We start from the raw sequence: 144179 nt of genomic DNA on the forward strand, positions 1-144179 counted from the left end.
CTCACGGCTTGTTTAGCCTGGCTGCGGGTGACCATTCCCACCCTCTTGGTCTGCTTCACATGATTGGCCAAGTCTTTCCCCAACAGCATGGGGATGGGATAATCATCATAGACTGCAAAAGTCCACGTTCCTGACCAGCCCTGGAACTAGACAGGCAACTTGGCTGTAGGCAAATCGAAAGAGTTGGACTTGAAGGGTTGAATCATCACTTGGATCTCTGGGTTGATGAAATTGGGGTCCACTAAGGAAGCATGGATAGCTGACACTTGTGCTCCGGTGTCCCTCCACGTGGTGACCTTCTTCCCACCCACACTCACAGTTTCCCTCCGCTCCAAGGGTATCTGGGAGGTATCTGGGCCTGCGGATCTTTGGTGTGATTCCAGTGCAATGAACTGTAATCTGTTGGGGTTCCTGGGGCAATTGGCCTTTACATGCCCCAGCTCGTTACATTTAAAACATCGTCCAGCTGACGGGTCACTGGGGCGAGGCGGGTTGCTGGAGAACGGGGTGGTGGGAGGATAAGGTGTCTGGAGGGTTCTTTGGAGGTAGGTGGGGCCTTGGGCGGCCCCCGGTAATAGGGTGTGGTCTGGGGTTGTCCTTCTGGTCTCCGCTCCAACTGTGACCAGTTTTCTTCTTCTCTGCCACCTCCACCCATCTGGCTCCAATCTCTCCTGCCTCGATTACAGTTTTGGGCTTCCCATCTAGGAGGTATCTTTCTATTTCCTCAGGAACACCCTCTAAGAATTGTTCCATTTGCATTAGGAAGGGCAAATTTACTGGAGATTCAACACTTGCTCCTGATTTCCAGGCATCCCAATGTTTCACAATGTGGAAGGCATGTCGGGTAAATGACACATCTGGTTTCCACCTTAGGGCTCTGAACCTCCGACGAGAATGCTCGGGTGTTATCCCCATTCTGACTCTCGCCTTGGATTTAAACAGTTCATACTTGTTCATGTGTTCTTTAGGCATTTCAGCCGCCACCTCAGCTAAGGGTCCACTGAGCTGCGGCCTCAGCTCTACCATGTATTGGTTGGTAGAGATGCTGTACCCAAGGCAGGCCCTTTGGAAGTTGTCCAGGAAGGCCTCCGTATCATCGCCTGCCTTGTAGGTGGGGAACTTTCTGGGATGGGAAGTGGTACCTGGAGAAGGATTGCTAGGGTTTGTTGGTATATTCTGCTGAGCCTTTACCTTCTCCATCTCCAGTTCATGCTTCCTCTCTTTTTCCTTCTCATCCTCCACATGCTTCCTTGCCTCCATTTCCCTCCTGTCGGCAGCCTCCTGTACCTCCTTCTCCAGCCGCATGAGTTCTATCTGTCTTTCATGTTCCTTTTGTTTTTCCTCAGCCTGAGATCTGGCTAATTCCAGCTTTTGTTGAGCCGTGGATTCTGTCATCCTAACCTCTCTCTATTTTTAACTAACTTTACACCCGAGGTTTAGAAATAAACAAACAAAACTTAGCTGTAAAATTTTGCTGTGCTGCAATACGATACCTATTCTCTGATAGTGAGTGTCAGCCTACAGAAAAAGACAATTCCCTTTGTCTCTGCTCTGGACCCAAATCAAAGCAAAAAACCTCCAACTACTTGGAAACCTGCTCACCAGCAGTCCAAAGGAAAAAAAATTCCTTTTCAAACCTGTGCTCCTTGTAAAAAAAAAAACAAAATCCTAAAAAAAACCCCCTGCCACTTTTGTCTCCAGGCAAATGGGTAGAACACCCCCCTATTTACTCTTAGGGGAAAAAAAACCTCTGGTTTGCGAAGACTGTGAATTTCCCTGCAGGAGATTAACTACTCTGCCTCCAGGCAAAGAAAACCTGTGATTCCCAAAGATAATCCCCTTTTGTCTCTGCTCTGACCCCAAAGCAGAGAAAAACTAGCTGCTTCAGTTGGACCTCCTTTCCAGCAACCTCAAAGGAAAAAAAATATTTCCTTTTTAAAATCTGTTTTTCTGGTTCAAAAAATCTCAAACTGATCTCAAAAGGATTTCAGGTTAATCCCGCCACTCTGCCACCTTGTCAAGGTTCCTTCCCCACTGTGAACTCTAGGGTACAGATGTGGGGACCTGCATGAAAACCTCCTAAGCTTACTTTTACCAGCTTAGGTTAAAACTTCCCCAAGGTACAAATTAATTTTATCCTTTGCCCTTGCATTTCCACTGCCACCACCAAACTTTAACTCGGTTTACTGGGAAACGTAGTTTGGACACGTCTTTCCCCCCAAAATCCTCTCAACACTTGCACCCCACTTCCTGGGGAAGGTTTGGTAAAAATCCTCACCAATTTGCATAGGTGACCACAGACCCAAACCCTTGGATCTTAGAACAATGAAAAAGCATTCAGTTTTCTTACAAGAAAACTTTTAATAGAAGTAAAGGAATCACCTCTGTAAAATCAGGATGGTAGATACCTTACAGGGTAATTAGATTCAAAACATAGAGAATCCCTCTAGGCAAAACCTTAAGTTACAAAAAAGACACACAGAAAGGAATATTCATTCTATTCAGCACAGCTCTTTTTTCAGCCATTTAAAGAAATCATAATCTAACACATACCTAGCTAGATTACTTACTAAAAATTCTAAGACTCCATTCCTGTTCTGTCCCTGGCAAAAGCAGCATACAGACAGACACAGACCCTTTGTTTTTCTCCCTCCTCCCAGCTTTTGAAAGTATCTTGTCTCCTCATTGGTCATTTTGGTCAGGTGCCAGCGAGGTTACCTTTAGCTTCTTAACCCTTTACAGGTGAGAGGATTTTTTCTCTGTCCAGGAGGGATTTTAAAGGGGTTTACCCTTCCCTTTATATTTATGACAGCTGGCCTGATGCATCCCAAGATCGCATTCGCTTTTTTCACTGCCATATCACTTTGGCAGCTCATAGTCATCCTGTGATCAACCAATACTCTGCGGTCCATCGCTTCTTCTGTTACTTCCAATTGATGCATCCCCAGTTGATAACAAAAATTCTTGTTATTAATCCCTAAATGCATGATCTTGCACTTTTCACTATTAAATTTCATCCTATTACTATTACTCCAGTTTACAAGGTCATCCAGATCTTCCTGTATGATATCCCGGTCCTTCTCTATATTGACAATATCTCCCAGCTTTGTGTCATCCACAAACTTTATTAGCACATTCCCACTTTTTGTGCCAAGGTCAGTAACAAAAAGATTAAATAAGATTGGTCCCAAAACCGATCCCTGAGTAATTCCACTAGTAACCTCCTTCCAGCCTGACAGTTCACCTTTCAGTATGACCCGTTGTAGTCTCCCCTTTAACCAGTTCCTTATCCACATTTCAATTTTCATATTGATCCCCATCTTTTCCAATTCAGCTAATAACTCCCCATATGGAACAGTGTCAAATGCCTTACTGAAATCTAGGTAAATTAGATCCACTGCATTTCCTTTGTCTAAAAAATCTGTTACCTTCCCAAAGAAGGAGATCAGGTTGGTTTGACACTATCTACCTTTTGTAAAACCATGTTGTATTTTGTCCCAATTACCATTGACCTCAATGTCCTTAACAACTTCCTCCTTCAATTTTTTTTCCAAGACCTTGCATATTACTGATGTAAAACTAACAAGCCTGTAGTTACCCGAATCACTTTTTTTTGTTTCTTAAAAATAGGAACTATTTTAGCAATTCTCCAGTCATATGGTACAGCCCCTGAGTTTACAGATTCACTAAAAATTCTTGCTAATGGGCTTGCAATTTCATGTGCCAGTTCCTTTAATATTCTTGGATGAAGATTATCTGGGCTCCCCAGTTTAGTCCCATTAAGCTGTTCAAGTTTGGCTTCTACCTTCGATGTGGTAATATCTACCTCCCTTTCCTCATTCCCATTTGTCATCCTACCATTATCCCTAAGCTCCACATTAGCCTCTATCAAGTTTCGCTCCCCACTCTGAACTCTAGGGTACAGATGTGGGGACCCCCATGAAAGACCCCCTACGCTTATTTCTACCAGGTTAGGTTAAAACTTCCCCAAGGCACAAAGTCTTTGCCCTTGGATTAGGTAAAATGCTCCCACCACCAAGAGTTTTAGACAAAGAACAGGGAAAGGACCACTTGGAGTTCCTATTTCCCCAAAATATCCCCCCAAGCCCTTACAACCCCTTTCCTGGGGAGGCTTGAGAATAAACAAGATGAGCACAAAGCTCTTGGATTTTTAAGACCCCAAAAAACCAATCAGATTCTTAAAAATCAGAACTTTATTAGAAGAACAAAAAAAGATAAGAGAACAACTCTGTAAGATCAGAATGGAAGATAATCTTACAGGCAGTCAGATTCAAAACATAGAGAATCCCTCTAGGCAAAACCTTAAATTATAAAAAGACACAAAAACAGGAATACACATTTCCTCCAGCACAGCGAATTTACAAGCCAAAAAACAAAGAAAACCTAACGTATTTTCTAGCTAGATTACTTACTAACTTTACAGGAGTTGGAGAGCTTGCATGCTTGATCTGTTCCCGGCAAAGGTATCACACAGACAGACAAAAACCTTTTTTCCCCCCCTCCAGATTTGAAAGTATCTTGTCCCCTCATTGGTCATTTTGGGTCAAGTGCCAGCGAGGTTACCTTAGCTTCTTAATCCTTCACAGGTGAATGGACTTTGCCTCTGGCCAGGAGGGATTTTATAGCACTGTATACAGAAAGGTGGTTACCCTTCCCTTTATATTTATGACAGACTCATTAAAGACTGAGGCAAAGTATTTGTTTAGATATTGGGCCATGCCTAGATTATCCTTAACCTCCACTCCATCCTCAGTGTTTAGCGGTCCCACTTCTTCTTTCTTTTTTTTCCTTCCTATTTATATGGCTATAGAACCTTTTACTATTGGTTTTAATTCCTTTTGCAAGGTCCAACTCTACATGGCTTTTGACCTTTCTCACTTTATCCCTACATGTTCTGACCTCAATAAGGTAGCTTTCCTTGCTAATCCCTCCCATCTTCCACTACTTGTAGGCTTTCTTCTTTTTCTTAATCACCTCTCTGAGATGCTTGCTCATCCAGCTTGGTCTACAACTCCTGCCTGTGAATTATTTCCCCTTTCTTGGGATGAAGGCTTTTGATAGTTTCTGAAACTATGACGTGAAGTAATTCCAGGCCTCCTCTGCCTTTAGATCCACAAGTTCTTCAGTCCAATCCACTTCCCTAACTAATTTCCTTAATTTTTTAAAGTTAGCTCTTTTGAAATAAAAAACCCTAGTCACAGATCTATTTTTGTTTATTCTTCCATTTAGGATGAACTGAATTAGCTCATGATCGCTCGAACCAAGGTTGTCCCCTACAACCATTTCTTCTATGAGGTCCTCACTACTCACCAAAACCAAATCTAAAATGGCATCCCCTCTTGTTAGTTTAGCAACTACTTGGTGAAAAGAAAAAGAGTATTTGTGGCACCTTAGAGAAAGAACACGGCAGGGGTATGCAGCAGGTACCCCAGAAATATTCTGGCTCCCCACTCCTGGACAGACCATCTGCTGTTACTACTTGTCCATTTGAACTTCATACGTTCAGTCAGTCAATGAGCAATTCTGTTGACCATACCCAAATACAGCTTCATGACAACAATATAGGTCAATTCCCCTGTTGATGCCTCCAGTGGTTACTTCATACTCATTTGGGCTTTTCCCACCCTTTGCCAGTTACCATGGATTTCTCAGCACTCTTTACCATGCATAACCTTCTTTGGTGTCTGTCATAAATATAAAGGGAAGGCTAACCACCTTTAAATCCCTCCTAGCCAGAGGGAAAAAAACCCTTTCACCTGTAAAGGGTTAAGAAGCTAAAGATAACCTCACTGGCACCTGACCAAAATGACCAATGAGGAGACAAAATACTTTCAAAGCTGGAGAGGGGAAACAAAGGGTTCACCCTGTCTGTGTGTGTTTTTCTGCCAGGATCAGAGAAGTAATGCAGGTCAGAACTCCTGTTAAGGGTTAATAAGCAATCTAGTTAGATATGTGTTAGATTCTCTTTTGTTTAAATGGCTGATAAAATAAGTTGTGCTGAATAGAATGTATATTCCTGTTTTTGTGTCTTTTTGTAACTTAAGGTTTTGCCTAGAGGGATTCTCTATGTTTTGAATCTGATTACCCTGTAAGGTATTTACCATCCTGATTTTACAGAGGTGATTCTTTTACTTTTTCTTCAGTTAAAATTCTTCTTTTAAGAACCTGATTGTTTTTTCATTGTTCTTAAGATCCAAGGGTTTGGGTCTGTGTTCACCTATGCAAATTGGTGAGGATTTTTATCAAGCCTTCCCCAGGAAAGAGAGTGTAGGGCTTGGGGGGGATTTTGGAGGGAAAGACGTTTCCAAGTGGGCTCTTTCCCGGTTATATTTTGTTAGACGCTTGGTGGTGGCAGCAATAAAGTCCAGGGACAAAAGGTAAAATAGTTTGTACCTTGGGGTAGTTTTAACCTAAGCTGGTAAAAATAAGCTTGGGGTTTTTTTCATGCAGGTCCCCTCATCTGTACCCTAGAGTTCAGAGTGGGGAAGGAACCTTGACAGTGTCCATATTAACTCAGGCTACAGGCATCATACCCATAACTGTTTGCCAGCTAGCTCCAAACGAGCCACACCATTTTCTTCTTCCTTTGGGGTCCCATGGACATGCCTTGACCCTCTTCTCCTCCTTTATTTCCCCATAGTGTTCCAAAAAGGGTACCCACTCTAGCTACAGGCTGCTCAGTTCTCACCTCTCTCAGGCAGAGACCAACATCTCCACTCCCTCCTGATCGGGGGTTTTCCGAGCTGCACAGCCTTCTGCTTACAATGTGTTATTCCCAGCAAGCCAGACTGTCTAAACAAATTTGCATCCACACTTTGTTTTCTCTACAGAGACTATAACGAGTGTAAATGTCCACAGGTACAGACCACAGAGCCCTTTTGAAGCAAGCACATTTATTCTTAAGGTAAAAGCATTACAGAGAAACTGTATTAAAAATAAAATAATCTACACACATGATAATAAATTTACCAGACATAATCCTGCAACTCAATCCAAGGGCTCTGGTAGGAGTAAGTCCTTCAAAAGCCACCAAGGCATTTTGCTGTGGTCACATCCAATCTTCCCCCTCGAGAAGTTACACACAATCCCGGCCCACAATAATGCATACATTTTGCATTTAATACAATGGACTGCAGAGAGATTTAAAGTGGATAAACACCAGGGAAGAAGATGCTACAAGACCATGTTGGCACAACACAAAATGGAGATAAACTGGCCATGAGTAAATTCAGGCTGGAAATCAGAAGAAGGTTTGTAACCATTAGAGGAGTGAGGTTCTGGAGCAGCCTCCCCTATAAGAGCAGTAGCGGGGAACAACCTAACTAGCTTTGAGATGGAGCTTGATAAATTTATGATAGGAATATAATGGGGTTGCCAGTGAAAGCTGTGGATTGGACCTGAAGACCCAAGAGATGTCTTCTGGTCTCATGTCTTCTGTTCTTGTGACAAACATCAGGCTCACAACTAGGATATGAAGCTAAAATATTAAAATGTCAACACAGGCACGCTCCCTCTTCACAGGGAAATATGACCTAGACACTCCCAGCATCATCTGTGGCAGCTTGTATGTAGCAAATTCTATCCCTGGAAAATGTTCAGTAAGAACCCAATTTTCCTATTTAACAATATCATAGCAGGCTGTCTATACAAAGAAATCTGACTCTGAGTTTAGAGGTGTTGGTGCATAGAAAACACATTCTGTGGGCTATCAGCTGTGCTGGTTAATTCAATTTTTACTTTCCTGCATCTATTCCTTTGAAATAGAAATAAACACAGCAGCAGTAGGATAAGTAGGTTTGCAATTACAGTATTACTTCAAAATATTAGTGTTTCCCACCCCTGTTGAAAGCATGGTTTCCAATTAAGACAGTCAGAAATTGTCCATCTGAATGTTTTATCATGTGAAAATTGGGTTCTCAACCAAACAGCAATTCTCAGGGAAAGTAGCTGATATCCTTGGGGGGGGGGGGGAGTCTATATTTTGTTGAAAAACTGAACCCACTCCTCTATTTTTTTTTCAACTTAAATTTTCAGTTTTCAGTAGTTTTTAGTGACACAGGTTTAGCTTTTGGTTGCCATATCCTGAAAAACATTTCAATTTGGGGGTGTCTGCTGCAAAATCAAACTTTTCTACTCGTTTTTTTTTTCTGGCTGGCTCTAGATCTTTGAATAAATTGATAATAAAAACTTTAAAGAGTTCCACTTGTAATTTTTAAATGTGTCAGTACGTTAAGTCCCTAATATATTTAATTGAAACAATAACTTACTATGCTGTTCATTGCAGATTTTACTCCAGCTTGCTTTGTGTTTGATCCTCCAGCTCCAAGAGTCTGCTACTTATCAATCTATCTATGTCAGTGTCCCTACCATTGTATTATCTACATGTCAGAGGGACAGACTTCGAAGAATCCTTTCACCTGCACATTTCGAGACTGACCTGACAGAACTAGACTCAAAACTGTTGCTCTCTGCAGATGAGCCGTGTGTAGCTGAGTCTCATCGTCACAGACATTAGGAGACTCATGCTGTAGAAGACAATTTATCCACTTCTGTTTCCTAAGGGCTTGCTGGATTCACTCCCTGCAGCCCTGCACTGCTCAAAAGCAGTGGCCCAGAGGCAAAAGTGCATTGATTCATCGATGATTAAGGCAAAAGGGACTGCTATGCCGCTCTATTCTGACCCCTACCTAGCACAGGCCCTAGGATCTGCCCCGGGGTTCCCTGATTCCAGAGCAGCTTCTGTTTTATCCATGAGGTAGATTTACAAAGATATTTAGGCAACTAAAGATGGAAACAGAAGACTAGTGGGATTTACAAAACTCCTAAATCCCATGGACATTCAATGGGAGTCAGGCCCCTAACCTGCTCAGGTTCTTTTGTGAATTCCACATAGATACCATCTCCACGTTTAAGTGCATAAACTCCTGTATAAAGCTGGCCCTGTGTCTAACTTGTTAACTTCCCAGGCTTTTCTTTCTTTTCAGAAATACTAAGCCTGGGATTTGCAACGGTGACTAAGGTATGCAAACCTGGGATGACGAACTGCCTTGGCCTGCCTGGAACACTCCAGCCTACAGTGATATAAGTATAGCCTGGCAGCAGGGGCTAGAGAAAGGAGGTCAAAACACCTGGAACCCTTGTGATCTAAGCCTGGCTATGCAACTAAGTTACTTTCTATGCCCCAGTTTCCCCGCTTGTAACCTGAGGGATAAGCACTGAGAATGGATGCATACTTCATAAGGAATCATTTATTTAGGGCCCACTATTCAGTGTGGTTCAAGCCCTTAATTAATTTTCATAGATCTAGGTGAAATATTTGTTGCCTTATTTTTCAAAACAGAATTTGCCTGTTTCCCACAAGAATGTAGGAATTACCAGAGTCTAGTGCCCGGGGTCTCCCTGCGCCCAATGCCAAATGCTGCACCGTCCAGAACAGCTGGAGTTGGTGTTGAGGAGCTGCTCTAAGTGCAGCCAGTGCAGGATCATTTGCCTGAGTCTGCAGAGAGCCTGAGACAATGGCTCCAACAGAGTGGAACTGCCCCAGGCTTGTCCATGGGTGTTCATCTCCCAGCCCCACTGCTCTCGAGAACCCCACCAACCCTACCCCAGCACAGGGTTTTGTGTGCAGGAGTCATGGAAGAGCACAATTGTCCGCAACCCCTCACCCACGCAGATACTGTCTGGCTGGGCAAGTGAGGACTGGGGGGGACCACTGCTGCTCCCAGCCTATCTGACGGCACCTGGCTGATCCCAAGGGTTGGGAAGTATTGCCTGATCTACGGATTGTATATTCATTATATTGATTACTTAAGAATTCTCAATTAAGATTTTGAGGTTTGCTAGGTTCTTGTCCCAAGATCAGGCGCAGTATTATTAAAATCACTGTTCAGTTGGGAAACCCGATGTGCACAGCTGAAAAACTCACACTTAGGAAAACACTTCTCTATTGGTAAGGATTTTATTAATACAGTTCTCATAGTCACCAAACACGCCAACTCAGAAAGGTAGATAGAGACAATACAGAATGCACATCTGGACATCCATATACTCACACCATGCCTTACAGAGCAATCTGAAATGTTAGTTGTTATCTTCCTCACCACCATCACTTTCCTCATCACCATTGCCGTTGGCCATCATCCTGGCATCTCCCAAGGGATACATCTCTGCCTCTCCCCAGCACAGAGGCTGGGATACAATTGTTATAATATTTTATGCCAACACCACTATGCCTAATGCATATTCAGTAGGGGGTCCCCCCTCTTCCTTATTTGTGTTTCCTCAGCCCAATAATACTTTAGTATGTCAGTGATCTCAACTTATTATCGTATACATCACTTTGTTGCTATGGGACTCTTGTGGTCAGATATCTGCAGATGTTCCTATCTTAGAATATCTGAAAGTTGGCATCAATTCATATTCCCCATGGTTACCTGATAGACCCTAAACATATTTTTTCCCAGTTCCCCAGTAATTCAGGGTCTCTGCTAGGCCATTTATCTATGTCAAAATGCATAGGCCTCTGTAGCTTTATGCTAACTGATTAAGCTTATTCTTTGCAGGATACAGGCCTGTCGGTTGCTGGTGTTACTGCTAAATAAAATAAAATGCTTGAGCTAGCTCTATGAGTCACCTGATACCTCTTCTAGGAAGGCGAAGGGGTCCAATTTCACTGGCCCAGCCTCTCTTTGAGGGCCCCTCACCACTGTCATTTCATGTGGGCCAGGGTCAAAGGGGCAGAGCCCCAAGCATGGCCCTGGAGTGTCTGAACCCAGCCTTGAGAGTTGGCAGAGATTTATGAGACTAAATGTGCCTCTTTCCCCAGGCTCCTGGGAACAGCCCTGCTCAGAGCAGTGACTCCTGGTGGGACCAGCCCCAGCTGCTGTAGAGGGAGAGGCAGGGAGCACCCCCTCTCCCATGGACAATTCTGCAATGACCTTCATGTCAGGGAGTTTCCCAGTGATCTAGAGGCTGGGTGGAGACCTGCACCATGGCAGGTGTAATTCATTCTCTTATCTAACATAACCATGGAGGCTCTCATCATCCATGCCAATGTCTCACCGCTGAGCTCTTTGTCTAAGCGATACCTTGTGGCAGTGAGTTCCCCAGTTCAACTGTGTGCTCAGCTGTACTGGGCAGAGGCAACCCTAGGCACTGCTCAGAATGGGGACTGGGCTAGGCAGAGGGAGGAGGAGAGTGAGAGAGGAAGGAAGTGAGGCCAGGGCTTGCCAATGGGCAGAAGAAGTCTTGTTTGGAGATGGGGGTGGGGGGGAAGGAAGCAGGGGTGGGTGGCCTGTTCCATGGGCCTGGGACCAGGTCAAAGGAGTGGGACTGAGCAGAGGAGGGGACTAGTAGTCAGAGGGATTAAGCAGGGATCTCTGAGGAAGCTGGGTCAGGAACTCTGGGTGGAGGAATTGGCTCAATGATCCTCTCTTCCAAGTAAAACCCAACAGTGATGTCATGGACAATGTCCAGATTCCCAATTGAAAGATTTATTCATCAATGTTCTGATTTCTGACATTTCAAAACATCGGTACTTTTGGCATTTTTGACCTGTTTAACATAAGATTACACTGAAATAAGAAAAAGAGGCTCATGTAAGGCACCTTAGCACATAACTGGTAGTACAAAAAATAAAGTTGAATTGAGCCAGTCTAGAAAGGACATTCACATTGTGATCTCTCTGCCTAATTTTGTGTAGAGGACAGAAATTATTGTCTTTGCTATCTCTCTCCCCCATGCGGCCCCCAAAGAAAGGACAGATGATCCATCCTCTTATGCTGAGTGTTATCAACAAAGAAAACAGCTGAACAGAAATATTCTTTCCAGATAAAATTATGAGACGCTTCATGGGACCTACATCCCAAAGGACTGTAAAGAGGCATTAATATAGGACCTTGCATAGGAGCAAAGACAATTTATCACTCTTCTCACTTCTACATCACTCACTGACATGACTCCTTTGTTAGAAGCAAATGAAGATGCATGTGAATCTGTTCAGGGACTTCATATTTTTTACATATTTTATAATAATTCATGGGTTGCAAAGCAGGACAGACACCCCGGGAACTTCGCAGCAACAGCAAATCATTTATTTTTCCTGGTATGGTTTCATATGGTTTCATATTAGGGGCTCTGGGGCATTTTCAAAGGGGTATTGGAGCCCAAGTCTCATTGCATATTAACATGGATTGAAGTGGTTCTTGTTGATATTCCTGGATGCAAGGTTACTTAATTAAAGGGATAACTAATCACAGAGATCTGGATAGATAGATGGATAGATGGATGATGTGTCGCTTAGAGAGAGAAAAAGTGAATAAAATCTAGTTTTAAAATGCCATCATTATAATGAATTATATTTGCTAAGATTTTTTTCTTCCTGTACCAGATTCCAGGGTTTTCTTGCTCAAGTAAATAGCTCATTGTGACCTGGATTTTGCCTCAGTACTTTGCTTCAGTAATCAGTAGAACTTGTAAATATAATGGAAACTTGCGCTGATGATGAAGTTTACAAAAGTAGAAAGGAGATAAGGAGTCCATTCATCTCAGGGGTTATTGGCAAATTTTGACTTTTAAATGCAAAAAAAAAAGTTCAAAATGGTTTGTCCAAAAAAATTAATTGGTCAATAAATACCCACTGCCTGCTGGAAAGCAGTCACATGGCACAATAAATACATAATAAATAAACAAATAAAAATAAAATAAATATTTATTCTAAAATCCAGTTTTCCTTTGGAATAAAAGTTGTGGTGGCAGTCAGCACCTCCTCCTGAGAATGGTAAATTCCTTTGACGATCTGGTTTCATTCTTTGTGTGTCTAAACAGGAGCTGTCAGGTGCTGATCTTTTTTGAAAATCAGCCCGGGAGTATTTTTTGTGATCAGGTAGTTCAGCAGTTAGAACACTAAGCTTCTAAACCTGAACTGTGAGCTTGAATCTCAGTTGATTAGTTATCATGAGTTATTCTTCTTTTGAGATCTCCCAGAAATGTACAAGAATTACACTTGATCAGAAATTCTGTCAATTTTCTTCTTTTAGCAGAAAATTTTCTACATAGTAAAACTTTTTGTGGAAACTGTTAGCTGTCCCCAAAAATGTTCAGTTTTTTAAGGGAAAACTGAATACTTTCAGCCAAGAACTGAAAATATTTCAATTGGGAGGGGAGGGTGTCAGCAAAAGCATTTCACTTACAAAAATCAAAAGGTTTGGGGGCTTTGTTGGATGAAATGTCACAAGTTTCCACTGAATTTTTTTTTAAAAAAAACCTACATTTTTGCCATTAAAATTTTTCATGGCAGAAAGAGGAAACACTTTCTGACCAGGTCTAGGAAGAACCTGTATAGAACCTGAAAGTTACAATAAAAGGCGGCAGAACACAGATTAATATGGTTGGATAATGCGGATGTCTCCTGGGTACTCAGAGGATGAGTAACAAATGGCCAGTGTGGTGTATTGACATGACAAGCTATCATTCTCAGTTTGTGATGGGTTTCCTGCTCCTGATAGCAGGCGAGGGGAATCTGTAGGGAAGGGTGTGCTCTGGGTCTTCAGCATTCAGCCTACATAGAGCCAGACTAGGGCAAAATGGGGTGAGTTGTGCTTCTCTGCCTTAGTAAGAAGCCTGCTTTGTCTCTCTCAGGTTTTAGGTTCTTGTGTGTTATTCTCAGAAATGAAGTAGTGTTATATTGCCACCTTCCAGCAAGAGTATTTTATGTGTTTTATTTAACTTCCCTATGTGTAACAGACAGCAGTGTCACAACCTTCCTCTGCATACAAAAGGTTGTAGGGCATATGCATTGGGAAAAGATGTTTGTTTCAGATCTCTTCATTCTAACTGCATTTTCCTGATGGCTCTTCCTTGTCTTTCCCATTCTCTCCAGGTAGGACATGACCAACCAAACCTCTGTGACTGAATTCCTTCTCCTGGGATTTTCTGACATCCGCGAGCTGCAGATCTTGCACTTTCTTGTGTTCCTGTTTGTTTACGTGGCCGCCCTCATGGGGAATTTCCTCATCATTGTCCTCATGACCCTCGACCATCACCTCCACAGCCCCATGTACTTCTTCCTCAAGAACATGTCGTTCTTAGACCTCTGCTATATCTCTTCCACCGTCCCCAAATCCATGGTGAATGCCATCATACAGCATCACTCCATTTGATTCCACGGCTGCTTCCTGCAGTTGTTTTTCTTCATCACATTTGGGACAGCAGAGTTGGCCTTGCTGATGGTCATGGCATATGACCGCTACCTGGCCATCTGCAGCCCTCTGAGTTACAAGACAGTCATGAACAGCAGAGCATGTGTCCAGATGGCTGCAGGGTCCTGGCTTAGTGGAGTGCTGTATTCAGTGTTGCACGTGGGCAACTCATTCAGTTTACCCTTCTGTGGGCCCAACTTTGTCCACCAGTTCTTCTGCGACATCCCACCCCTCCTGCAGCTCTCTTGCTCTGACACGCAGCCCAACAAGGTCCACAACATCATCTTAGCCCTCTGCTATGGCTTTATCTGCTTCACCTTTATCTTTGTGTCCTACATTCACATTTTCAATACTGTAGTGAGAATCCCCTCCGCAGAGGGCAGGTATAAAGCCTTCTCGACATGCCTGCCCCACCTGATTGTAGTATCCTTGTTCATCGGCACTGGCTTTTTCATGTACATGAAGCCAAACTTGAGGTCCCCGTCCACTCAAGACAGGTTGGTTCCTGTGCTCTATGCTGTTGTGCCACCGGTATTGAACCCTGTTATCTACAGCCTCAGGAATAAGGAGATAAAAGCAGCGCTGAGAAAAGTGAAAAGGCAGGGGTGGAATATGGCCACACATTTCCAATGATCTGCTAAATAAAATTCAGAAAAGCATCACAGAAAGTACCCAGATACCATAGCAATGGGTGAAAAAATAAATAGCTGAGGTTGGTATTTTAGATAGATAGATTAGATTCAGGATGTATCAACATTTATATTTCTCTCCATGTGTCAGCAAAGATAAGTTTCTTCTATTTTATCTTACTCCTAGTGCTGCTCAGAAAGTGACCTGGAAATGTTTTTTCTGATGTAAACTTTAGACTCTTCTTAGACAATCTCAAAAGCATTCCATCCCCATCTCCCAGGAACTGGATTGAGGCTCTGCCAATCTTGATTCATGTACTGTCCATCCCCCCGAGTGTGTCACCTTCAGTAAGTCATTTTAATCTCCCTATGCCCCAGTTCCCCTTATGTAACACGCAAGTGACATCCCTCCATCAGAAGGGCATTTGAAGGGTATGGGCCAGATTTTTAAAGGTATTTAAGCACCTAGGTCTGGTTTACACAACAGACATATTGGTATAAAAATGTTGTTCAGGGGTGTGAAAAATCCACTGTGCCCGTGCAGTGTTCGAACTGTAGACTTCTCCCTCTTGCGATTTTCTGAAGCACCTAGGTGTTAGGTGTGTAGATGCCTTTGAAAATCCCACTAGTTGGCAAAATACCCTCAGAAATCTGGCCCTCAATGTATATGAGCTGCTCAGGCTTGGTCTACACTACCAACTTATGTTGGTATAACTACACTTCTCAGGGGGGCGGAAAATCCACTCCCCCGGAGCGACATCGTTATACCGAACGAACAACTCTTGAAAACCCCAGTCTTGGTGACTGGGAGGTGACAGGGGAACTGGGACACACCAAGGTTGCATAGCTGGTTTAAACTCACTCTCTCAGCCTGTGGCAGCCCTGGGAACAGAACCTAGATCTCCTGATTTAGGATGAGACGAACAAAGGAATTAAAGGGAGCTAGGTGCTGACATACCATTGAATTTCCATGACAGTTGGGTTTTTTACTGCTTTAAGCTCCACTGAAAATCCCACTCAACTTCACCCTTTGAAGACTGCCCAGGGATGAATTTTATCTAATACAAAGTCAGCCTCATTATCTCCTCTAACTGAGGGAACTATCGTCACTAAACCCCAGAGCTGGTCACAAAAACGAGTCCCATTAGTCATTGTTCAACCTATTTAAAGTGTTTATATGGGACACCACGACTGCAGTATCTGAGCCAGGAGGGCTAAAAACGTTCCCTCAAAACCTTTCCCAACAGAAAATTGCAGGGCTGACAAAATTTAAAAAAATCACAGAAAGTGTCAGTCTTTTTACATTTTCCAATTTTAATTGCAAATAAATAATGACTATCCTGCAAATTCAATAGCTAGTGGGAATGAATCGTTCTGTAACCATTAAAAGTTATAGTCTTGTAATGAATCAAATGGGATAAAGAGCTAAGGAATTGCAGACCAATTTAATTTTACTGTGGTGTAGACGTTCAGGCTCTGGCTGCAGCCCGAGTTCTAGGATCCTGTGTGGTGGGAGGGTCTCACAGCTCAGGCTGCAGCCCAAGGCTGAATGTCTACACCACAATTAAACAGCTCCTTAGCCTGAGCTCTGTGAGCTGGAGTCAGCTGGCATGGGCCAGTTGCAGGTTTCTTATTATAGTGTAGACATACCAACTTCAAGCAGACAGGGCAATCTGAGCTGTGGGTTCCTCTGGTGGCTGCAACCCAACAGCTACTGATGCAACGCAGGAGAAAAAAACAAAATTTCTGCTCATCCAGAGGTAATTATGTAGAACTAATGAAGGAACAGGCTATTCCATACCAGCTGGGGCTCTGGTGCCACTGGGTTCTGAGCTATTGTAGATCAAGTCTCTGCTACAAATATACATTTTCTTCTGCAAACACCTGGGGACATCCTGGGGCTTCAGCCCAGCCTTATTTATAGCCCAGGGTCCTTCCAGGGACGCTGCCACCGTGTGAGATCCAGGGCAGGTGCTGTTCCCCCTCTATGGGGTTAAAATCAGCTGGGGCAGGTTGTCAGCGTGGTTTGCTATAGAGGTGAGATCAGAGCTGGGCTTACAGCCCAGGAGACCAGATTCATCTATTTAGCCACAGAGCAGGGACATCTTGTACTGTGACCCTGTCTGAAGCCTGCACAAGCCAGTGTCAGCTCTAGATCTGGGAGGAGCTTTAAGTCCCTGATCCCGTTTAGGGCTTCGTTGTAGGAACAATGAGTTCACAGCTAGCTGGTGAGTGAAAGGACACTGCTCTAGCCTGCTGCAGACTAATTGTCCCTGTGCACCCTGCTGATATGCAGTAACAGCTGGTTACAGCACTTTGATACAGTGCTCTTTGAAACAGGACAAGATCAGCAGGGTCACATGGACAGTTAGCCCACTAGATAGTGCAGTATAGATTCACATCTCAACTTGCCAATCGTGGAGGTTGCTCGCCTGCACGACAGAGGGAAGACCCCGCTCTGCAAAGACTCAGCCCAGACAGTGACTAGGTCTGGGCCGAGAATGTATATTTAGAGTGTGCCAGATTGCAGCACCTTTTCCGGCTCCTCACAAATATTCTATTGTGCTTTTGGCTTCATTTTTCCCCTCACCTCTTTATCTATACACTCCCCATCCGTGGCCCCACAAAATCGTGGGATCTCCTGGTTAACCTCCTCCTAGCCTTGGCTAAAACAGCCATTTTTAAAACCAGAGAGAGGAGGTTGGCCCATGAAACGTCCTGCGATTGTAGGGCCTTTTTCCGATCCTCAGTACATTCACGTATCCGGGCGGAGTTCCACTGGGCGGCGTCCACCGACTCTCTTGACGCCTTCGAGGAGCAGTGGGCGCTGTCCGGGGTTCTCTGCTCGGTGACCCCGTCCAGTTCCCTCCGTCTGACCCTTTGAGTGAGGGGAAGAGCGAGAGACGCCAGCCCCAGCCGTTGCCGCTGTAGATACCATCATTACTGTCATCTAGGAGGGGTCCTATAATACATGGGTGTCTACCCCCCCCACCCCCAAACCGCCCACCCCGCAGCCTTGCCCATCTTGCTGGGCACTCTCAGGAGAGGGATAACCGGTGACACTGGGCGCGGCACTAGGTAACTCGAGGGGGTGGAAGACCACGAGTGTCGAGGAAGCCCCCCCGCTCTAGGCCACCAGGTAACTCAGGAGGGTGGAAGACCACAAGTGTCGAGGAAGCCCCCCCGCTCTGGGCCCAGGCTAGCCTGAACACTTCTCCCTCCTGAAAGCTGCTGTGTTATACCTTCTGTTTGCGTTGTTTTGTTGCAAAGTTTGTTTGTTTTCTTTGGTAACTCCTTGCAAGTGTTACACAATAAAATTCTTTTCTGTTTTAAAAAAAAAAAAAAAACCTTCCCTGTTGGGAAACGGGACCGTCCCACGCTTGCTCCTTATCTATCTGCTTTCTATCCTTTCCTAAAGCCCCCTGGCCTGGATTTTTCTTACTTTTGGACCCTGCCTTAGTCTCCCCCCACCCCCCCGACAGGGCCAGATGCTTTTTTGTTTTGGTTTGAATTTTTGTTGTTTTTTTTCTTGCCGTTTACGTGCTGGTCGGCCTCCAGCTTGCCGCCAGCACCCGCCCCCCCCATGCCTGCTTTCGGGCGCAGTTATTTGCCTCAGCTGAACCCCCCGGAGGAGGGGGGGGAAGATTGCTGATTTTGCTATCCAGAGGGGGGAGTGGAAATGCCCAGACCCAGAGGTTTTGCTGTCTGTTCGGAATTCCTTTCTTATCTCGGCCTGCCGGAAGCCTTGGTACACAGCCAACAAGCTGGAGAAGAAATCACCCAGGGAAACTACAAATCGTCGTGAAGGGGGCCGTAAGACTGAGTAATTTTTTGAATTATACTCTCATGGGGGGGAGTTTGACTGTGGTTTAATTGCGTTTGTGGCGGCACAAGGGGTGTGGCACGGAGCTGCCCCCCGATCCATCGGTGCCCCCCAGCCCCCCACCATTACTACAACTGTCACGGCCCCCCACCGTCTGTCCCTGCTAGCAACCTGCCATCTGCCTTCGGATCCAGCTGTTTGCTTTGAACTTTGCCTTTCGGACCGGACATAACAGCCGACCAAACGAGACTCTTTGGACAAACGTGCGTGGGTCTACACCCCCCCCCCCCGGACTGCTTACTCCACAGCTTGCCCCTATCACCGGACCCCGATTTCTGTTATTCCCCCCCTCCCAGTCCAACCCATTTGGCATTCCCCCCCCCCTGCCTGCAGCCCAGCAGGGAGGAGCGGTTAATCTGCTTCCCCCTCCCCCCTCCTCCTTCCGGTGTCTCCCCGTCTCTCCCTGCTCACAATGGCGGGGAATGAGAGGGGCAAGGCCCCTCTAACAATATCGGCTGTCCCTCCCCCACCTCCCACCTTGCCCAACCCCCAAGGCCCCCCCATCACCACTTTTGTCAAAATATTTGCCACCGCCCCCGCTGGGGCACCGGCAGCAGGAGGCACCGGGGCGATTACTGCCACTGCTGCGCCCACCGCCCCCCCAGATTCTAGGAACCCCCCCCAGCTGGCCGGAAAGGCCAGGGCTGGAAGAAAGGAAAGGGCCTCGCTAAAACATCTAGGCCCTCCATGGCAGGGGCTGCCCCCACTGCTGTGGCCTCGTCATCGACCATGGCACCCCTCCCTGCGTTTCCCTCCACCAGCTCTGCGAATATCCCTCCCCCAGCCCTCAGGACGTATGCCCGGGCGGTGGCAGGCTCCCCCCTGCCTGCCACCTCGTCATCTCGCCCACCCACTGCCTCCGCTACCATCACCAGCGGCCGGGGCCCCTTCCCCACCTTGACCAGGAGGCGCGGTGTCTGTTGCCTCCTGGTGCCCGCCTCGCCCCACGTGGAGACATACGTGCAGGCATTGGCGAAGGTGGTAGGACCCACGGCTATTGTGGTGGCCTCCAAGATGTATGGGAAGGTCTTTTTTTTCTTAGCTTCAGAGGCTGCCGCCCAGGAGGCAGTGGAGAGGGGCCTGGCGGTGGGGGGGGGTGTTCATTCCCCTAGAGCCGCTAGAAGACCTGGGCGTTCACCTTGTCCTCACCTCCGTTCCTCCCTTTTTACCCAATGCTGCCCTGTTACCCGCTCTCTCCGCCCTGGGGAAACTTGCCTCTGTCATCAGCCCTCTCCCATTGGGCTGCAAGGACCCCACCCTCCGTCACGTCCTTTCGTTCCACCGGCAAGTGCAGCTTCTACCGCCAGCGGGGGCGCGTGACGGAGAGGCGCTCAAGGGGTCCTTCCTAGTCCCCTACCAGGGAGCCCGCTATCAGGTTTTTTACTCCACTGGAGAGGCCCGGTGCTACCTCTGCCGCTCAGCAGGGCATGTCCGCAGAGACTGCCCTTTGGCCCGGGGGGGGAGGGGCACCCGAGACCCCCAAGACCCGGCAGGACATCAGCCCCGTTGTTGCTGACACCCCTGGCCGCCCGGCACCTGAAACCAACCCTCCTCCTACTCAACCCATCGCTGCTCCCATCCGGGCCCAAGAGACACCTTCCCTACAACGCCCGGGGGAGCAAGGGAGTCCCACCCTTGCTATTACCAATTCGGCAGAGCCTATGGAGGAGGGTGTGGCAAAGATATTACCGGGTACAGGAGAGGACCCACCCCAGGGAGAACCCCCCGCCCCTCATGCTGCCTCACCACTACCCCCCCGAACAACTGGACCATCACCTCCGCCCCCCGACATGACCCCTGCTAACCAGCCCCCAGACGATGCTATGGAGGGCTGGACCCTAGTCCAGGGGAAGTGAGGCAAGCGGAAGGCTCGAGCTCCGCTGCATCCATCTGACGCGGAAGCCCCCCGGAAGACCAGGAAGGGAGGCGCTGATTTTGAGCCTTCCGCTTCGCCCACGAGTGAGATCCATCCGCTGGTGTCGGGAGGGCAAGACAGACTGGCATTGGAGGGCAGAATCCCCCCTCCACAGGAGACCCTCCCCTCCGAGACCCCTGAGGACGCCCCTTCTACCCGGATACCACCCGAACCCCCCGCGAACCTCGAGGCGACCGTTGAGGCGGGCCCTAGAGGAGAGGCCCCCGGGGTAGCAGGAGTTGGCCTCTCCTCCGTGTATGTGGAGATTGAGGCCCTAGATTTGACCCCGGTCACCCAGGGAGAGGATGATCTACTGCCAGCTGGCCTCGAGCTGGGCAACCTCACCCCAGCCCCCCTTTCCCCATGCTCCCTCCTCCTAATTGCCTTCCCGGGCGAGCACCCTGCAGAAGGTGGTCCACCACCTGATGCCATGGCCGCCAAGACCACCACGGAGCCAGCGCCTAGCATCACTGGGAGCCCCCTCCCTTACCCCTTAACCCTTGACTCTGCTCAGGAGGCACCTTCTTTTAGCTGCTCGCCTCCTGAAGCCCAGAGCCTTACCTCTGCCCCTGCCCCCACCCCTGTCCCTGCCCAATTCACCTCCTCCTGCAATGCTATTGCCGCCCCTGGGGTTATTTTTTTCCCGCCTTTCGCAGATTCCCCCCAGGGAGCAGTCTTTGCACTTTCCAGTCGCGACCCATTAGGAGTTGCAATCTTTCCCCTGCCATCCCCTTCCACCCCAAGGCATGAAATGGATTTAATAACCCCAGCCTGTCAGATGCCCCGTCGGTGGTCCGCACCCTGCCTACCCGCCTTAGCGGACCACGAGGCTGTATTAAGAGCCCCACCAGGGAATACCCCGGAAATCGTAACCCCACCCCCCCCCCCCCATGAGCTGCGGCATGCAGTACGGAAGTTCCTAGAACACACCCGTGGCGCCCGCGATAGGGTACAGCTGGCTCTTCAGCTCTGGGGGGACTTTGATCAAATCCTTCAGGCCACAAGGGCCCTTATACAGGAGGACAGGGGGCAAGGAAAGCGCGGTGCTGCGGCCTACGAGTGGGCCCGTGGCTTCCGAAAAGATCTACTCATCCACGGGATGGGTCACGAACACCCCCACCAACTGGGCGGGGTTCCTAGAATCTGGGGGGGCGGTGGACGTAGCAGCGACAGTAATCGCCCCAGAGCCTCCTGCTGCCAGTGCCCCAGCAGGGGCGGTGGCAGGTGTTTTGACAGTGGTGGGGGGGGCAGGCTTGGGGGTTGGGCGGGGGGTAGGTGGGGGAGGGACAACTGATATTTTTAGAGGGGTCTCACCCCTCTCATTCCCCGCCATTGTGAGCAGGGAGAGACGGGGAGACACCAGAAGGAGGAGGAGGGAGGGGGAAGCGGATTAACCGCTCCTCCCTGCTGGGCTGCAGGCGGGGGCGGGGTGCCAAATGGGTTGGACTGGAAGGGGGGAAAAACAGAAATCGGGGTCCGGTGATAGGGGCAAGCTGTGGGGTAAACAGTCCGGGGGGGGGGGGGGGGTGTAGACCCACGCACGTTTGTCCAAAGAGTCTCGTTTGGTCGGCTGTTATGTCCGGTCCGAAAGGCAAAGTTCAAAGCAAACAGCTGGATCCGAAGGCAGATGGCAGGTTGCCAGCAGGGACGGACGGTGGGGGGGCCGTGACAGTTGTAATAATGTTGGGGGGGGCACCGATTGATCGGGGGGCAGCTCCGTGCCACACCCCCTGTGCCGCCGCAAATGCAATTAAACCACAGTCAAACTCCCCCCCACGAGAGTATAATTCAAAAAATTACTCAGTCTTACGGCCCCCTCCACGATGATTTGTAGCTTCCCCGGGTGATTTCTCTGTCTTCTAAAATCTTCTTCTCCAGCCTTGTTGGCTGTGTACCAAGGCTTCTGACAGGCCGAGAATGTTGCAGAGATAAGAAGAAATTCCAAGCTGACAGCAAAACGGCTGGGTCTGGGGGCTTCCACTCCCCCCTCCGGGTAGCAGGTCGGCAGTCTTCTCCCCCTCCTCTGGGGGCTTCAGCTAAGGCAAATAGCTGCGCCCGAGAGCAGGCGTGGAGGTGGGGGTGCTGGCGGCAAGCTGGCAGCAGACCAGCACTCAAACGGCAGCAAAGAAAAACAGCAAGAAACAAACCAAAACAAAAAAGCGTCTGGCCTGGTCAGGGCAGGGGGAACTAAGGCAGGGTCAAAAGTAAGAAAAAATCCAGGCCAGGCGGCTTTAGGAAAGAATAGAAAGCAGATAGCTGAGGAGCAAGCGAGGGAGGTCCCGTTTCCCAACAGGGAAGGTTTGTGTTTTTTTTGAAACAGAAAAGAATTTTATTGTGTAACACTTGCAAAGAGTTACCAAAGAACACAAAACAAACTATGCAACAAAACAATGCAAACAGAAGGTATAACACAGCAGCTTTCAGGAGGGAGAAGTGTTCAGGCTAGCCTGGGCCCAGAGCAGGGGGGCTTCCTCGACACTCGTGGTCTTCCACCCCCTCGAGTTACCTAGTGCTGCGCCCAGTGTCACCGATTATCCCTCTCCTGAGAGTGCCCGGCAAGATGGGCAAGGCTGCGGGGTGGGCGGTTTGGGGGTGGGGGGGGTAGACACCCATGTATTATAGGACCCCTCCTAGATGACGGTAATGATGGTATCCACAGCGGCAAACGGCTGGGGCTGGCGTCTCTCGCTCTTCCCCTCAATCAAAGGGTCAGATGGAGGGAACTGGACGGGGTCACCCAGCAGAGAACCCCGGACAGCGCCCACCGCTCCTCGAAGGCGTCAAGGGAGTCAGTGGATGCCGCCCAGAGGAACTCCGCCCGGATACGTGAATGTACTGAGGATCGGAAAAAGGCCCTACAATCGCAGGACGCTTCATGGGCCAACCTCCCCTGTCTGGTCTTATAAATGGCTGTTTTAGCCAAGGCTAGGAGGAGGTTAACCAGGAGATCCCGTGATTTTGTGGGGCCACGGATGGGGAGTGTATAGATAAAAAGGTGAGGGGGAAAATGAAGCCAAAAGCGCAATAGAATATTTGTGAGGAGCCGGAAAAGGGGCTGCAATCTGGCACACTCTAAATATACGTGCACCAGGGTTTCCCTCACATTGCAAAAAGGGCAAGTATCCGGGATGGGGGTAAACCGTGTCAAAAACACGCCCGTGCTCACAGCTCCGTGAAGGAGCCGCCAACTGATGTCCCCGACGGGCCTCGGGACCAAGGTGGAATACAGGCTGGCCCACCGAGGTTGCTCACCCTCCAAAGGTGGCAGGAGGTCCCGCCACTTTGTATCAGGGCGGGACACCAGGGTGTGGGCGTGAAGGGTGTGAAGCGTGAGTGTGTATAAATATTTCCGTGGTGCGATTTGAAAACTGACTGGCTGCAGTTCATGCAGCTGGCCTGCAGTGAAAGGGTGAGGGGTTTGTTGGGATCGGCAGGGTAGGGGCCCAATGGAAAGGTCCGGCGGGCCTGGCGTAAAGGATGGACGGGGTGCGCCCTCGCGCAAGGCTCAGTTGACATAAGCCCGAGCAGCGGGGGTCAAAGCGGCCTTCACCTCCTGAAGTACGCGCCGGGGGGTACGAGGGCTGGAGAGCCCCATGCACCGAGCGAGGGTCAGGGGATCCAGCCAGTCTCTCCGGTCGTAGTTCAGGAGGTCTCCGACCCTCGTGACTTCCGCCAGGACCAACCTCTGGTGCACCGAGCGGGACTCTGCCACCTGCACATGGAGTTGGGGATTGTGTAGCAGGGGCTCCGTGAGGAGATCTGCTCCCACGGTGGCCGCCATGGACCTGGTCGTTAGAAACAGTTTCCAGGTCCGGAGGAGGTCCTGGTAGAAGACCGGCAGGCAGGAGAGGTCTCGCGGAAAATCTCTCGGACAAAGATAAAAGAGCTGCCGGTCGTATCGGAGCCCTTGGAAACGGCGCAGGAAGGTGTGCGCCAATATGCTCCACGTCGAACTACCTGCACTATAAAGGAGCCTCTGCAGGGCCTGGAGGCGGAAAACGCGGACCTGAGTGTACAGACACTTCAGGCCCTGCCCTCCTTCCTTCAGGGGTAAATGAAGAACTCCAACAGGGGCCCAGTGCATTCCTGACCAAAAGAACTCTAGAATCAATCTCCGGAGGTGGGTCAGGAAACCCGGGGCCGGGGCCAGGGTGTTGAGCCGGTACCAGAGCATGGACAGGACTAGTTGGTTAAGCACCAGTGCTCTCCCTCGGAGGGAGAGACATTGGAGTAGCCTCGTCCATTTCCGGATCCGCTCTATCACCCCACCCTCTAAATTTTGCCAGTTCTCCGGCGGGGAAGGGTGCGTGGCGGAAAGGTAAACGCCGAGATAGAGCAGTGGACCCGCGCTCCACCGGATGGTCTGAAGCGCGGGTGGGAGGGAGCTTACCTGCCGCCAGTCCCCCACCGCCAAGCCAGAGCTCTTGACCCAGTTGACTCGGGCGGAGGAGGCTGCCGAATAGATGGCCTGGCATGCCTCCACTCGCGCCGAGTCGCCCGGGTCCTGGACCACTAGGAGTACATCATCGGCATACGCCGACAGGACCAGCCGCAGCTCCGGCTCCCGCAGCACCAACCCTGTCAACCTCCTGCAGAGGAGACAGAGGAAAGGCTCGATCGCCAGAGCGTACAGCTGGCCCGAGAGGGGGCACCCCTGCCGCACCCCTCGCCCGAAGCTGACCGGTTCGGTCAGGGTCCAGTTGAGCCTAACCAAAAACTCTGCGGAGGCATACAGCACCCGGAGAAAACTCACAAACTGAGGTCCGAATCCAAACGCCTGCAGAGAGCTCAGGAGGTACCCATGGTCTACTCTATCGAACGCCTTCTCCTGATCAAGAGACAGGAGGGCGAACGACAGACCATCTCTCCGCCCGAGTTCCAAAAGGTCTCGGACTAGAAATAGGTTGTCAAAAATGCTGCGACCCGGGACAGTATAGGTCTGGTCTGGGTGGATCACATCCGCCATCATGGACCCTAGCCGCAGCGAGATTGCTTTCGCTACGATTTTGTAATCCGTGCTAAGGAGTGAGACTGGACGCCAGTTTCGTAAATCGCGGAGGTCCTCCTTCTTCGGCAACAAGGCGACCACCGCTCGCCTGCACGACAGAGGGAGGACCCCGCTCTGCAAAGACTCAGCCCAGACAGTGACTAGGTCTGGGCCGAGGATGTCCCAGAACGCGCGGTAAAACTCCACAGTCAGCCCGTCCATGCCCGGAGATTTATTGGTGGGCATGCGACGGAGGGCTTCCGAGAACTCGGCCAGGGTGAGAGGCAGCTCTAGTTGGTCTCGGTCGCCCACGCTGACCGTGGGGAGTTCCTCCCAGAGCACCCCGCAAGTGCCAGGATCGGTCGGATCCGGAGAGAAAAGGCTTGTGTAGAAGTCACGGGCCCTCCCACACATCTCCTCCGGATCCGTGAGGGGGGTGCCGTCTTCCGCTAGAAGGCAGATGACGTGTTTCTTGGCCCCCCTCGTTTTCTCCAGGGTATAGAAGAAGCGGGAGCCGCGGTCCATCTCCTGAAGGAGGCGGATGCGGGACCGGACGAAGGCACCTCGGGCCCGGTGGTCCTCAAGGGTCCGAAGCTCCTCCCACTTCTCCCAGCACGCTCCGCAGAGGAGCGGGTCTTCGGGGCTGGCGGCCAGGCGCCTCTCCATCTCTAAGACCTCCCGTTCCAACTGCTCTATCGCCGCATTTCTCCGTCGGCTGGTGCCCCGAGTGTAGTCATGGCAGAAGAGCTTGGCGCATACCTTCCCTAGATCCCAGGGGAAGAGAGGCAAGAGGAAGGCTCGAGCTCCGCCTCATCTACCCGAGGCGGAGGCCCCCCGGAAGACCAGGAAGGGGGGTACCGATGCCGAACCTTCCGCTTTGCCCACGAGTGCGTCCCATCCCCCGGTGTCAGCCGGGAAAGACGTGGTAGCACCGGAAGGTAGTGTCTCCCCTCCACAGGAGACCCTCCCCTCCGAGACCCTCGAGGAAGCCCTTTCTGTCCTGACACTGCCCGAAGCCCCCGTGAACCCCGAGGCAACCTTCGTGGCGGGTGCCAGCGGGGAGAACCCCGGGGAGACGAAAAGTGTCCTCTCCTCCATGTTCAAGGAGCTCGAGGCCCTAAATCTGACCCCGGTCGCCCAGGGGGAGGACGACCTTTTGCCAGCAAACCTCGATTTGGGCGACCTCACTCCACCCCTCTTTTCCCCATGCTCCCTCCCCCTAACTGCTGCTTCTGCTCCCACCTCCGAGGAGCCCCTGGACTCCTCCATCGACCCAGCTGCTGATGGCACCCCGCTGACAACCACTGAGCCTGCTCAGGTGACAGCTGGCGCCAAGCGACCGGGACACGAGCCACCAGGGGCACCCCCCATTGGTGCGGAGCAACTGATTTCCTTCCCGGGCGGGGGCCCAACAGAAGATAATCCACCTCCTGATGCTGTAGCTGCTAAATCCACCAGGGAGCCCACACCTGGTATTACTGAGAGTTCCCTTCCTACCCCCTTAACCCTCGAGCCTGATCGGGAGGCGCCACCATCCAGCTGCTCGCCTCCCGAAACCCAGAACCTCGCCTCTGCCCCTGCCCCTGCCCCTACCCCTATCCAGTTTACCTCCTGCGATGTTATCGCCGCCCCCGGGGCTGTCTCCTTCCCTTTTCCAATTGATGACCCCCAGGGAGCGGCCTTTGCGTTCTCCTGCCCCGACCCACTAGGGGCTGCTATTTTCCCTCCACCACCCCCTATCGCCCCAGGGCTTGAGGCGGGCCTAGAAGCTCCAGCCCATCAGGCACCCCCTCGGGGGTCCGCACCCTGCTTGCCCGTTTTAGTGGGCCACGGGGCTGCACCAAGGGCCCCGCCGGGGAGCAACCGGGACACCGTAACCCCCCCCCCCCCCCCCCCCATGAGCTGCGAAGAGAGCTGTGGAAGTTTTTAGAGGATGTCCGTGGCTCCCGCAACAAGGTACAGCTTGCTCTCCAGTGATGGGGGGATTTTTTTCAAATCCTCCGGGCCACAAGGGCCCTCATGGGGGAAGGTAAAGGGACAGGGAAGCAGGATGCCGCGGCCTACTGGCGGGTCCGCGTCTTCCGTGACCAGTTACTCACCTACGGGATGGGTCAAGGACTGTTGCGTGGCCCGCTTGGGGATGCGAGTGTCCCTGCCAGTAAGGATCCCCCCCGGCCCTCCCCATGACACCTCTCACCCTCGCAACGTTGAACACCCGGGGTTGTAGGATGGCTCTCCGCAGGTCCCAGGTGCTCTCCTTCCTTCGGGAGGGAGGGTACTCCATGATTTTCCTGCAGGAGACCCATACTGATCCGACCGCTGAAGATAGTTGGCGGCTGGAGTGGAGGGACAGGGTCTACTTTAGCCATTCCACGATTCGGCAGGCTGGAGTGATGACCCTATTCTCCCCCGACCTATGGCCCGAGGTGCTAGGGGTCACCGAGGCCGTGCAGGGTTGCCTGCTGCATCTCCGGGTCCGTATAGAGGGGCTCGTGGTTAACCTCGTTAACGTCTATGCCCCGACATCGGGCCCGGAGCGGCTGCAATTCTATCAGCAGGCGTCCGCCTTCCTCGGCACCTTAGATTCTCATGAGTGCCTGGTCCTGGGAAGGGATTTTAATACCACCCTCGAGGAGCGAGACTGCTCGGGGACCGAGCAGAGCCCAGCCGCTGCGGACACCCTCCAGGAGATAGTTAAACATCACTCCCTAGTGGACATCTGGCGTGACCACCACCCAGATGACACTTCCACGTTCACCTTTGTCCGAGTGGAAGCCCATCGTCGAGCCACTCCCGGTTGGACCGCATTTATTTATCACGCTTCCATCTCTCACGAGCCTACTCCTCCAGCATTCGGCTGGCCCCATTTTCTGACCATCACCTAGCCACCGTGACAGCCTCCCTCTGTGCGGAGAGGCCGGGGCCGGCCTATTGGCATTTTAACAACAGCCTGTTGGAGGATGAAGGTTTTGTGACATCCTTCCGGGAATTCTGGCTGGCCTGGCGAGGGCAGTGGCATGCCTTTCCCTCGGTGCGGCGATGGTGGGACCTGGGGAAGGTGCGCGCCTGGCTTTTCTGCCGCGACTACACCCGGGGCTCCAGTCGATGGAGAAATGCGGTGATAGAGCTGTTGGAACGGGAGGTCTTAGAGCTGGAGAGGCGTTTGGCCGCCAGCCCCGAAGACCCGCTCCTCTGCGGAGCGTGCCGGGAGAAGCGGGAGGAGCTCCGGGCCCTCGAGGACCATCGGGCCCGGGGCGCCTTTGTTCGATCCCGCATCCGCCTCCTTCGGGAGATGGATCACGGCTCCCGCTTCTTCTATGCCCTGGAGAAAACGAGGGGGGCCAAGAAACACGTCACCTGCCTCCTGGCAGAAGACGGCACCCCCCTCACGGAACTGGCGGAGATGTGTGGGAGGGCCCGAGCCTTCTACACAAGTTTTTTCTCCCCGGATCCGACCAACCCTAGCGCTTGCAGAGTGCTTTGGGAGGAGCTCCCTACCGTCAGCGCGAGTGACCAAGACCGGCTAGAATTGCCTCTCACTCTGGCCAAGTTCTCGGAAGCCCTTCGTCGTATGCCCACTAATAAGTCTCCGGGCATGGACGGGCTGACCATGGCGTTCTACCGCGTGTTTTGGGACGTCCTCGGCCCAGACCTAGTCACCGTCTGGGCCGAGTCTTTGCAGAGTGGGGTCCTCCCTCTTTCGTGCAGGCGAGCTGTGCTCGCCCTATTGCCGAAGAAGGGGGACCTCCGCGATTTACGAAATTGGTGTCCCATCTCGCTCCTCCGCACGGACTACAAAATCGTAGCGAAAGCAATCTCGCTGCGGCTAGGGTCTGTGCTGGTGGACGTGATCCACCCAGACCAGACCTACACCGTCCCGTACCGCAGTATCTTTGATAACCTATTTATGGTTCGGGACCTTTTGGAACTCAGGCGTAGAGATGGTCTGTCATTTGCCCTCCTGTCCCTAGGTCAGGAGAAGGCGTTTGATAGGGTGGACCATGGGTACCTCCTGAGCACTCTGCAGGCATTTGGCTTCAGACCTCAGTTTGTGGGTTCTCTCCGGGTGCTGTACACTTCCGCAGAGTGTCTGGTTAAGCTCAACTGGACCCTGACCGAACCGGTCAGCTTCGGGCGAGGAGTATGGCAGGGGTGCCCCCTCTCGGGCCAACTGTAAGCTCTGGTGATCGAACCCTTCCTCTGTCTCCTCTGCAGGAGGTTGACAGGGTTAGTGCTGTGGGAGCCGGAGCTGCAGCTGGTCCTGTTGGTGTATGCTGATGACGTGCTCCTCGTGATCCAGGACCCCGGCGACTTGGCGCAGGTGGAGGCTTGCCAGGCCATCTATTCGGCAGCCTCCTCCGCCCGGGTCAACTGGGTAAAGAGCTCTGGCTTGGTGGTAGGAGACTGGCGGCAGGCGAGCTCCCTCCCACCCACACTTCAGACCATCCGGTGAAGCGCAGGTCCGCTGCTCTACCTCGGCATTTACCTTTCTGCCACGCATCCCTCTCCACCGGAAAACTGGGAAAATTTAGAGGGCGGGGTGATAGAGTGGCTCCGGAAATGGACGGGACTACTCTGATGTCTCTCCCTCCAAGGGAGAGTGCTGGTGCTTAATCAACTAATCCTGTCCATGCTCTGGTACCAGCTCAACACCCTGGTCCCGGCCCCGGGTTTCCTGACCAACCTCCGGACATCGATTCTGGGGTTCTTTTGGTCAGGAACCACTGGGCCCCTGTAGGGGTTCTTCATCTACCCCTGAAGGAAGGAGGACAGGGACTGAAGTGTCTACACACTCAGGTCCATGTCTTCCGCCTCCAGGCCCTACAGAGGCTCCTCTATGGTGCAGGTAGTTCAGCGTGGAGCACACTGGCGCATGCCATCCTGCGCCGCATCCGAGGGCTCCAATATGACCAGCAGCTCTTTTATCTCCGTCAGGGAGGTCTTCCGCAAGACCTCTCGGGGCTGCCGGTCTTCTACCAGGACCTCCTCCGGACTTGGAAACTGTTTTTAACGACCAGGTCCGTGGCGGCCACCGAGGGGGTAGATCTCCTCGCGGAGCCCCTGCTACACAACCCCCAGCTCCGTGTGCAGGTGGCAGAGTCCCGCTCCGTGCACCAGAGCTTGATCCTTGCAGAAGTCATGAGAGTCGGAGACCTCCTGGACTACGACTGGGGAGACTGGCTGGATCCCCTGACACTCGCCCAGCGCATGGGGCTCTCCAGACCTCGCACCCCCCTGGCGCGTACTTCAGGAGGCGAAGGCCGCTTTGCTGCCCGCTGCTCGACCTTACCTCGACCAGGTCCTGCTCGAGGGCATGCCCCACCCACCCTCTACCCCAGGCCCACCAGACCTTTTAATTGGACCCCTGCCCCGCAGACCCAATCGACCCCCTCACCCCTTCACTGCGAGCTGGCTGCATGAATTGCAGCCGGTACGCTTCCAAACCATGCCAAGGAAACATCTATACACGCTCGTGCTCCACACCCTTCATGCCCTCACCCTAGTGTCCCGCCCCGACACAAAGTGGTGAGACCTTCTGCCACCTTTGGAGGGTGAGCAGCCCCGGTGGGCCAGCCTATATTCCACCTTGGTTCTGAGGCCCGTCGGGGACATCAGTTGGCGGCTCCTTCATGGAGCTGTGAGCATGGGCACGTACTTGGCGCGGTTCACCCCAGTCCCAGATACTTGTCCCTTTTGTGGTGTGAGGGAAACCCTGGAGCACGTATATTTGGAGTGCGCCAGGCTGCGGCCCCTGTGCCAGCTCCTCACAAATCTCCTATTACGTTTTTGGTTGCATTTTTCCCCTCACCTTTTTATTTATGCACTCCCCATCCATGGCCTCACAAAGTCTCCTAGTTAACCTCCTCCTGGCCCTGGCTAAAACGGCCATCTATAAAACCAGAGAGAGGAGGTTGGCCGATGGAGTTTCCTGTGACTGTGGGGCAGTTTTCCGATCCTCGATACGTTCACGTATCCGGGCGGAGTTCCTCTGGGCAGCGTCCACCGACTCCCTTGATGCTTTTGAGGAGCAGTGGGCGCTGTCTGAGGTTCTCTGCTCAGTGTCCCCATCCGGGTCCCTTTGTCTGACCCTTTGATTTGGGGGAGAGCGTAATTGACCCCAGCCCCAGCCATTGCTGCTGCGGACACCACCACCTTAGAGGGGTCCTTTCACACGTGGGTGCACATGCCCCTCCTCCCCCGGATTGTCCACCCCATAGCCTGCCCCTCTTGTTGGGTGCTTTCAGAGGAGGGAATTGTTGGTGACACTCGGGCGTGGCACCAGGTAACTCGGAAGGGTGGAAGACCATGAGATTCGATGAAGCCCCCCGCTCTGGGCCCAGGCAAGCTTGAACACTTCCCTCCCCTGAAGCTAATGAGAAAACAATTGTGGTTGGTTGCTGTGTTACACATTGCATACGCTGCTGTTTTTACTTTGTAAGTGTGTTATGAAAATAAAAATATCTTTTGCTTCAAAAAAAAATTACTTTCCTCTAATCTATAAAACCAGAGTGAGGAGGTTGGCCGATGGAGTCTCCTGTGACTGTGGGGACTATTTCAGATCCTCCGTCCGTTCATGTATCCAGGCAGAGTTCCTCTGGGCGGCGTCCACTGACTCTCTTGATGCCTTTGAGGAGCAGTGGGCGCTGTCTGGGGTTCTCTGCTGGGTGTCCCCGTCCTGTTCCCTTCATTTGACCCTTTGACCACACTCCTGTCCCTGTTATTTCATTCGTTGTCCCCCAGATTTATTTGGTATCCAGGTCCTGTGGATCCCCCTCTTAGGCTGGGGGGAGGGGATCCTTTAGAAGTGGGTGGGCTTCGCCCGACCACTTCCCGGATCCCAATAGGATCACTTTCCTCTAATCTATAAAACTAGGGTGAGGAGGTTGGCCGATGGAGTCTCCTGTGAATGTGGGGACTATTTCCGATCCTCTGTCCGTTCACGTATCTGGGCAGAGTTCCTCTGGGCAGCGTCCACTGATTCTCTTGATGCCTTTGAGGAGCAGTGGGTACTGTCCGGGGTTCTCTGCTCGGTGTCCCCATCCGGTTCCTTTCGTTTGACCCTTTGACCACACTCCTGTCCCTGTTATTTCATTAGTTGTTCTCCGTAAAAGAAAAAGAAAAAAAATCACTTTCCTTTAGCCATCTGGCCTGACCCTGTCACAATAGATAGATAGATTAGATTCGTTCTGATCTTCTTTGCACTGGTATAATTCTACAGTAACTCCAACAACTTGAGTGATGTTGGTGTAGATTTCTACCGCTACATAAACTGATTGCATGCTATGTTTTCATGGAAAAAATATTGTCATCAGTTGAATATATCTTTGTTGAAACACAGAGTGAAATCTCGGTCAAGGGAGAAAGACAGATGTTTTATTCCTGATGAATAACCTCCACCCAGTTGCTTTACTCAGGGCAGCTTCGATGTCTTTGTTCCTCATGCTATAGATTACCTTATTTATGATTGGAGGCACCACAGAAAGAAGAACACCCACCACAAGATCCAGTCCCGATGCTGAGCTGGAGCAGGGTTTCAGGTAGGCAAAGGCAGCAAGGAAAAAGAAGGAGATGACAATGAGGTGAGGAAGGCAAGTGGGGAAGGTGTTGTGCCGGCCCTCCTCAGAGTGGATTCTCAGCATCGTAGTGAAGAGCTGAACATACAACAAAATTATTAAAGCAAAGCAGATTAGGAATAGACACGCACTAAAGAAAATAGCCCCAGTTTCACTGAGATACAGGTCAGAGCAGGTGAACAGGTCAGAGCAGTGGTGAAACACTGGAATGCGTTACCTAGGGAGGTGGTAGAATCTCCTTCCTTAGAGGTTTTTAAGGTCAGGCTTGACAAAGCCCTGGCTGGGATGATTTAACTGGGACTTGGTCCTGCTTCGAGCAGGGGGTTGGACTAGATGACCTTCTGGGGTCCCTTCCAACCCTGATATTCTATGATTCTATGATTCTATGAACTAGAGTAGCTGGAGGATTTCACAGAAGAACTGGTTCATGGCATTACAGTGGCAGAAGGATAACCTGAAGGTGTTCCCGGTGTGCAGTGCAGAGTAAACAATACCAGTAATCCAGGCTCTGGCTGCCGTTTGGACACAAACTCTCCTATACATCACTCTCTGGTAGCGCAGTAGTTGGCAGATAGAGACATATCAGTCATATGCCATGATGGCGAATAAGGAGATATTGGTCACAGTGAAGAAGACAAAGAGAAAGACTTGGGCAACACATCCAGAAAAGGAAATCAACCTGGTGTTCAGTAGAGAACTGACCATGGACTTGGGGACAGTGACAGAAATGGATCTGAGGTCTAGAACGGACAAATTCCCCACAAAAAGTACGTGGGGGTGTGAAGGCAGCAGTTGAGGGCTACAATGGTGATTACAAGAAGATTCCCTGTCAGGGATGTCAGATACATCACCAGAAACATGTCAAAGTGCAAAATCTGCAGCTCAGAGAAACCCAAGAGTAGGAACTCAGTCACGGTGGTTCAGCTGAACATTTTCCTTCTCAGGACATCGTGTGCTGCCTGTGGAGTGGAGGACAGGGCAAAGGTCAGGATGGAGTAGTCCTCACCTCTAACAGTCACACACCTAGTCAGGTGCATTATCTCATGAGTGTAAATTGGTAGGCTCCTGTTGATAATCAATAATTGATCATTAATAATTTGTCAGTATCAACAACCAATGACTTGATAACCAATAATTAGTAATCATTTCAACTCTGATTATATGCTTAGCAAGAGGGCTTTTCTTGAGTCGAGATTAGTTTACTTGTAACAAACCTTGGAAAAGTCAAATTTGATTGGATGTATTGATTAACAGTTAGTAAGGATAAGGAGGATCCTGGGAACTACAGGCCAGTCAGCCTCACCTCAGTCCCTGGAAAAATCATGAAGCAGGTCCTCAAGGAATCAATTCTGAAGCACTTAGAGGAGAGGAAAGTGATCAGGAACAGTCAGCATGGATTCACCAAGGGCAAGTCATGCCTGACTAATCTAATTGCCTTCTATGACGAGATAACTGGCTCTGTGGATGAAGGGAAAGCAGTGGACCTGTTGTTCCTTGACTTTAGCAAAGCTTTTGACACGGTCTCCCACAGTATTCTTGCCAGCAAGTTAAAGAAGTATGGGCTGGATGTATGAACTATAAGGTGGATAGAAAGTTGGCTAGATTGTCGGGCTCAACGGGTAGTGATCAATGGCTCCATGTCTAGTTGGCAGCCCGAGTCAAGTGGAGTGCCCCAGGGGTCGGTCCTGGGGCCGGTTTTGTTCAATATCTTCATTAATGATCTGGAGGATGGTGTGGATTGCACCCTCAGCAAGTTTGCAGATGACACTAAACTGGGAGGAGAGGTAGATACACTGGAGGATAGGGCTAGGATACAGAGGACCCTAGACATATTGGAGGATTGGGCCAAAAGAAATCTGATGAGGTTCAACAAGGACAAGTGCAGAGTCCTGCACTTAGGAAGGAAGAATCCCATGCACCACTACAGACTAGGGACCGAATGGCTCAGCAGCAGTTCTGCAGAAAAGGACCTAGGGGTTAGTGGACAAGAAGCTGGATATGAGTCAACAGTGTGCCCTTGTTGCCAAGAAGGCCAATGGCATTTTGGGATGAATAAGTAGGGGCATTGCCAGCAGATCGAGGGACATGATCGTTCCCCTCTATTCAACATTGGTGAGGCCTCATCTGGAGTACTGTGTCCAGTTTTGGGCCCCACACTACAAGAAGGAGGTGGAAAAATTGGAAAGAGTCCAGCGGAGGGCAACAAAAATGATTAGGGGACTGGAACACATAACTTATGAGGAGAGGCTGAGGGAACTGGGCTTGTTTAGTCTGCGGAAGAGAAGAATGAGGGGGGATTTGATAGCTGCTTTCAACTACCTGAAAGGGGGTTCCAAAGAGGATGGCTCTAGACTGTTCTCAGTGGTAGCTGATGACAGAACAAGGAGTAGTGGTGTCAAGTTGCAGTGGGGGAGGTTTAGGTTGGATATTAGGAAAACCTTTTTCACTAGGAGGGTGGTGAAACACTGGAATGTGTTACCTACAGAGGTGGTGGAATCTCCTTCCTTAGAAGTTTTTAAGGTCAGTCTTGACACAGCTCTGGCTGGGATGATTTAGTTGGGGATTGATCCTGCTTTGAGCAGGGGGTTGGACTAGATGACCTCCTGAGGTCCCTTCCAACCCTGATATTCTATGATTCTATGATAGCACACACAGAGAAAGGCATACAGTTACCAAGAACTGGGGAAGAACTTCTCCATAGTTCTCTGCAGATGGGCTCTACTACCTCCTCATTTTTCAGGGCAGTTATATCCTTGTTACCCTCTTTGTGTATCATTCTGGTCCTTATCTATTTTCTCTTTTTGGAACACACTTCTTATCTTAGGCTATTTCCAAGGTTCGCTGTTCCATTGGAACTTTCCAATTCTCTCGACATCTGTTGGTGAGTCATTAAGTATGCCCTTCTAAGAGACATGTTGATTCATTTCACATCTTGCGGTTAGAACATTGCTAAGTTATTTCTATAAAATTTCTAAAATATGCTAAGGGTTACTGCTTGGCAAAATTTCACTCTCTAAATTTAGCTTCCTCTTAACTGTGAAGCATCATAGGAGTCTTGGAAGCCTTAAAATCTTTCTTGGCCTATCTTAAGTGTCAACACTCCCTTAAAGTCAATAGAGTGGCATCTATTTCTACCCTCTGGCATTCTGGTTCAAAATATGTTTGATAATATGCAGTATAAATATGGAACAAATTACAACCCCAACCCAACAATCTTAGGAACAATGGTTGTTCTATTGCGACGATGGAGAGCCTATTTTGTGAGAGGAGACTAAAAGAGTTAAGTTTGTTTAGCCTAGCAAAACTCAGGCTGAGGCAGGATATGGTCGCTCTCTATACATACTTCAGGGGGAAAAACACTATGGAAGGAGAAGGGCTATTGAAGCTAAAGGACAATGTTGGCAGAAGAAGAAATGGGGAGAAACTGCCCGAGGGTAGATTCGGGCTGGAGATGAGAAGAAGTTTTGCAACCATCAGAGGAGGGAGGGTCCAGAACAGCTTTCCAATAGGAGCAATGGGTCAACAACCTAAGTAGTTTTAAGATGGAGCTTGATAACTGTATTGCCAGGTTTGTATGATAGAGTTGCCAGTGATATCAGGGGATTGGACTTGATGACTCAGCTCCTGTCCAACTGTATGTTCTTATGGCAAACAGCAGGCTCACAACTTGGCCAGGAAACTGAAATTCTAAACCACCAGTACAGCCTGATTCCCTCTTCCCATTGAAACAGGACATGGGCGTGCCCAACATCCAAAGTGGAAGCTCGTCTGTGATGATTCCACCCAATGCCATGTTGATGGCCTGCTACTCAGCTGCACATAGATTTATGGCACCCGCCGCTGCACTTTGATATCAGTGCAACGATGGGCTGGTACCATCCCTCTGCTACCACTGCGTTGTATCATTTCCCTCTGTGCTGAGCGGGTCAGTGGCACTCAGGAGACTTGGGTTCTATTCTTGCCTCTGCCACTGAGCTGCTGTGTGACCTTGGGCCAGTCACTTCCCCTCCCCGTGCCTCTGTTTCCCCTTCCTCCATCCCATATCTCTGCCTTGTCTAGGAGGACTGTGAGCCCTTTGGGGGATGGGCTGTGTCTGATTATGCATATGTTCTGTCTTCAGCATTTGTGCTCAGCTGACAGCAGTGCTGTACACAGGATATAGTATTTGACTAAAGAGCTTAGTTCTAGTTCTGTTAACCCCTTATTTGTCCATGGGCAGGATACAGATAGACAGACATTGTCTGCTTGGTTCAAATCTGTCCCTGACTGTAAAGGTACTAGTTTGTAGAGAACATATTCTGTGGGCTCTCAGCTTTGGGGCTTTGCAGTTTTGCCATCCTGCAGCTTCCCTGCAAAACTTAAATTAAAATGGATGCAATAGCATGAATGGGTTTGAAATTATGATATTATTGGAGAATATTAGTGATCCCCAAGCTTGCAGAAAGCTAAGCTTCCAATTAGGGGTGATCAGAAAGGCTCTGATTAAGCTGTTTTTAAAGGAAAATTGGGGGTTTGATTACATTCCCAGGAAAATTGGGGGGGGTGATTATCCTTCCCCGCCCCGAACAGTGTGTGTGTGTGTGTGTGTGTGTGTGTGTGTGTGTGTGTGTGTGAGAGAGAGAGAGAGAGAGAGAGAGAGAGAGAAATTGAAAAGCCATTTGGGGGGACATTATGGCTGAAATTTACATTTTCATATGACCCAAATTTGCGGTCCTTTAAGGTAGGTGTTGCTGAGATATAAGCCATGAAAAAGGTTTCTAAGTGGTGATGTGTGGGTTTTTTTTTTTTTGGAGGGGGGGTGTATTTTTGGTTTTCTTTTGGTTTTGATTTTTCGTTTTGGGGTTTTTTTTGTGCAGAGCTAGAGGCCAAATAATTGATGTGATGCAGGTCAAAATGCCCTTGATCTGTTGACTTTTAGAAAAGGTAGTTCATAACCCGCATAAAAATCTTTGGGAGACCAAGCTGAGAATGGTATTTGAGAAAATGTACATTTTTAGTGTGCATGCACCAATGCAGAAAAATAGCTAGAAAGTTTCCATTCCCAGCAGTTTATATTCTTTAAAGCTCGACTCTTGTAGGTGTTCTAAAATCTGCTTTGCTCTGAAGTTTGGTGAGCAACTTGCAGACCTGGGGTAGCTTTAGTGATCTAAATTTGGGGTCATTTCTCTGTGGGTATCCTGTGTTTCACCTCCCCACCCCCCCAAAAAAACTTTTCTTCTGCTGTCTTGCACTGTTAAACGGAGAGGTACTAAGGACTGGATGAATCACAGACCTTGTTGAGATGGATAGCTGTGAACTCACCCTTCAGTTAACATCACTAAGGGTAAATTAATCACAATTCCCCACCCACAACAAAAGGAGTTTTGGACTTAGTGGCAGGTAGTTACTAAATCTGTGAAGCCTGGTGGCAATTTTATTTTAGGGGGGAAGGCCAGAGAAAGAGAGGGTGCTGGTCTTCAGGGGAAACTGCTGGAGCTTCCATCTGTACCACCGTCCTATCCACCTCCACACACATAAAGGGCTTTCAGAAGGTCCCCCCAGTCCCAAATAAACCAAGCAAACTCTGACAGGCCAGACCCTCAGCTGGTGTAAATTGGCCAGACTTTGATTGAAATGAAAGGGCCAGGTCATCAGTTGCATAAATAGCCCTAGCTACTCTGAAATCAACAGAACTGTATCAATGTACATCAACTCAGGACCTGGTTCTAAGTTTTTAGTCTTTGCCTCTGGATACCTCTTAGTAACCAACTTCAAACACCCAGGGCAGCCTGAGCTGTGGGGTTCCTCTGGGGGCTGCATGCCAAAGGCTGCTGATGCAGTGGAGCACAAACAATTCTCTTCTCCCCCAGTGGTAATCATGTGGAGTTAATGAAGGAACAGGCTGTTCCAGGCCAGCTGGGGCTCTGGTGCCTCTAGGCTCTTAGCTATTGTAGGTCACATGTCTCTGCTACAAATATATATTGATTTGTCAAATACCTTAGCCAAATCTGCCTTGTTTTTAGCCAAGGGTCCTTCTAGGGGTGCTGCCATTGTGCGAGATCCATGGCAGGTCGTGTTCCCCCTCTGTGGGGTTAGGGTCAGCTAGGGCAGGTTGTCAGGGTGTTCTGTTCCTGAACTGATATCAGGGTGGGGCTCACAGCCCTGGGGCCCAGATTCAGCTATTTAGCCCCAGAGCAGGGACATACTGGGATGTAGCCATCTCTGAATGCTGCACAAGCTGGTACCAGCTCTAGAGCTGGGAGGCACTTTCAGCTCTGATCTCCTGTAGTCCTTCACCTCTCAGCCAAGCCTGCCCGAGGAGGGGAGCATGGAGCACCCATCTGCGGAGTGAGTCCCTGGCTGCTAGGAACTGCAGAGAGACCCAGCAACTCAGGACAGCCAGTGACCGAACATGGAAACTGCTGCTGGATAATGCAGTGATGGCTTGTCATACATATAAAGAGAAGGCTAACCACCTTTAAATCCCTCCCAGCCAGAGGCAAAACCCTTTCACCTGTAAAAGGTTAAGAAGCTAAGATAACCTCGCTGGCACCTGACCAAAATGACCAATAAGGAGACAAGATACTTTCAAAGCTGGAGGGGGGGCGGGAAATAAAGGGTCCTCTCTGTCTGTGTGATGCTTTTGCTGGGACCAGAGCAGGAATGCAGGTCAGAACCCTTGTAAAGAGTTAGTAAGCAATCTAGTTAGATATGTGTTAGATTCTCTTTTGTTTAAATGGCTGATAAAATAAGTTGTGCTGAATGGGATGCATATTCCTGTTTTTGTGTCTTTTTGTAACTTAAGGTTTTGCCGAGAGGGATTCTCTATGTTTTGAATCTGACTACTCTGTAAGGTATTTCCCTTCCTGATTTTACAGAGGTTTTTCTTTTAAGAACCTGATTGCTTTTTCATTGTTCTTAATATCCAAGGGTTCGGGTCTGTGTTCACCTATGCAAATTGGTGAGAATTTTTGTCAAGCCTTCCCCAGGAAAGGGGGTGTAGTGCTTGGGGGGATATTTTGCGGGGGAGACATTTCCGAGGGGGCACTTCCCCTGTTATTAGACACTTTGGTGGTGGCAGCATAAAGGTTCAAGGACAAAAGGTAAAAGTTTGTACCTTGGGGAAGTTTTAACCTAAGCTGGTAAGAATAAGCTTGGGGGTCTTTCATGCAGGTCCCCACATCTGTACCCTAGAGTTCAGAGTGGGGAAGAAACCTTGACATGGCTCCATGAGAGAGATAAGGTGATAGACTGTTGTGGATGGAAATATAGAGATAGATAGTGGCCAATAGTTTCTAGCACTGGAGGATCAAATGAATCGCAATTTGGGGAAAATTGTCTGAAGACCAACACGGTAAGTTTGCTATTTCAACTAAATATGTAAGAGTATTAATGTACAAGGCAAATTTAAGAACATAAATGTGAACTTCAGTTGGAACTCTTTACGAAGTTTGCTATCAATTCAATCAAACAGGTAGAGCCAGTCAGAATTATTTATTTTATTAGAAAATTTTGACTTTTCATAGAAGTCCATAAAATCTCCAAATGTTGGGGTTTCGGCAACAGAGAACCAAACATTTTCTGCTGAAAACTGAAAAATTCCAAACAAAGTCCCCCACAAAGAAAAACATCTGTTTTTAGATAGATAGATAGATGATAAAGACTTTCCATGAAAATTTATTTAACTGAAAACACAAATTTTCTTTAAAAAGAGTTAAAGCAGAACATTATTGACCAGGGTGGGAAGCACTGATGTTGTCCAATGATACCATAATTTCAGACGCTGTCATTCTGTTACATCCATTTTTATTTCTGTTTCAAAGACATAACTGCAGGATGGCAGAAATGAATAAACAGTAAAGCTGACAGCCCAGGGAATATGGGCTGTACCTAATAGACATAGTAGCACCTGGAAACTCAGGGTCCTGGTTGAATCAGGCAGTAGTAGCCTGTCTGTCTGGACCCTGCCCAAGGACATTGAGGCCACATCTACACCACAGTTGGGAGCGTATTTCCCAGCTCAGCTGGGCAGACTTCACCAGCTCTGTGTTAAACACAGCAGAGTAGATGAGGGCAGCACAGGCAGCAGCTCAGTCTCACCACTTCAGTGGAAACCCGGCTGGATTCTGTGGCTTCATAGTCAGCGGATGCCCCAGCTATCTCTGGCATTTAGGGTGCTCAGCGAGTCTGTCCTATTTCCCTAGAATGTGGGAATCGGGCTGTCTTGGAGTTCTAGTACTTTAGTTTTGTGCCCAAGTTTTTCCTCTGTTGTTTTATAGAGTTGAGGGGCCATATTTGCTTGATCTGTGAGTTTGGGTTGTAATTTATTCTAGTCTTTAATGCATTTGATCAAGTGATGACTTGGGCCAGATCCTTAGATGGTGCAAAGTGACGCAGCCCCATGACTGTAAGGGCATTACACCAATTGACACTAGTGGGATAACACACCTGGATTATGGTCTGATTGCATGCAGCTCTGTTGGTCCCAGGTTACTAGAGAGACAAGATGGGTGAGGTAGTCTGTGTGGCTCAAAAGCTTGTCTCTCTCACCCACAGAAGTTGGTCCAGTTACAGATATTACCTCACCCTCCTTGTCTCACCAGTGCTCTGATTGTCAGAGGTGTGGGGTACTCACTGCTCCTAATCAATTGAAGTGACAAGAGTTGTGCACCTTTGACATTCAGATCATGAGGTATTACTCAGAAGGAAATAAGGGTAATTTCCTCTGTCACTCTAATCCTAACCATTGCCCTTCTCCTTCCCTCCACAGCCATCACACAACATGCTGAGGAAGAAAATGTCCAACCGAACCACCGTGACTGAGTTCCTTCTCCTGGCGTTTTCTGACGTTAGGGAGCTCCAGATTTTGCACTTTGTGGTGTTTCTAATGATTTACCTGGCAGTCCTGCTGGGGAGTCTTCTCATAATCACAGCCATAGCCTTCGACCACCATCTTCACACCCCCATGTACTTCTTCCTGGTGAATCTGTCCATCCTAGACCTTGGCTCCATCTCTGTCACCATCCCCAAACCCATGGCCAATTCCCTCATGAACACCAGGGTGATTTCTTATTCTGGATGTGTCGCCCAAGTCTTTCTATTCATGTTCCTTGGTTCAGCTGATCTCGGCATCCTGACTGTCATGGCGTACGACCGATACGTCGCCATCTGCCAACCACTGCACTATGAGAAAGTGATGAACAGGAGAGCTTGTGTCCAAATGGCAGCTAGTGCCTGGATCAGTGGTATTCTTTACTCTGCTCTGCACACTGGGAACACATTTGTCATATCCTTCTGTGGAGGTAACAGAGTGGATCAGTTCTTCTGTGACATCCCCCAGCTACTCAAGCTCGCCTGCTCTGACTCACACCTCAGTGAAAGTGGGGTTATTGCCTTTAGTGCATGCTTAGTCTTAAGCTGCTTTGTTTTCATAATTATGTCATATGTTCAGATCTTCAAAACTGTGCTGAGAATCCCTTCTGAGCAGGGCCGGCATAAAGCCTTCTCCACCTGCTTTCCTCACATTACAGTCGTCTCTTTGTTTATTTTCTCTGGCATCTTTGCCTACCTGAAGCCCACCTCCAGCTCCACATCATGTCTGGATCTCATGGTGGATGTTTTCTATTCTGTGGTGCCTCCTATGATGAATCCCATCATCTACAGCATGAGGAACAAGGAGATCAAAGCTTCCCTGAGGAAACTCATTGGTCAGAGGTTATTCATGATCAATAAAATGTCCATCTTTCTCCTTTGATTTTAATTTCCTTCTGTGCATCCAGGGGTGTTGTTACAATTTTATAGTGGGGGTGCTGAGAGCCATTGAACCAAACTTTGTAAACCCTGCATAGAATAGAAACTACTTCAAGCCAGGGGGTGCTGCAGCACTCCCCACACTCCTAGTTCCACCACCCATGTGTGTTTCTTCACAGATAAATCAACTGATGACGTTTTTGTCTCCATGAACACATGGTTTGCCATCTCGTTATACAAAAAGGGGAATGTGCATGGGCAAAAATGAGAACACCACTCAAGTCAGTGGAGCTACTGTAAATTTATACCAGTGAGAATAATATCAGAATCTATTTGTCTGTCTATCTATCACAGGATTGTATACTGTCACCCATCACCATGCTATCTGCTAAAGTCAGTAGCCATATCAAAGTCCTTAGTGGACTTCATGGAGTCCCTGACTCTTCTTTTTGGGGGTAAAAAATTGTATTGCAGTATCAGTGCAGTAGCTGTTGGTTTTTTGCTTCTGTCTCCAATTCTGAGGGGTTTTTTGTTTGTTTTTGTTTGTTTTTACCTAATCGGTAGGTGGGTTTATTTCTTTCATTGTTCCATTGTTTTTAAGGTGTGAATGTCTGGGGATATGGTAAGTGTTAATTGATACAGCATTGTCAATGTTTTGTTACCCATTCGGGGTGCCCATATGTCATCTCTTTGATGGGGTTTTCTGCGCGAGCTGCAAATTTTCTTTCTACAGTGATAAAGCTGTGACAAGTGTCTGCATGGTTGAGTTCGTATTGAAATAATTATATGACTAGAGCTGGGGTATTACTGTGTTATTAATGATGTGTTAGGGAACAAAGAGCCTTAGGTAGACATCTTTTTATTATTGTAACCTAAATAAATAAATCAATGCTGTGTTATTTGTGCTATGGTAGGAAAGAATTTGTTTGTTTGTTTGCTTGTTTGTTTGTTTGTTTGTTTGAGAGGAAGCTGTGGAATATTTCTTAAAGACAGTCAGACAGGATAATGAGGCCAAATTGTGATCCCTTTTAAATCACTGGTTTCAAGGTTCCTTCCCCACTCTGAACTCTAGGGTACAGATGTGGGGACCTGCATGAAAACCTCCTAAGCTGACTTTTACCAGCTTAGGTTAAAACTTCCCCAAGGTACAAACTATACCTTTTGCCCTTGGACTTTCGCTGCCACCACCAAACGTCTAACAGGGATGTAATTGGGAAAGAGCCTGTTTGGAAACATCTTTCCCCCCAAAATCCTCCCAAATCTTACACTCCCTTTCCTGGGGAAGGTTTGATAAAAATCCTCACCAATTTGCATAGATGAACACAGACCCAAACCCTTGGATCTTAAGAACAATGAAAAAAGCATTCAGATTCTTAAAAAGAATTTTAATAGAAGAAAAAGTAAAAAGAATCACCTCTGTAAAATCAGGATGGTAAATACCTTACAGGGTAATCAGATTCAAAACATAGAGAATTCCTCTAGGCAAAAACCTTAAGTTACAAAAAGACACAAAAACAGGAATCTACATTCCATTCAGAACAGCTTATTTTCTCAGCCATTTAAATAAATCAGAATCTAACGCATATCTAGCTAGATTACTAACTAAGTTCTAAGACTCCATTCCTGTTCTGTCCCCGGCAAAAGCATCACACAGACAGAGAAAGCCTTTGTTTCTCCTTCCCCACCCCCTCCAGCTTTGAAAGTATCTTGTCTCCTCATTGGTCATTTTGGTCAGGTGTCAGCGAGGTTATCCTAGCTTCTTAACCCTTTACAGGTGAAAGGGTTTTTCCTCTGGCCAGAAGAGATTTTAAAGGTGTTTACCCTTCCCTTTATGTTTATGACAACTGGAATTTAGCCACTCACTTCAAATGGATCAGGATTTGGCCAATGGCCAAGACACACAAAGTTCCAAGAATGGGTAATGGTGGCTGGGAGAAAGTGAGTGCAACAGAAATGCATGGGTAAATTCCCCAGCTCAGCTAACCCTGTGCTAATGCAGAGTAGCTCCATCGCTGGTTTGATACTGGCCCAAAGACACAAGGCTAAGTTCAATAGTGACATAAACATTGGTGTATGCAGTGTTGTTGCTGCCATGCAGGTCATCGAATATTAGAGAGACACGGTGGGTGAGGTAATATTGTTTATTTGACCAAGTTCTGCAGGGGAGAGTGTGACGTTCCCCTCTAGTGTTGTCTGGACCAGTGATCTGCTAGGTCACTCCAATCCTCGACTCTGGGAGCCAGCCTTGCCCTGCTCTGCTGTGAGAACCCCCACTCCTGGGCTGTTCACGCACAACCTCTGGCATGTAAGCTGCTCCCAGCTACTTGCAAGTGAATGACACTAGCCAATATCTCCAGTCCCAGACACAACCCTAGGAACCTCCATCTTGCAGTGTCCAGTTCTGCCCGCTGGACGCTGCAAGCTTATATGAATTCATTAATTTAACAAAGAAATTGATATGTACCAGGCTTGTGATCCCAAGGGGAGTCTCTGACATGTTTAAAACCAAATGCACTGCTTCAGGTAGAATAAACAAACAGATTTATTAACTACAAAGATAAATTTTAAGTGATTATCAGTCAAAGCCTAACAAGTCAGAGTGATTACCAAAATAAAATAAAATATAATCATGCAGTCTAAACTCTCAACCCTATTAGACTGGGCAGCAACTAGATAAAGCAGTTTTTTTCACCTCACTGGATATTGCAGTCCTTAATATACAGATTTGTTCCTTAAATGTGGGCCAATTTCCTGTGCTGGAGTCTTGTCTTCTTCTCAGTGTCCTGGTTGCCTGCAGCGGAGATGGGGGCAGGAGAAGGGCCCAGTCTGTGTATACTCTCAGCCCATGTGCTTCTAGAGCACAAGTCCAGGCATGTCTGTAGGGTATTTCTGAGTCTCTCTAAGCAAGGTTGAGCAAGTCCTCTGGTGCAGCCAGGTGAGTCATTGCATCGTAACTCCCTTGCTGGACAATGGCTACTGATGGATTGTTTGACACACCACCCGGGCATTGGTTACTTTCCTTGCTGTTGCCTCTGGGGAACTAATATCTGTCTGATTCCCCAACTTACAGCATGTTTTAGTGACCACCATACAACATAATTCTCATAACTTTGTGTGCATTAATGATACACATATATGGATAGAGAAATGACTTTCAGCAGATTATGACCTTTCCCCTGATATCTTACAAGGCATGATTTATATGTAAGATCACAATTATATGAAAATGAGTAATATGGGGGTTACAGTGCACTCCCCCAAGGTATAGAATGTCACAGAGAGGCAAGCTTTCAAATGTACACAGAGCTCTTCTTCAGGTCTGCAGATGAGCTCTGCATAAGGTACACCTTCTCTCTCGAAGAAATACCAGTATGAATAATTTGCCTGGTGTCATATCATTATAATATTGGTTTAAGTGGAAAAGTGTCATCATCTGCACTGAGCTGGCATTTTATGCATCATCCATTGTAAAACTAGTCACATCCTAGCTAAGAAAGGATCTCACAAAGCAGGCCTATTATTAGTATTAGGATACCCATCTTTGTGCATGGATATATACAATGCATATATGAGGGACAAAAGCACAATATGTGATTCGAGAGATAAATTGATAGATCGATCAACAGATAGATAGATAATGCCAATTATTGTGACTCATTTCCTCTTCATGACTGTCCATAAGTATTCATTGTTAAACATTATTTACCAAAGAATATCTATGACTATCTTACTCCGCAGATCATTTACAAACAGCTCATCATAAGTACCTTGTGTTGAGCCGTTTTCACTGGCAACCTTTTTAACATGCCCTGTTTATCTTCCCTGAGTGGGTAAATTGAACTATCACACCAGGATTCATTAAATATGAAGGTGCCAGCCCTCAACTGGTTTAAATTGCCATTACTCCACTGACATCAGTTGAGCTTGGGAATTTACACCAGCTGAGAATCTGCTCTGAATGCTCATGATTATTAATCCATAGCTCACTTCCTTTGCATATTTTGCACTAAGGCCCTGATCCAGCAAATGCCTTTAGAGAGTGGTTATCTTTAAACACACAAGCAGTTCCACTGATGGTTTGCAGTTAATCTCATCTTTTGGTTTATTAACACAGAATAAGAGTTGTCTCAAAGCTAGAATCTCTGGGTTGGCTTGACCCAAACTCACCAGGCTGTTATGCCCCTCCTCTGCTCCCTATTCCCTCTGATGGGGTCTGTTCCTGCTCTGCAGTGCAGGTCGCTCCAGCAAGGTTTCCCCTCTGGTTGCTCTAGAGAGCTTCTTCAAAAGTTCTCTCTGGTCCTGGGTCTCCTCTCTGCATCTCCTGCAGGAGGCTCCCTTCTCCCTGACTTTCTTCTACTCTTTATCTCTGGATCAGAGATCAAAGCTGGGTGTCCCTGGCTTGAATGGGAGCTCTCTGCTCTTCAGCCTGGAAGCCCCAAGAACCCTGGCTCAAGACAGGGCTCTGAGGGCTTCCAGATTCCATGCCATGGAGCTGGGAGCCTGGAATCCCAGGGTCCATGGCTCTGAGGTAACCTTGCCATGCAGACTGTCCTGGCTAGGAACCTGAGGCCTTCCAGATTCCCAGGCCAACTGGCTCCTTGGAACCAACACTGAGATGGGAAGCCTGGGGAGCCAGTGGTCCCAAGAGATTGGAAGCCGTTGGGTACCCAGTCTGGGACAGTTGCATGGCTGGCCAGACCCTGAGCAGCAGTCCCTAAGCCCATTCCCTCCTAGGCCCATTCCTGCAGCCATTGCTCAGACAGCACTGCCAATGACTGCTGCCAGAACCCTGGCCCAAATTCAGCCCCGAACAATCGTAGAATCATAGAATATCAGGGTTGGGATGCAACTCAGGAGGTCATCTAGTCCAACCCCCTGCTCAAAGCAGGACCAATACCAATTAAATCATCCCATCTAGGACCAATCCCCAACTAATGCACGGGGAAAAAACCTCTGTTCCTCCAGAAGTAATTATGTGGTGTGTCTGAAGGAAGAAGCTATTCCAGACCAGCTGGGCTTCTGATGCCACAGGGCTCTGAGCTACTGTAGGTCACATGTCTGCGCTATAAATATATATTTGATTTGGCAAATATCTTGGGACACTTTTTGGACCTCAGCCCTGCCTTCTTTTTTAGCCAAGGGCAATTCCAGAGATGTTGCCATTGTGTAAGATCCAGGCTGGGTTGTGTTCTCCCTCTGTGGGGTCATTTAGAGTATATTGTCAGAGTGGTTTGTTCACAGGTGAGATCATTGCTGGGCTCACAACCCCGGAGACCGGATTCAACTACTTAGTCCCAGAGGAGGGACTTACTGGGCTGAAGCTATGTCAAGCTGTAGAGTTGGGAGGGGCTTCCAGTCCCCCTGATCCCATTTAATCCTTCACCTCTCAGCCAAGCCTGCCCCAGGAGTGGAGCAGAAAGTGCCCATCTGTGGAGTGGATCCCTGTCAGCTTGGAACTGCAGAGAGACCCAGCAACTCAGAAATCCAATGACGGAACATGAAAATCAGTGCTGGATAATGCAGTAATGGGTTCATGAGAGAGATAAAGAGATTGTTGTGCATGGAAATATATTGATAGATAATGGCCAATAATTTTGAGCACTGCAGGATCAAATGCTTTGCAAGTTGGGAAGAACAATCCAAAGATCAACACAGTAAGTTTGATACTGTCTTTTTTTCTTTATTAAAAATATTGTCTTTTCATAGAAGTCCCCCAAATTTCCAAACGTTTGGGATTTTTGCCACAGAGAAACAATCGTTCTCTGCTAAAAACTGTTGCAAACTGAAAAATTCCAACCAAAATCTCTCCTTCACAAAGAAAAAAAATCAGCTTTTGGATAGATAGATAGATAGATAGATAGATAGATAGATAGATAGATAGATAGATAAAGTCTTTCCATGAAAATTTGTTTAACTGAAAACACAAATTTTCTTTAAAAAAAGTTAAAGCAGGACATTATTGACCAGGGTGGGAAGCACTAATATTGTCCAATGATACCATAATTTCAAACACTGTCATTCTGTTACATCCATTTTTATTTCTGTTTCAAAGACATGACTGCAGGATGGCAGAACAGAGTGAACAGCAGAGCTGAAAGCCCAGGGAATATGGGCTATACTTAATAGATGTGCTAGAACCATGAAACTCAGAGTCTGGGTTCAATCAAGCAGTGGCAGCCTGTTTATGTGGACCTTGCCCAAGGACATTAAGGGCATATCTACACCACAGCTGGGAGCATGCTTCCAAACTCATGTAGGCATACTAAGTGAATCCCCTCTCCACAGGGCCTGCAATAAAGTCTTCTCCACCTGCCTGCTTCACATAGCAAACTTCACTAGTGGAGTAGATGAGGGCAGCACAGGGAGTGGCTCAGTCTAGCCACCTCAGTACAAACCCACTTGAACTCTGTGGGTACGTAGTCAGATGGAGCTTTAGCTGGTGCCCAGGCTACCTCTGGCTACATGGGTATGTTTTGTGCTGTAACTTGAGCAGAGCTAGCCCATGTCCATCTACTGGAGCTGTGAAGGTGTTCCCCTCTGCTGTGTAGATGGATCCCCAGGAGGTCAATAGGACAGGAATCCAGAGCTCCTGGTCTATCACCATATCCAGTGTACAACACTTCTGCCAGCTGAGCACAAAGTCAGTAAATGGGTTCACAGTGCAGATACATGATAAGACACAGCCCATCCCCCACAGAGCTCATAAAAGAAAAGTCAGAGAAAGGGATGGAGGGGAAACAGAGGCATGGGGAGAGGAAGTGACTGGCCCAAGGTCACACAGCAGGACACTGGCAGAGATAAGAACAAAAGCCAAGTCTCCTGGCTGCCTCTGACCCTCACAGAACAGATATAAAGTCACAGAGGGAAACGACACAAGCTAGCAGTAACTGTGCAATGCTACTAGCCCATCTTTACTCAGAGATGGGAGTGGAGCTGGGATTGGTGCCATCAATCAATTTGTAACCAAGTGGCAGGTCATCTATAAACAGAGTTTGGAGAGGAATTGTTACAGACAAGCTTACACTTAGGACACTCAGCGAGTCTGTCATATTTCCATAGAAAGTGGGAATTGGGCTGTCTTGGAGTTCTAGTACTTTAGTTCCGTGCCCAAGTTTTCCTCTGTTGTTTGACAGAGTTGAGGAGCCATCTTTGCTTGACCTCTGTGGTTTTTTGGGTTTTTTTTGCAATTTGTTACAGTCTTTAGTGCATTTGTTCAAGTGACATCTTGGGACAGATCCCCGGATGGTACAAACTGATATAGCCCCATGGATTTTATGGGAGTTATGCTAATTGACACTAGTGCGATAACACATCTGAGTAGTGGTCTGATTCTATGCAGTACTTGTAGCCATGTTGGTCCCAGAATATTAAATAGACAAGGTTGGTGAGGTAGTATGGGAGGCTCAAAATCTTGTCTCTCTCACCTACGGAAGCTGATCCAATAACAGCTATTACCTCACTCACTTTATCTCTCTAGTGCTCTCTGATTTTCAGCAGTGAGGAGCACTCGATGTTCCTAGTCAATGGAAGGATTGGAGGGGTGCTGTGCACATTTAACAGAGGATCATAGGACATTACTCAGAAGGGAATCAAGGCCATTCCCTCTGACAGTCAAATCCTGAGTATGGACCTTCTTCTTCCCTCCACAGCCATCACACAATGTGCTGAGGAAGAAAATGTACAACGGAACCACCATGACCAAGTTCCTTCTCCTGGCATTCTCTGACGTTCGGGAGCTGCAGATTTTGCACTTTGTGATGTTTCTGGTGCTTTACCTGGCAGGTCTGATGGGGAATCTTCTCATCATCACAGCTATAGCTCTCAACCACCATCTTCACAACCCCATGTACTTCTTCCTGGTGAATCTGGCCATCCTGGACCTTGGCTCCATCTCCGTCACCATCCCCAAATCCATGGCCAATTCCCTCATGAACACGAGGGTGATTTCTTATTCTGGATGTGCCGCCCAAGTCTTTCTCTTCATGTTCCTTGGTTCAGCTGATATTGGCATCCTGACTGTCATGGCATATGATCGATATGTCGCCATCTGCCAACCACTGCACTATGAGAGAGTGATGAACAGGAGAGCTTGTATACAAATGGCAGCCAGTACCTGGATCAGTGGTATTCTTTACTCTGCCCTGCATACTGGAAACACATTTGCATTATCCTTCTGTGGAGGAAATGTGGTGGATCAGTTCTTCTGTGACATCCCCCAGTTACTCAAGCTTGCCTGTTCTGACTCAGACCTCAGTGAAAGTGGGGTTATTGTCTTCAGTGCTTGCTTAGCCTTAAGCTGTTTTGTTTTAATAATTGTGTCATATGTTCAGATCTTCAGATCCGTTCTAAGAATCCCCTCTCCACAGGGCAGGCATAAAGCCTTCTCTACCTGCCTGCCTCACCTCACTGTTGTCTCTTTATTTGTTTTCACTGGCATCACTGCCTACCTGAAACCCAGCTCCAGGTCCATATCACATCTGGATCTCGTGGTGGATGTTTTCTATTCCATTGTACCTCCAATGCTGAATCCGATCATCTACAGTATGAGAGTCCAAGAGATCAAAGCTGCCCTGAGGAAACTGATTGGACAGAGATTATTTATGACCAATAAAATGTCCATCTTTCTCCTTTGATTTTAATTTCCTTCTGTGCTTCCTTGCAAATATAATGAAATGATGACATAATTGTCTCCACAAGAACATGGTTTGTCATCTCTTTATGCAAAAAGGGGAATTTGCACTTGCAAAAATGAAAACACCGCTCAAGTCAATGGACCTAATGTAAATGCATACCAATGTAATGTAAATAATATCATTATCTATCTGTTTGCCTGTCTATCTATCTATCATAGGATTGTGTACTGCCACCCATCACCACACTATGTTTGCACCTTCTACATAAAATCATTAGCCATATCAAAGTCCTTAGTGAACCTCAGGGAGTGTCTGTCTTCTTTTTTGGAGTAAAAATTAGATTGCAGTATCAGTGCAGTAGCTATATGTTTTTTGCCTCTGTCTCTGTTTTTTTAGTTTATTTTTGATGGGTTGGTTTCTTTCTTTTTTCGAAGCGTTTTTTGAGGTGGGAATGACTGGGGAGATAGTAAGTGTTCACTTAGACATCATTGTCGATGTTTTGTTATCTATCGAGGGTGCCCATATGTCATTTGTTTGATGGGGTTTTCTGAGCGAGCTGAAAATTTTCTTTCCACAATGATAAAGGTGTGCACAAGAAGTGTCTGCATGGTTGAGTTTCTGTTGAAATAATTATATGAATCAGGCTGAGATAGGATTGTGCTTTTAATGTGTGTTAGGGAACCAAGAATCATAGAATCATAGAATATCAGGGTTGGAAGGGACCCCAGAGGGTCATCTAGTCCAACCCCCTGCTCGAAGCAGGACCAAGTCCCAGTTAAATCATCCCAGCCAGGGCTTTGTCAAGCCTGACCTTAAAAACCTCTAAGGAAGGAGATTCTACCACCTCCCTAGGTAACGCATTCCAGTGTTTCACCACCCTCTTAGTGAAAAAGTTTTTCCTAATATCCAATCTAAACCTCCCCCATTGCAACTTGAGACCATTACTCCTCGTTCTGTCATCTGCTACCATTGAGAACAGTCTAGAGCCATCCTCTTTGGAACCCCCTTTCAGGTAGTTGAAAGCAGCTATCAAATCCCCCCTCATTCTTCTCTTCTGCAGACTAAACAATCCCAGTTCCCTCAGCCTCTCCTCATAAGTCATGTGCTCTAGACCCCTAATCATTTTTGTTGCCCTTCGCTGGACTCTCTCCAATTTATCCACATCCTTCTTGTAGTGTGGGGCCCAAAACTGGACACAGTACTCCAGATGAGGCCTCACCAGTGTCGAATAGAGGGGAACGATCACGTCCCTCGATCTGCTCGCTATGCCCCTACTTATACATCCCAAAATGCCATTGGCCTTCTTGGCAACAAGGGCACACTGCTGACTCATATCCAGCTTCTCGTCCACTGTCACCCCTAGGTCCTTTTCCGCAGAACTGCTGCCTAGCCATTCGGTCCCTAGTCTGTAGCGGTGCATTGGATTCTTCCATCCTAAGTGCAGGACCCTGCACTTATCCTTATTGAACCTCATCAGATTTCTTTTGGCCCAATCCTCCAATTTGTCTAGGTCCTTCTGTATCCTATCCCTCCCCTCCAGCGTATCTACCACTCCTCCCAGTTTAGTATCATCCGCAAATTTGCTGAGAGTGCAATCCACACCATCCTCCAGATCATTTATGAAGATATTGAACAAAACCGGCCCCAGGACCGACCCCTGGGGCACTCCACTTGACACCGGCTGCCAACTAGACATGGAGCCATTGATCACTACCCGTTGAGCCCGACAATCTAGCCAGCTTTCTACCCACCTTATAGTGCATTCATCCAGCCCATACTTCCTTAACTTGCTGACAAGAATACTGTGGGAGACCGTGTCAAAAGCTTTGCTAAAGTCAAGAAACAATACATCCACTGCTTTCCCTTCATCCACAGAACCAGTAATCTCATCATAAAAGGCGATTAGATTAGTCAGGCATGACCTTCCCTTGGTGAATCCATGCTGACTGTTCCTGATCACTTTCCTCTCATGTAAGTGCTTCAGGATTGATTCTTTGAGGACCTGCTCCATGATTTTTCCAGGGACTGAGGTGAGGCTGACTGGCCTGTAGTTCCCAGGATCCTCCTTCTTCCCTTTTTTAAAGATTGGCACTACATTAGCCTTTTTCCAGTCATCCGGGACTTCCCCCGTTCGCCACGAGTTTTCAAAGATAATGGCCAAGGGCTCTGCAATCACAGCCGCCAATTCCTTCAGCACTCTCGGATGCAACTCGTCCGGCCCCATGGACTTGTGCACGTCCAGCTTTTCTAAATAGTCCCTAACCACCTCCATCTCCACAGAGGGGTGGCCATCTCTTCCCCATTTTGTGATGCCCAGCGCAGCAGTCTGGGAGCTGACCTTGTTAGTGAAAACAGAGGCAAAAAAAGCATTGAGTACATTAGCTTTTTCCACATCCTCTGTCACCAGGTTGCCTCCCTCATTCAGTAAGGGGCCCACACTTTCCTTGGCTTTCTTCTTGTTGCCAACATACCTGAAGAAACCCTTCTTGTTACTCTTGACATCTCTTGCTAGCTGCAGCTCCAGGTGCGATTTGGCCCTCCTGATATCTTTCCTACATGCCCGAGCAATATTTTTATACTCTTCCCTGGTCATATGTCCAACCTTCCACTTCTTGTAAGCTTCTTTTTTATGTTTAAGATCCGCTAGGATTTCACCATTAAGCCAAGCTGGTCGCCTGCCATATTTACTATTCTTTCGACTCATCGGGATGGTTTGTCCCTGTAACCTCAACAGGGATTCCTTGAAATACAGCCAGCTCTCCTGGACTCCCTTCCCCTTCATGTTAGTCCCCCAGGGGACTTAGGTAGACATCTTTTCATTATTGTATCCATAAATAAATAAATCAATGCTGTGTCATTCGTGCTACGGTGGGAAAGGGTTGTTTGTTTGTTTGTTTGTTTGTTTGTTTGTTTGTTTGTTTGTTGCAGCTCTGTGTACGTTTCTTAAAGACAGTCAGACATGATAATGAGGCCAATTTTGATCCCTTTTAAATAACTGGGATATAGCCACTCACTTCAAATGGATCAGGATTTGGCCAATGGCCAATACACACAAAGATCCAAGAATGGGTAATCGTGGCCAGGAGAAAGTGAGTGCAACAGAGACGCATGGGTAAATTCCTCAGCTTAGGTTTCAGAGGGGTAGCCATGTTAGTCTGTATCAGCGAAAACAACAAGGATTCCTTGTGGCACCTTAGTGACTAACAGATTTATTTGGGCATAAGCTTTCATGGGCTATAACTCACTTCATCAGATGCATGCAGTGAAAAATACAGTAGGCTGTATATTTATACCTTCTGTATATTTATAACTGCCTACTGTATTCTTCACTCCATGCATCTGATGAAGTGGGTTTTAGCCCATGAAAGCTTATGCCCAAATAAATTTGTTAGTCTCTAAGGTGCCACAAGGACTCCTCAGTGTTTTCCCCATCTCATCTAATCCTGTACTAATGCAGAGTATCTCCATCAATATTGCTGGTTTGATACTGGCCCAAAGACACAAGGCTAAGTTCAATAGTGACATAAACACTGGTGTATGCAGTGTTTTTGCAGCCATGCTGGTCACCGAATATTAGAGAGACACGGTAGGTGAAGTAATATAGTTTATTTGACCAAGTTCTGCAGGGGAGAGAGACAAGCTTTCAAACGTATACAGAGCTCTTCTTCAGGTCTGGAGATGAGCTCTCCATAAGGTACACCTTCTCTCTCTAAGAAATACCAGCATGAGTACTTTGCCTGGTGTCATATCATTATAATATTGGTGTAAATGGAAAAGTGTCATCACATGCACTGAGCTGGCATTTTATGCATCATCCATTGTAAAACTAGTCACATCCTAGCTAAGAAAGGATCTCACAAAGCAGGCCTATTATTAGTATTAGGATACCCATCTTTGTGCATGGATATATACAATACATATATGAGGGACAAAAGCTGACATCAGTTGAGCTTGGGAATTTACACCAGCTGAGAATCTGCTGTCAACACTCATGATTATTAATCCATCGCTCACTTCCTCTGAATGTTTTGCACTAAGGCCCTGATTCAGCATACCCCTTTAGAAAGTGCTTAACTTTAAACACGTGAGTTGTTCCACTGGTGATTTACAGTTAAAAACTCATCCTTTATTGGATTAGGGTTAGGGCTAGGTCTAAACTGGTGTCAGACCTGTCACCGCCTGAATATTTCTCCTTCCCCTGTTAATCCATCTTCTACAATTGAGGCATTTGAATTACTCACCCCTTCTGGGGACTGGTTTATAAACACAGAATAAGAGTTGTCTCAAAGCTAGAATCTCTGGGTTGGCTTGACCCAAACTCACCAGGCTGTTATGCCCCTCCTCTGCTCCCTATTCCCTCTGATGGGGTCTGTTCCTGCTCTGCAGTGCAGGTCGCTCCAGCAAGGTTTCCCCTCTGGCTGCTCTAGAGAGCTTCTTCAAAAGTTCTCTCTGGTCCTGGGTCTCCTCTCTGCATCTCCTGCAGGAGGCTCCCTTCTCCCTGACTTTCTTCTACTCTTTATCTCTGGATCAGAGATCAAAGCTGGGTGTCCCTGGCTTGAATGGGAGCTCTCTGCTCTTCAGCCTGGAAGCCCCAAGAACCCTGGCTCAAGACAGGGCTCTGAGGGCTTCCAGATTCCATGCCATGGAGCTGGGAGCCTGGAATCCCAGGGTCCATGGCTCTGAGGTAACCTTGCCATGCAGACTGTCCTGGCTAGGAACCTGAGGCCTTCCAGATTCCCAGGCCAACTGGCTCCTTGGAACCAACACTGAGATGGGAAGCCTGGGGAGCCAGTGGTCCCAAGAGATTGGAAGCCGTTGGGTACCCAGTCTGGGACAGTTGCATGGCTGGCCAGACCCTGAGCAGCAGTCCCTAAGCCCATTCCCTAGGACCATTCATACAGCCATTGATCAGACCGCACTGCCAATGACTGCTGCCAGAATACTGAGCAATGGCTGCAGGATCTGGCCCTGGCATCCAAAATTCAGCCCTGAACAAGGCCAGCTTCTCCAAGATGGAGCAACAGTAGGGGCTGAAAAATGATTTCATACCCCTGCAGTGTGCAGAGAAAGGGCCATGGGTCCTCAGTGCAGGACACTGTGTCGCAGATCACATGGTCTTTGTCAACAGGACTCTAGGGGCACAACACAAGCCTTGTTAGACAGAGCTCTGTGCCCTGCAGTCATGTTTGCTGAGCAACACCCCACCAGCACCCAACCCCCCCCCCCCCCCCCCGCAACCTGCCCTTAGGTGTAGCAGCAATTTCTAAGAAGCTGCTTCCCAAATGCTTGAGTTGGACTCTCCAACAGGACACCAGCCTTGGTGGACACTGACCTGAGGAACCTCCAGTGAGATCCTCAGTTTCCTGCCCCATGCCAGGAGGTAGCAGTTGTGGCTGGTTGTTGTTCAGCTTTTGCTGTAATTTATGGAAGGTTTAACTGGAGCGTGGTCCAAACACAGGACTTAGAACCAGAACAGAGTTGCAATCAGAGTCCTCTTTACCCAGGCCTATCGGCTGTTTAGCCCATTCCTGGCCATGTGTGGTGCATCTGCTGTTGGCCATCTCTGTGACATAGCTCCATCACCTACATGAGGACATGGCACACTGAGCACCATCCAACAGCTCCCATCCAGTGTCCACCTCCTGGATGGATGGTGAGCCCTAGCCAGGCCATAGAAGGAGAGGAGAGGGTGGTGGTCCTCAAGAGAAATTGTTGGAACTTCAGTCTCCAATCCCGCCCTATCCCCCTCGACACACAAAATGGTCTTTCAAAAGACACCCCTAATCCCAACTAAACAAACTAAATTCTGACAGGCCAAACCGTCAGCTGATGTAAATCGGCCATAGCACAATTGAAATCAAAGGGCCAGGCCATCAGTCGGCATAACTAGCCCTAGCTACTCTGAAATCAATGGAACTGTATTAATTTGCACCAGCTCAGGACATGACCCTTCTTTTTTCGTGTTTGCCTCTGGGTACCTCTAAGTGACCTTCATCAAACACTCAGGGCAGCCTGAGCTCTGGGTTCCTCTGGTGGCTGCATCCCAAGAGCTGCTGATGAAATACGGGGAAAAAAACTCTGTTCTCCTAGAAGTAATTATGTGGTGTGAGTGAAAGAACAGGCTATTCCAGGCCAGCTGAGTTTCTGGTGACACTGGGCTCATAGCTATTATAGGTCACATGTCTGTGTTATAAATATATATTTGATTTGGCAAATATCTTGGGACACTCTTTGGGTCTCAGCCCTGCCTTCTTTTAAGCCAAAGACCCTTCCAGAGATGTTCCCATTTTGTAAGATCCAGGCTGGGTTGTGTTCTCCCTCTGTGGGGTCAGTTAGAGTATATTGTCAGGGTGGTTTATTCACAGGTGAGATCATTGCTAGGCTCACAATGCTGGAGACCTGATTCAACTATTTAGCCCCAAAGGAGGTGCTTACTGGGCTGTAGTCATGTCAAGCTGTAGAGCGGGGAGGGGCTTCCAGTCAATGATCCCATTTAATCCTTCACCTCTCAGCCAAGCCTGCCCCAGGAGTGGAGCAGAAAGTGCCCATCTGTGGAATGTACCCTGTCTTCTTGGAACTGCAGAGAGACCCAGCAACTCAGAAATCCAATGACGGAACATGAAAATCGGTGCTGGATAATGCAGTGATGGATTAATGAGAGAGATAAAGAGATTGTTGTGCATGGAAATATATTGATAGATAATGGCCAATAATTTGAGCACTGCAGGATCAAATGCTTTGCAAGTTGGGAAGAACTATCCAAAGACGAACACAGTAAGTTTGCTATTGTCTTTTTTTCTTTATTGGAAAATGTTCTCTTTTCATAGAAGTCCCCCAAATTTCCAAACGTTGGGATTTTTGCAACAGAGAAACAATCGTTCTCTGCTAAAAACTGCTGAAAACTGAAAAATTCCAACCAAAAAATCCCCCTCCCCAAAAGAAAAAATACCCAGCTTTTAGATAGATAGATAGATAGATAGATAGATAGATAGATAGATAGATAGATAGATAGATAGATAAAGGCTTTCCATGAAAATTTGTTTAACTGAAAACATAAATTTTCTTTAAAAAGAGTTAAAGCAGAACATTATTGACCAGGGTGGGAAGCACTAATATTGTCCAATGATACCATAATTTCAAACGCTGTCATTCTGTTACATCCATTTTTATTTCTGTTTCAAAGACAAAGCTGAAGGATGGCAGAATAGAGTGAAGAGCAGAGCTGACAGTCCAGGGAATATGGGCTATACCTAATAGACATGCTAGAACCTTGAAACTCAGAGTCTGGGTTCAATCAAGCAGCCTGTTTATGTGGACCTTGCCCAAGGACATTAAGGGCATATCTACACCACAGCTGGGAGCATGCTTCCAAACTCAGGTAGGCAGACTTCACTAGCTGTGTCAGGGTTCCTTCCCCACTCTGAACTCTGGGGTACAGATGTGGGGACCCTCATGAAAGACCCCCTAAACTTATTCTTACCAGCTTAGATTAAAACTTCCCCAAGGCACAGATTCCTTTCTTGCCGTGGGATCGCTGCCACCACCAAGTAATTTAACAAACAAACAGGGAAAGGAACACTTGGAGTCCTATTCCCCCAAAATATTCCCCCAAGCCTACACACCCTTTTCTGGGGAAGGCTTGAGCATATATCCTCATCAATAGGTTACAAAGGGACTACAGACCCAAACCCCTGGGTCTTAGAACAATGGAAAAATCAGTCAGGTTCTTAAAAAGAAGGATTTTATTTAAAGAGAAAAAGGTAAAAGAATCACCTCTGTAAACTTAGGCTGGTAGTTAACCTTACAGAGTAGCAGAAAATTCAAAGAGCACAGAGGAACCCCCTCTAGCCTTTGTTTCAAAGTTACAACAAAACAGGGATAAACCTCCCTCTAGCAAAGGGAAAATTCACAAGTTGAGAAAACAAAGATAAACTAATATGTCTTGACTGGCTGTTACTTACAAGTCTGAAATATGAGAGACATGTTTAGAAAGATTTGGAGAACATGGATTGATATCCAGTCCCTCTTAGTCCCAAGAGCGAATGGCCACAGACACAAAGAACCCAACACAAAACCTCTTCACCCCACTAGACATGAAAGTATCTGTTGTCCCCACTGGTTCCTTTGGTCTGGTGCCAATCAGGTTACTTGAGCTTCTTAACCCCTTACAGGTAAGGAGGAATTTAGGCTACCCCTATGGTTATGACACACACCCCAAATCACAGATGGTGTCGGACAACCTGTACCACACTGCTGTGATTTCTTCCTGGAGCTTGAGGAGAAAACAGAGTTAATAAGACACATGCACCTCTCGAGATACTACTGATTATATAAAAACTAACAATATGTTCCACATTTCAACAACAATTTTAACCAGTTGATTCTGGGAAACTTTCACGAGAGAGTGCATCAGCCACTTTGTTAGAAGCTCCTGAGATGTGTTGGATGTCGAAATCAAAATCTTGGAGAGCTAAACGCCACTGAAGAATTTTTTTGTTATTGTCCTTGACGGTATGAAGCCACTTCAGCGCAGCATAGTCTGTTTGCAGGTGGAAACGCTGTCGCCAAACATATGGGCGTAGCTTTTCCAGAGCGTACACAATGGTGTAGCATCCCTTTTCGCTGATTTACCAGTGACTTTCCCTCCCAGACAGTTTCTTGCTCAGAAACATGACAGGATAGAATTCTTGATGTGGTCGTTCCTGCATTAAGACTGCTCTCACACCATGCTCGGACACATTTGTGGTTACTAGGAACGGTTTGTCAAAGTCTGGGGCTCTTAGCACAGGGTCAGACATGAGTGTTGCTTTAAGCCAGTTAAAGGCCTTCTAACACTGTTCAGTCCACTGAACTGCATTTGGCTGTTTCTTTTTGGTTAGGTCTGTCAGTGCGGCGGCGATTTGGCTGTATTGCGTTACAAATCACCTGTAATATCCAGCCAAGCCAAAGAAGGATTGGACCTGTTTCTTTGACTTTGGAACAGGCCACTTTTGCAGAGCAGTCACTTTGGCTTGTAGGGGATTGATAGTTCCTTGACCCACCTGGTGTCCAAGTTAAGTCACTCTGTTTAGGCCTATTTGACACTTTTTGGCCTTCACAGTTAGCCTGACTCCCTTATGCTCTTGAAGACTTTTTGCAGATGCTCCAGGTGTTCTGCCCATGAATCAGAAAAGATGGCCACATCATCAACGTAGGTGACTCCCAATCCTGCAAGGAGACTATCTACAAGTTTTTGGAAAGTGGTGGGTGCATTTCGCAGGCCGAAAGGGAACACATTAAATTCATACAGCCATACATGGGTGATGAAGGCTGACCTTTCCTTGGTGGATTAATCCAGTGGTACTTGCCAGTACCCCTTGGTTAAGTCTAAGGTAGAGATGAACTGGGCCCGTCCCAGTCTCTCCAATAGTTCATCTTTTCGTGGCATTGGAGAGTTGACTGGGCGAGTTACAGCATTTAGCTTACAGTAGTCCATGCAAAAGCAGATCTTCCCTTCCGGTTTGGGAACTACCACTGGAGAGGCCCATGCACTGCCAGAGGGGCGGATTACACCCATCTGTAGCATATCCTGGATCTCCCATTCTATAGCAGTTTTGGCTTGAGGAGACACCCGGTAAGGTTGGGCTCTAATTGGGTGACCATTACCTGTGTCAATGGAGTGGTATGCCCGTTCGTTCCGTCCTGGGGTGGCTGAGAACATTGGTGCATAGCTAAGGCACAGCTCCTTGATCTGCTGTCGCTGCATACGCCCAAGGGTCATGGCGAGGTTCACCTCTTCCACACCAGCAGCACTTTTCCCTTCGTTGTAGACACCTTCAGGCCACTCAGCGTCCTCTCCTTCCTGGGCTGTAAACTGACAAACCTTTAATTCTCTGGAATAAAAGGGCTTTAGAGAATTAACATGGTACATCTTCAGATTTAGGTTTGAGGTGGGGGATGCTGTGAGATAGTTAATAGCTCCCATGCGCTCTTGGACCGTAAATGTCCAATCCCACGATGCTTCCATTTTATGGACCTGGAGCGCCTTCAAGACCACAACCTGGTTCCCCTACTTTGAAGGAACGCTCTCTGGCATGTTTATCATACCAGGCTTTTTGCTCTTCCTGAACATCTTTTAGGTTTTCTCTAGCAAGGGCTAACGAGGTACGGAGGGTGTTTTGTAAGTTGTTTACAAAGTCCAGACTGTTATTTCCTCGAGAAGGTGTAAATCTCTCCCATTGCTGCTTCACCAGCTGTAATAGCCCCTTAACCTCATGGCCATACACAAGTTCAAATGGTGAAAACCCTAGACTGGGATGGGTTACAACTCTGTAGGAAAAGAGCAACTGCTGTAGCACTAGGTCCCAATCATTGGAGTGCTCATTTACAAATCTACGTATCATGGCCTCCAAAGTTCCATTAAACTTATCCACCAGGCCATTTGTTTGATGGTGGTGTCATAAATATAAAGGGAAAGGTGAACCCCTTTAAAATCCCTCCTGACCAGAGGAAAAATCCTCTCACCTGAAAAGGGTTAAGAAGCTAAAGGTAACCTCGCTGGCACCTGAGCAAAATGACCAATGAGGAGACAAGATACTTTCAAAAGCTGGGAGGAGGGAGAAAAACAAAGGGTCTGGGTCTGTCTGTGTGATGCTTTTGCCGGGGACAGAACACGAATGGAGTCTTAGAACTTAGTAAGTAATCTAGCTAGGTATGTGTTAGATTATGATTTCTTTAAATGGCTGAGAAAATAGCTGTGCTGAATAGAATGAATATTTCTGTCTGTGTGTCGTTTTTGTAACTTCAGGTTTTGCCTAGAGGGATTCTCTATGTTTTGAATCTAATTACCCTGTAAGTATTCACCATCCTGATTTTACAGAGGTGATTCTTTTTTACTTCTATTAAAAGGCTTCTTGTAAGGAAACTGAATGCTCTTTCATTGTTCTAAGATCCAAGGGTTTGGGTCTGTGGTCACCTATGCAAATTGGTGAGGATTTTTACCAAACCTTCCCCAGGAAGTGGGGTGCAAGGGTTGGGAGGATTTTTGGGGGAAAGACGTTTCCAAACTATGTTTTCTCAGGAACCCAGATAAACTTTTGTGGTGGCAGTGGAAGTCCAAGAGTAAAATAGTTTGTACCTTGGGGAAGTTTTAACCTAAGCTGGTAAAAGTAAGCTTAGGAGGTTTTCATGAAGGTACCCACATCTGTACCCTAGAGTTCAGAGTGGGGAAGGAACCTTGATATGGTGGCAGAGTGGTGGGATTAACCTGAAATTCTTTTGAGATCAATTTGAGATTTTTTGAACCAGAAAAACAGATTTTAAAAAGGAATTTTTTTTTCCTTTGGGGCTGCTGGAAAGGAGGTCCAACTGAAAGCAGCTAGTTTTTTCTCTGCTTTGGGGCCAGATCAGAGACAAAAGGGGATTATCTTTGTGAATTGCAGGTTTTCTTTGCCTGGAGGCAGAGTAGTTAACCTCCTGCAGGGAAATTCACAGTCTTCACAAACCTGAGGTTTTTCTCCCCCTAAAAGTAAATAGGGGGGTGTTCTACCCATTTGCCTGGAAACAAAAGTGGTAGGGTTTTAGTGTTTTTTTTAGGATTTTGATTTTTTTTTTTTAGGAGCACAGATTTGAAAAGGAATTTTTTTTTCCTTTGGGCTGCTGGTAAGCAGGTTTCCAAGTAGCTGGAGGTTTTTTGCTTTGATTTGGGGCCAGAAGAGAGACAACATGGAATTGTCTTTTTCTGTAGGCTGACAATCACTACCAGAGAATAGGTATCCTATTCCAGCACAACAAAATTTTACAAGAAAAGTTTTGTTTGTTTTAGATCTAAACCTCGGGTGTAAAGTTAGTTAAAAACAGAGAGGTTAGGATAACAGACTCCATGGCTCAACAAGAGCTGGAATTAGCCAGATTTCAAGCTGAGGAAAAACAAAAGGAACATGAAAGACAGATAGAACTCATGCGGCTGGAGAAGGAGGTACAGGAGGCTGCCCACAGGAGGGAAATGGAGGCAAGGAAGCATGTGGAGGAGGAGAAGGAAAAAGAGAGGAAGCATGAACTGGAGATGGAGAAGGTAAAGGCTCAGCAGAATATACCACCAAACCCTAGCAATCCTTCTCCAGGTACCACTTCCCATCCCAGAAAGTTCTCCACCTACAAGGCAGACGATGATACTGAGGCCTTCCTAGAAAACTTCGAAAGGGCCTGCCTTGAGTACAGCATCTCTACCGACCAATACATGGTAGAGCTGAGGCCGCAGCTCAGTGGACCCTTAGCTGAGGTGGCAGCTAAAATGCCTAAAGAACACATGAACAGGTACAAACTGTTTAAATCCAAGGCGAGAGTCAAAATGGGGATAACACCCGAGCATTCTCGTCAGGGATTCAGAGCCCTAACGTGGAAACCAGACGTGTCATTTACCAGACATGCCTACCACACTGTGAAACATTGGGATGCCTGGAAATCAGGAGCAAGTGTTGAATCTCCAGTAAATTTGGCTTTCCTAATGCAAATGGAACAATTCTTAGAGTACTCAATGTACTCAATGATTTTTTTGCCTCTGTCTTCATGAACAAGGTCAGCACCCAGACTACTTCACTGGGCAGCGCAGCATGGGGAGGAGGTGACCAGCCCTCTGTGGAGAAAGAAGTGGTTCGGGACTATTTAGAAAAGCTGGATGAGCACAAGTCCATAGGGCAGGATGCGTTGCATCCGAGAGTGCTAAAGGAGTTGGCGGATGTGATTGCAGAGCCATTGGCCATTATCTTTGAAAACTCATGGCGATCAGGAGAGGTCCCGGATGACTGGAAAAAGGCTAATGTAGTGCCCATCTTTAAAAAAGGGAAGAACTAGGATCCGGGGAACTACAGGCCAGTCAGCCTCACCTCAGTCCCTGGAAAAATCATGGAGCAGGTCCTCAAGGAATCAATTCTGAAGCACTTAGACGAGAGGAAAGTGATCAGGAACAGTCAGCATCACCAAGGGCAAGTCATGCCTGACTAACCTAATTGCCTTCTATGACGAGATAACTGGCTCTGTGGATGAAGGGAAAGCAGTGGACCTGTTGTTCCTTGACTTTAGCAAAGCTTTTGACACGGTCTCCCACAGTATTCTTGCCAGCAAGTTAAAGAAGTATGGGCTGGATGTATGAACTATAAGGTGGATAGAAAGTTGGCTAGATTGTCGGGTTCAACGGGTAGTGATCAATGGCTCCACGTCTAATTGGCAGCCAGTATCAAGCGGAGTGCCCCAGGGGTCAGTCCTGGGGCCGGTTTTGTTCAATATCTTCATAAATGATCTGGAGGATGGTGTGGATTGCACCCTCAGCAAGTTTGCAGATGACACTAAACTGGAAGGAGAGGTAGATACGCTGAAGGGTAGGGATGGGATAGAGAGGGACCTAGACAAATTGGAGGATTGGGCCAAAAGAAATCTGATGAGGTTCAACAAGGACAAGTGCAGATTACTGCACTTAGGACGGAAGAATCCAATGCACTGCTACAGACTAGGGACCGAATGGCTCGGCAGCAGTTCTGCAGAAAAGGGCCTCGGGGTTACAATGGATGAGAAGCTGGATATGAGTCAACAGTGTGCCCTTGTTGCCAAGAAGGCCAATGGCATTTTGGGCTCTATAAGTAGGGACATTGCCAGCAGATTGAGGGACGTGATCGTTCCCCTCTATTCGACATTGGTGAGGCCTTATCTGGAGTATTGTGTCCAGTTTTGGGCCCCACACTACAAGAAGGAGGTGGAAAAATTGGAAAGAGTCCAGCGGAGGGCAACAAAAATGATTAGGGGACTGGAACACATGACTTATGAGGAGAGGCTGAGGGAACTGGGGATGTTTAGTCTTCAGAAGAGAAGAATGAGGGGGGATTTGATAGCTGCTTTCAACTACCTGAAAGGGGGTTCCAGAGAGGATGGCTCTAGACTGTTCTCAGTGGTAGCAGATGACAGAACAAGGAGTAATGGTCTCAAGTTGCAGTGGGGGAGATTTAGGTTGGATATTAGGAAAACCTTTTTCACTAGGAGGGTGGTGAAACACTGGAATGCGTTACCTAGGGAGGTGGTGGAATCTCCTTCCCTAGAAGTTTTTAAGGTCAGGCTTGACAAAGCCCTGGCTGGGATGATTTAGTCGGGGATTGATCCTGCTTTGAGCAGGGGGTTGGACTAGATGACCTCCTGAGGTTCCTTCCAACCCTGATATTCTATGATTCTATGATTCTAGAGGGTGTTCCTGAGGAAATAGAAAGATACATCCTAGATGGGAAGCCCAAAACTGTAATCGAGGCAGGAGAGATTGGAGCCAGATGGGTAGAGGTGGCAGAGAAGAGGAAAACTGGTCACAGTTGGAGCAGAGACCAGAAGGGACAACCCCAGACAACACCCTATTACCGGGGGCCACCCAAGGCCCCACCTACCTCCCAAAGAACCCTCCAGACACCTTAGCATCCCACCACCCCGTTCTCCAGCAACCCGCCTGGCCCCAGTGACCCGTCAGCTGGACAATGTTTTAAATGTAACAAGCTGGGGTATGTAAAGGCCAACTGGCCCAAGAACCCCAACAGATTACATTGCACCGGAATCACACCAGAGACCTGCAGGCCCAGATACCTCCCAGATACCCTCAGAGTGGAGGGAAACTGTGAGTGTGGGTGGGAAGAAAGTCACCGCGTCGAGGGACACCGGAGCACAAGTGTCAGCTATCCATGCTTCCTTAGTGGACCCCAATTTAATCAACCCAGAGATCCAAGTGACGATTCAACTCTTCAAGTCCAACCATTTCAATTTGCCTACAGCCAAGTTGCCTGTCCAATACCAGGGCTGGTCAGGAACGTGGACTTTTGCAGTCTATGATGATTATCCCATCCCCATGCTGTTGGGAGAAGACTTGGCCAATCATGTGAAGCTAGCCAAGAGGGTGGGAATGGTCACCCGCAGCCAGGCTAAAGAAGCCGTGAGGCCTAGCTCTGTTCGGGAAACTTCTATCAGGACCCGGTCAGAGGTGATGGACCCGGATACCAGGCCAATGTCTGCAACAGCAGTAGTGAATCCAGTCCCAGAGACCCAGACGGAACCAGTCCCAGAACCGGAACCAGCAGAACAACCAACACCAGACCCATTGCCAGCACTGAATCCAGTACTTGCAACCTCAACACCAGAGGGCCCCACCGAACCTGAACCGGCAGCAGCCCATAACCCTACACAAGAGGCTCAGCCGGAGCCTGAACCCCAACATAGTGCACCAGCGGAGAGCGGTTCACAGTCAACGGAAACAGCCCCATCCCGTACATCACTTCCAGAGGGACCACGCATAGGTCCACAATCCAATGAGGAACTGATATCTCCAGCATCAAGACAACAGTTCCAGACCAAACAGGAAGCAGATGAAAGCCTCCAGAGAGCTTGGACGGCAGCACAGAGCAACCCACCGCCTCTCAGCTCTTCTAATTGATCCAGGTTTGTTGTAGAAAGAGGACTTTTATACAAGGAAACTCTTTCTGGTGGACACCAGGAAGACTGGCATCCTCAGATACACTTGGTAGTTCCAACTAAATACTGGGCCAAGCTCTTGAGCTTAGCCCACGATCACCCTATTGGCCATGCTGGGGTGAACAGGACCAAAGACCGTTGGGGGGGTCATTCCACTGGGAGGGAATGGGCAAGGATGTTTCTACCTATGTCCGGTCTTGTGAAGTATGCCAAGGAGTGGGAAAAGCCCAAGACCAGGTCAAAGCCCCTCTCCAAACACTCCCCATCATTGAAGTTCCATTTCAGCGAGTAGCTGTGGATATTCTGGGTCCTTTTCCGAAAAGGTCCTTTTCCACCCAGAGGAAAGCAGTGCATACTGACTTTTATGGATTTTGCCACCCGATGGCCGGAAGCAGGAGCTCTAAGCAGCACCAGGGCTAAAAGTGTGTGCCAGGCACTAGCAGACATTTTTGCCAGGGTAGGTTGGCCCTCCGACATCCTCACAGATGCAAGGACTAATTTCCTGGCAGGAACTATGGAAAACCTCTGGGAAGCTCATGGGGTAAATCACTTGGTTGCCACTCCTTACCACCATCAAACAAATGGCATGGTGGAGAAGTTTAATGAAACTTTGGGGGCCATGATACGTAAATTCGTAAATGAGCACTCCAATGATTGGAACCTAGTGTTGCAGCAGTTGCTCTTTGCCTACAGAGCTGTACCACATCCCAGTTTAGGGTTTTCACCATTTGAACTTGTATATGGCTGTGCGGTTAAGGGGCCATTACAGTTGGTGAAGCAGCAATGGGAGGGATTTACACCTTCTCCAGGAACTAACATTCTGGACTTTGTAACCAACCTAGAAAACACCCTCCGAACCTTTTTAGCCCTTGCTAAAGAAAACCTACAGGATGCTCAAAAAGAGCAAAAAGCCTGGTATGATAAACAGGCCAGAGAGCATTCCTTCAAAGTAGGGGACCAGGTCATGGTCTTAAAGGCGCTCCAGGCCCATAAAATGGAAGCATCGTGGGAAGGGCCATTCACGGTCCACGAGCACCTGGGAGCTGTTAATTCTCTCATAGCATCCCCCACCTCCAACCAAAAGTTTAAGGTGTACCATATTAATTCTTTAAAGGCCTTTTATTCCAGAGAATTCAAGGTTTGTCAGTTTACAGCCCAGGAAGGAGACGACACTGAGTGGTCTGAAGGTGTCTACGACGAAGGGAAAAGTGCTGCTGGTGTGGAAGAGGTGAACCTCTCCATGACCCTTGGGCGTATGCAGCGACAGCAGATCAAGGAGCTGTGCACTAGCTACGTGCCAACATTCTCAGCCATCCCAGGACTGACTGAACGAGCATACCACTCCATTGACACAGGTAATGCTCACCCAATTAAAGTCCCAACTTACCGGGTGTCTCCTCAAGCTAAAACTGCTATAGACCGGGAGATCCAGGATATGTTACAGATGGGTGTAATCCACACCTCTGGCAGTGCTCATGGGCATCTCCAGTGGTTCTAGTTCCCAAACCAGATGGGGAGATACGTTTTTGCGTGGATTACCGTAAGCTAAATGCTGTAACTCGCCCAGAGAACTATCCAATGCCACGCTCAGATGAACTATTCGAGAAACTGGGACGGGCCCAGTTCATCTCTACCTTGGACTTAACCAAGGGGTACTGGCAGGTACCGCTAGATGAATCCACCAAGGAAAGGTCAGCCTTCACCACACATGTCGTGCTGTATGAATTTAATGTACTCCCTTTCGGGCTGCAGAATGCACCCGCCACCTTCCAAAGACTTGTAGATGGTCTCCTAGCAGGATTAGGAGAATATGCAGTCGTCTACCTTGACAATGTGGCCATATTTTCGGATTCCTGGCCAGAACACCTGGAACATCTACAAAAAGTCTTTGAGCTCATAAGGGAGGCAGGACTAACTGTTAAGGCTAAGAAGTGTCAAATAGGCCTAAACAGAGTGACCTACCTTGGACACCAGGTGGGTCAAGGAACTATCAGCCCCCTACAGGCCAAAGTGGATGCTATCCAAAAGTAGCCTGTCCAAAAATCAAAGAAACAGGTCCAATCCTTCTTAGGCTTGGCCGGTTATTACAGATGATTTGTACCGCAATACAGCCAAATCACCGCCCCACTGACAGATCTAACCAAAAAGAAACAGCCAAATGCCGTTCAGTGGACCGAAAAGTGTCAGAAGGCCTTTAACCAGCTTAAAGCAACACTCATGTCTGACCCTGTACTAAGGGCCCCAGACTTTGACAAACCATTCCTAGTAACCACAGATGCGTCCGAGCGTGGTGTGAGAGCAGTTTTAATGCAGAAAGGACCTGATCAAGAATTCCACCCTGTAGTGTTTCTCAGAAAAAAACTGTCTGAGAGGGAAAGCAACTGGTCAGTCAGTGAAAAAGAATGTTACGCCATTGTCTACGCCCTGGAAAAGCTACACCCATATGTTTGGGGACGGCGTTTCCACCTGCAAACCGACCGTGCTGCACTACAGTGGCTTCATACTGCCATGGGAAATAACAAAAAACTTATTCGGTGGAGTTTAGCTCTCCAAGATTTTGATTTCGACATCCAACTCATCTCAGGAGCTTCTAACAAAGTGGCTGATGCACTCTCCCATGAAAATTTCCAAGAATCAACTGGTTAAAATCGTCCTTGAGATGTGGAAAATATTGTTAGTCTTTATGTACTTGGTAGTATATTTAGAGGTGCATGTGTCTTATTAACTCTGTTTTTCCCTAGAGCTCCAGGAAGAAATCCCAGCCAGTGTTTCACCCTAGCTGAGATTTGGGGGGCGTGTCATAAATATAAAGTGAAGGGTAAACACCTTTAAAATCCCTCCTGACCAAAGGAAAAATCCTCTCACCTGAAAAGGGTTAAGAAGCTAAAGGTAACCTCGCTGGCACCTGAGCAAAATGACCAATGAGGAGACAAGATACTTTCAAAAGCTGGGAGGAGGGAGAAAAACTAAGGGTCTGGGGCTGTCTGTGTGATGCTTTTGCCGGGGACAGAAAAGGAATGGAGTCTTAGAACTTTTAGTAAGTAATCTAGCTAGGTATGTGTTAGATTATGATTTCTTTAAATGGCTGAGAAAATAGCTGTGCTGAATAGAATGAATATTTCTGTCTGTGTGTCATTTTTGTAACTTAAGGTTTTCCCTAGAGGGATTCTCTATGTTTTGAATCTAATTACCCTGCAAGGTATTCACCATCCTGATTTTAGAGAGGTGATTCTTTTTTACTTCTATTAAAAGGCTTCTTGTAAGGAAACTGAATGCTCTTTCATTGTTCTAAGATCCAAGGGTTTGGGTCTGTGGTCACCTATGCAAATTGGTGAGGATTTTTACCAAACCTTCCCCAGGAAGTGGGGTGCAAGGGTTGGGAGGATTTTGGGGGGAAAGACGTTTCCAAACTACGTTTTCTCAGGAACCCAGATAAAGTTTGGTGGTGGCAGTGGAAGTCCAAGGGTAAAATAATTTGTACCTTGGGGAAGTTTTAACCTAAGCTGGTAAAAGTAAGCTTAGGAGGTTTTCATGCAGGTCCCCACATCTGTACAATAGAATTCAGAGTAGGGAAGGAACCTTGACAAGTGGTAAGGGGTGGAAACCAAGTGGTTCACCCCATGAGCTTCCCACAGGCTTTACATGGTCCCTGCCAGGAAATTAGTTCCCAAATCCATAAGGATGTCAGAGGGCCAACCTACCCTGGCAAAAATGTCTGTTAGTGCCTGGCTAAAAAGCCCTTGTGTTGCTTAGAGATACTGCTTCCGGCCATCGGGTGGCAAAATTCATGAAAGTCAGTATGTACTGCTTCCCTCTGGGTGTCTTTTTTGGAAAAGGACCCAGAATATCCACAGCTACTCGCTGAAATGGGACCTCAATGAAGGGGAGTGGCTGGAGAGAGGCTTTGATCTGGTCTTGGGGTTTTCCCATTCTTTGGCACACCTCACAAGACCAGACATAGGTAGAAATATCCTTGCCCATTCCCTCCCAGTGGAACGACTTTCCCAAATGATCTTTCTTCCTGTTCACCCCAGCATGGCCACTAGGATGATCGTGGGCTAAGCTCAAGAGCTTTACCCGGTACTTAGTTGGAACTACCAACTGTCTCTAAGGATGCCAGTCTTCCTGGTGTCCACCAGAAAGAGTTTCCTTGTATAAAAATCCTCTTTCTACAACAAACCTGGATCAATTAGAAGAGCTGAGAGGCGGTGGGTTGCTCTGTGCTGCCGTCCAAGCTCTCTGGAGGCTTTCGTCTGCTTCCTGTTCAATCTGGAACTGTTCCCTTGATGCTGGAGACATCAGTTCCTCATTGGATTGTGGACCTATGCTTGGTCCCTCTGGAAGCGATGTAGGGGATGGGGCTGTTTCCGTTGACCGTGAACCGCTCTCCGCTGGTGCACTATGTTGGGGTTCAAGCTCCAGCTGAGCCTCTTGTGTAGGGTTATCTGCTGCTGCCAGTGCAGGTTCGGTGGGGCCCTCTGGTGTTGACGTTGCAAGTACTGGATTCAGTGCTGGCAGTGGGTCTGGTGTTGGTTGTTCCGCCCGTTCCAGTTCTGAGACTGGCTCTGTCTCGGTCTCTGAGACTGGATCCACTACTGCTGTTGCAGACATTGGCATGGGGTCCGGGTCCATTACCTCTGACTGGATCCTGGTAGAAGTTTTTGGAACAGAGCTAGGCGTGACAGCTTGCTTAGCCTGGCTGTGGGTGACCATTCCCACCCTCTTGGCTAGCTTCACATGATTGGCCAAGTCTTCCCCCAACAGCATGGGGATGGGATAATCATCATAGACTGCAAAAGTCCACATTCCTGACCAGCCCTGGTACTGGACAGGCAACTTGGCTGTAGGCAAATTGAAAGAGTTTGACTTGAAGAGTTGAATTGTCACTTGGGCCTCTGGGTTGATTAAGTTGGGGTCCACTAAGGAAGCATGGATAGCTGACAGCTGTGCTCCAGTGTCCCTCCACACGGTGACCTTCTTCCCACCCACACTCACAGCTTCCCTCCGATCTGAGGGTATCTGGGAGGTATCTGGGCCTGCGGACCTCTGGTGTGATTCCAGTGCAATGAACTGTATTCTGTTGGGGATCTTGGGGCAGTTGGCCTTTACAGGCCCCGGCTCATTACATTTAAAATATCGTCCAGCTGACGGGTCACTGAGGCGAGATGGGTTGCTGGAGAACAGTGTGTGACGGGACGATAAGGTGTCTGGAGTGTTCCTTGGGGTGTAGTTGGGGCCTTGGGCTGCCCCCGGTAGTAGGGTGTGGTCTGAGGGTGTCCCTTCTGATATCCGCTCCAACTGTGACCAGGGTTGTTTCTCTCTCCTCCCTCCACCAGTTTTGTTCCAGTTTGCCCCTCCTCTCTGGCAGTCTGGGACTGCTTGTATCGATCAGCATAAGAAGCAAGACTTCCTGCTGAGTCCATTTTCTTATCCCATAAACAATGTTTTATTTCCTCCTTGGACATATTCAGGAACTGCTCCTGAGCCATCAAATCACACATTCCTTCAAAGCTAGTTACACCCCTTCCTTTGACCCATTTATCTAACAGACCCTTTATCTGGTTTACATAAGCCACATTACTTAGTCCAGGCCCTCTCTTAAGGGCTCTAAATTTTACTCTGTAAGTTTCAGGTGTAACTTGAAATTGCTTTAAAATCAAATCCTTGAATTTATTATAGTCAGAGGCCTCCTCAATAGGCATCTTATTGAATATGTCCAGAGCTCTTCCAGTCAATTTTGCGACCAATGTGGTCATCTTGTGAGCTTCAGGAATTTAATGGAGTGTGCAGAGTCTCTCAAAGGTGAGAAAATATTCAGCAATATCACTGGATTCATCATACTGTGGACATAGTCGCTCCCATTTGTGGATTATTGGGTAAGGATTGTTAGGATTATCCGGTATATTCTGCTGAGCCTTTGCTTTCTCCATGTCCAGTGCATGCTTCCTCTCTTTTTCCCTCTCCTCCATTTCTTTTTCCTTTGCCTCCATTTCTCTCCTGTGGACAGCCTCTTTGGCTTTTTTTGCCTTGGGTTCTGTCATCTTAGCCTCTCTGTTTTTAACTAACTTTACACCCAAGAGTTAAAAAAAAAACTGGCTTGTAAAATTTTTGTGCTGTAATGTGATTCCTATGTTCCCTGATAGCTATTCTCAGCCTACAGAAAAATCCTTTGTCTCCAGGTAAATAGATAGAAGAACCCTCTAGTTGCTCTTAGCTAAAAAAAAACAACCTCTTCAGGTCTGTGAAAAACTTGTGATTTTCCCTGCAGGAGGTTAACTACCCTGCCTTGAGATAGAGAAAACTCCAGCTCAAAAAGACAAATCCCTTTTGTTATACTTGCTATTCTGGCCCCCAGGCAGAGACAGAAAAACTCTAATTGCTTTCAGCTTAAAACCTGCTTCCAAGCAGCCCAAAGGAAAAATATGTCCTTTTAAAATCCTACTGTGCTTCTGCTTCAAAATGATCTAAAAAAATAAATCTCAAAATGGTCCCACACAAATCTCAAAATGATCCCACCGCTCTGCCACCATGTCAAGGTTCCTTCCCCAATCTGAACTCTAGGGTACAGATGTGGGGACCTCCATGAAAGACCCCCTAAGCTTATTCTTACCAGATTAGGTTAAAAACTTCCTCAAGGTACAAACTTTGCCTTGTCCTTGAACTTGCCACCACCAAGCGTCTTAAACAAAGAACAGGGAAAGAGACCACTTCGAGACGTCTTCCCCCCCTAATATCCCCCAAGCCCTACACCCCCTTTCCTGGGGAAGGCTTGATAAAAATCCTCACCAATTTGCATAAGTGAACACAGACCCAAACCCTTGGATCTTAAGAACAATGAACAAGCAATCAGGATCTTAAAAGAAGAATTTTAATTAAAGAAACAGTAAAAGAATCACCTCTGTAAAATCAGGATGGTAAATACCTTACAGGGTAATCAGATTCAAAACATAGAGAATACCTCTAGACAAAACCTTAAGTTACAAAAAGACACAAGAACAGGAATATACATTCCATTCAGCACAGCTTATTTACCAGCCATTTAAACAAAAGGGAATCTAACGTATTTGTAGCTAGATTACTTGCTAACAAGTTCTAATACTCCATTCCTGTTCTTTTCCCAGCAAAAGCATCACACAGAGAGACAGACCCTTTGTTCCCCCCCGCCCCTCCAGCTTTGAAAGTATCTTGTCTCCTCATTGGTCATTTTGGTCAGGTGCCAGCGAGGTTATCTTAGCTTCTTAACCCTTTATCAGTGAAAGTGTTTTGCCTCTGTCCATGAGGGATTTTATAGTTCTGTATAAAAAAAGGTGGTTACCCTTCTCTTTATATTTATGACACCTTATCTCTCTAGTGCTCTGATTGTCAGCAGTGAAGAACACTCACTGCTCCTAGTCAATGGAAGGATGGGAGGAGTGCTGTGCACATTTAACAGTAGATCATGGGACATTACTCAGAAGGAATCAAGGTAATTCCCTCTGACACTTGAATCCTGAGTATGGACCTTCTTCTTCCCTCCACAGCCATCACACAATGTGCTGAGGAAGAAAATGTACAACCGAACCACCATGACCAAGTTCCTTCTCCTGGCATTCTCTGACATTCGGGATCTGCAGATTTTGCACTTTTTGGTGTTTCTAAAGATTTACCTGGCAGGCCTGATGGGGAATCTTCTCATCATCACAGCTATAGCCCTCAACCACCATCTTCACACCCCATGTTGCCGGCACTCAGTGCTGAGAGGCAAAACAACAGCAGGGGTTCATTACCCGGTGTGCTTCACTCAATAATCACAACGGGGTGGAGAAGCAGAAAAGTTTATTTACAGCTGCAAACAAGGTACAGGGAGAATAGAATCTCAAATCCTGCACACCAGAGCAGGTCATCACACACACTTTTATATTCCTTAATGCTACTGCACTACACATCAGCCAATTAAAACTTTGCACAAATACTCTGCCTTCCTTATATGGGTTACAACAATATTTATTTCCTGCAACCTCTAACAAGCATTCCTAGCAATTTAAACAACCAGCACATTCTGTCTGGCCTTGTAGCTCTCTCTCCTATTATCTTTAACTTGGCGTCAGCACACCTTGCACTATAAGGCATTATCTGCAGCAGCAACATTGTTTTAAGAGCAAAAGAGCTTACTTAAACCAGCCAAGCCTGAATTCTATAAAGGGGGGGTTGAGAAGAAGCCCTTAGGCCTTCAGCAGGGAGACTTCCTCGACCCTTCTGGCCTTCCATCCCCTCGACTTAACTAGTGGCCATGCCCTGGGGTCTCCAACAATTCCCTCCTTTGAGAATAGTCATTTCTATTGCTTGAGTCTTCTCATCTTTATTTACTTACTAGCGGGCTATGCATAAAATTAAAATTTTCAAAACTATGCAAAATAAGCATTTTTACACAGGACCACATACAACACAGTAAACATAACATGATTAATACAGGGAAAAAAGCTTAAATAATAGGCTAAACAACCCACTTAGCCACGGGGAAAGGCCCCAACCAGAAAATAGAGAGCCTAGCCAATCCTCCCCAGTTTGCTGATGAATGCCCTTTACCAGCTGCTTTAGGCGTTGTAAATCAGCTTCTATGGATGGCCCTGCATCTGCTATATTAAAGCAACATGTGCCTGCAAACTCCTGGCATAGGTGACCATGGCGTAGAAGCAAATAGTCCACAGCCAGCCTGTTCTGTAGCATACCCTGATGTACTTCCCCTAACTCATGTGAGAGTTGGGCCAGGATGGTTGAGGTTAAGTTAATGGCCTTTGCCACCGTGCAGGCAAGGTGCTCTACTGCGTGATAATTATGCACCACAAGCCCAGGGATACCAACTAAAGAAAAGGCCAGAGCTGCTGCCTCACTCTCTGAGAATAAGGTTCTCTGAGAATGAAGTTGCGTTCACTGCACTCTGGGCCAGTGCCAGCCAGGTATTTATGGGTACAATGCCTGAAACAGCAGTACACGTTAGGCACATGGCCAAGAGGGGGAATAAAATATACCCTCCCATCTATTTTCCTGCCTTCCCAGCGGATTGCCGTTTAAATAGTAATTTTAGTCCAAGATCCTCAGAGGAGGGGGCTGAATGCACGGTCCACCTTTCAGCCGGGGTGGGGGAGGGGGTTGACACCGCTTTCAACCGGGTATAATGAATCCAGTTCTTGTGTCCCTCGACCTTTGGTGCCATGTGGGAGACCAGCAGGATGGTATAGGGTCCCTTCCACTTTTCCTGGAGGAGCTCATTTTTCCAGGTACGTACGAGCACTGAATCACCAGACTGCAGGGAGTGGATGGGCGAGTCCAAGGGTAGAGGCTGGGAATCCTTAGTATACCTGTGAAGAGACAAAAGAACAGCAGACAGGGAACACATATACTGAGACAGAAACCCATTCTCCAATTCCCACTCTCCCCCTGACACAACTGGTGTACCATTCATAGGCCATGCCCTTCCAAACATAATTTCAAAGGGACTGAGCCCTAATCTACCCTTTGGGAGAGCACGGATGCAGAGCAGAACTAGAGGCAGGGCATCAGGCCACCGCAGGGAGGCCTCCTGGCATACTTTCGAGAGATGTTGCTTAAGGGTCTGATCGGTCTGCTCCACTACTCCACTGGCTTGTGGTCTCCAGGGTGTATGGAGTTTCCAGGGAATCTGTAAGGCGTCTGAGATGCTTTGGACGATTTTTGAAGTGAAGTGTGTTCCATAGTCAGATTCCATCCACTGGGGAAGTCCAAAGCGAGTAATAATCTCCTTAACAAACACTGTCCTGGCAGTGCAATTGAGACATGGAAAGGCTTCCGGCCATCCACTGAATCTATCCACTATATCAAGGAGATACTTGAACGCTTGGGTCCTGGGAAACTCAGTAAAGTCTATTTGCCACACCCGTCCGGGGCCTGGAGTGGGTTCCAGGGCCACTGGTGGTACTGGGTGTCCTGGTCGGGGGTTATTCTTTTGACAGACTAGGCATTCCACCTGTATCTGGGCAGCCAGGGGTCTGAGTCTGGAGGTTATGAAGTACTTTCCCATTAGTTGGATAAGTGCCTCCCTGCCAGCATGAGTGGTTTAATGTAATTTCTGTAATACTGGCAGAATTAGGCCCTTTGGTCAGAGGACTTTCCCTTCCGGGGAATGAAGCCATCCCTCCTTTTCCTGGAGACCAAGTTTGTCAGCTAGCTGTTTCTCCTCCCCAGAATACTGAGGTGTCGGGAGTTCCCCCACTCATGGGATAAGGGCATGCATATAGGTGTTCTCAGTCTGAGGGGACATCAGGGTGGCAGCATGCTTTGCCTCTCTATCTGCCCTGGCATTACCCCTGGTCACATCTTGATCCTCCCTCTGATGGGCCTTCCAGTGTACCACTGCCACTTCCAAAGGGAGTTGCACGGCCTCTAGAAGCCGGAGAATTTGGGGCCCATACTTGACTGGGGAGCCTTGGGCTGTCAGCATTCCCCTCTGCTTCCACAGGCCAGCATGAGCATGCAGCACCCCAAAAGCATATTTGGAATCAGTGAAAATATTGACCCGTTTTCCTTTGGACAGTTCGAGTGCACGGGTCAGGGCCACTTGCTCAGCCAACTGGGCAGAGGTCCCAGCGGGCAAACTTTCAGCTTCCACGGTGTCATTGAGGGTCACAATAGCATAACCCGCCCTTCTTTGCCCATTTATCACCATGCTGCTACCATCAGTGTACCACTCATAATCTGCATTTGGGAGGGGCACATCCTTCAAGTCCGGGCCGCTAGAATATTGGACATCTATGATCTGCAAACAGTCATGTTCCTGTTTCTCAGTTTCTGGTAAGAGGGTGGCAGGGTTAAGGGATGGACAAGGCTGCAGCGTGACCTCAGGGTTCTCTAAGAGCTTTGCTTGGTATCTTGCCATACGCGCTTGTGTGAGCCAGAGGCCACCCTTAACATCCAGTAAAGCACGTACCATGTGTGGTGTAAAAACCTATATTGTTCCCCCTAGTGTCAGTTTCTCTGCTTCTGCCAGGGTCAGGGCGGTGGCTGCCACTGCCCGCAGGCAAGCTGGCCAGCCCTTGGCTACTTGGGCCAGTTGTTTAGAAAAGTATGCCACCGGATGTTTCCATGCTCCTAGCAGCTGTGTGAGTACTCCCAGGGCCACCCCCTTTCGTTCATGTACATACAACTGAAATGGCTTGGAGAGGTCTGGCAAACCTAGAGCCAGGGCTTCCATTAGCTTTCTTTTTAGGATTTTAAATGCCCTGTTAGCCTCTGGGGTTCAATGAAAGGGGTCATGGTCTGCTCCTTTTACACAGTCGTACAGGGATCTAGCCCATAGTCCAAACTCTGGGATCCATATCCTACAGAAGCCTGCCATCCCCAGAAATGCTCTGAGCCGCTTGCAATTACTCAGGATAGGAACTTGGCATATGGCTTCCTTCCTCTCATTTGAAAGCTGGCGTTCCCCCTGCCGTATGTAGAACCCGAGGAACTGTACCTGTGGGAGAGCAATCTGAGCCTTACTTTGTGCTACCCGATATCTTCGGAGTCCCACAAAATTCAGGAGACTCACGGTGGCTTTAAGGCAGGGAGTTAAGCCCACAGTGGCAATTAACAGATCATCTACATATTGCAAAAGGAGGGCTTCCTCATTATCCCACTCCTCTAGGTCCCTGGCCAGAGCCTGGCCAAAGAGGGTGGGGGAATTTTTAAACCCTTGGGCTAACACTGTCCAGCAAAGTTGCTTTTTAACTCTGTTCCGGTCCTTCCATTAGAAGGAGAAAATCTCCTGTGATGAGGTGTCAACTGGGATGGCAAAAAAAGCATCTTTTAAATCAAGAACTGAAAAATGGGTATACTGTCCCCCTATAGAAGCCAATAGGGTATACGGGTTAGGGACAAGAGGGTGCAGAGTCTTAACCCGTTCATTAACTGCCCTTAGGTCTTGTACCAGCCGGTATGTGCCATCAGGTTTCTGTACGGGTAAAATGGGAGTGTTCCAGGCTGACTGACATTCCCGGAGAATACCGTACGTTAGAAATTGATCTATGGTTTCCTGTAACCCCTCTCTGGCTTCCTTCTTGATTGGATATTGCTTTACCCGCACCGGGCCTTTCCCGGGTATTAGCTGCACATCAATGGGGGTTTGGTGAGTAGCTTTTCCTGGGATCCCTGATGCCCACACAAGGGGATACACTTGGACTTCCCAGTGGTCCCATTCTGGGGCTTGCATAGCCGAGGGTTCAACTGCAAGGGCCATAATCCATGCATTTTCAGGGGGTAAGGTAAGGGTTATTTCATCTTGAGTAAAATGCAGGGTGGCTCCTAGGCGACACAGCAGGTCCCATCCCAGCAATGGTGTTGGGCATTCAGGGAGGTATACCAGCTTATGGGATATGGTTCTGTTTCCCAAAGCACATTCTGCTGGGGCATACACTAGGCACTTGGTATCTTTGCCTGTGGCTCCTGTCACAGTGAGGGAGCCTGCTACTGGCAACTGAAGGGGTTGATTTTCAGCAGTTTGCGCAGCTCCAGAGTTCACTAAAAAATCTATTTCTTCATTTCCCACCCGCATTTTTACTCGGGGTTCCGGGGGTAGGATGATCCGTCTCCCCTGACACCCCTATTCCTGTTCTTGTATCACCATCATAGAGGTCCCCCCCTTTCCTTCTTGTTTGGGCACTCATTCTTCCAGTGTCCCTCTTTCCGACACAGGGCACACTGATTGCACCCCAGTCGTCTCTCCCGCGGGCCTGGACGTCCGCATCTACGGCCCCTTCCTTCTTGTTCACTTCCCTTAGTGCCTGCCTGCATCGCCACTACCATCAATCTCACTTGCTTCTTCTCCTTCTCCACTTCTCTTAAACTATACACTTGATTTGCTGCTTCTAAAATCTGTGCCATGGTCATACCCATCAAATCCTCCTTTTTCTGTAGCTTTCGCTTAATGTCAGGGGCTGCCCTGCTTGTAAATACTTCTTTAATAATTGCCTCAGTTTGCAGATCATTAGGATCTGCATTGGTATACTGTCGGATCGTGTCTCGAATGCTCTGTAAAAAGGCTCCAGGGCTTTCCTTTGGATCCTGCACTACCTCATATGGTTTAGTCCAATTATTCTGTCTGACAGCTGTGTGACGGAGTCCATACAGTAGCAGCTCCTTATAGGAGGTGAGGTGGGTCATAGCCTGATTGTCATTTGGGTCCCACCTAGGATCCTTTATAGGAATCTGATCATCTGGGGTCAGGATATTGTTACGGTCCTGGTCATATCCCCTCTTTGCTTCCTCTCTTGCTTTAGCTATGACCTGTTCTCGTTCAACCTCCGTCAATAATGTTCGCAGAAGGACATTACAATCATCCCAGTCTGGCTTGTAGCTACTAAGACATCCCTCAAAAACTGATACAAACTTGCTTGGGTTGATAGAAAATTCTCCAGCCTATGCTTTGAAAGCAGCCAAGTCCATAGGATTAAAAAGTGCATGAGTATAGACCTGCATGGTAAGAGCTTGTCCTTTCTATTGCATTACGGGCAATTTTAGTCTCGGTAAGTAACGGGTATAATCCAGCAGGTGGAGCTCGAACCTCACTATGAGCTTCACTAGGAATCTTACTCTGAGCCTCGCTCTGTGTGGGTGTAAGGGCCAAAGGAGACACCGGATCTGCCATTACATTTGGGGTGGGGCTCCGGGGACTGACATTAATTGCTACCGGGCCAATAGGGGTTAAATTACAGCATTGTAAAATATCAGTACGAGACCACAAGGTCATAAACAAGTAAGCATATGAATGCTCATTCCACTTCCCCGTTCGCTGACAGAACAGGAGTAACTGGAGGATTGTATTATGATTTAGTGATCCTCCGGGACGTCACCGTTCCTGGTCCTCTAATTGGTACTGAGGCCAGTCAACCGTACAAAATCACTTCAATTTACCCTTAGTCATTGGATCTGATCCAAATACCTTCCAATTTACTAAAATACACTCTAGGGGCCTGCACCGTACCCTACCTCCCGTGCTCTGTTCCTGTTCCATACCAACAGGGTAACTCTGGGCGTCCCCAGGTTCCAACAGAGCATATAATCCGGATTTCAAAAGATTCCTACCTTATCCAAGGGACTGGTTCCCCACCGTCGCCCACAGCTGCTTCTCCACTATGTGAGTGTGTTGCACCGTCGTGCCCTCCGGGGTCGATCAAACTGCGTCTCCTCCAAGGCCCCCGATTAACTCACCGGTGCGCGCTGCAATCCTCGACCTCCTGAAGGGATCCGGGCAAGGCTAAATTGCAGCCTCGTCGCCCCACGTTGGGACGCCAAAAGCTGTTGCCGGCACCCAGTGCCGAGAGGCAAAACAACAGTAGGGGTTCATTACCCGGTGTGCTTCACTCAATAATCACAATGGGGTGGAGAAGCAGAAAAGTTTATTTACAGCTGCAAACAAGGTACAGGGAGAATAGAATCTCAAATCCTGCACACCAGCGCATGTCATTACACACACTTTTATATTCCTTAATGCTACTGCACTACACATCAGCCAATTAAAACTTTGCACAAATACTCTGCCTTCCTTATATGGGTTACAACAATATTTATTTCCTGCAACCTCTAACGAGCATTCCTAGCAACTTAAACAACCAGCACATTCTGTCTGGCCTTGTAGCTCTCTCTCCTATTATCTTTAACTTGGCGTCAGCAAACCTTACACTATAAGGCATTATCTGCAGCTGCAACATTGTTTTAAGAGCAAAAAAGCTTACTTAAACCAGCCAGGCCTGAATTCTATAAAGGGGGGGTTGAGAAGAAGCCCTTAGGCCTTCAGCAGGGAGACTTCCTCGACCCTTCTGGCCTTCCATCCCCTCGACTTAACTAGTGGCCATGCCCTGAGGTCTCCAACACCATGTACTGGTGAATCTGGCCATCCTGGACCTTGGATTCATTTCCGTCACCATCCCCAAATCCATGGCCAATTCCCTCATGAACACCAGGGTGATTTCTTATTCTGGATGTGTCGCCCAAGTCTTTCTCTTCATGTTCTTTGGTGCAGCTGATATTGGCATCCTGACTGTCATGGCATATGATCAATATGTTGCCACCTGCCAACCATTGCACTACAAGAGTGCCTGGATCAGTGGTATTCTTTACTCTGCCCTGCATACTGGAAACACATTTGCATTATCCTTCTGTGGAGGAAATGTGGTGGATCAGTTCTTCTGTGACATCCCCCAGCTACTCAAGCTTGCCTGACTTCAGACCTCAGTGAAAGTTGGGTTATTGTCTTCAGTGCATGCTTAGCCGTAAACTGTTTTGTTTTAATAATTGTCTCAGATCTTCAGATCAGTTCTAAGAATCCCATCTCCGCAGGGCCAGCATAAAGCCTTCTCCATCTGCCTGCCTCACCTCACTGTTGTCTCTTTGTTTGTTTTCACTGGCATCATTGCCTACCTGAAACCCAGCTCCAGGTCCATATCACGCTTGGATCTCATGGTGGATGTTTTCTATTCCATGGTACCTGCAATGCTGAATCCGATCATCTACAGCATGAGGAACAAGGAGATCAAAGCTTCCCTGAGGAAACTGATTAGAAGGAGGTTATTTACAACCAATAAAAAGTCTATCTTTCTCTTTTGATTTTAGTTTCTTTCTGTGCTTCCTTGACATATTTGAAAACACCACTCAAGTCAATGGATCTAATGTAAATGCATACCAATGTAAAAAATATCATCATCTATCTGTTTGCTTGTCTATCTATCTCTCACAGGATTGTGTACTGCTACCCATCACCATGCTATGTTAGCACCTTCTATATAAAATCATTAGCCATATCAAAGTCCTTAGTGAACCTCAGGGAGTGTCTGTCTCTTCTTTTTTGGAGTAAAAATTGGATTGCAGTATCAGTGCAGTAGCTGTATGTTTTTTGCCTCTGTCTCTGTTTTTTTAGTTATTTTTGATGGGTTGGGGAACCAAGAGCCTTAGGTAGACATCTTTTCATTATTGTAATCCCAAATAAATAAATCAATTTGTGCTATGGTGGGAAAGGGTTGTTTGTTTGTTTGTTTGTCTGTCTGTTGAAGAGAAAGCTGTGGAGTATTTCTTAAAGACAGTCAGACATGATAATGAGGCCAATTTTGATCCCTTTTAAATCACAGGGATTTAGCCACTCACTTCAAATTGATCAGGATTTGGCCAATGGCCAATACACACAAAGATCCAAGAATGGGCAATGGTGGCTGGGAGAAAGTGAGTGCAACATAAATGCATGGGTAAATTCCCCATCTCAGGTTTCAGAGGGGTAGCTGTGTTAGTCTGTATCAGCGAAAACAACGAGGAGTCCTTTGCCTGGTGTCATATCATTATAATATTGGTGTAAGTGTAAAAGTACCATCACATGCACTGACCTGGCATTTCATGCATCATCCATTCTAAATCTAGTCACATCCAAGCTAAAAAAGGATTTCACGAAGTAGGCCTATTATTAGTATTAGAATACCCATCTTTGTGCATGGATATATACAATTCATATATGAGGGACAAAAGTATAGTATGTGATTCAAGAGATAGATCAATAGATCGATCAATGGATAGATAAACCCAATTATTGTGACTCATTTTCTCTTCATGTCTGTCTATAAGTAGACAGACAGACTCTGGGGTAACCTTGCCATGCAGACTGTCCTGGGCCAGGAACCTGAGGGCTTCCAGACTCCCAAGTCTGGAACAGTTCCATGGTTGGCCTGTCCCTGAGCAGCAGTCCATAAGACCCATGCAGCTGCTGAGTGAAACTGACAATCTTGTCAGTCACATCTGCTGATAGGCTAATAGCAGCTCTGAAACTGACAAGATTGTCAGTTTCACTCAGTAGATGCCTGAGTCCTGGGAAGCAAATTTTGTTTCTGAGACACCATGTGTTGATATTTCTAAAAAAAATATATGTTTTTTTTGTTTAGAGTTTCTGGTTAGAGGGAAATTTTGAAATAGCAATATTTCACATGAAGCAGAAATTCTGCCTTTTAGCCAGCTCTACTTACAAGCTTTGTTTGTTGTAATGTTGTGCTATATATTTCAGTAAATACTCATGTTCATTCACCACCTGTCAGAGCAACACCACCTGTCACCACCTGGCCACACACTGTTAACATTTCCAGAAGCTGCGATCATTAGAAACATGAAAGTGCGGCATCTCTCCTCTCCTCTCCTATCTTCATTTAGACACCAGGAGAACCATAATCTGCTGAGACAACTGAGCAAACGAGTGCTGGTCCATTGGTAGTGGAATGCTTTCTGAACCCACAGCCCAAGTCTGTTAAACTTCAGGATGTGCCCTATGGCCTACCTATTCTCCAAAGCTTTCCTTGAAGACATGAATACACGGCATGATACTACTGGGAAGAATTATATGGAGATTTTGTTGGATGAGGAGGGAGAATGTTATGGTTGGTGAGTGGGGCATGTTCTCATTATCATTGAAAAGGGAAGAAGGCTAGTGTTGGTTGGGGGAATTGTATAGATTGTAAATGGGTAGGGGGGAAGATAGGTGGAAGAGGGAAAGTCTGTGATTTTTGGAAGGTGGAGAAGTGTGGGGTAGTGAAGGGTAGAGAAAACTATGGCTGGTTGAAGAAGGAGAATGTTGTAGCTCATTGATGGAGAAAAAATTGCCATTTGCTTAATGGGGAAAAATTACAGTTAATTAAAAGTTAGTTAAAAGTTAATTAATGGGAAAATTATTTGCTGAGGGAAGGAGGATGTTATGCTGGATAAATTGCTGAGTATTTGGTGGACAAAGTCAATGTATTTTACATGTGTTCGTACTGTCCTGGGCACAGACCTACAGTTTGGGCTCTCTTTTCATTCAAAATGGATAAGTAATACAAATATTGCAGTCACTTGATTCTGTGGCTCAGGCCACAAGGCTATGTCTATGTAAGAGATCACCCAGTCGGATGTGGCCCATCCCTGCAGCCATTGCTCAGATTGCACTGCCACTGACTGCTGCCAGATGCTGAGTAAAGGCTGCAGGATCTGGCCCTGGCATCCCAAATTCAGCCCCAAACAAACACACCTTCTCCAATGTAGAACAACAGCAGGGGCTGAAAAACGTTTCCAGATCCCTGAAGTCTGCAGAGAAAGCTCTCTGGTTCCTCAGTGCAGGACAGTGTGTCCCAGATCACATGGTCTTTGTCAGCGGACAGAACAAAAGCCTTGTTAGGCAGAGTTCTGTGCACTGAACATAAGAACGTAAGAACATAAGAATGGCCATACTTTGTCAGACCAAAGGTCCATCTAGCCCAGTATCCTGTCTTCCAACAGTGGCCAATGCCGGGTGCCCCAGAGGGAATGAACAGACAAGTTATCATCACGTGATCCATCCCATCGCCCATTCCCAGTTTCTGGCAAACAGGCTAGGCACACCATCCCTGCCCATTCTGCTAATAACCATTGATGGACCTATCATTCTTGATCTTATCTAGTACTTTTTTGAACCCTGTTATAATGTTGGCCTTTGCAACATCCTCTGGCAAGGAGTTCCACAGGTTCACTGTGCATTGTGTGAAAAAATAGTTCCTTTTGTTCGTTTGAAATCTGCTGCCTATTAATTTCATTTTGTGACCCCTAGTTCTTGTGTTATGGGAAAGAGTAAATAACACTTCCTTATTTACTTTCTCCACCCCAGTCCTGATTTTATAAACCTTTATCATATCCCCCCTGAGTCACCAGAGGGGGTTTTGCTGAGCAAACCCTGCAGCCTTAGCGGGGAAGCCATTTTGGAGAAGCTGCTTCACAAATGCTTGAGTTGGATTCTCCAACAGGCCACCTTGGAAGACAGGGTGATGAGCCCTAGACAGAGCTTAGAGGAGAGGGCAGTGGTATTCAGGGGAAACTGTTGGATCTTCAGTCTACAGCAATTCCCTATCCCCATCCACAAACATAAAGGGCTTTCAAGAGATACCCCCAATCCAAAATAAACAAAACAAACTCTGACAGGCTAGGCCCTCAGCTGGTGTAAATTGGCCACACCTTGATTGAAATCAAAGGGCCAGGTCATCAGTTGGTGTAAATAGCCCTAGCTACTTTGAAATCAATGGAACTGCATCAATTTACACCAGCTCAGGACATGACCTTTCATTTTTAACGCTTGCCTCTGGGTACCTCTTAGTGGCCAGTTTTGAACACCCCAGGCAGCCTGACCTCTGGGTTCCTCTGGTGGTTGACTCCCAAGAGCTGCTGATGCAATGCAGGAGAAAAAATTCTCTGCTGCCCCAGTAGCAATCATGTGGAATTAATGAAGGAACAGGTTATTCCAGGCCAGCTGAGCTTCTGGTGCTTCTAGTCTCTTAGCTCTTGTATGTCACATGCCTGTGCTATAAATATACATTTGACTTGTCAAATAACTTAGCCAAATCTGCCTTGATTTTAGCCAAGGGTCCTTTCAGGGATGTTGCCGTCATGTGAGATCCAGGGCAGGTCTGTTCCCCCTCTGTGGGGTTAGGGTTGGCTGGGACAGGTTGTCCGGGTGGTTTGTTCCTGAGGTCACATCAGAGCTGGGCTCACAGCCCTGGAGACTGGACTCAGCTATTTAGCCCCAGAGGAAGGACATACTGGCTGTGATGGTGTTTGATGCCTGCACAACCCAGGAGCAGTTCTAGATTTTCAGGGGTTTTCAGTCCCTCATCCAGTTTAGTGAATCACCTCTTGGCAAAGCCTGCCTGAGGAGGGGAGCAGGGAGCGCCCATCTGTGAAGCTAGGAACTGTCTGCTAGGAACTGCAGAGAGACCCAGCGACTCAGGAAATCCATCCATGGGACATGGAAACCGCTGCTGGATAATGTAGTGATGCTTACATGAGAGAGATAAGGTAATAGACTGTTGTGAATGGACATATATGGATAGATAGTGGCCAATGTTTTCTACCACTGGAGGATCAAATGTACCACAAATTGGGAAAAATTATTCAAAGACCAACACAGTAAATTTGCTATTTCAACTAAATATGTTAGAGTATTAATGTACAGGGCAAATTTAAGAACCTAAATCTGACTTCCAATTTTAACTCTTTATGACTTTTGCTATCTATTCAATCAAACAAGTAGGGACAGTCTGATTTTTTCTTTCCTTTTTATTAATAAATATTGTCTTTTCATACAAGTTCCCCAAATCACCAAATTTTGGGGCTTTGGCAACAGAGAACCAAACATTTTCTGCTGAAAACTGGAAAAGTCCAACCAAACCCCCCCCTCCCCCGCACAAAAGGAAAAAAAATGGCCTTTAGATAGATAGATAGATAGATAGATAGATAGATAGGTTTAACTGAAAACCAAATTTTTCTTTTAAAACAGTTTAACAAGTACATTTTTCACCAGCCATATTTGGAAATTGTCTTTCAGGCAGGGTAGGAAGCACTAATATTGTCCAATGATACCATAATTTCAAATGCCATCATCCTGTCCTATCCATTTTTATTTCTGTGTCAAAGATATAGCAGCAGGATGGCAGAACAGAGTAAACAGCAGAGCTGACAGCCCAGGGAATATGGGCTGGACCTAACAGGCATACTAGCTCCTTGAAACTCAGAGTTGGGATTGCAGCCTATCTGTCTGGACCCTGCCCAAGGACATTAAGGGCACATCTACACTGCAGCTAGGAATGTGCTTCCCAACTCAGGTAGGCAGATTTCACTAGCTATACTGTAAAAATAACAGAGTAAATGCCGGCAGCACAGGGAGTGGCTCAGTCTAGCCACCTCATAAGAGCATAAGAATGGCCTTGCTGGGTCAGACCAAAGATCCATCTCGCCAAGTATCCTGTCTTCCAACAGTGGCCAGTGCCAGGTGCCCCAGAGGGAATGAACAGACAAGGTAGTCATCAAGTGATCCATCCCCTGTCGCCCATTCCCACTTCTGGCAACAGAGGCTACGGACGCCATCCCTATCCATCTTGGCTAATAGCCATTGATGGACCTGTCCTCCATAAATTTATCTAGTTCTTTTTGAACCTCAGTACAAACCCGGCTGAACTCCTTGGGTACGTAGTCGGATAGAGCTTGAGCTGGTGCCCAGGCTACCTCTGGCTACTTGGCTTTTTTTTTCTGCAGTAACTTTGGCAGAGCTACCCCATGTCTGTTTGCTGGAGCTGGGAAGATGCTCCCCGCTGCAGCATAGATGGACGCCCAGGAGGTCAATGGGAGAACAATACAGACCTCCCGGTCAATCACCATATCCCATGTGCAACACTGCTGCCAGCTGAGAACAAAGGCTGTAAATGGGTGCACTGAGCAGACACATGATAAGACACAGCCCATCCCCCACAGACCTCATAAAAGACCAGGCAGACAAAGGGAAGGAGGGAAACAGAGGCTCGGGGAGGAGAAGTGACGGGCCCAAGGTCACACAGCAAGCCACTGGCAGAGACAAGAACAGAACCCAAGTCTCTTGACGGTCGCTGCCACGCTCAGACCAGACATAAAGTCACTGAGCGATGCTACTAGCCCATCAACACCCAGAGATGGGAGTGGAGCTGGGATTGGTGCCGTCAATCAATTTGTAACCAGGTATCAGGTCATCTATATACAGAGCTTGAGAAGGAATCATTACAGACAAGCTTACAATTTGGATGCTCAGAAAGTCTGTCATATCTCCCTAGTGGGAATCTGGTGGTCTTGGAGTTCTAATACTTTAGTTTCATGCCCAATTTTTTCCTCTGTTGTTTCACAGAGCTGAGGGACCATCTTTGCTAGATCTGTGGGCTTGGATTGTAATTTGTTCCAGTCTTTAATGCATTTGTTCAAGTGACATCTTGGGTCAGATGCTCAGATGGTGTAGAACTAGGGTGACCAGATAGCAAGTGTGAAAAATTGGGACAGATGGTGGGGGGTAATAGGAGCCTATATAATACAAAAACCCGAGTATTGGGACTGTCCCTATAAAATCAGGACATCTGGTAACCCTAGTGTAAATTGATGCTGCCCTGTGGACTGTTAGACAGTTATGTCAATTGACACTAGTGGTCTGAGTAGTGGTCTGATTGCATGCAGTGGTTGTAGCTGTGTTGGTCCCAGAATATTAAAGACACAAGATGGGTGAGGTAGTCTGTGTGGTTCAAAATCTTGTCTCTCTCACGAACAGAAGTTGGTCCAATAACGGATATTACTTCACTCAACTTGTCTCTCTAGTGTTCTGATTGTCAGCAGTGAGGAACACACACTGCTCCTAATCAATGCAAGGATGAGAGGAGTACTGTGCACATTTAACAGTAGATCATGAGGTATTACTCAGAAGGCAATAAGGGTAATTCCCTCTGACACTCTAATCCTGACCATTGCCCTTCTCCTTCCCTCCACCACCATCACACAATGTGCTGAGGAAGAAAATGTCCAACCAAACCGTCCTGACCGAGTTCCTGGGACTCTCTGATGTTCAGGAGCTGCAGATTTTGCACTTTGTGGTGTTTCTAAAGATTTACGTGGCAGGCCTGATGGGGAATCTTCTCATCATCACAGCTATAGCCCTCAACCACCATCTTCACACCCCCATGTACTTCTTCCTGGTGAATCTGGCCATCCTGGACCTTGGATTCATCTCCGTCACCATCCCCAAATCCATGGCCAATTCCCTCATGAACACCAGGGTGATTTCTTACCCTGGATGTGTCACCCAAGTCTTTCTCTTCATGTTCCTTGGTTCAGCTGATATTAGCATCCTGACTGTCATGGCGTATGATCGATATGTCACCATCTGCCAACCACTGCACTATGAGAGAGTGATGAACAGGAGAGCTAGACAAAATGGAGGGGTCTTCCAGGGGTTTAAATATATTTTCTCTTGTGGGTGGACACCCCTTCCTCCCCCTGTGTAGAATCCAGCTATAAAATGGAGATTTGGAGTCACATGGGCAAGTCACATGGCCATGCATGACTCAGAACTTACAGGTAGCAGCTATTGTTCACTTGCTACCTTGAACATCCTCAGGTAGACTTCTTATGTGGATTGGAGCCTCCCAAGACCCATTGTTCATTAAATGTTTCTTGATTGGGCACTTAACTTGTACATTCCTTTCTCAAGAAGCTGACCAAATGCTTTATTAAGGCTGCTTAGAAATCAAGCAAGTACACAACCAAGATTCACAACTTAGAACACAAAAATGATACATGCATACAATAGGATGAATAGATTCAGTAGATCATAACCTTTACAGAGATATGTTACATGGCATATGTCGCATAAAACATATTCCAGTTATGTCAAATATACATTCATAAGCACATTTCCATAAAGCCTTATGGGGTGCAATGTCACACCGGCCACCTCCAAACAACTGAGGATGATCTGGGGAAGTCACATCTCACAGCTGAACCTCGCTCTTCTGACTGGCTGGAGCAGGGGACCTGGTTCCAAACAGGAGAGAATGGTAGAAATCTACCCCTTATATCCCATCTGACCCATGCACCAAGACTGGTGCTAGAATCAAAGACTCTCAAATCCCCTGAGCTCTACTGAGCCAGATTGAGAGAGTGCCTGCTTCAGAGATTTGAGAAATGAGTTTTTCATTTTGTTTATGTTTCTTTTTAGCCACTCATGCTGAACAGGCTTTGGAAATTTACCAGATTGACTGAGCTTGAGACAAAGAGGCTCTATGGGGTACAGAGGCTGCTTACGTTGACTTAACTGTCAAAGTCTCTTCACTTAAATTTGGCTCCTGCCAACATAAGTGCCCCACCACACTGATTTAATACCACCTCCCTGAGTGGCATAGAGTCATGGTCGATGTAACTGATGCATTCTAGACACTTAAACGTCAACTGTTATTAGCCCCCAGGAGCTGATCCACGATGCCCCACACTGACCATTCTGGTCACCATTGTGAATTCAGCTGCCCAGGGTTCAGGTGGACAGGAAGCCCCTCCTCTTTAAAGCCCTGCAAATTTTTGAAATTCTTTTTCTTGGTTGCCCAACATGGCGAGCCCACCCAGCAGCTCTCCTTTGTTGAGTGTAATTGCCCTGTTGACCATACTGGCTACATGTTGGAGACGTGCTCCTGCCTGTAGTATGCAGGAGATATTGGATTTCTTGGGCCTGTGGGGAGAAGAGGCTGCGCAAGCACAGCTCTGATCCAGCCATAGAAATGTGAACATCTACAAAGCCTCCCACAGTCATCTAGCTCTGGGTTGAGCTTTTTTATAGCCCTTGCTCTGGCTGTTCAAATTCAGCAGAAAGCCACTCCACCCCAGTGGAAACGTCTCCCCCTTCGCTTCACAGATGTTATGAAGGACACAGGAGGAAGCTATAACCATTGGGATATTTTTCTCACTGAGTTCCAATCTTGTAAGTACACAACACCAGTGTCCCTTCATATGACCAAAGGCACATTCATCTGTCTTTCTGTGCCTGTAGCTGAAGCAGTCCTTGGTGCTGTCAAGGTGGCCAGTGGATGGCTTCATGAGCCATGAGAGCAAGGGGTAGTCTGGGTTGCCAAGGATCACTATTGGCATTTCAACATTCCCAAAGGCAATCAGCTGCTCGGGTAAAAAAGTCCCTGCTTGCAGCTTTTTGAATGGGCCTGTGTTCTTAAATATGTGAGCATCATGCACTTTCTCTGACCAGCCAACACTGATGTTGGTGAAGCATGCCTGATGATCCACCAGCACTTGCATAGCCATAGAAAAGTAACCCTTTCTGTTGATGTACTTTGTGGCAGGTCTGATGCTAAATTAGGGACACGTGTGCCATCTATGGACCCATAGCAGTTCGGGAATTGCTGCAAATCCATCCACTATGTCCTGCACATTGCCTAGAGTCACAGTCCTCCATAGCAGGAGTCAATTAATGGCCCCATACACTCGCATGACAGCGGTCCCTGAAATGGATTTCCTGACTCCAGAATGATTCCCGACTGACCGGTAGCAATAGTTTTGCATGTTTCCACAGTGCAATTGCCATTCACTTCTCAAGTGGATCAAGTGGAGTGCCCCAAGAGTCGGTCCTCGGGCCACTTTTGTTCAATATCTTCATTAATGATCTGGAGGATGGTGTGGATTGCACCCTCAGCAAGTTTGCAGATGACACTAAACTGGGAGGAGAGGTAGATACGCTGGAGGGTAGGGATAGGATAGAGAGGGCCCTAGATAAATTGGAGGATTGGGCCAAAAGAAATCTGATGAGGTTCAACAAGGACAAGTGCAGAGTCCTGCACTTAGGACGCAAGAATCCCATGCACCACTACAGACTAGGGACCGAATGGCTCGGCAGCAGTTCTGCAGAAAAGGACCTAGGGGTGACAGTGGACGAGAAGCTGGATATGAGTCAACAGTGTGCCCTTGTTGCCAAGAAGGCCAATGGCATTTCAGGATGTATATGTAGGGGCATTGCCAGCAGATCAAGGGACGTGATCGTTCCCCTCTATTCGACATTGGTGAGGCCTCGTCTGGAGTACTGTGTCCAGTTTTGGGCCCCACACTACAAGAAGGATGTGGAAAAATTGGAAAGAGTCCAGCGGCGGGCAACAAAAATGATTAGGGGACTGGAACACATGACTTATGAGGAGAGGCTGAGGGAACTGGGATTGTTTAGTCTGCAGAAGAGAAGAATGAGGGGGGATTTGATAGCTGCTTTCAACTACCTGAAAGGGGGTTCCAAAGAGGGTGGATCTAGACTGTTCTCAGTGGTAGCTGATGACAGAACAAGGAGTGATGGTCTCAAGTTGCAGTGGGGGAAGTTTAGGTTGGATATTAGGAAAAACTTTTTCACTAGGAGGGTGGTGAAACACTGGAATGCGTTACCTAGGGAGGTGGTGGAATCTCCTTCCTTAGAGGTTTTTAAGGTCAGTCTTGACAAAGCCCTGGCTGGGATGATTTAGTTGGGGATTGGTCCTGCTTTGAGCAGGGAGTTGGACTAGATGACCTCCTGAGGTCCCTTCCAACCCTGATATTCTATGATTCTATGATTCTATGACAAAAATCTGAGAGATGTGTACCCAGCCATTAACAAAATGCTGTAGTGGGGAAGCGGTTTAGTTGCATTCTTTTGAAATATGATGTGACTCTGGATAGTGCAGGGTAAGTTAGCAACCCAAATTTGGGGTCAATTGAGCCAGAGGTTCCGGATATGTAAGTCCTGAGAAAATGGCCTTGTTATTGTATTTTATTTATTTATTTTTTCACAGACCTGGGGATCAAACTGTTGATGTGATGAAGGTCAAAATGGTCTCTGTCTGCCAACTTTTAACCTAGGATAGTGCATGGCACCTACTAAATCTTTGGGGAACCCAAACTGAGAATAGTATTTAAGAAGTTGTTCTCTTTTACAGTGTGTACATGCCAATACAGAAACACAGATATATGGTTTCCATGAGCCCCATTTGATATGTTTTAAAGCTCAACTCTTTTAAGTGCTCTAAAAATCCAAATGGTTACTTGGTTTGATCTGAAATTTAGTGTGTCTCATTGGGGCACAAGGTCCTGTTAATGTTCCAGGTTTGGGTCATGTGACCATGGGGTTCACAAGTTACACCCCACCCAAAATGGTTTTGTTCTGCTGCCTCGTACAGTTAAACTGAGAGTTACTAATGACTGGAGGAATCACGGACCTCACTGAGATTGCTGGCTGTGAATTTGTGAGTTCTGGGTGGCGGTTTCATTTTGGGGGGATGTAATCAAAGTTGACTTTCTTCTTGTTGCTAACATACCTGAAGAACCCCTTCTTGTTACTCTTAACATCTCTTGCTAGCTGCAACTCCAGGTGTGATTTGGCCTTCCTGATTTCACTCCTGCATGCCCGAGCAATATCTTTATACTCTTCCCCGGTCATTTGTCCAATCTTCCACTTCTTGTAAGCTTCTTTTTTGTATTTAAGATCAGCAAGGATTTCACTGTTAAGCCAAGCTGGTCGCCTGCCATATTTACTATTCTTTCTACACATCGGGATGGTTTGTCCCCGTAACCTCAATAAGGATTCTTTAAAATACAGCCAGCTCTCCTGGACTCCTTTCCCCCTCATGTTATTCTCCCAGGGGATCTTGCCCATCAGTTCCCTGAGGGAGTCAAAGTCTGCTTTCTGAAGTCCAGGGTCCATATTCTGCTGCTTTCCTTTCTTCCTTGTGTCAGGATCCTGAACTTGACCATCTCATGGTCACTGCCTCCCAGGTTCCCATCCACTTTAGCTTCCCCTACTAATTCTTCCAGGTTTGTGAGCAGCAGGTCAAGAAGAGCTCTGCCCCTAGTTGGTTCCTCCAGCACTTGCACCAGGAAATTGTCCCCTACAGTTTCCAAAAACTTCCTGGATTGCCTGTGCACTGCTATATTGCTCTCCCAGCAGATATCAGGGTGATTGAAGTCTCCCATGAGAACCAGGGCGTGCGATCTAGTAACTTCAGCGAGTTGCCAGAAGAAAGCCTCGTCCACCTCATCCCCCTGGTCCGGTGGTCTATAGCATACTCCCACCACGACATCACTCTTGTTGCTCACACTTCTAAACTTAATCCAGAGACTCTCAGGTTTTTCTGCAGTTTCATACTTGAGCTCTGAGCAGTCACACTGCTCTCTTACATACAGTGCAACTCCCCCACCTTTTCTTCCCTTCCTGTCCTTCCTGAACAGCTTATATCCATCCATGACAGTACTCCAGTCATGTGAGTTATCCCACCAAGTCTCTGTTATTCCAATCACATCATAATTACTTGACTGTGCCAGGACTTCCAGTTCTCCCTGCTTGTTTCCCAGGCTTCATGCATTTGTGTATAGGCAATTGAGATAACCCGCTGATCGCCCCTCTTTCTCAGTATGAGGCAGGAGCCCTCCCCTCTCACGCGCTCCTGCTCGTGCTTCCTCCTGGTATCCCACTTTCCCACTTACCTCAGGGCTTTGGTCTCCTTCCCCCGGTGAACCTAGTTTAAAGCCCTCCTCACTACATTAGCCAGCCTGGCTTGCGAAGATGCTCTTCCCTCTCTTTGTTAGGTGGAGCCCATCTCTGCCTAACACTCCTCCTTCTTGGAACACCATCGCATGTTCAAAGAATCCAAAGCCTTCTCTCCGACACCACCTGTGTAGCCATTCGTTGACTTCCACGATTCGACAGTCTCTACCCAGTCCTTTTCCTTCCACGGGGAGGATGGACGAGAACACCACTTGCGCCTCAAACTCCTTTATCCTTCTTCCCAGAGCCACGTAGTCTGCAGTGATCCGCTCAAGGTATTTCTTGGCAGTATCATTGGTACCCACGTGGAGAAGCAGGAAGGGGTAGCGATCCGAGGGCTTGATGAGTCTCGGCAGTCTCTCCATATGTCTATTAACCGTGATCTTGGAATCTTCCATGAGGTTTAATATGGGATAGTGGTGTTAAGAAATAAGAATCTCAGACACAAAGATAGACAAAATTAGGCATTACAGGAAGGATATTTAGCTCATGTAAATTACCATAACTCCATAGCACTAAACTAATTCATCCCATCTTTGGAAATGGCAGAATTGACTATACTGGGGTTATGTCTGGTTTACAGCAGCTAGGAATCTGGCCCCATTGATTTCAATGGAACTGCATCCATTTACAAAAGGGGGGAACTGACCCATTTAATCCAGTGGAGCTATGGATGGACCCATTGACTCCAATGGAGCTACACTGGTTAACACCAGCTGGACTTCTGGTCCTTTATAACTGTTCACTCTCTCTGAGATAACTACAACCCATATGAGTTAAATGTTTTTAAAATGCCATGCACCATTGCACTTGCAGCCTAACAGTGTTTTGTTTTAGTGTCATCTGAGTAAAGGTAAAAATAGTAATTGCTGAGAAAGAAAGAAAGAAAGAAAGAAAGAAAGAAAGAAAGAAAGAAAGAAAGAAAGAAAGAAAGAAAGAAAGAAAGAAAGGAAGGAAGGAAGGAAGGTCGGGCCATCCATCCCAGCAGAAGTTGAAAATCAGATATAAAGAATCTCTGCAACACTGAATTCCTCCAATGTTCTGACCCAGTGGGACTGAATCACTGTGTAGCCATTAAAAGTTCCACCCTTGTAAATAATCCCATGGGACAAAGAGCGATGGAAGGTGTCGTAAATATAAAGGGAAGGGTAAACACCTTTAAAATCCCTCCTGGCCAGAGGAAAAATCCTTTCACCTGTAAAGGGTTAAGAAGCTAGGATAACCTCACTGGCACCTGACCAAAATGACCAATGAGGAGACAAGATACTTTCAAAAGGTGGAAGGAGGGAAAAAAACAAAGGGTCTGTGTCTGTCTGTGTGATGCTTTTGCCAGGGACAGAACAGGAATGGAATCTTAGAATTTAGTAAGTAATCTAGCTAGTTATGCGTTAGATTATGATTTCTTTAAATGGCTGAGAAAATTAAGTTGTGCTGAATAGAATGAATTTTCCTGTCTGTGTGTCTTTTTGTAACTTAAGGTTTTGCCTAGAGGGATTCTCTATGTTTTGAATCTAGTTACTCTGTAAGATATTTACCATCCTGATTTTACAGAGGTGATTCTTTTTACTGTTTCTTCTATTAAAGTGTTTCTTTTCAAGAACTGAATGTTTTTTTCATTGTTCTAAGATCCAAGGGTTTGGGTCTGTGGTCACCTATGCAAATTGGTGAGGATTTTTACCAAACCTTCCCCAGGAAGTGGGGTGCAAGTGTTGGGAGGATTTTGGGGGGAAAGACGTTTCCAAACAATGTTTTCTCAGGAACCCAGATAAAGTTTGGTGGTGGCAGTGGAAGTCCAAGGCAAAGGGTAAAATAGTTTGTAACTTGGGGAAGTTTTAACCTAAGCTGGTAAAAGTAAGCTTAGGAGGTTTTCATGCAGGTCCCCACATCTGTACCGTAGAGTTCAGAGTGGGGAAGGAACCTTGACAGAAGGGCAAATGGGTTAAGAACTTTTGACTCATCTTTCTTTCAGAATGACAGGCAAAGATTATGGATCTGAAACTGTGTAATAGACTGGATCCCGAGTGGGAGTAAATCAACCACAGCTCCGTGGAAGTCAATGGGACAGATCCCCAGGTGGTTTAAATCATTGTAGTTCCACTGAAATCGAAGAACCAGATCCTGAGTTGGCATAAATAGCCCTAGCTACTCTGGAATCAGTTGAACTGTGTCAGTTTACACAAGCTCAGGACCTGGCCCTTAGTTTTCAGCCTTTGCCTCTGGTTACCTCTTATAGTATGTCTGCACTGCAATTAAAAACCTGCCACTGGCCCACGCCAGCTGATGTGAGCTCACTGGGCTCGGGCTAACAAGCAGTTTAATTGCCATATGGATGTCTGGGCTCAGGCAGGAGCTTAGGCTCTAGGACCCTGCAAGGTGGGGCCGACAGATGGGGCCAAGCATAGATGAAGATGCAAGGTATGAATATTAAGCTCACAACCATGACCTGGGCTCCGCAGATGGACAGAGCCTTGTGCTTCCCTTCTTGTGACGTTTGTTCTTATCTTTACTAAGATGACAGTGTAGGAAATGAGCAGGAGGATAAATATTATTATGACAAGCCCTCTGCCATTAGAGACCATCAGCAACTCAACCAAGTAGAACTATTTCCCCATGTTTATTTTTCCACCTACTGTTCCTCACACATTCTTGTCAACTGCTGGAAATGGCCCACCTTGATTATCACTACAAAAGTTTTGTTTTCTCTCCTGCTGGTAATAGCTCACCTTACCTGATCACTCTCGTTACAGTGTATATGGTAACACCTATTGTTTCATGTTCTCTGTGTATATAAAATTCCCCTACTGTATTTTCCACTGCATCCATCAGATGAAGTGAGCTGTAGCTCACAAAAGCTTATGCTCAAATAAATTTGTTAGTCTCTAAAGTGCCACAAGTACTCCTTTTCTTTTTGTGGATACAGACTAACACGGCTGCTACTCTGAAACCCATCAACCAAGTAGGTGTCCATGCAGGCCAGTTTGATGACTTGAGGGACATGACGGTAGAAATTGTTCAGGATGTTTGGACCACAGAATGGAAACTGGAGGATCAGTCCAATCTGAACAGCAGAGTGAGCCAATCTACCCAGCCATGCCCTTGCCACCAGCCCCATGCAGACACCATGGTTCATGATAATCAAGTAACGCAGTGGTTTATAGATGGCCACATATCGATCAGCAGCCATCACCATGAAGACTCCAACCATCGCACCAGCGATGAAGTGGAAGAAGAGCATCTGGAGGGTGCACTCGTTGAACAAGATGGTTCTGCACTGGGAGAGGAGACCCAACAGCAATTTGGGAGCATTAACTGATGAGTATCTGACATCTAGGAAAGGCAAGCTGGCCAGCAGGAAGTACATGGGGTGTGGAGCTGGTGGCTGGCGATCACAGTGGTGATGATGATGAAGTTTCCCAGCCAGGTTGTCAGATAAACTATTAAGAAGATGACAAAGAGGAATCACTGCACCTCAGGAGTTTGGGTGAGGCCCAAGAGGACAAATTCTGTCACTGTGGTAGGGAGGTTCTCTTGCTCCATTCTGTGTCTTTAAATTGTACCTGAAAAATGAAAAAAATAGTAAATAATAGTTATAATAGTGATTAAAAAGTTCTTGTTTTTTTCTCCCTTTATACTATATTTTCAATATTAACTTCACCTTAAGACCAATGTTGTGTTTGTGAGTTTCCTAATTTTCCTAAATTTAACACTTTGTCCTCAGCCCCACTGTAGGGGAACCCTGCTTTAACAGACTCTAGGAGGGATTTGCAATCATGGGGTAGTTGGGGATGAGGACGAGTGGTCTGCTCACCAAACAGGCCCTAGCAAATCACAGAATTCAGTCATGACCTTGCACCCCTTCCATGTTCTACAGAGTCCTCTTGGTATCGAGAGGCCCTGTCCTGGGAAGGAGTGGGTTGCACTTATTCAGAAGTTCTCAGAGTCCAGGGATTCTCAACATGAGGGTCACAAACACGTTTCAGGTGGTCACAGTGAGCAGACTGATGTACACATATTGTTCAATGGCAGGGAGATCCCTGCTAGATGAGAGGGGATATGGAATGGACAAGCTTGAGAGCCACTGATTTAGGGGATTCAGATGCTGAATTTATGGACTCACTATCAGAGCTACTGAGCACCTGCATTCCGCAATAACACAGCAAGCAACTTTGCCCTTTCTAGTGGCTACTCCACAGAAGAAGTTTGAGCCTCATTGAGTGAAGTGCGAAGAGCAGGTGCACCCTACCTCTTGTCACTGTATATTTTATCTTAGTGCCTATGGCTTGTGGTGCTTGCCTTTAAATCCCACCATTTGAAATTGTGAACACAAAAATTTCCATGTCCCTCAGTTCCCCTTACAGACATGGGGATAATATTACTGTCCCCCTCTTTTGCTGTGAGGCACTCAGGTACAATGGTGATTAGGTGGACAGCTTGAGGGGAAGCCAATACAGATGGCATCCATTGCCTGGAGCCCTCAGAGACTGCCTTGTCCAGTCCAGTTCTAACAACATGGATGTTTGAGAGGCATGTCCATGAGAACTGAACTCATGGCTGGAAAACATGAGCTTGTATTGGTTGAGATAAACACTCAGCCCTGCTAGCTCAAAGGTTGTAGGAGTCCCATAAACCACTGTACGTGCTCTAGTCAGGAAAGGGGAACAGGGAGACACACTGCATTAGCATTGGCTACACCTTGATCCTGGTCAGAATAGGGACTTTTGAACATTTCAGGCAATTAACGTAAATAAGGAGAACATAAGGTGCTCTCAATTCTTAAACTGGGATTTTCAAAAGAGCTAGATGCACAACTCTCAGTGAAATTCTGAAACAGGTCTCCTCTGAAAATTCCAATTCCACTGCTATTAATGGGCTACAAAATGTATAATATTCTAATAGAAAGAAAGAAAGCCTAGGAATCTCACTCTGAGCACTTCCCTGGGCTATTTCTGTTTTTTATTTCCCACCTGCACCCTGCTCTGGAGACATGTCTCTGAGATCAGAGCACCATAGAGCTTCCACATAGAAGAAACAAATTCTGAGTGAGCTAGTGACAGGAAGGGCTAAAATGGCCATGGCAACAAAGGTTCTGTGAGCTGTTCTCCTCCTAAATCATGAAAGCTCCTCCGAAAACCCTTTAAAAAAGACATCACTTTTTAAGAGCTAACTTCTCTACCTCCAACCTGGTCTCCCTTTCCTCACAGGGAGAATCTCCCAGCCCCCACCTGCAAAGAGAGTGCCTATTGCTAGTATTAGAATCATAGAATCATAGAATATCAGGGTTGGAAGGGACCTCAGGAGGTCATCTAGTCCAACCCCCTGCTCAAAGCAGGACCAATACCCAATTAAATCATCCCAGCCAGGGCTTTGTCAAGCCTGACCTTAAAAACTTCTAAGGAAGGAGATTCTACCACCTCCCTAGGTAACGCATTCCAATGTTTCACCACCCTCCTAGTGAAAAAGTTTTTCCTAATATCCAACCTAAACCTCCCCCACTGCAACTTGAGACCATTTCTCCTTATCCTGTCATCTTCTACCACTGAGAATAGTCTAGAACCATCCTCTTTGGAACCACCTCTCAGGTAGTTGAAAGCAGCTATCAAATCCCCCCTCATTCTTCTCTTCTGCAGACTAAACAATCCCAGTTCCCTCAGCCTCTCCTCATAAGTCATGTGTTTCAGTCCCCTAATCATTTTTGTTGCCCTTCGCTGGACTCTCTCCAATTTTTCCACATCCTTCTTGTAGTGTGGGGCCCAAAACTGGACACAGTACTCCAGATGAGACCTCACCAATGTCGAATAGAGGGGAACGATCACGTCCCTCGATCTGCTGGCTATGCCCCTACTTATACATCCCAAAATGCCATTGGCCTTCTTGGCAACAAGGGCACACTGCTGACTCATATCCAGCTTCTTGTCCACTGTAACCCCTAGGTCCCTTTCCGCAGAACTGCTGCCTAGCCATTCGGTCCCTAGTCTGTAGTGGTGCATTGGATTCTTCCGTCCTAAGTGCAGGACCCTGCACTTATCCTTGTTGAACCTCATCAGATTTCTTTTGGCCCAGTCCTCCAATTTGTCTAGGTCCCTCTGTATCCTAACCCTACCTGCCACCGTATCTACCACTCCTCCTAGTTTAGTATCATCCGCAAATTTGCTGAGAGTGCAATCCCCACCATCCTCCAGATCATTGATGAAGATATTGAACAAAACTGGCCTGAGGACCGACCCTTGGGGCACTCCACTTGATACTGGCTGCCAACTAGACATGGAGCCATTGATCACTACCCGTTGAGCCCAACAATCTAGCCAACTTTCTACCCACCTTATAGTGCATTCATCCAGCCCATACTTCTTTAACTTGCTGACAAGAATACTGTGGGAGACCGTGTCAAAAGCTTTGCTAAAGTCAAGAAACAATACATCCACTGCTTTCCCTTCATCCACAGAACCAGTAATCTCATCATAGAAGGCGATTAGATTAGTCAGGCATGACCTTCCCTTGGTGAATCCATGCTGACTGTTCCTGATCACTTTCCTCTTGTGTAAGTGCTTCAGGATTGATTCCTTGAGGACCTGCTCCATGATTTTTCCGGGGACTGAGGTGAGGCTGACTGGCCTGTAGTTCCCAGGATCCTAGTTCTTCCCTTTTTTAAAGATGGGCACTACATTAGCCTTTTTCCATTAGCCTTTTTTTTAATTACATTCCATGTTTTAAGCATCAGGAAAGAATACCTCACCCAGCCTGGTTCGGCTGTGATCTCAGAGCCAGCTGCCTCCAAACGACAGGTGAAACCCTGGGGAAGTCACATATCAGAGCTGAGCTTTTCTGTGCTGACAGGTAGGGACAGCAGACATGGTTCCAAAGAGAAGAGAGCAGCATAAAACTTCCCCTCATATGATTATTGACCCCAAATAAGACTGGGACTAGGAGAAAAGACATTTACTGAGCTTCATCACGAAAGTTGCTTGTTTCGAGATTTGGAGATTCTTCCATGATCCCAATAAGAAATAAGCTCTGTGACAGGGTCAGGGCAGATGGCTACAGGAGAGTGACAGAAGATAGATATATTAGCCCCAGATTAAGCAGGTCCCTTTTCCATGAGTAAGATAATGGGCTGTTCCAGAACAATCAGGAAGCCACTAGAATCAATTAGGACAGGCAGGCTAATCAGGGCACCTGATTTTAAAAAGGACCTCACTTCAGTTAGTGAGGTGTGTGCGAGGAGCTGGGAGCAAGAGGCGCACAAGAAGCTGAGAGTGAGAAGGCGTACTGCTGGAGGACTGAGGAGTACATGCATTATCAGACATCAGGAGGAAGGTCCTGTGTTGAGGATAAAGAAGGTGTTGGGAGGAGGCCATGGGGAAATAGCCCAGGGAGTTGTAGCTGTCACACAGCTGTTACAGGAGCCACTGTAGACAGCTGCAATCCACAGGGCCCTGGGCTGGAACCCGTAGTAGAGGGCGGGCCCAGGTTCCCCTCATCCCCCCAACTCCCTGTTTGATATAAGAGGAGTTGGCCTGGACTGTGAGTCCCACCAGAGGGGAAGGTCTCTGGCCTGTTCCCAGACCCACTAGGTGGGTCAGAAGAGACTGCAGGGATTGTTCTCATCCTTTTCCCCATGCTGGCAAGTGATGAGGTTATCTGAGTGAACAGCAGGTCTGAGCCACTGCCAAAAAGTGGCCAAACTGAGGGCTGCCATGAATCTCTGAAGTGAGCAAATCTGCCAATAAGCGCAGGACCCACCTAGGCAGAGGAGGAACTTTTTCACAGCTCATAGAGTGTTTCATTTTGTTTATGTGTTTATTTTAGCCATGTAAACACAAGGGGCTTTAAAAACCCTTTTCCTGTGTAAAGTTGGGAGGGGTTGACACAAGGAGCATATTTGGACACAGGGGAAGAACTGGGCATTCGACTGACCTCCAAACAGAGGAAATCCCTGAGTTCTGTTCATTTATCTGAGATAGAAATATGATCAAGGAGTCGGAGCCAGAGGAGACTAGTTAGTACTTCTGGGTTCCATGGCCAGTTATTGGTGGAAAGCTGGGTCTAGGAGATTGATGGAAGTTTATTAATATCACTGTTTAGGGAGGGTATCACCACGACACCAATTCAACCCCAAATCTAAAGGCTGAATGCCATTTGTACAATTGCTCTAAACCTGTCTAAAAAGTCCAAATAAGAAGCAATTCTGACACCCAAACAGGAACACACTGATAAGCGTTTGATCAGAATACTCACAAACAGGCTAGTCCAGGGAGAATCCTCTCATCTGGTTTGCTCCAGCATGATCAGCCAGGGTGTGATAAATACCCCTCACAAGTCTGAATCTTTTATACAGTGCAACAAACACGTGATGTCTTATTGTCTGTTATTATCTAAGCTAAAACCAGTTTTGGCCAGTTTCGGGGGTCGACCCTTTTCTTAGGCTTGGTGTAAACAAGATTTATGCCCAGGCCCCCTTCTTTAAGATAACATTGGTATGGTTAAGGTTACTTCCAGTTCATGACAGAACAACTTTTATTTATTGTTCAAACTGGTCAGAACCATTCATGATAATTGGAGGTTTCTGATTTATCAGCCCCATTTTCAGGTCCCGCCTTTTTACAACGTATCTTGCCAGTTACACCATTTTCCTACATTGTCAAAGCCTTCCCATGGCTAATAAATTTCATTTATTTAATTAAGCTACAAAACACATATACTTTTCTTCATTAAACTTAAGCCAACCTAACACTTTATATAACTATCTAATCCTACATGGTTACAAGAGGGGTGTGACAGGGTCTGAGAAGAGGGTTGCTGATTCAGCCCTCTGTCACGCCAGCTCCCATTTAGGGGAATAAATTAGAGTCAGTTGGAGATAACCTGGCCCTAATTGGGGAAGCAGAGACAGATGCCACCTAATTAGCATGGGGCTGTATCAAAGCCTTAAGGGAAGGAAGCTAGAGCAGAAAGAAAGGGAAAATGCATGGAGTGGAAGCAGGGAGGTAGCTCTCTCCTCCCTCTGTCCCTTCTGCCTGCAGACAGTGAAGGGCTAACTGTACATGGTGAAACCATGGTAGGAACATGAATAAATTGCACCAGTGGTTACTAACCCGAGGGTCTCAGAGTGACTTTGTGGACCTAGCAAAGGCAGGAGCTGAGGGGGCCCTACTGCACTGTGCTACATGTGGGGGCTTGTCTGGAATTTCTTGGCAGCCCGGAGATAGAGGAGACCCTGCAATGGCTGGTCAGGCAGCGGGAGGAGGTGCAGAAGGCAATGCAGAGTTTTCAGCAAACCCACCAGCTGGAGAGACAAGCCTTGCTCACCTGGCAGGCAGAACAGCAGAAGAGCCTGCAGGACTTCATTTGGGAGCAGGCTGGCATAGAATCATAGAAGATTAGAGTTGGAAGAGACCTCAGGAGGTCATCTAATCCAATCCCTTGCTCAAAGCAGGATCAACACCAACTAAATCATCCCAGCCAGGGCTTTGTTAAGCCGGGCCTTAAAAACCTCTAAGGAAGGAAGGTATCAGAGGGGTAGTCGTGTCAGTCTGGATCTGCAAGAGTGACAAAGAGTCCTGTAGCACCTTATAGACTAACAGATATATTGGCACATAAGCTTTCTTGGGTGAAGACCAGTCTTCGCCCACGAAAGCTTTTGCTCCAATATATCTGTTAGTCTACAAGGTGCTACAGGACTCTTTGTCACTCTAAGAAAGGAGATTCCACCATCCCTCTAGGTAACCCACTCCAGTGCTTCATCACCCTCGTAGTGAAATAGTGTTTCCTAATAAAAAACCTAGACCTCCCGCACTGCAACTTGAGACCATTGCTCCTTGTTCTGTCATTTGCCACCACTGAGTGCAGACTAGCTCCATCCTCTTTGGGACCCCCCTTCAGGAAGTTGAAGGCTACTGTCAAATCCCCCTCACTCTTCTCTTCTGCAGACTAAACAAGCCCAGTTCCCTCAGCCTCTCCTCGTAAGTCATGTGCCCCAGCCCCCTGATCATCTTCGTTACCCTCCACTGGATTCTCTCCAATTTGTCCACATCCTTTCTGTAGTGGGGGGCCCAAAACTGGATGCAATACTCCAGATGCGGCCTCACCAGTGCCGAATAGAGGGGAATAATCACTTCCCTCGATCTGCTGGCAATGCTCCTACTAATGCAGTCCAATATGCCGTTAGCCTTCTTGGCAACAAGGGCACATTGCTGACTCATATCCAGCTTCTCATCCACTTTAATCCTCAGGTCCTTTTTCTGTAGAACTGCTGCTTAGCCCATCGGTCTCCACCCTGTAGCGGTGCATGGGATTCTTCTGTCCTAAGTGCAGGACTCTGCACTTGTCGTTGTTGAACCTCATCAGATTTCTTTTGGCCCAATCCTCTAATTTGTCTAGGTCACTCTGGACCCTATCCCTGCCCTCCAGAGTATCTACCTCTCCCCACAGCTTAGTGACATCCACAAACTTGCTGAGGGTGCAATTCATCCCATCATCCAGATCGTTAATAAAGATGTTGAACAAAACCGGCCCCAGGACCAACTCCCAGGGCACTCCGCTTGATACCGGCTGCCAAGTAGACATCAAGCCATTGATCACTACCTGTTGAGCCCAATGATCTAGTCAGCTTTCTATCCACCTTATAATCCATTCATCCGATCCATACTTTTTTAACTTGCTGGCAACAATACTGTGGGAGACCGTATCAAAAGCTTTGCTAAAGTCAAGATATATCACATCCACCACTTTCCCCATATCCACAGAGCCAGTTATCTCATCATAGAAGGCAATCAGGTTGGACAGGCATGATTTGCCCTTGGTGAATCCATGTTGACTGTTTCTGATCACCTTCCTCTCCTCCAAGTGCTTCAAAAAAGATTCCTTGAGGACCTACTCCATGATTTTTCCAGGGACTGAGGATCCAGCCCCGTGGACTTGTGCATGTCCAGCTTTTCTAAATAGTCTTTAACCTGTTCTTTCGCCACTGAGGGCTGCTCATCTCCTCCCCATACTGTGCTGCCCATCCAACAGCAGCTCCTGCAGAAAGTGGTGAGTCCCATGGAAGGGGATGGCATTCGGGCACCGGACTGTGTAAAATGGGCCTGACAGATGACCCCAGTGCTTTCCTAGGCACTTTTGAGTGGGTAGCCACTGGAGTTGGATGGGACAGGGCAACCTGGGCCCTGCTACTGTCTCCCTACCTAGATGGCAAAGCCCAAGTGGCCTATATGGCCCTAAATGAAGAGCAGGCCAGGAATTATGAAGCAGTAAAGGCAGTCATTCTTTTGGGTGGGGCTGTCTGCGGAGAATTACCGCCAGAAGTTCCGAACAGTGAGGTGGATGGGGGCTTGCAGCCCTGGGCATTCACCCAAAAGTTAATGGACTGGGCAACCCACTGGCTGAGGCCGGATGCCTAGACAGTGGTGGAAATCACTGATGTGCTCATCCTAGAGTAGTTTTTACAGGGTCTCCCCAAGAACATAAAGCTGTGGGTGAGGAGGCACCAAGCGAATACAGTCAAGGCAGCTGTAAAGCTTACGGAGGAGTACACAGAGGTGGACTTCCCCAGGAAGGAGAGATGGCAGAGCAAGTAAGTGGAGACAGGGAGAAGGCCCATAGAAACCCCATCTGGGAAGGGCCTGGAGAATAAATGGGAGGACACCTGAGGGGCTCCCACGGGGTTCAGACCGGTGGTCTGCTGGCAGTGCGGACGACCGGGACACAAGAAGGGGGACTGCCTGCACATGGATTGTGGGTGGATGGAGTTTTGTGGCTTTGAAAATGCTGGAGGGCAGGGAAAGGGGCAGAAGCTGTCCACCATTCCAGTAATGGTGAGGAGGAAACCTCAGCAAGGCCTGGTGGACTCTGCCTTGGCCTGCTGTCTGGTACAAAGGAAGCTGGTGAGGCCACACTGGTGGATCCCCAGTGCAAAGATTGATGTAGAATGCATCCAGAGGGATAGGAGGCAATACCCTATAGCCCAGGTGCCCTATGAGGTTCGGGGCAGGTATAAGTGGCAAACTGGCAATGGGTCGAGGTAGTAAAGGGCCTACATTATCCAGTGGTGGTGGGTATGGACTGGGACCCCTTCCCAGGAAGGAAGGTGGGCAGAGGGAGAAAGCCCAAGAAAAGAAAAAGGGGAGATCCCCTGAAGACAGGGGTAGAAATCCCCAAGCAGAAAACCCCTAGACAACAGCGGTGGAGAAGGGAGAGGGAAGTTATGGTCTGGATGTCCACCCCAGGGTCCTTGACCAGAGAGTAAGGCCCGGCAGAGGTCCTTATTAGCTGACCCCCAGAGGAAGAGACCCAGGCCCCATTGGACGAGCTTGGGGGACAGGAAGCCCTAAGTGTCTGGGAGAGGGCCGGGACCAACCCCGAGCCCCTGATGGAAAGGAAGGAGGGAAAAACAGGGGAACACCCACGGAGCTGTGAATGGTGTGAGGACCTGTGAGTCGGTGGATCTGTGGCGCCATCCACCCCCCACCCATCCCTCCCCCACACACAGTGTAGTTTCTGTGGGTGGGGGATGAAAGAACCCCACACGGCAAACCCTGGAATAGACCCAAAAGAGCTGAAAAGACTCCCCCATAGAGCTCTCCCCTGCCTCCGGTAGAGGAAGGAAAGGATGCAGAGGGGAGAACCTGGCAGCTGGAGAAGGGGGGGAACATTCTTCCATCAACCTCGTTACCATTGCTCAGGGGGTTGGAGTTATGACACTGACAGAAGAACCCCTTCCATTGCTGTGGTATCTTCTGTGTAGCGTCTACACAATACATTATGGCACCATAGCTGAACTCTTAACATTGTGCTCCCTTGAGCTAAAACTTCCTCAAATGCAGATGGCCACCACAATGCATCACTTAAGAGCCAAATCCAATGCTCAACAGGTGTCTTTCTATTGACTTTAGTGAGTACTGGGTCAGACCCTAAAGACCAGTTTTTTAAAAGTATTTAGGTGCTTACAGATGCAGATATGCACCTAATGGGATTTAGAAAGGTTCCTAAGTTGGTTAGACACCACATTCTTTCAATTAAATGAGAGCCAGGCACTGTTGAAAATCCCTCTAGGCACCTATGTGATCATTAGGCACCTACATACCTTTAAAAATTAGGGCCCTTAGGCACTTAAAATGCAGTTAGACTATTAATAGGATTTTTCAAAATCATTCCGGTGACTAAATCCCACCTCACTAAAAACCTTTCTGTATATTCGAATGCATTTAAAAATCTGGTCCTAGATCTGCTTAGGTGCTTTGAAAATCCTACAAGGTGCTTATTTGCATCCTTAGGCAACCTGGGCACTGAGTTTCCATTTGATTGTTCAAATCCCTTATCTGGCTTTGAAAATATCAGATTTGACCCTTAAAACCATCTATTACTTGAACAAGTTTCTTGGAACCTCAGGCTCTCTCCCTCAGGTCCAAAGGAAAGGCAAAAATAATTTGGTTTAATTTAAATTGTTGCATGGGTGTGAGGGCGCTGAGTGGTGTTGGTGGCCAGTGATATACTGGAGGTCAGACTAGATGATTTGATGGTCCCTTCTGGCCTTAAATGCTATGCTGCTTGCTTATGTTGTTAATTTGTTTTCTAGACTGCCAAATATTTTGTGTTGGTCCTGAAGAGACAAACAATAAATAATTGTACTTGATCAAGTTACTTTTTATTTACAGAACAATTCAACTGCCTTTGGGTGATAAAAATTCTTTCCTTACAGACAGAAATACTTGAACTATTCTATTGTCAATTACAAACATTTTTCTTTCTTTCTTTCTTTCTTTCTTTCTTTCTTTCTTTCTTTCTTTCTTTCTTTCTTTCTTTCTTTCTTTCTTTCTTTTGCCTACATTATTGCACCCTAGCCATACGTGGAAATTTATAGCAAACATAAGGGAACAAAATAGTTCTCTGAGCAGTTTATGATCTATTGCTCAATTAAACACAGAACAAATAATAAATAAATAAAGAAGACATGGGGAAGATGATGTTACTTGAAGATACTTGGGGCTTGTCTACCAAATAGCTGGAAGTTGAATCTAGACAAATTCAGACTGGAAATAAATTGTACATTTTTAATGGTGAGGTCAATTAACCATTGGAAAAAATTATTGAGGTACGTGGTGGATCCAGTCAAGACTGGATGTTTTTACTAAAAGTTATGCTTTAGGAATTCTTTTGAGGAAGTTCTATGGCCCATGTTATACCGGAGGTCAGACTAGATTATCACTGTGGTTCTTTCTGGCCTTAGAATCTATGAATCTAGATAGACTCCAGACAAGATATATAAGAGGTGGCAATGGGAGAAAACCCTATAAATGATATTACCCAACACTTTGCATTACAAGACCCCATTTTAAATTCCTTATAACTTCCTAAAACTTTAACCATTTGGGCTGAAAGTTTTCATGTTGGGTGTCTGCCTCAGAAGAAAATTTTCTTAAGGGTTCCCCCCCAAAAAAGGTTCAGTCATTTCCAAGAAAGAGATTACGGGAAAATACATTGGTTCCCCTGTGTTAAAAAAGAGGAAGAATTCTCTTTCCGGACACTCTAGCACCGGTAGGCATTGAAGCAGAAAAATTAAATATGAGGGGGGTCACCCTGGTGTCAGGGATGCACCTTTTGCTGGTTCCAGGAAACAACACCCAGACTTGGCCAAGTTATGAGCATTTGAAAAAATCTCAGTTTCCACATGCTCAATAGATGCTTCTTAGAGTTCTGGGCTTAGAGCTCCTATCCATGACTGGACAGTGCATGCCCATCCCCACAGAGCGTGCTCCAGCACCAGGCAAAATAGGCAATGTTGGACATCCCTTGAAATTGCTGATATCAGACTAGATAATCAAAATGGTCCCTTATTACCTTAAAATTGATGAATCTATGATATACACCATAATCTTACAATCTGATCTGGTAGTAAAAAATGCCATGGAAGTCAAAAGCCATCTCCCAGAGTTGTTGTGTGATCTGATCAGGTTGGGCATTGAAAAATCTATCAGTGTCTTATACAGGAAGCCATGCATAAGTGCCGAGGAATGTTATTTTAAATTAGGCCAGAGGGAGCACTGGGGAAATGCATTCGACAGCCGAAAAACCACAACCCAACCCAAAACCTAAAATGCTGCACTGGACTTCCAGAGCAGGAAAAGGGGAAGCCTAAATGGACTTTTCTATAGAGCTGGTTGGAATTATTCAACTATTAAAATTTTGGTGAAAATTGTTAAATTCCAACTAACCAAGATGAACATTTTATGAAATGTTTCTTATGTTAAGATTTTTTTTTTTTTTTTGCTTTGACATTTCAAATTTTGAAGATGTAAAATCAGGACACTACTTTGATTAAAGATTATCATTTGATTTTTCAATGATCTTTAGATCTGGTCAAAAGGTTCTGGCTATCAAAAGTTTGAAGAAAGTTTATTTATTTATTTATTTATTTATTTCATTTAAGAAAAGTTTCTCTTCCTATTTTCCCAACAGGTTTAGAACAGGTCAAAGTTTTTCAAATGGAAAAATTCCAATTAAAAAAGTGAGGGTCATCGGGAGAAATTCAACAAAATGTTTATGAATTTCCCTTATTCCCCCCATTTTGATTGACTCTGCTTTTCATTCTTTAATTTCTCTGGTTGTGTGAAGAGATGCTCTTCCCTATTGTTCTTCTAAAGGCTCCCTTCACCTCTTTGTTCCTCAGAGTGTATATTATGGGGTTCAACACTGGGGTGACAACTGTGTACATGAGGGAAATCATTTGATCACCCTCCTGGGTGGAGATAGACTTGGGCCTCAGGTAGGTGAAAAGGGCTGTTCCATAGAACAAAGTCACCACCATGAGATGGGAGGAGCAGGTGGAGAAGGCTTTACGCCTTCCCTCTGCCGATGGCAGTTTGAGGATGGTGGAGATAATGCAGATGTAGGACAGGATTATCAGCAGGAAAGGGCTCATGATAAACAGCACGGACAGAGCCAAGACCACAATTTGGTTTTTGGATGTGTCTGTGCATGCCATCTTTATCACTGGTGGGATGTCGCAGAAGAAGTGGTGGATGCGGTTGGAGCCACAGAAGGGAAGGCTGAAGATCCATGTGGTTTGAACTACTTCCACCAAGATGCCAATGGTCCATGAAGCACCCACGAGCTGTGCACACACCTGGCCACTCATGATTGTTCTGTACTGCAGGGGGTTGCATATAGCTATGTAGCGATCATACGCCATGGCTGCTAGAAGGCAGCATTCCGTGAGGCCCATGATGGTGAAGATGTACATCTGGGCAGCGCAGCCTGCAATGGAGAGGGTCTTTTGCTCCACCAGGAGGTGAGCCAGCAGCTGAGGGACCACACTGCTTGTGTAGCAGATTTCCAAGAAGGACAGGTTGAGCAGGAAGAAATACATGGGGGTGTGAAGTGAGGGATTTAGCTTTATAAGGAGGATAATGAGCAGGTTCCCCACCAGGGTGACCAGGTAGATGACCAGAAACACCAGAAACAGAAGGATTTGGAGTCTGGTAAGGTACGAAAACCCCACCAGGATGAACACATCAGAAATGGTCTGGTTCTCATTAGGCTTTCTCTCAGAATATGTCATCTGCAAGGGTGACAAAGAGAGAGACACTGGAGCTGAATCTGAAGAATACCATATATGTGCATGTGAATCATACAGTTCATACTGGTTTCCTACATGTTGGGACGCTTCAGACAAAAACTTGCTGCAGTTCTGTATATAAAGATGTAACTGGGCCCAATCATTATTGAGTGTAAACTGGTATAGCTGTATTGATATCAATCAAGCTATGACTTTGTAGATCACCTGGAGATATGACTGTGACACTGCTTCCCATATTTTTCATAGTAATAATATGATATGATTGTGTCATAATCCTAATGTATTTTATGCAAAATAGGTTATGTGAGGTATCATTGGAGAGGTTATGATCTACTGAATATGATTAGCTTATTTGTATGCAAGTATCATTGCTGTATCTAAAGTTAGCAATATTGACTATACATCTGTACTACAAAAGTGTTTGTACCTGGGGAATGCCCACTAGACAGAATGCAATGATTCTGGCTGGCTAGCTGGGAACAAGTCAATGGACCATTAGGAAGAACAATAGGTCTTTAAAGATGCTAATCTCCCACCTTCCTGAGAAGCTTTCCAGGGAAGCTACAAACTGCCTGTGACCTATGGCTGCTCTGACAGTGCAGGGTCATGTGTTCAAGTCACAAGGTACTGGTTTCCATGATAAAACACCAGTATTTTTCCACTGAGGGGTATGGGAATCACACTGAAAGATAAAGGATTTCTGTTATATGTAAATCTTATTTAAGGCAGGGGAGTGAGATAATCAGGGTTCGTTCTTCACTGAATCCCCGCCCAGGATGACTGCTGGAAACATCTAAGGAACAAAGATAAAGGGGGGGATAAGGGCTGAGCCCAGGTTGAGAAGGTGTCTGACCTGTGAAAGAAATACCTGGAGTTTTAAGCTGCAAGCAAGAGCAGCTTGCTTTCAAGAACTTCTGAAATCTGCCTAAATCAACATTTAGGGTGAGAAATTACTATTTGTAACCAGTTTCTTTAGTATATTAAGCTTATATTGTGTTTTTGTTTTATTTGCTGGCTAATCATAGAATCATAGAAGATGGGGGTTGGAAGAGACCTCAGGAGGTCATCGAGTCCAACCCCCTGCTCAAAGCAGGACCAACACCAACTAAATCATCACAGCCAGGACTTTGTCTAACCAGGCCTTAAAAACCTCTAAGGATGGAGATTCCACCAACTCTCTCTTGAGTGCTGGGCAATTCCCTAGCTGAAGCCTTCCCATGCAGTTCTGATTTCAGTGTCTGTTTCTTTCCACAGCTGGATGTGTCCCTGCCTTCATGTGTGCTGGAGGAGGGTGAGGGCCTGGCTCAGCAGGACAATGTAAGGGACCCCAGGCTTGTGGAACAGGTGGGCTGAGTGTTACCCCAGTACATCAGGTGGCACCTCGGGGGCGGGGGGGCAACCCATCACAATGACCACTTTGACACCAGTGGAAATACAACTGATTTACAACACATGGGGATCTGATAAATTTACTCTAAAGGAGCTACATCAGTTTATACCAGCAATGGAGGAATACCAGTTTCCAGTATCAGGGGTTCTGTTCTTCCTCTTCGAACACATTTCTTTTCTGTCTACATGAAAATTCAAAAAGGGATTTTTCTTTCTTTCTTTCTTTCTTTCTTTCTTTCTTTCTTTCTTTCTTTCTTTCTTTCTTTCTTTCTTTCTTTCTACAGCCACGTTTATCAAATAAGATTTCTCAAATGAGGACAAATTCTGATCTCATTCAGATCCTAATCACGAGAATTGTGATACGAATGCAAGTATTCCCACTTCAATTACAATTCACATACGTGAGGACTACTCACATGAGTAAACTGATGCTGCTGAGCCCAACATGATTGAAGAACTTTAAAGAATGGGAAGTGCAATAAATGGTGAAAACAATGGGGGACTTTGAACTTTTGTGTACTATTAAAAGTTATTCTTCCTTAAATATTAGAGAACAACTTAAATCATTCCTGCCATTATCATCACAACATTTGTAATGCATTGGTTTCTCTCAATATTCAAAATAAGAGCTAGGGCCAATCCCTTTGCTGGTGTAAATCTTAACAGCTCCATGGGTATAAAAAGAGCTATACTGCTTTACAACAGTGGAGGATCTTTCTCTAATCACCTTGCTACAAAGAATTTTAGAAGAAGGAAGATCCTACAATGTACGAAGAGATGATTTCCAGAGAAGTTTTACTTCTAGGTTGTTTGTTGACAAGGAACTTCCTAATAAAAGGCATGACAGTGAAATGACAGAGTTGAAATAAAAATGAGCAATAACAATTATTGTATTTTGCATATCCTTACCACCTTCAATATGTGGCTCTCAAAGCAATGTGTCAAATAATAGTGAGCTACTAAGGGGGAAACTGGGAATGATAGGGGGCATGATAGGTGTGAAGAGACTGTGTTTACAGAACGAGTCAGCATTCCTGATACGTGAAACTCTAGCATAACCACAGAACCATTCTCCTGGAAATTGAACACACTCGCACACATTCAATGAAATAGAGAAAATTAAATCCAACAACCAAAGCATACTGTAGAGGTGCACTATGCACAGTGCACTACCTAGAACAATTTAAAATAAAAAGAATGATGTTCTCTAAATAGGGAGACCTGGAGAAGAGGTGGGAATTCTTCAGCCTCTCTTAAGACCTACTTTGGGGAACCTCTATTGATGTTTGTGAGTACTTTCCTCAGCATGACCATTGTGGTACATGCGGAGCTGGCTAGAAAATGGAATTTCCATCTCATGGGAAATTCCAATATTCCAATAATTGTTGTCATCCTGAATTGATATGAAAAGTTGAAATAGCGAAAACCTTAAATTTGATTCAGAAGAGTCCACATGAAATCGAATGGAAAATTGAAAACTGACATCAACATCAACATTTTCTCATGGAAAACATCAATATTGATTAAACTATTTTTTCAGAAGGGATTTGTATTTCTTTCTTTATTTGTTGGCTGACATTTGGAGTGGCTCTAAATAAATGGAGAAATGTACTCACCATTAGGAATAAGGTCTGTATAGATGCTTGTTGCTGGCAGTTGAGTGATATTTTCTGAGTTCTTCAAGGCATCTGGACACTCCATTAGTATACAGGAGAACATGAAAGCAATTAAAGAAGCATACATTTTGTGGAGGAAGGTTTGAGAAAAATTCAGCTAAAAGAGACCACCATTTAACTCTTGGGCAGCAGATGCACAGCATGCGCTATGGTCGTATTCTGGGAGTGGACTCTCTTATTAGAAGAGATCAGGCTGAATCTTCCCAGCTGACTGTATTCAGATCCAAATACAAGACCCACTTCAAGAAACAACATTTCCACTCAGACTCAGTCAATGATGATGACAGTTGAGGAACAGAGGGGAGTATGGACGAGATGAGGGAGAAGCAAGAAACCCCAACAATAACACAACAACAGCAAAAATAGTAAGTACAATCATGGCATGATGATGAGCATGTTTGGTGCTTATCTATCACCATGGTGGGCACTACGGAATTATGGGACCAGAACTTCGCCTGGTGTAAATTAGCATAACACCACTGAAGTCAAACTCATGACCTGACCCATGATTATTAAACTAGTTGAATTCAGAATGATAGATTCAGAGACGAATAGATAGATTGCCAGATGGATTTGACTAGATAGATAGATAGATAGATAGATAGATAGATAGATAGATAGATAGATAGATATGAACACAGACAAAACTCATGTGCTCAGACACACATTAAGATTCTCTGCCCGTATCTGGAAAATTCAGATGAAGAAACCAATGACATGATCTTGCTCCCATTGCAGACTGCGGCACAACACCCATGGATTTCAGTGGGAGAATGGTTAGGGGCTTAAGTCATTCATTTATAACCTACCTTGTTTAAGAAGAGTAGTTCTGTCTCCTAGCTACAAATGCAATATGTGTTGAAGGAAACACAGGTGTTTTTATTTCATTCATTGGCTTCTGGGACCTAGTCCCTGAAGGAAATTTCTTATAATATTCCTCAGAGGAAGAACAATTCTGCATCAAACTGCAACAAAACAAAATATACTAGCACAATCATTTCAGAGGAGTTGGTGTCATCATCATCAATCATCATCATCATCATCATCATCATGTGTGTTTTCTAGATGAAAATTGTAATAGGATTTACTAAGTGTGGTAAATTGTGTGACACTATTTTGTCTGGAAAGAGGAATGATTTGTCCAAGGCAACACAACACAAAGAGTCAGGGGCAGAGTCAGTAACAACACCCAAGGCTTATGACTCCAGTTCCCTGATGTTCAGATTGTGCGCCCCACTCCTGTCTCAGAGCCATGATTAAAACCCAACAGATCTGATTCCCAATCCCCATTACTCTAAACATTATACCCCACTCGCGTCCCAGAGCCAGGAACAGAACCCAGGAGTCCTCACTCTCAGACTCTACTGCTCTTACCAAAGGGCCCATTTCCCTCCTTGAGGACCAGATACAAAGCCCATAGAAGTCAGTGGGACTATTCCCTTTCATACAGTAAGTTTGCAGCGGAACCAGAATCAGGACTAGTTCCCAGGAACATTAGAATAAACTCTATATATGTGGAAGCTGAGAGGCGCTAGGGGGTAGTGCGCTTCAGGGAGTGGGGTGATGGGCTCATCTGGGAGCACTCTCATTTCTTAAACAGTTCTGACCCCATTACTCCAGCATGGCCATAGGGGGCTGAGGCTGTGCTACTGCGAGTGGGGTGGGGTGCTCAGATTGGGGCACTCTTCCCCATTAGTCTGTGTGGCTAACAATACCCCAGTGTAGCACTAGGGGGTGCTAAAATACAGGGACGGGCCTGTAGGCTCTGTAGGCTGTTCTCAGGTTGTTGGATCCCAATGTCCCAGTTCAGCAATAGGGGTCGCTGTATTGGAGGGAACAGGATGGAGGACTCATTAAGGGACATTCTCCTCTGTGGGTCAGTAATAAACCCAGTGCTCCAGAGCAGCTCCAGGCGATGACATGCTGCAAGGAGCTGGGTGAGGTTTCATTTGGGGGGCGCTGTTGTCTCTTGGTCCATGCTGACCCCTTGTGCTTCAGCAGGGCACAACATGGACCTGTGCCAAAAGGAGCAAGGGGAGGAGCTCAGCTGTGGACCTGTTCCCATCAGAATTGCTTCTTACCACAGTGCTCCAGCATGGCTCTCAGGGGCCCTGTGCTGCAGGGGTGGATAGGGTGGCTCAGTATGCGGCACTCTCCCCTCGGAGTTGGTGCTGACCCACAATGACCCATCACAGTGGAAGGGGGCGCTGTTTCTGGTGGCTGTTATATCTTTTGGATGAGCTGTAAATGAAAGATCTTTCCCGACCACCCGTGGTCATTGACAAGTCAGTGAGGCAGCAGTGGCATGTACATAGGTGCACTGAACATGGCTCATTCCCTTTAGCACGGGGTGACAGACATACACACACACACTGAGCAGGGCGAATTCCTGTGTGGTTACCTATCTGCTGTTTGCAACACTTGTGATAATGACAAAACAATAAACAGAGCCTTGTAATGTTTTGTGACTTAAGGTCACTGATAGTTTACTTCCTTATGCCAAGTCATTGAGTAACTGCTCCTCTTCAAGCTAGAAGGCCTTCTACTTACCCTAACTGCTTAAGCCATTCTTGTATGCAGTGCTGTTGTAGCCGCCTGGGTCCCAGGATACTAGAGACACAAAGCGAATGAGGTAATATCTTTTCCTGGACCAGCTTCTGTCTCTCTCACCAACAATAAAAGATATTACCTCACCTACCTTGTCTTTCTAAGTAATTTTTATAAGTCTAGACCTATAGGTCTCTCGTGTTTCTGATTCCATTTCCTCAACCCTTTATCCTTTACTTACTATATAACTATCATTATTGAATGGCTATGTAGTCATTGCATGAGCTATAATTGTCTCTATCACACACACACACACACACACGGACAGTTTCTATTTGCATAAGGTGTTCTTTCCTTCCTGTCTTAATCATCCGTTGAACAGTGTTGCATGACGTTATATATTCTGCATCCCAGAGGTGCCTCCATTTCAGTGGTCCAGCACAGGGACCGCCAAGTACATTTCTCTTTTACGTTCATTTGATGCCTGGCTAAAGTACTCTGTGGGCCTGTGTGATGAAACCCAACACAACGTGAGACAGAGGAAGTTGGATGAGATAATCTAGAGGTCCCTTTTGTCCTTAAACTCTGTAACTCTCTGACAATATGAAATACATCAGTGATATGTGACCGTAAGTGTTTGGGATGAAGCAAGCACAGATATGGTAGAAGTGAATCTTAAAGACAAACAAAAGGAATCTCTGACTGCCAAACAGCCCCAGAAGAGTAGGAGTGATTATCTTGTGTTTTTTTCAAAGACACAGTCTACAGTGCCAACTCCGTAGGGAAATGTTGTTAGGAGGAAGTTATAGGACGTTGCATCATCCTTGTTCCTCTACATAAAATGTCCATTCAGGGGCCTAGGGGGGAAAGGTTCTGCTGCCACAGGTGATTTATTTGTTTCCTTATTCTCCAGACTCTGATCAAACCCTTGGTTCTAATTTACAGCAATATTTGAGACGTAAATCTCCCACTGAAGTCAATGAGACCTCAGCCCCTGTGCAAATAAAGCCCATTCTGAACTGTGATGAATGGAAAATGATCAAGGACCATGCCAGGTCCAGGCACATCCCTGCCCTGGCAACATTCACAAGTATAGGGCAAAAAGTCCAGCAAAACAAACAGGGAAATTTTACATTAGCTGTAGCAAATAGTTACACTGTTGGAGTAATGAATTCCCTTGGTAATAATTAATCTTCCTAGTGGCTCTGAGGCTGGGGATTGGCTTTGACAACAGGGGAATACACTGCTCTGTACAAACAAGGGAGTCTAAAGCTGCAGGAGCTGAAAAATCTAAATCAATTTTAAATTTGGTGTTTATTATATGTAGGCAGTTATATAGATAGGCAAGCAAACAGAGTTGTATTTCTCATGATAAGACTATATAAATGTATTTTATCATATAGTTATACATATATACACAGGCATTTGGCGCAATATTGTTATACACTGATTGAACCACTTGTACTTATATGAGTTTTTAACCCAGCTATTATTTTACATATGTAATATTAAATACGTGCAGTGCTTCTCTAACTCAGGAATCACCAGGTGAAATTCTCTGCCCTGCGTTAAGGAGGATGTCAGACTACAAAATGGTTCCTTATGGCCTAATGAATCTATGATATGCACTATGATCTGCTAGCATAGACATCTGAACCTGTGCAAAATGCCATGGAAGTCAAGAGCCATCTCCAAGAGTTGTTGTGTGACCTGATCAGGTTAGGCATAGATAGATCCATCAGAGTCTTACACAGGAAGCCGTTCATAAGTGCTGAGGAATGTTATTTAAAATTAGACAACAGAGAGCACTGGGAAAATACATTCAACAGCCAAAACCCCCAACACAACCCAAAACCTGAAATGCTGTACTGGACAGCCAGAGCAGGAATAGGAAAAGCCTAAATGGATTTTTCTGTAGAGCTGGTTGGAATTTTTCAAGTATTAAAATGTGAAAATTGTTAAATTTGCACAAACCAAGTTGAACAGTTTATGAAATATTTCTTATGTAAAGATTTTTTTTTTTTTGCTTTGACATTTCAAATTTTGAAGATGTAAAATCAGGATACCACTTTGACTAAAGATTGGCAAAATTCTAATTAAAATGTGAGAGTCATCGGGAGAAATTCAACAAAATGTTTATGAATTTCCCTTATTCCCCCCATTTTGATTGAGTCTACTTTTCATTCTCTGATTTCTCTGGTTGTGTGAAGAGATGCTCTTCCCTACCATTTTTCTAAAGGCTCCCTTCACCTCTTTGTTCCTCAGAGTGTATATTATGGGGTTCAACACTCGGGCCACAATTGTGTTCATAAGGGAAATGATTAGATCACTCTCTGGGGTGGAGCTAGACTTTGGCCTGAGGTAGGTGAAAAGGGCCGTTCCATAGAACAAAGTCACCACCATGAGGTGGGAGGAGCAGGTGGAGAAGGCTTTACGCCTTCCCTCTGCCGATGGCAGTTTGAGGATGGTGGAGATAATGCAGATGTAGGACAGGATTATCAGCAGGAAAGGGCTCATGATGAACAGCACGGACAGAGCCAAGACCACAATTTGGTTTTTGGATGTGTCTGTGCATGCCATCTTTACCACTGGTGGGATGTGGCAGAAGAAGTGGTGGATGCGGTTGGAGCCACAGAAGGGAAGGCTGAAGATCCACATGGTTTGAGCTACTTCCATTGAGATGCCGATGGTCCATGAAGCACCCGCGAGCTGTTTGCACACCTGGCCACTCATGATGGTTCTGTAGTGCAGGGGGTTGCATATAGCTATAGCAATCATACGTCATGGCTGCTAGGAGGCAGCATTCCGTGAGGCCCATGATGGTGAAGATGTACATCTGGGCAGCGCAGCCCGCAATAGAGATGGTCTTTTGCTCCACCAGGAGGTGAGCCAGCAGCTGAGGGACCACACTGCTCATGTAGCAGATTTCCAGGAATGACAGGTTCACCAGAAAGAAATACATAGGGGTGTGGAGTGAGGGGTTTAGCTTTATAAAGAGGATAACAAGCAGGTTCCCTATCAGGGTGACCAGGTAGATGACCAGAAGCAACAGAAACAGGAGGATTTGCAGCTTGTTAAGGTATGAAAACCCCTCCAGGATGAATACATGGGAGATGGTCTGGTTCTCTCCAGGGTCACTCACAGAAGAGGTCATCTGTAGGGGCAACACAGAAAGAGACTGAATCTGAGGAATACCAAACATGTGGATGTGAATCAAATAATTCATACTGGTTTCATTTCTGTTGGGATGCTTGAGAATAAAACCTGCAATTCTGTATATAAATATGTAACTGGGCCCAATCATCATTAATGATCTGGAGGATGGTGTGGATTGCACCTTCCGCAAGTTTGCAGATGACACTAAACTGGGAGGAGAGGTAGATACGCTGGAGGGTAGGGGTAGGATACAGCGGGCCCTAGACAAATTAGAAGATTGGGCCAAAAGAAATCTGATGAGGTTCAACAAGGACAAGTGCAGAGTCCTGCACTTAGGATGGAAGAATCCCATGCACCGCTACAGACTAGGGACCGAATGGCTAGGCAGCAGTTCTGCAGAAAAGGACCTAGGGGTTACAGTGGATGAGAAGCTGGGTATGAGTCAGCAGTGTGCCCTTGTTGCCAAGAAGACCAATGGCATTTTGGGATGTATAAGTAGGGGCATTGCCAGCAGATCGAAGGACATGATCGTTCCCCTCTGTTCGACATTGGTGAGGCCTCATCTGGAGTACAGTGTGCAGTTTTGTGCCCCACACTACAAGAAGGATGTGGCTCTCAAAGCAATGCATCAAATAATATTGAGCTATTAAGGGGGAAACTGGGAATGATAGGATGAATAGACTGGATTTACACAGCTAGTCAGCATGCTGAGAAATGGAACTGAGGTGTCCTGATACCTGAAACTGTGCTATAACCACAGGACCATTCTCCTGGTAATTCAACACAGAGAGACAGAGAGAGAGAGAAAGAGAGAGAGACAGAGAGAGAGAGACATTCAAAGGGAATCAGATAGAGGAAATTAAATTAAACTACCAAAGCAAACTTTGATGGTGCACTATGCAAAGTGCACTACCTAGAACAATTTAAAACAAAATGGAATGATGTCCTCTAAATACGGAGATCTGGTGGAGAGGTTGAAATTCTTCTGCCTCTCTTAAGACCTACTTTGGGGAACCTCTACTGATGTTTGTGAGTACTTTCCTCAGCACGACCATTGCAGTACATTCAGAGCTGGCTGGAAAAATGGAATTTCCATCTCTTGGAAAATTCCAATATTCCAATAATTGTTTTCACCCTGAATTGATATGAAAAGTTGAAATAGCGAAACCCCTAATTTTGATTCAGAAGAGTCCACATGAAATTGAATGGAAAATTGAAAATTGCCATCAGCATCAATATTTTCTCATGGAAAACATTAATATTGATGAAAACATGGACTTCAGTGGGAGAATACTTGGGGGCTTAAGTCATTGATTTATAGCCTACCTTGTTTAAGAAGAGTAGTTCCCTCTCCTAGCTGCAGCCACTATATGTGTTGAAAGAAACAGAGGTGTTTTTATTTCATTCACTGGCTTCTGGGACCTAGTCCCTGAAGGAAATTTCTTGTAATATTCCTCAGAGGAAGAACAATTCTGCATCTACCTGCAACAAAACAAAATTCACTAGGGCAATCATTTCATAGGAGGTGGTATCATCATCATCACGATGTGTGTTTTCTAGATGAAAATGGTAATGACACATTTTTATCTAGAAGGAGGAATGATTTGTCCAAGGCTACACAACACAAAGAGTCAGGGGTAGAGTTAGTAACGATACCCAAGGCTCATGACTCTGATTCCCTGATGTTCAGACTGTGTGCCCTACCCCTGTCTCAGAGCCATGATTAAAACCAAGGAGATCTGATTCCAAATCCCCACTACTCTAAACATTACATCCCACTCTCCTCCTAGAGTTGGGAACAGAACCCAGGAGACCTCACTCTGAGACTCTACTGCCCTAATGAAAGGGCCCATTTCGCTCCTAGAGAACCAGATCCAAAGCCCATAGAAGTCAGTGGGGCTATTCCCAAGTTTGCAGCAGGACCAGAATCAGGACAAGCTCCCAGGAACATTAGAATAAACTATGTTGAAGCTGAGCAGTGCTAGGGGGTAGTGTGCTGCAGGGAGTCGGGTGATGGGCTCATCTGGGAGCACTCTCATTTCTTAGACAGTTCTGACCCATTACTCCAGCATGGCTGTAGGGGGCTGTCATAAATATAAAGGGAAGGGTAACCACCTTTCTGTATACAGTGCTATAAAATCTCTCCTGGCCAGAGGCAAAATCCTTTCACCTGTAAAGGGTTAAGAAGATAAGGTAACCTCGCTGGCACCTGACCCAAAATGACCAGTGAGGGGACAAGATACTTTCAAATCTGGAGGGGGGGGGCTTTTGTCTATCTGTGTGATACCTTTGCCGGGAACTGATCAAGGATGCAAGCCCTCCAATTCCTGGAAAGTTAGTAAGTAATCTAGCTAGAAAATGCTTTAGGTTTTCTTTGTTTTGGCTTGTAAATTCGCTGTGCTGGAGGGAATGTATTCCTGTTTTTGTGTCTTTTTGTAACTTAAGGTTTTGCCTACAGGGATTCTCTATGTTTTGAATCTGACTGCCTGTGAGATTATCTTCCCTTCTAATCTTACAGAGTGTTTCTTTTATCTTTGTTTTGTTATTCTAAGAAAGTTCTGTTTTTTTTAAGAATCTGATTGGGTTTCTAGGGTCCTAAGAAACCCAAGGCTGGTGTGTGCTCAACTTGTTTATTCTCAAGCCTCCCCAGGAAAGGGGGTGTAAGGGCTTGGGGGGGATATTTTGATGAAATAGGAACTCCAAGTGGTCCTTTTCCCTGGTTCTCTGTTAAAGCACTTGGTGGTGGCAGCATACCCTAGTCCAAGGGCAAAGATTTTGTGCCTTGGGGAAGTTTTAACCTAAGCTAGTAGAAATAAGCTTAGGGGGTCCCCACATCTGTACCCCAGAGTTCAGAGTGGGGAAGGAACCTTGATATGGTGGCAGAGAAGTGGGATCATTTTGAACCAAAAGCACAGACCTGAAGATGTTTTTTTAACTGAAAGCAGTTAGAGTTTTTTCTGTCCCTTTGCCTGGAGGCAGAGGTGTTAGTGGTTTTAACAAATGGATTTTTCTGTAGGCTGGGAACAGCTATCAGAGACAAAGGTATCAGGTTACAGCACAGCAAATTTTACAAGCAAGGTTTTTTTTTTCTTTCTAACTCTCAGGTATAGCTAGGTTAAAAACAGAGCGGCTAGTATGACAGAAAGCAATGTCCAACAGAAACTGAAGTTAGCCAGACTGTAAGCAGAAGAGAAAGAAAAGGAACAGCAGAGACTGGTCGAATTAAAACAACTTGAAAAGGAGGCAGAGGAGGCTGCCCACCAGAGAGCTATGGAGGCAGCGAAAGAGGCAGATAAAGCCCAGGAGGCTGCCCAACAGAAAGCTATGGAGGCAAAAGAAAAAGAAATGGAGGAGAGGGAAAAAGAGAGGAAGCATGCACTGGAGATAGACAAGGCAAGGGCTCAGCAAAATATACCAAATAACCCTAACAATCCTTCCCCAACAATCCACAAATGGGAGCGACTATGTCCACAGTATGATGAATCCAATGATATTGATGAATATTTGTTCACCTTTGAGAGACTGTCAACACTCCATCAAATTCCTGACTCTCACAAGATGACCACATTGGTCGCAAAATTGACTGGAAGAGCTTTGGACATATTCAATAAGATGCCTATTGAGGAGGCTTCTGACTATATTAAATTCAAGGATTTGGTTTTAAAATAATTTCAAGTTACATCTGAAACTTTCAGAGTAAAATTTCGAACCCTTAAGAGAGAGCCTGGACTAAGTAATGTGGCTTATGTAAACGAGATAAAGGATCTGTTAGCTAAATGGCTCAAAGGATGGGATGTAAATAGCTTTGTAGGAATGCGGGATTTGATGATACAGAAGCAATTCCTGAATATGTCCAAGGATGATATAAAACAGTGTTTATGGGATAAGAATATGGACTCAGCAGGAAGTCTTGCTTCTTATGCTGATCAATACGAGCAGTCCCAGACTGCCAGAGAGGCTGGGAAAACTGGAACAAAATGGGTGGAGGGAGGAGAGAGAAACAACGCTGGTCGCAGTTTGAGTGGATACCATAAGGGACACCCTCAGACCACACCCTACTACCGGGGGCAACCCAAAGCCCCGACTACCCCCCAGGAAAAACTCCAAACACCGTATCGTCTCACCACACTATTCTCCAGCAACCCACCTCGCCCCAGTGACCAGTCAGCTGGGCGATGTTTTGAATGTAATGAGCTGGGGCATGTCAAGGCCAACTGCCCCAAGAACCCCAACAGACTGCAGTTCATTACACCGGGGTCAAACCAAAGGTCCTCAGGCCCAGATGCCTCCCAGATACCTTCAAAGTGGAGGGAAACTACGAGTGTATCTGGGAAGAAGGTTACAGCGTGGATGTAGAACTGATCAATGAAATTGTTTTTAATTGTTCACTTTATTAATATAACTTCATAAGTAAAGTATTATGAATGAAACTACATTCATTCATAAAACCAGGTACCCCAATAACTGCCTAATTGAGTTTCACTTTCAATCCAATTGCTGCTTAAATCACTGAAACTTGCACTGCTTCAACATTGTAACTTCTGTTCACTGTTTGCCATTCCTGACACTTGTCCGTGTTGTAACCCATTTTAAAATGCTCACTTCATTTTTGTTAAACCCTGCTGTAATCTTATTAGTTTAGTTTAGATGTGTGAATGAGGTAAGTATGGATGATGGAATCAACCTCCAGCCCCAGCCTGTCCTGATGAAATAAAGTGTAAACACCAGCAGCTGAAGATGCAGACAACAGCCCTGACAAAGCAAGAGGAGTCCACCCTAAAAAGTACAATTGAAGAAACATCAAAACCAGGTCCTAGGCTGAAAGTCATGTCTGCAATTGACAGGTGATCAATCACACTGAACCCAGAGGCAGCGTGACACAGCAAGACCTATAGACTCTGGATTCAAACTAAAGCCTACAAAAAGGATGGGTGAGATGGAAGACTTTGGAGGGTAACATTTCTGCTGCCAACATGGAAGGGCATCGGTGCATGCCCAACAGAGACCCAGTTCTTCCTTGTGCCTGGCTTTCCTGGCCAGTTAGCTGCCACAAGCTACGAACCCAAGCCACGAACTCAAGCTAAATTCAGGACTGGTAACAATACAGCAGCTGCAGAACATTTGGTGTGTGTTTGTGTGTGTGTGTGTGTGTGTGTGTGTGTGTGTATACATAGGTATTAGATATTAGTTATTGGTCTTAAATCAAATTGTGTTATTATAATAAACGTGACATCTTATCTTGTCCCCTGAAATGATCCTATGTAGTTTTGTCTGTATAACATGGAGGGACAAGTGTCGGCTATCCACGCTTCCTTAGTGGACCCCAATTTAATCGACCCAGAGATCCAAGTGATGATTCAACACTTCAAGTCAAACTCTTTTGACTTGCCTACAGCCAAGTTGCCTGTCCAGTACAAGGGCTGGTCAGGAACATGGACTTTTGCAGTCTATGATGATTATCCCATTCCCATGCTGTTGGGGGAAGACTTGGCCAACCATGTGAAGCTAACCAAGAGGGTGGGAATGGTCACCCGCAGCCAGGCTAAGCAAGCTGTCACGCCTAGCTCTGTTCCAGAGACTTCTACCAGGACCCAGTCAGAGGTGATGGATCCGGACCCCATGCCAATGTCTGCAACAGCAGTAGTGGATCCAGTCCCAGAGACCCAGACAGAGCCAGTCCCAGAACCAGAAACACCAGAACAACCAGCACTAGACCCATTGCCAGCACTGAATCCAGTACTTGCAACCTCAACACCAGCGGGCCCCACCAAACCTGCACTGGCAGCAGCAGATAACCCTACACAAGAGGCTCAGCTGGAGCTTGAACCCCAACATAGTGCACCAGCGGAGAGCGGTTCACAGTCAACGGAAACAGCCCCATCCCCTACATCACTTCCAGAGGGACCAAGCATAGGTCCACAATCCAATGAGGAACTGATGTCTCCAGCATCAAGGCAACAGTTCCAGATCGAACAGGAAGCAGATGAAAGCCTCCAGAGAGCTTGGACGGCGGCACGGAGCAACCCACCGCCTCTCAGCTCTTCTAATTGATCCAGGTTTGTTGTAGAAAGAGGACTTTTATACAAGGAAACTCTTTCTGGTGGACACCAGGAAGACTGGCATCCTCAGAGACAGTTGGTAGTTCCAACTAAGTACCAGGTAAAGCTCTTGAGCTTAGCCCACAATCATCCTAGTGGCCATGCTGGGGTGAACAGAACCAAAGACCGTTTGGGGAAGTCCTTCCACTGGGAGGGAATGGGTAAGGATGTTTCTTCCTATGTCTGATCTTGTGAGGTATGCCAAAGAGTGGGAAAACCCCAAGACCAGGTCAAAGCCCCTCTCCAGCCACTCCCCATAATTGAGGTTCCATTTCAGCGAGTAGCTGTGGATATTCTGGGTCCTCTTGTTAGGGTTATCTGGTAGATTCAGCTTAGCCTTTTTCAGATCTAAGCGCTTCAGCCCTAACTCCGTCTCCAAGCGTTGCTTCTCCACCTCCGACTCCAAGCATTTCGCCTCTTTCCTCTCCTCTGCTTCCAACTCCAAGCGTTTTAAGGCTATCTGTCTGTCATGCTCTTTTTGTCTCTCTTCAGCTTCAAATTAAGCTAATTCTAGTTGCTGTTGGATATTGCGTTTCGCCATCCTAGCTTCTGCTTACCTAGCTTATCCGAGATTTAGAAAGGAAAAAAAAAGACCTGCTTGTGAATTCCCAATTCGCTGTGCTGTAATCTGATATCTTTGCCTTTGATACCTTTGCCTGCAGCTGTTCCCAGCTAACAGAAAAATCCTTTTGTTATGCAGCTTCTCTCAGCTAACAAAACCTCTTCAGTCTGTGCTTTTTCAAAAATGATCTCTGCTTCAAAATGATCCCACCGTTGCCACCATGTCAGGTTTCCTTCCCCACTCTGAACTCTGGGGTATAGATGTGGGGGGGGCCGTATGAAACACCCCCTAAGCTTATGCTTATAAGCTTATACCAACTTAGGTTAAAACTTCCCCAAGACACAAAATTCCTTGTATCTGGGATTCAGTATGCTGCCACCACCAAGCGATTTTAACAAAGAATCAGGGAAGAGACCACTTGGAGACATCTTCCCCCAAAATATCCCCCCAAGCCTTACACCCCCTTTCCTGGGGAGACTTGAGAATAAACAAGATGAGCACAGACCAGCCTTGGGTTTTTAGGACCCTAAAAACCAATCAGATTCTTAAAAAACAGAACTTTATTTCAAGAACAAAAAAAAAGAAAAGAAAAGAAACACTCTGTAAGTTTAGAATGAAAACAATCTCACAGGCAGTCAGATTCAAAACATAGAGAATCCCTGTAGGCAAAACCTTAAGTTACAAAAAGAGACAAAAACAGGAATACACATTCCCTCCAGCACAGCAAATTTCACAAGCCAAAAAGAAAAGAAAATCTAATGCATTTTCTAGCTAGATTACTTACTAACTCTATAGGATTTGGATTGCTTGCTTTCTTGATCTGTGCCCAGTGGAGGCATCACACAAACAGACAGACAAAGCCTTCCCCCCGCCACCCAGATTTGAAAGTATCTTGTCCCCTTATTGGTCATTTTGGTCAGGTTACTTGAGCTTCTTAACCTTTTACAGGTAAGAGGATTTTATAGTACTGTATCAAAGCTTCTTAACCCCTTCCCTTTATATTTATGACAACATGTCATCGCGAGTGCATTTTTTTCGCCTTCTAATCTGCGATATCCTCAGGGACAGAGATGATAGAGGGAGCACAGAAACATTTGCACCTAGGGGGAGATAAAAAGGGAAAGTAAAATGTAAGATGATACATTTCTGAGAACAAAAGGGAGACTCTTTCACAGTGAATCAAGCAATTCACAGCAGACAGCACATGTGCTTTAGGTACAAGGTCACATTTTGCCTTTTATATTGAGTGCCTGCCGGTATGGTGACACATCACAAATGGCTGGGCAACAGAATTTGATTTCCAGGCAGCCATGGTAAGCCTTTTGATATGTGGGGTTGGCTTCTTATGCCTTCAAAACATGTGGGAATGGTTTCAAACTGCAGCGCCCTCCTTTCCCATAGCAAGCAATGCCGGTTGGGTTTCACATTTAAAACAAGGGACTGTGGTTTTCGGGTGGATCTGCAGCAGACACCTCCCCCAACCCCATCACATGGCTATTCTCTGGGATGATCCCTTTTAGCCAAGAGCAAATAGCCCAGCATGAATGGGGTCCTTTTACTGTTCCCTTCCAAAAATTCTCCTATTTCAACCAGGTGACTATGAATGATATCACTCTCCTAAGGCTAACACAGAAAGATATATACTGAATGTTGCTTGAATGCGACCAAAACCCAGGACCATTCGCTGCCATGCTTTGTGCTGCAATGATTCCAGACTATTTGCTACTGGATTAGCATGGTAAAGTGTCCTACCATGGAGGATGAAATAAGGCAGCCCTCCCCAGAAACCTTCTGCAAAGGCTTTCAGAGTACCTCCAGGAGAGCTTCCTGGAGATGTCCTTGGAGGATATCTGTACTGGCTGTGAATGCATCCCAATTCTTCGGGGCAAATCAAACATTAAACACTATTGCTTTTAAACCCTGTACTGTAGTTACAAATGTGCACTCACCAGAGGTGCCTTCTCCAGCTTCAGGGCTGGGGATCCCATCTTGGGAAGGTATTGGCTCCAGGGTGATGAAAAGGTCCTGGCTGCCGGGGAAAACGGATTCACAGCTTGCCAGCTGCGCATTCTCCTCCTCCTCCTCCTTCTGCTCCTCTTCCTCATCCACAAAATCCTCCTCCCTGTTGCGTGAGACTCCCCCGTTGCAGGTGTCCACGGACAGTGGTGGGGTAGTGGTAGGGTTCCCCCCCCTAGAATGCCATGCAGCTGATCATAGAAGCGACATGTCTGGGGCTCTGACCCAGAGCGACCATTTGTCTCCTTTGTCTTTTGGTAGGCTTGCCTGAGCTCCTTAACTTTCACACGGCACTGCTGTGTATCCCTGTTGTAGCCTCTGTCCAACATGCCCTATGCGATTTTGGCATATATATTAACATTTCTTCTTTTTGATCAGAGTTCGGCCTGCACAGATTCTTCTCCACATACAGCAATAAGATCCAGTGTCTCCTGTTCAGTCCATGCTGGAGCTCATTTGCGATTCTGGGGGGACTGTATGGTCACCTGTGCTGCTGAGCTTGCCACACTGACCAAAAAGGAACTGAAATTCAAAATTTCCCAGGGCTTTTCCTGTGTACCTGGCTAGTGCATCGGAGTTGAAAGTGCTGCCCAGAGCGGTCACATTGGAGCACTCTGGGATAGCTCTTCGATGCCAATACTGTCAATTTGCATCTGCACTACCCCAGATTCGACCCAGCAAGGTCGATTTTAGCTCTACTTGCCTCACCAGGGAGGATTACAGAAGTCAATTTTAAGAGCCCGTTGTGTAGACGCATTCATTTTAAAATCTACCTGAAGCGGCTAAAGTTGACATAACCCCGTAGTGTAGACCAGGGTTTAGTCACTCCTTTCTCACTGCTGTTATACTGCCGTATACAGTATAACAGATAGTTCCCTGTCATCCATCATCTGCAGCACTCTGCTGCTTATGTTTGATAAATTGTACAGTCAATTGCTTGACTGTCAGGTTTATTGCTAAAAGTCAATCATAGTATCGTACTGGGAAAAGGTTTAATATAATACCAGTCTCCAGGAAGCTGTCTCATGTTAAATTCATTTTGCACAGAAGGTGGGCTTCCAAATTTATACATTTCAACGAGGAGTAACTCAAGTTACAAAACTCTTTACATGTCACAGAAATCCAGCCTGTCTGTTCATCCCTGTTCCTTAACTTGTTATTCTGAACCTTGACCATCCATATCTTGCTTTTGGACACAGCATTCCATGTCCTCGTCCGTGAAGTTTCCCCACAATTTGTACTAAGCTATTGAACTAATGTATCTTGACTTTGACAAGTTTCCCATCCACTTATGTTAAATACTAAGTTATACTGTTGCTTGGTAGTGTGGGGTGTAGGTTAGCATGAGTGCACAGAACATTGGGAAGAACATACGCTAATTCAGCTTGTAGAACTGGCAGGTATTCACATAAAGGGGTGTATACTAACTTAACACATATGTGTTCACTGACATGCCATGGCTTGTTGCTCTGATTATTATTGTATGAGGGTCACACCTTTGCTGAATTAATTAACAAAGCAGAGATGAGAGCATTTATGTGGGATTTATCTTTTTAATGAAATTGTGTAAATTGTTGGGCATGTAGAGTGGAAAACCAAGTCACACATCCACACAATTTAGGCTTAATCAGTTTTACCTTTATTTAATACAATTTCAGACAGAATTAATCTCACTGAAATACATTTCTGCCTCACAAGTAATAACAGACAAGACGGAATAGGTGAATGGGCCCAAGTTAACACATTCTGGTGTGACAGATTTATGTTACCAATCTGCCTGAGGCATCAGGTGATCAGTCTGAGGCCCGCAGGATCATGGGGGTGGAGATGGAGGAGCAGACCAAGTGACTAAATTTTAAAGCTTTATTAATAAAATGACAGCGGTGAGCGCTGGGACCGTTCCCATGTCACTCAGAGGAAGGAAGGAAGGAAGCGTTAGTGCCCCATTTCTAACCCACTTTCATACTCACACACGCACGACCCGAAGCTGGCCAAGTCTGGGTGTAACTTAAGAAGAAGAGGGGGAGGGGTAGACTGGAGTTCTGTCCTGTGCACAGGCTGTCTAGGGTCCGCTGTTGATCTCTGGCTTGGTTCAGCTCTCGGGAGGGTTTTTAAGTCTTGGGTTCTTCTGGGGGCATTTTGTCCAGGGACCTTTGTTCTCCGTGCTCTCTGTACCAGTCTGAACTGGCCTTCTGCAGCTTCTTTAGAGTCCCCAAAACATTCCTGCTTCAGGGTCGCGATGTTATGTTCCCACTCACTAACTTTCACCCTCTCACTAGGCTTTGCAATCCTCTGCAGTTCTATTCAGTTTACTTCTCTTTTCTCATGGCTGGTCAGGGATGGAATCCAGGCTCCCAGCTTTCTTGGCATCAGAGAGTCTGTCCGTGACCTTCAGCTTCTTATCTTCGGACCTAGCTGGAGTGTCGAGTTAACTTACCCTTCCTCCCCCTTTGGCCTCTCGCAACCTGCAAAGGAATCTTTCACTTCACACTAACACCTTCAGCCCTTCCCAAAGCACCTCTCAAGGCATGTCAACGTTAGCAATATATAATGCTGATCTGTCTCCCCCGGGAACCCTCTGAAGGAGGGGGCCATTGGATTGTGACACTGGGGCACTGAGAAATCCTTCCTTCCTTCATGATGTCAGTCCTCCTCACTTGCCTGGATCTCCTGTTCAGGTCCTTCAGTCTCATTCATTGGTTTCTGATCCAGCATTTCTCCAGCCCATTTTATATGTATTTACTTATTTTATTTGTATTTCACATATGTATTTTATAGATATTTTGCATATATACATATGTATTTTGTATATGCACATATGTACATATGTATTTTTACATATTCTGCGTATTTTACATGTGTATTTTACACATATTTATATGTATTTTTGTATGTATTTTCATACATTTACACATTATCTATTGCTTAATTTTCCTCCATTCTTTAGTCAACACATTATCCATTGAATTTTACATAACCTGTGCATTACTTATCCACAAATGTTAATCATCAAATGTCTACAATTTTCTTGCTGAATTTGTAGTTTCTGGGTCATGTTGCCCTGGGCCACTCTGCTTCTAAGATTCCCAGAGAAAGGGATTTTTCTTTTGTTTATCATTACATGTTCGTACCTCTTAGTTACATCTTCCAACACGACAGGTTATTTATCTTGCCAACAATATCATTTTAAACAAATCAGCAAATTATATCAAAGAGATATAACAAAAACCATCACATACTGCCAGCCAGTGCATCTCAGAGTCTCAATGTATTTTAAGCTTCCGATGAATGCATTATAGGGATGTTTAGTGAAAGAAGACATATAGTCATGTAAATGCTGAACAAGGTATAGAGGTTTTTAATTTGGTATTTATTATACAGCTGCAGAGATATAGGTAGAGAAGCAAACAGAATAGAATCTCTCATCATAAAAATATAGAAAGGAATTTTTATCATATATTTATACAAGGAGGTACCATGTACACTAGCATTTGGTGCAATATTATTATACATTGATCGAACCACTTGTAGTTTATGAGTTTATCACACAACTATTATTGTACATATGTAATATAAAATTCCTCTGACTCAGGAATCACCAGGTGAAATTCTCTGCCCTGTGTTAAGCAGAATGTCAGACTAGATGATCAAAATGGTCCCTTATGGCCTTTTAATCAATGAATCTAAGATATACATAGTCTGTTAGCATAGAGTTCTGAACCTGTGCAGAATGCCATGGAAGTCAAGAGAGAGCTTCCAGAATTGTTGTGTGACTTGATCAAGTTAGGCATTGAAAGATCCATCAGAGTCTTACACAGAAAACTGCATAAGTGCTGAGAAATATTATTTAAAATTAGGCAACAGGGAGCACTGGGGAAATCCATTACACAGCCAAAAAAACCCAGTCCAACCCAACCTAAAACCTAAAATGCTGCAATGAACTGACAAAGCAGGAAAAGGAGAAGCCTGAATGGAGTTATCGATAGAGCTGGTTGGAATTTTTCCATCATTAAAATTTTGGTGAAAATTGTTAAATTTGCAAAAACCAAGGTGAACATTTTATGAAAGGGTTTTCATTTTAAGCTTTTTTTCTTTCACATTCCAAATTTTGAAGATATTTAAATTTTGGGGTTTTTTGGTAATAAAAATTTCTCTTCCCATTCTTCTGATAGGTTTAGAAGTCAAAGTTTTTCAAATGTCAAAATTTCAATTAAAAAAGTGCAGGTCATCGGGAGCAATTCAACAAAACATTTATGAATTTCCCCCATTCCCCCTGTTTTAATTAACTCTACTTTTCATTCTCTGTTTTCTTCAGTTGTGTGAAAAGATGCTCTTCTTTACTGTTTTTCTGAAGGCTCCCTTCACCTCTTTGTTCCTCAGATTGTATATTGTGGGGTTCAACACAGGTGCCGCAACTGTGATCACAAGGGAAATCATTTGATCACTCTCTGGGGTGGAGATAGACTTGGGCCTCAGGTAGGCGAAAAGAGCCATTCCAAAGAACAAAGTCACCACCATAAGGTGGGAGGAGTAGGTGGAGAAGGATTTATGCCTTCCCCCCTCTGACTGCAGCTTGAGGATGGTGGAGATAATGCACATGTAGGATAGGCTTTGTCATAACCATAGGGATAGCGTAAATTCCTCCTTACCTGTAGGGGGTTAAGAAGCTCAAGTAACCTGATTGGCACCTGACCAAAGGAACCAATGGGGACAACAGATACTTTCAAATCTGGTCGGGGGGAGAGGTTTTGTTCTGGGTTCTTTGTTTCTGTGGCCGTTCGCTCTTGGGACTAAGAGGGACCGGATATCAGACCATGTTCTCCAAATCTTTCTGAACAAGTCTCTCATATTTCAAACCTGTAAGTAGCAGCCAGGCAAGGCATATTAGTTTACCTTTGTTTTCTCAACTTGTGAATTTTCCCTTTGCTAGAGGGATGTTTATCCCTGTTTTGTTGTAACTTTGAAACTAAGGCTTGAGGGGGTTCCTCTGTGCTCTTTGAATTTTCTGCTACTCTGTAAGGTTAACTACCAGCCTAAGTTTACAGAGGTGATTCTTTTACCTTTTTCTCTTTAAATAAAATCCTTCTTTTTAAGAACCTGACTGATTTTTCCCCAGGAAAGGGGGTGTAGGCTTGGGGGAATTTTGGGGGGGAATAGGACTCCAAGTGGTCCTTTCCCTGATTGTTAAATCACTTGGTGGTGGCAGCGATCCCACGGCAAGAAAGGAATCTGTGCCTTGGGGAAGTTTTAACCTAAGCTGGTAAGAATAAGCTTAGGGGGTCTTTCATGAGGGTCCCCACATCTGTACCCCAGAGTTCAGAGTGGGGAAGGAACCCTGACACAGCTAGTGAAGTCTGCCTACCTGAGTTTGGAAGCATGCTCCCAGCTGTGGTGTAGATATGCCCTTAATGTCCTTGGGCAAGGTCCACATAAACAGGCTGCTTGATTGAACCCAGACTCTGAGTTTCAAGGTTCTAGCATGTCTATTAGGTATAGCCCATACTCCCTGGACTGTCAGCTCTGTTCTTCACTCTATTCTGCCATCCTTCAGCTTTGTCTTTGAAACAGAAATAAAAATGGATGTAACAGAATGACAGCGTTTGAAATTATGGTATCATTGGACAATATTAATGCTTCCCACCCTGGTCAATAATGTTCTGCTTTAACTCTTTTTAAAGAAAATTTGTGTTTTCAGTTAAACAAATTTTCATGGAAAGCCTTTATCTATCTATCTAAAAGTTGTTTTTTTTTCCTTTGGGGAGGGGGATTTTTTTGGTTGGAATTTTTCAACTTGCAGCAGGAAACGATTGGTTCTCTGTTGCAAAAATCTCAATGTTTGGAAATTTCGGGGACTTCTATGAAAAGGGAACATTTTCTAATAAAGAAAAAAAGACAATAGTAAACTTACTGTGTTCATCTTTGGATAGTTCTTCCCAACTTGCAAAGCATTTGATCCTGCAGTGCTCAAAATTATTGGCCATTATCTATCAAAATATTTCCATGCACAACAATCTCTTTATCTCTCTCATGAACTCATCACTGCATTATCCAGCACCAATTTTCATGTTCCATCACTGGATTTCTGAGTTGCTGGGGCTCTCTGCAGTTCCAAGAAGACAGGGATACATTCCACAGATGGGCACTTTCTGCTCCACTCCTGGGGCAGGCTTGGCTGAGAGGCGAATGATTAAATGGGATCAGGGACTGGAAGCCCCTCCCAGCTCTACAGCTTGACATGACTACAGCCCAGTAAGCACCTCCTTTGGGGCTAAATAGTTGAATCAGGTCTCCAGCGTTCTGAGCCCAGCTATGATCTCACCTGTGAACAAACCACCCTGACAATATACTCTAACTGACCCCACAGAGGGAGAACACAACCCAGCCTGGATCTTACAAAATGGCAACATCTCTGGAATGGAATAAGAATAAGCTTAGGGGGTCTTTCATGTGGGTCCCCAAGTCTGTACCCTACAGTTCAGAGTGGGGAGGGAACCCTGACAGGGTTATCAACAAAAAAGGGCCCATGATGAACAAAACTAACACAGACAAGACCATAATCTTATTTTTGGATGTGTCCATGCGTGCCATCTTCACCACTTGTGGGATGTTGCAGAAGAAGTGGTGGATGCGGCTGGAGCCACAAAAGGGCAGGCTGAAGATCCATGTGGTCTGAGCTACTTCCACAGAGATGTCGATGGTCCATGAAGCACCTGCGAGCTGTGCACACGCCCAGCCACTCATGATAGTTCTGTAGTGCAGGGGGTGACATATGGCCACATAGCGGTCATACGCCATGGCTGCTTGGAGGCAGCATTCCATCAGGCCCATGATGATGATGATGTACATCTGGGCAGCACAGCCTGCAATGTTAATGGTCTTTTGCTCCACCAAGAGGTGAACCAGCAGCTGAGGGACCACACTGCTGGTGTAGCAGATATCCAAGAAAGACAGGTTCACCAGGAAGAAATACATGGGGGTGTGGAGTGAGGGGTTTAGCTTTATAAAGAGGATAACAAGCAGGTTCCCCATGAGGGCGACCAAGTAGGTGACCAGAAGCACCAGAAACAGAAGGATCTGCAGCTTGTTAAGGTTCGAAAACCCCACCAGGATGAATACATCGGAGATGGTCTGATTCTCTCCAGGGTCACTCTCAGAATAGATCATCTGTAGGGGTGACAAAGAAAGATACTGAATCTGAGGAATAAACCTGTGGGTGTGAATCAAATAATTCATACTGGTTTCCCTTCTGTTGGGATGCTTCAGACTAAAACCTGCTGCAATTCTGTATAGAAATATGTAACTGGGCCCAATCCTCAAGCATAAACTGATGTAGGCACATTGATGTCAATCAAGCTATGCCAATATAGATCAGCTGGAGATCTGATCACTTTCATAATGGTGGAAATACAGCTGTTTTACGGCAGACTGGGATCTGATAAATTGACTCTAAAGGAGCTACATCAGTTTACACCAGCAATGGAGGTATACCAGTTTCCAGCATCATCATTTTCCTCTTCAAACACATTTTTTTCTGTCTACATAAAAATTCAAAAAGGGATCAATGTTTCTCTTTCTTTCTTTCTTTCTTTCTTTCTTTCTTTCTTTCTTTCTTTCTTTCTTTCTTTCTTTCTTTCTTTCTTTCTTTCCCCTCTGAGAGTGTTACTCTACAGCCACATTTATCAAATAAGATTTCTCAAATGAGGGCAAATTCTGATCTCATTCGGATCTTAATCACGAGAATTGTGATATGAATGCAAGTATTCCCACTGCAGTTACAACTCACATAAGTGAGGACTACTCACGTGAGTAAACTGATGCTGCTGATCCCAATATGTTTGAAGCACTTTAAAGAATGAGAAGCACAATAAATGGTGAAAACAATGGGGGATTTTGGCCTTTTGTGTACTAAAAAATGTTATTGTTCCCTAAATATTAGAGAACAATTGAAATCATTCCTGCCTTTATCATCACAGCATCCGAAATGCATTGGTTTCTCTCAATATACAAAAGAAGACCTAGGGCCAGGTCCTTTGCTGATGTAAATCTTAACAGCTCCATGGGTATAAAAAGATCTATGCTGATTTACACCAGTTGAGGATCTTTGTCTTATGACCTTGCTATAGAATTTTACAAGAAGGAAGATCCTACTTTAGAAGAGACATTTTCCACAGATGTTCTACTTCAAGGTTACTTGTTGAAAAAGAACTTCCTAATAATGGGTATGAAAGTGAAATGACAGAGTTGAAATAAAAATGAGCAATAAAAATATCATATTTTGCATATTCTTAGCACCTTCAATATGTGGCTCTCAAAGCAATGCGTCAAATAATGGTGAGCTACTAAGGGGGAAACTGGGAATGATAGGTGGCATGATAGGGGTGAAGAGACTGGGTTTACACAGCGAGTCAGCATTCCTGATACTTGAAACTCTCCCATAACCACAGAACCATTCTCCTGGAAATTGAACACACACACACACACACACACACACACACACACACACACTCACACACATTCAAAGGGAATGAAATAGAGAAAATTAAATCCAACAACCAAGAGTGCACTACACAGAACAATTTAAAACAAAAGGGAATGGTTTTATCTAAATAGGGAGACCTGGGGAAGAGGTGGGAATTCTTCTGCCTCCCTTAAGGGCTACTTTGGGGAACCTATCTTGACATTTGTGAGTACTTTCCTCAGCACGACCATTGCACTAAATGCAGAGCTGGCTCAAAAATGTGAAATTCCAATATTCCAATATTCGTTTTCACCCTGAATTGATATGAAAAGTTGAAATAGCAAAACCCCTAATTTTGATTCAGAAGAGTTCATATGAAATCGAATGGAAAATTGAAAACTGACATCAACATCAACATTTTCTCATGGAAAACATTAATACTGATTAAACCATTTATTCAGAAGGGATTTGGATTTATTTCTTTATTTGTTGGCTGACATTTGGAGTGGCTCTAAATAAATGGAGAAATTTACTCATCATTAGGAATAAGGTCTGTATAGATGCTTTTCACTTGCAGTTGAGTGTTATTTTCACAGCTCTTCAAGGCATCTGGACACTCCATTTACATACAGGAGAACATGAAATCAACAAAAGGAACATACCTTATGTGTAGAGCCTGCAAATCGTCAGGTATCCGCTTTATATCCGTGGATATCCATGGAACATTTTTGCGGATAGCAGCGCAGATGCGGATAAAAATTTTGTATGCGTGCAGGGCTCTGACGGGTAAGAACCAGGCAGGCAGCTGTGAGGAGCCACAGTGCGGACCCTTTACTTGAGCTGGACAGAGGTTCCGGGGGGCAGGGACTTGGGCCGGGGGCTGCTCTGGCCCTCCATCCAGAGCAGGTGGATGGTCTACTGCGGCTCCCCACAGCTGCCCACCCAGCTCTTACCATGGCTGGGCTGCAGGCCGAGCAGGCCCCCTTGTTGTAGCCAGAGAGCCGTGCTGGCTGCTGTAGGGAGCCTGGGTTCCATGGTAAGAGCTCCACCTGCCTGGTGTGGGGGGCCCGAGTAGCCCCCGAGCAGTTAAACGGGTCAGCCTCCCCTCCTTCTCCAGCACGGCCAGTGTGGAGTCCAGCTGGGGACCATGGTGGACCCTCCACCTGCCCGTGGGGTGGGGTGGGGGCTGAGAGCAGCCCCAGGCCGTGTTCCCGAGGGAAGGTGGAGGGTCTGAGACTGCCGAACAGCTCTCTCTGACCAGGCTCAGGCAGAGGGGTGCCTCAGAGACTCAGCCTGGCCATGGTAAGTACAGCACTGCAAATCCGCAGATATCTGCGTATATCTGCATCCACACATGTGGATATCTGCCGATATTTTTTGTGAATCACGTATCGGATGCAGAAATACATTTTTTGTATTTGCGGAGGGCTCTCATTATGTGGAGAGAGGGTTGAGGTAAATTCAGCTAAAAGAGACAACCACTTAACTCTTGAGCACCAGGTGTGGAGCATGTGCCATGGTCGCATCCTAGGAGTAGACTCTCTTATTAAAAGAGATCAGACTGAGCTCTCCCAGCCAACTGTATTCAGATCCAAATACAAGACCCATCTCAAGAAACAACATTTCCACTTTGATTCAATGGATGATTATAAGAATTGGGGAACAGAGGGCAGTAAGGATAAGAGGAAGAAGCAAGAAAAACCACCACCAACACAACAACAACAGCAACAAAACTAATAAATAGAGCCATGGCCTGGGGATGAATATGTCTAGCGTGTATCTATCACTCTGGTGGGCACTATGGAATTATGGGACCAGAATTTCACCTAGAGTAAATTAGCAAAACACCACTGAAGTCAGGCTTATGACCTGACCCATGATTATTAATTAGTTCAGTTCAGAATGATAGATTCAGAGACAAATAGCTCAATTGATATGCTAATAGACTGCCAGATAGATAGATAGAGAGATAGATAGATATGAATACAGACAAAACCCATTTGCTCGGACACACAGTAAGATTCTCTGCCCAGGTATGGAAAATTCAAATGAAGAAACCAGTGACCATTGCAGACTGGGGTAAATGTCCATGGACTTCAGTGGGAGAATGGTTAGGGGCTTAAGTTTTTCATCTATAATCTACCTTGTTTAAGAAGAGTAGTTCCTTCTCCCAGCTGCAGACGCTATATGTGCTGAAGGAAACAGGTATTCTTATTTCATTCACTGGCTTCTGGGACCTACTCCCTGAAGGAAATTTCTTGTAATATTCCTCAGAGGAAGAACAATTCTGCAATCATTTCATAGGCAGTTCTATCATCATCAGTCATCATCATCATCATCAACATCATCATCAAATTATCATTATTATGTGTGTTTTCTAGACAAAAATCATAATGGGATTTACTAGCTGTGGTAAAGTGTGTGATACTTTTTGTCTAGAAAATCAGAGACATGATGAGGAAGGATTGCTTGTTCAAAAACAACACAAATAGACAGGAACAACACCCAAGGCTCATGACTCCTGTCATAAATATAAAGAGAAGGGTAACAACCTTTCTGTATACAGTGCTATAAAATCCCTCCTGGCCAGAGGCAAAATCCTTTCACCTGTAAAGGGTTAAGAAGCTAAGGTAACCCCGCTGGCACCTGACCCAAAATGGCCAATGAGGGGACAAGATTCTTTCAAATCTGGAGAGGGGGGGAGGCTTTTGTCTGTCTGTCTGTGTGATACCATTGCTGGGAACAGATCAACAATGCAAGCTCTCCAACTCCTGTAAAGTTAGTAAGTAATCTAGCTAGAAAATGCGTTAGGTTTGCTTTGTTTTTTGGCCTGTAAATTCACTGTGCTGGAGGGAATGTGTATTCCTGTTTTTGTGTCTTTTTGTAACTTAAGGTTTTGCCTAGAGGGATTCTCTATGTTTTGAATCTAATTACCCTGTAAGGTATTTACCATCCTGATTTTACAGAGGTGATTCTTTTACCTTTTCTTTAAATAAAATTCTTCTTTTAAGAATCTGATTGATTTTTCATTGTTCTTAAGATCCAAGGGTTTGGGTCTGTGTTCACCTGTACCAGTTTGTCAGGATCTTATTATCAAGCCTTCCCCAGGAAAGGGGATGTAGGGCTTGGGGGGATATTTTGGGGGAAGACGTCTCCAAGTGGTTTCTTTCCCTGTTCTTTGTTTAAAACACTTGGTGTTGGCAGCATATCAGATTTTCAACCTAAGCTGGTTCCCAAGGCAAGAAAGAAATCTGTGCCTTGGGGAAGTTTTAACCTAAGCTGGTAAGAATAAGCTTAGGGGGTCTTTCATGCAGGTCCCCACATCTGTACCCTAGAGTTCAGAGTGGGGAAGGAACCTTGACAACTCCAGTTCCCTGACGTTCATATTGTGTGCCCAACTCTCGTCTCAGAACCACAATTAGAACCCAGGAGCTCAGACTCCCACTCCCAACTGCTCTAAATATTAGACCCCACTCCCCTCCCAGAGCTGGAAACAGAACCCAGGAGTCCTCAGTCTTAGACTCCACTGCCCCAACCATAGGGCCCGTTTACCTCCTAGAGGACCAGATGCAAAGCCCGTAGAAGTCAGCAGGACTATTCCCTTTGATTCCAGTAAGTTTGCAGTGGGACCAGAATCAGGACTAGTTCCCAGGAGCATTAGAAAAAACGCTATGTGGAAGCTGAGCAGTGCTGGGGGGTAGTGTGCTGCAGGGAGTGGGGTGATGGGCTCAGCTGGGAGCACTCTCATTTCTTAGGCAGTTCTGACCCCCTTACTTCAGCATGGCCGTAGTGGAGGCTGTGCTACTGGGAGTGGGATGGGATGCTCAATTTGAGGCACTCTTCCCCCTTAGTCAGTGCTGCCAGCAGTGTCCCAGTGTGGCACTAGAGGGTGCTGAGCTGCAGGGACGGACTCCAGGATTGTCAAGGATCCTTCCCCACTCTGAACTCTAGGGTACAGATGTGGGGACCTGCATGAAAACCCCCCCAAGCTTATTTTTACCAGCTTAGGTTAAAACTTCCTCAAGGTACAAACTATTTTACCTTTTGTCCCTGGACTTTATTGCTGCCACCACCAAGCATCTAACAAATATATAACCGGGAAAAAGCCCGCTTGGAAATGTCTTTCCCCCAAAATCCCCCCAAGCCCTACACCCCCTTTCCTGGGGAAGGCTTGATAAAAATCCCCATCAATTTGCATAGGTGAACACAGACCCAAACCCTTGGATCTTAAGAACAATGAAAAAGAAATCAGGTTCTTAAAAGAAGAATTTTAATTGAAGAAAAAGTAAAAGAATCACCTCTGTAAAATCAGGATGGTAAATACCTTACAGGGTAATCAGATTCAAAACATAGAGAATCCCTCTAGGCAAAATCTTAAGTTACAAAAAGACACAAAAACAGGTATATACATTCCATTCAGCACAACTTATTTTATCAGCCATTTAAACAAAACAGAATCTAACGCATATCTAACTAGATTGCTTATTAACCCTTTACAGGAGTTCTGACCTGCATTCTTGCTCTGGTCCCAGCAAAAGCAACACACAGTCAGAGAGAACCCTTTGTTCACCCCCCTCCAGCTTTGAAAGTATCTTGTCTCCTCATTGGTCATTTTGGTCAGGTGCCAGCGAGGTTATCTTTAGTTTCTTAAAACCCTTTACAGGTGAAAGGGTTTTTTCCTCTGGCCAGGAGGGATTTAAAGGTGGTTAGCCTTTCTTTTATATTTATGACAAGGATGTTCTCAGGTTGACTGATCCCAATGTCCCAGATCAGCAGTAGGGCTCACTGTGATGCAGGGAACAGGGTGGAGGACTCATTAAGGGACATTCTCCTCCGTGGGTCAGTACTAATTCCAGTGCTCCACCGCAGCTCCAAGGGATGACATGATGCAAAGAGCTGGGTGGGGTCTCAGTTGGGGGGGCGCTGTTGTCGCAAAGAGCTCGGTGAGAGGCTCAGGAGTGGACTGCTCCCATGAGAATGGCTGTTACCACAGTGCCCCAGCATGATACTCGGGGGCTCTGTGCTGCAGGGGGGAGTTGGGTGGATCAGCAGGGGGTGCTCTCCCCTTGGAGTTGGTGCTGACCCATAATGACCCATCACAGTGGAAGGGGGTGCTGTTTCTGGTGGAAGTTATATCTTTTGGATGAGCTGTAAATTAATGATCTTTTGTGACCATCTGTTGTCATCAACGAGTCCTTGGGGCTGTTCACAAGAGGAAGGGGCAGCAGGGACACCTGCACTCATACACTGAGCATAACTCATTCCCTCCATCAGGGGGCGACAGTCACACACACACACACACACACACACTGAGCAGGGCTTCCCATTCCCTTGTGGTTACCTATCTGCTGTTTGCAACACTCGTCATTATGACAAAACAATAAACAGAGTCTTGTAATGTTTTGTGACTTAAGGTCACTGGTAGTTTACTTCCGTATGCCAAGTCACTGAGCAACTGCTCCTTATCAAGCTAGAAGGCCTTCTACTTATACTAACTGTTTAAGCCATTCTTGTATGCAGTGCTGTTATAGCTGTCTGGATACTATAGATACAAAGCAGATGAGGTAATATCTTTTCCTGGATGAACTTCTGTCTCTCTCACCAATAATAAAAGATATTACCTCACCCATCTTGTCTTTCTAAGTAATTTTTATAAGTCTAGACCTATAGGTCTTTTGTGTTTCTGTTATCTATTCCTCACCCCTTTATCCTTTACTTACTATATAACTATCATTACTGCATGGCTATATACTCACTGCATGGGCTACAAGTCACACACATGCACAAACACACATGCACACACAGAGTTTCTATTTTGCATAAGCTGTTCTTTCCTTCCTGCCTTAATCATCTCTTTAATCATGTTGTATGATATTATACATTCTCCATCCCAGAGGTGCCTCCATTTCAGTCGTTCAACACAGGGACCGCCAAGTACATTTGTCTTTTATGTTCAATTTGATGCCTGGCTAAAGTGCTCTGTGGGCCTGTGTGATGACACCCAAGACATCGTGAGACAGAGGAGGTCAGAGGAGATACTCTAGTTGTCCCTTTTGTCCTTAAAGTCTGTGACTCTCTGACAATATGAAATACATCAGTGATATGTGACCGTGTTTGGGATGAAATAAGCACAGATATGAAAGAAGTGACTCTAAGAGATAAACAAATGGAATCTCTCACTGCCAAACTGCCCTAGAAGGGCAGAAGTGATTATCTCATATTTGCTCAAAGACACAAATTACAGCACCAACTCCGTAGGGAAATGTTGTTGGCAGACAGGTACAGGCTGTTCCATCATCCATGTTACTCTACAGGAAATGTCCATTCAGGGGCCTAGGGGGAAAAGGTTCTGCTCTCACAGGTGAATTATTTGTGTCCTTATTCTACAGACACTTATCAAACCCTTGGGTCTAATTTACAGCAACATTTGAGACCTATATCTCCCATTGAAGTCAATGAGACCTCAGCCCCTTTGCAAATCAAGCCCATTCTGAACAATGATGAATGGAAAATGATCAAGGACCACACCAGATTCAGGCACATCTCCTGACCTGGCCACCTTCCCAAGTATATGGCAATATATTAGCTGTAATGAATTCACTAGTATAGGGCAGTATATTAGCTGTAACAAATAGTTACACTATTGGAGTAATGGATTCCCTTAGTATTAATTAATCTTCCTCACTGCTCTGAGGCTGGGGATTGGCTCTGACAACAGGGAATACACTGCTCTGTATGAACAAGAGAGTCTAAAGATGCAGGAACTGAAAAATCAAAGTCTTTGACATCATTTCTGACCATT

At 46.3% G+C, this 144179-nt stretch overlaps 5 protein-coding genes and 4 pseudogenes across 6 annotated transcripts; 4 read left to right on the plus strand and 5 right to left on the minus strand.

The window, feature by feature from the left end:
* The first annotated feature begins 13907 nt into the window (after positions 1-13907).
* Positions 13908-14852, plus strand: LOC102933266 (annotated as a pseudogene).
* Positions 14853-32751: 17899 nt separating this feature from the next.
* Positions 32752-98442, minus strand: LOC114020031 (annotated as a pseudogene).
* Positions 41951-43887, plus strand: LOC102933724 (olfactory receptor 14A16). The gene has a single exon (XM_007062136.4). It carries the CDS (start codon positions 41969-41971, stop codon positions 42938-42940), a length of 972 nt encoding a protein of 323 aa, XP_007062198.3. The 5' UTR covers positions 41951-41968; the 3' UTR covers positions 42941-43887.
* On the plus strand, positions 47871-51569 carry LOC102933956 (olfactory receptor 14A16-like). The gene is made up of 2 exons (XM_037915882.2): positions 47871-47891; positions 50586-51569. Exons 1-2 carry the CDS (start codon positions 47871-47873, stop codon positions 51567-51569), a joined length of 1005 nt encoding a protein of 334 aa, XP_037771810.2.
* On the plus strand, positions 74555-82637 carry LOC102934188 (annotated as a pseudogene).
* Positions 76828-78002, minus strand: LOC119563627. Its single transcript, XM_037877066.2, has one exon. It carries the CDS (start codon positions 77983-77985, stop codon positions 77269-77271), a length of 717 nt encoding a protein of 238 aa, XP_037732994.1. The 5' UTR covers positions 77986-78002; the 3' UTR covers positions 76828-77268.
* An 11413-nt stretch (positions 98443-109855) lies between the features above and the next one.
* Positions 109856-115035, minus strand: LOC102934412 (olfactory receptor 10A4). 2 transcript variants are annotated; one of them, XM_043527294.1, is made up of 2 exons: positions 115021-115035; positions 109856-111436 (listed from the first exon to the last, which is right to left on the minus strand). In XM_043527294.1, the coding sequence occupies exons 1-2, from the start codon at positions 115033-115035 to the stop codon at positions 110489-110491; spliced, it is 963 nt and encodes a 320-aa protein (XP_043383229.1). In that variant the 3' UTR covers positions 109856-110488. The 2 variants fall into 2 exon arrangements, with proteins under 2 accessions (XP_043383229.1, XP_037733079.1); XM_037877151.1 differs by lacking the exon at positions 115021-115035 and having other exon boundaries at positions 109856-111457.
* Positions 115036-118725: 3690 nt separating this feature from the next.
* LOC102934633 lies at positions 118726-121824 on the minus strand (annotated as a pseudogene).
* Positions 121825-133230: 11406 nt separating this feature from the next.
* Positions 133231-136187, minus strand: LOC102934852 (olfactory receptor 10A4). Its single transcript, XM_007062138.2, has 2 exons — positions 135419-136187; positions 133231-133528 (listed from the first exon to the last, which is right to left on the minus strand). Exons 1-2 carry the CDS (start codon positions 136150-136152, stop codon positions 133231-133233), a joined length of 1032 nt encoding a protein of 343 aa, XP_007062200.2. The 5' UTR covers positions 136153-136187.
* Between the last annotated feature and the right edge of the window lie 7992 nt (positions 136188-144179).

This window comes from Chelonia mydas, chromosome 13, assembly GCF_015237465.2.
Source record: "Chelonia mydas isolate rCheMyd1 chromosome 13, rCheMyd1.pri.v2, whole genome shotgun sequence".
Lineage (NCBI taxonomy): Eukaryota > Metazoa > Chordata > Testudines > Cheloniidae > Chelonia > Chelonia mydas.

Bases quoted from the DNA above. Each gene is read 5' to 3' on its own strand.
- LOC102933724 (XM_007062136.4), top strand. From the start codon at position 41,969: ATGCTGAGGAAGAAAATGTCCAACCGAACCACCGTGACTGAGTTCCTT.
- LOC102934412 (XM_037877151.1), bottom strand. From the start codon at position 111,457: ATGACATATTCTGAGAGAAAGCCTAATGAGAACCAGACCATTTCTGAT.
- LOC119563627 (XM_037877066.2), bottom strand. From the start codon at position 77,985: ATGGTACGTGCTTTACTGGATGTTAAGGGTGGCCTCTGGCTCACACAA.
- LOC102934852 (XM_007062138.2), bottom strand. From the start codon at position 136,152: ATGAATTATTTGATTCACACCCACAGGTTTATTCCTCAGATTCAGTAT. The intron at 133,529-135,418 runs GTCAGGGTTCCC...GTTATGACAAAG, and splicing joins CCTTTTTTGTTGATAACCCT to CCTATCCTACATGTGCATTA.
- LOC102933956 (XM_037915882.2), top strand. From the start codon at position 47,871: ATGCACGGGGAAAAAACCTCT. The intron at 47,892-50,585 runs GTTCCTCCAGAA...TTCCCTCCACAG, and splicing joins TGCACGGGGAAAAAACCTCT to CCATCACACAATGTGCTGAG.